At 46.9% G+C, this 139320-nt stretch overlaps 1 protein-coding gene and 1 long non-coding RNA gene across 3 annotated transcripts in view; both read right to left on the minus strand.

The window, feature by feature from the left end:
- LOC118518576 (uncharacterized) overlaps positions 1–165 on the minus strand; it is a 1588-nt gene extending 1423 nt beyond the window's left edge. For both annotated transcript variants that reach the window (XR_013446810.1, XR_013446811.1), the window contains exon 1: positions 1–165. This exon is cut by the window's left edge and continues 109 nt beyond it. This is a non-coding gene — a long non-coding RNA (uncharacterized LOC118518576).
- Positions 166–39519: 39354 nt separating this feature from the next.
- On the minus strand, positions 39520–121489 carry COL6A3 (collagen type VI alpha 3 chain). Its single transcript, XM_036065465.2, has 44 exons — positions 121273–121489; positions 107267–107387; positions 105124–105741; positions 99306–99908; positions 94912–95496; positions 92533–93132; positions 90663–91235; positions 88614–89222; positions 85971–86576; positions 83983–84597; positions 82490–83089; positions 81498–81835; positions 80302–80380; positions 79308–79453; positions 77797–77889; positions 77283–77336; positions 76432–76503; positions 75693–75719; positions 75539–75583; positions 75370–75423; positions 74840–74902; positions 74177–74242; positions 73735–73788; positions 71568–71603; positions 70918–70980; positions 69861–69923; positions 68530–68592; positions 67573–67635; positions 66083–66133; positions 65852–65887; positions 65351–65413; positions 64610–64672; positions 63094–63126; positions 62972–63008; positions 62858–62869; positions 62267–62760; positions 60625–60721; positions 59133–59831; positions 57537–57642; positions 55022–55443; positions 53830–54093; positions 52704–52799; positions 44382–44546; positions 39520–43746 (listed from the first exon to the last, which is right to left on the minus strand). The coding sequence occupies exons 2-44, from the start codon at positions 107355–107357 to the stop codon at positions 43706–43708; spliced, it is 9558 nt and encodes a 3185-aa protein (XP_035921358.2). The 5' UTR covers positions 107358–107387; positions 121273–121489; the 3' UTR covers positions 39520–43705.
- Positions 121490–139320: the final 17831 nt, after the last annotated feature.

Genomic DNA, 139320 nt, shown 5'->3' on the forward strand with positions numbered 1-139320 from the left:
GGAATCTTGGGGAAGTCCTGCCACTTCTCTGGATAAGGGGACACTGAGCACAGAATCTGCACCCATTGGAAGGAACAAAGATGCTGTCATTCACTGGACACCTACTCACAGACATTTCACAGACTCCTTCTTAGTTCTCACAAAAATCCTCTGAAATGTGCACTATCGGCATATTACTCACGTGACGAGGCTCAGAGAAGTTGGGCAACATGTCCACGCTTCCGATGACGACAACCAGTGGTGTCCCATGTAGCCGGCTCCAAAACCGCCCTCTTCCCTGCTTCTCCCTGCCCCTCAGCTCAAACCATAAAGCCAGCTGCCTGGACTGAACAGCTGCCCCAAGCAGCGGGATATAAATACATAAAAAAACACCAATTGGTTGGGCACAATCGCTGCGTGATGAGGTGCTTTGAACTGTAGCGTTTATCCACGTGGCTAATAAATATCACATCTATGTAGGAAGAATCCTAGTTAATGCATCTGCAAATGCAGCCACTGAGGAAACATGGCGTGGGGTTATGTTTGAAAGGATTCAGTAAATATTAGTATTTCTTTCTTATGAGCAGAGGCGAAGGGGGCTACTGAGTTCCCAGTGGCTTGTGCATCACCCTTTTGTTTGTAAAAGGCTGGTTGCAAAACTCTAAATCACAGTTTCAATTCTTTTTCCATACTGGGCACTTGGCTTCCAAGTGGGGGAAGGACTTAGCCTCCTGATGTCAACTGGAAGACTCCCCGGAGGCCACAGTGTGCTGTCTGGGGAGAGCAGAGAGCACGCTCGGCCCTCCACTCGGGCTCTGACAGGCCTGGGCTTGTGACCCCCGCTTCGCCCGTGTCTGGGAGGAGATGGAGAGGATATGGAAGGTTCCGTGGGAGCAACAGGCTCAGAAAAGAGTGTTCCTTTTTCCTTCAGATCTTACTGCCTGCCAGAGCCAGGGAGACTCCTTTTATCCCTCGCAATGTGCTGGGGGAGCGCTGAGCTCACCTCAGAGGCCTGGTGACAGACTTGCCGTGATTTGGTGAGCTCCAACACAGATTGTGTGGATTTGGGCAAAATGGGACATTTGTTGGACAGGGACCTCTCTCTCACCCTGCCATCTTCCTTGGCCCCGTGTTCTAGCCCACCTGCCGCCCGCACCTCCCAACTCCATCCCCCTTTTTAAAAACACAGGTCATAAAGATAAACAGCAGACTAAATTAAAACAAAAACTATAGGGAAAAGAAAAACAATAAAATGAGGGGATCCAGGACTGAAGTCAGCACCCGAGACGCAGCCTATGAGGGTCCTTACACCTGCCGGAGGAGAGATTCGATGTGGTTTTGGGCTTTCCGGCAGCAGGAGGGGAGACTTGATCAGGTGCATGAGTCCGAAGGTCCCTGAGGAGGCAGGCGAGGGACAAGTCATTTTCACAGAAGTGTGATGACACCTGGCTCTCCTCCTGCAATTGACCCCGGGCTGTCTGTCAATCCTCTGCCTGTCTATCATCTATCCATCTGCCTATTATCTTCTATCATCTACCTAGATCTCTTGTTACCTATTCACCACGCTTCCCACTTTCACAGAGAATGTTCAGTTCTGCTCAGTATACAGAAACTCCTCTATTTACATCCTTTCACCTTGGGAACTCTAACATCCCCAGCAGAGCTGTGACCTGCGCAGAAACACCAGCTCCACCCGCACCCGCAATGGTAATGACAGTGACCTGTGTCGTGAGGCTCGGGACCGGAATACGGCAGGACCTGGGGAACTGCTCCGCTTTCGAAGACGGGACTCTGCACATTTGCTTTCCTAAGTCACAGTGCAGAATGGGATGACTTAAAAATTGTTCAGGACTTACCTGGCTGTTTCTGGGAGCTGGAATTTGACCTCCACAGGGTGATTGGGGCATGGTTATAAACCCTTATACTTAAATTAAGCTGGATGCATGGAATAAATGCCTATTTTTTTTTCAGGAACTTATAGTGGAACATGAAAATTCTATAGGTTAAATAGATATCTGAAAATGTACGCCCTTGACTCACCCTTCATTTCCTGCAACTATTAAATACAATAAAAAATAGGAAAACTGTCACGTTGTTGCTCTGTATTTAGGGAAACAGTAGCTTGCTACCCGTATTATTTTAATAACTGACTGGTGCTATGTGTCTCATCCTCATCAGCCCTAACACTGAATGGAATCTAGAATCTCTTCTCCATGCATTTTTAGTAAGAAGTAGAAGATAATTGTTGTTAAAGGTGATGTTGGGATACTAATACAAATTTGACAAATTCATCATCTCTGTTGAAATGGATTCACTGCCCCCCCCCCACCCCGCGAGCTTATTTACTGAACTAAATTACAAAGCTTAGCCTTTGATTTTTGATTCCTTCATTTTGTTCTCAGCTCCTGCTTGACCACCAGGAGCGACGAGCTGATGGATAGGAGATGGATCTTTTGGCCCTGCATCGCACCTGCTGGCGGGCCCCCCGGTTGTAGCCACGTTGACTCTGGTCTCCACAGGAAGCTGCTGCTCCCTGCTGCCCAGCAGTGCGGCGCCTGGTGACCGCCCAAACGCTGACCAGGACTGATTTTGTCCCCCGCCCTCAAGAGCACAAGTTAAAGGAACAGGAATTGCTGTTGCACCATCTCTTTGACTATAACCTAGTGACATTGCTTTCCGATTGCTTTGCAGTGTATTTAAATACTGAAGGGACCTTTCCTCGTAGCATATACTGCGTTTGTAATCTGTCTCTGCATACAGAGTCCTGCCCCTCTGCTAGGGCATTTTTTACTTTGGAGCGGGAGACCCCTCTCATTTTACCTCTTACTGCCTCTCAGCTCTGAAGGCTGGTTCCAGCTCCTCCGTCACTCCTCCCAAGACCCCCTAACCACAGCAACACTGTGCATGCTGCACCCACATGTGGGGGTGAGAGGCACGATGGGGACAGTGAGACCGGGCCAGGGACACAGACTCGGGCCGGGTCAGGCAGAAGAAAAACCAGGAAGAGTCACGGCAGTGGAAGGAAGAAACGTTTTCAACGAGGTCAAGGGTATTTAAAACCTGGGACGCCTGCATGGCTCAGTCAGTTAAGCGTCTGCCTTCGGCTCAGGTCATGATCTCAGGGTCCTGGGATTCAGCCCCGCATCGGGCTCCCTGCTCGGCGGGGAGTCTGCTTCTCCCTCTGCCCCTCCCCCTGGTCCTGCTCTGGCTCTCAGTGTCTCTCTCTCAAATAAATAAATAAAATCTATTTAAAAAAAGGGTATCAAAACCCACCGCAGTTTAGGTAGGATGACAACAGTCATATCCATGGAATTTGGCAACATGGCAGGCGTTGATTATCTGCGGAAACGCCACTTCAGTGCATAGAGAAGGCTGGTTAGAGCGGTTCTGAATAGAAGGCGAAACTTCACCATAACCTAGAGCTGAGAAGTGACGGGTAGCCGGAGAAGTTCACGGAATTAAGGGAATTTGTCGCTGTGCCTTTTGTTTTGTTGGTTTGTTTTAGGACAGGAGATATTAGAGTTAACATTGCCAAATGGAATGATAGAGAAGAATCTAGTGAGACCAGAGAGAGAGACCTGTCAGCTGGAGAGTTTTGAAGGAAGAGAGGAGAGGATTCAGAACCCAGGTGGAGGGTCTGCACCTTTTGGGAGCAGGGGGCTCCTGCTGGGGGAAAGGGAAGAGATGACAAGAGGTCACAGGTCTGTGGGTGGTGGGGTAGCTCACAGCACGGAGGCCAGGGCGTCATGGGCCAGCCCCTCTAGGATGGCCTCTTCCTTCAGACACCAGCTTTAGATGCATGGAGCTGGCTGTGCCCACACTCATTGTTTTGAGCCAAAAGCTTCATCACATGCTGAAGAAAAAACAAGTGGTTCTTGTCTCTGACATTTCTTTGGTCATCACTCACTGGTGGTTCCCAAGGAAGGTCTTTTCCGCATGCTGGTCTGCACTTACATTGCAGCTCATGACGGGGTAGGACCCCACCACCACAGGACTGGAGACAGTTGGAGTGTGAACGGCTTTTCGCCTCCACTCTGACCCTCTCATTTCAGAGGAGGAAACAGGAATATCGAGTCCAGACTAATTGGATGGAATTTCAAAGGGATGATATAAATTTCTGCACCTGGGTTAAAAAAAAAATTCTGTGCATGTTTGGAATTAGAGCAAACTTGACAACTATTGTATATGTGGGGGCTAATCTAGTTGGGAAGATCCAGTAAATGAAAATTCCAGAAACCACCCCCACACCCTGTGTCATATTACATCCTCCCAAAGAACTACCCAGAAGGGAAATATCTTCAGTAGCACCCAGTCCAAACCATGAGAATCATCCACGTCTGTATCTTTCAGGAATTCCTGTGGTCACCCACACCAGTGGTTTGAGATGAAAAATTGGCCACAATAAGCCAGTTTACCTGTGGTCTCTGGATGAGGTCACTCGTGCCCTAGTTGGGAGAAACTCCCTCTGGACAATCCACATCCTGTGCACTTGAATTTACTGAGATTTCCTTATTTTAGCAACATAATCTAGGTCACTCTTTCAATAACTAGTCCTCTTAATTTGATTTTTAAGCCAGTAGAACAGGGCTCTACCACACAGGACATATTCAAACCTATGCTCCTACTCAACTGTAAAGTAAGTCCAATACTTTGTATTGTCAACCTCACCAGATAATCAGGAGGCACAGAGGAAATACTGCTGAGAACATTTGCAAACATGCAAGTTCTCCAAAAGGTATAGTTAGCCCTTTCTGACTGTCTGTATCACACCTCAATTAACTAGAATAACTTGGGGCTAGGTTTCTGGTTAACTGAATTGGAGGGTTAATCAAATAATCTTTTTGTTTCAACCTATGTTAGTTAAAAAGTTCCTAAGTGGTTTGTCCACTTCCAATCTTTAGACAGTCTCTAGGGGGCAACTCACAACCCCCTTTGACTGAGGGGAGGGACACAGGAGTGCAAGGTCAGGCATGAATGGTCTGGGCTGAACAAGAGGGATAATGGCCCCATCAATAAACCTGTTAGTTTCTGATCCATTTCCCTGCTGAGACAGGCCCCACGGAGACAGCTGGCATGTCCATCTGTCCACAGCGGGACCCTGAGGGCAAACACAATGTCTTACCTTCAGCAGGTGTTCAATTAATACTTGTTACATGAAGAAGTTTCTGATATTAATCTTGTTTTTACTTCTTTTTCTTCCAAAATAGAGAACAAGTCATAATATTGATATTCTAATTGGCTGAAATAATTGAGGGTCTTACCATCTTCAGAAAATCATAATTATTTTAAAATGGAAAATCAGAATATTCCAAGAATGACCGTTGATTGCTCTGTCTACATGAAATCGGCACATAAAGTAAATTAAGAACTTTTTTAAAGCAACAGTTCCTAACGTCTGACATCACAGTGGCAAAGCCCAGAGGCTGTTGCTGGCTTGGGACAGGACTCTGGGTGTTGTGGGAAAAAGTAGGCAGAGAGATGGACGTCAAAGTTCAGCCAGATGAGACCTGGGTCGGGTTAATGATGAAGAGCAGAAAAGTCCGGGACAAAGAGGTTTCTAGGCAAGCAAATGCTAGAGGCCTGAAGAAAATTGTCCACCTCTTCTATTATCGTACAGTCAAAATCAGAATGAAATTACTATACATTTGAAACAACTCAAAGCAAACAACACAAGTTTTGCCCTACGTTGCCATGTAATAGGGGTCCTGCCTTGGCTTCGGAGTTAAATGTCCTTTTACTAATGAAGGTTCAATGTAAAATGTAACGTTGTTTCACTTCCAAAATGATCTGACTTGTTGAGAGTATGAGCAATGTTGGAAATCATGAGGCTTTTGGCTGAATCTTTGGCACATTCCCCAAGGGAGTGGAAGGAATAGAACTGGAGGTCCCTGTGACCACAGCTCAAGCAGAAACTCCATGTCTTGATGGAAGGCTTTCTCAAAGACAGGCTGGTTTGGGGGTGATCCCAAGAAATTCATCTGCAAGTTCTTTGACCTCAATTTGGAAATCACTCCTGTCTCATCTCAAAGACAAAGGAGCCCACACACAGGGTACTGGATTATAGGATTTAACAATCCAACCGCCATGTAAATGCCATGAAGCTTACTAGATCTGCAGTTTTCAGTTATGTGTCCATGGATAATAATGTATTAACTTGTGGAGCAGTGCATATTTTGCGAGAAAACACTTAATCCTCCCAGGCATTTTGTAAATTGAAGCTCAGAGACGCTAAGTGTCTTAAATCATATAGAAGGTGAACAGAGTAAAGATTCAAACACAGGTCCTCGGGGTTCCACTACAAGGCAAAAGACACCTAGATTTAATCCACTTAGCGATCATATTGAATTACCTCCCATACTGGATAAAAATTCCATGAGGACACAAATTTGTGTCTGTTTTTTTATACAGATGTATCCCTAGTACTGGGGACATAGCCTAGATATTTTGGGGAGGGTGAAAGGAAGGGAGGGAGGGAGGGAAAGGGAAAGGATGGGAAGGAAGAGAAGGAAGGAGGGAAGGAAGGAAGGAGGGAGGGAGGGAGAGAAGGAAGGAAGGAAGGAAGGAAGGAAGGAAGGAAGGAAGGAAGGAAGGAAGGAAGGAAGGAAGGAAGGAAGGAAAGAAGGAAGGAAGGAAGGAACCCACTTAATCATGAACATCTAAATGGAGGAGCAGAAATACCAGGAGTTGGGGACAGAGAGGGACCACTGGCTGATGAAAGCCGGTGTTATTCAATCAGGAAGCACAGCCTTAAGTCTGAAGCTGTCATGAGTTGTGTAGGTGGAGGGGACAGGGTCCATCTACCCTCAATCAGATTCGGGACAAGCAGTGGAGCCTCTGATGATGACCAGATATTTCCAAGTTTCTCATTTTAGCTCAAAGCCCACCCTGTGTGTCTGGATTCAAGATGGAGGGTGCACAAGGGAGGTCCTTCCCTTCACCTCCCCCTTTATAACCATCCTGGTGGAAATGAGAATGATGATCATCGACCCATCCCCCACCCCTTCATGTCACCTCCGTCTTACTCAGTCTTATTGAAACTGGTGTTTACTGTTTGAAGTAATCCAGCAATATTTGTTGTTATGTAAGGAAATTTCACAGAGCTCTCAGCAGCAAGTTCAGACAGGTGATCACGCATGTGCCACGCTATCTTGGTAAATTCCATCATGAGCCATAATAACTTCATTATGGCCATATTTTGTGCTTCCAGTGTAATCAGACTGCACTTTCATAATTTTTAAATTGAATTGGGTTGTATAGGATGACTTGTCTAGCGGGACCTGGATGGCTCAGTTGGTAGAGCGTGCAACTCTTGATCTTGGAGTTGTGAGTTCAAGCCCCATGTTGGATATAGAGATTACTTAAAAATAAAATCTTAAAAAAAAAAAAAAAAAGAAGATTGTTTAGAAGCATTAATGGCTAGTGCTTTAGCAATTCTGACTGGGGCTTTTACTTGGGAAGACAGAATTTTATAGTAAATTTGCATATCACCAAGGAACTTGCATTCAGTGACAACCCACTTATGGTATTAAGATAGCTAATGTTGGGCCCCAGTGGCTGAGGAAAAACATTTAATAATTTTGGATAGCTCTTTATGTGAAATGCATGTAATAGGGATAGATGCAAGGTAGTTTCCAAAAAAGACTTACGGTAACACCAACTTGTCACACCTGTTACTCAACATCCTTAAAGGAATGACATTTCTACTTTGATGAATTATATCTGGACTGTCACCAGTGAGTTGTAATTAATAACCTGTTTCTCTAAGAATAATGCTTACAAGATGGAAATTGAAAATTTTGAACTTCTTGAGGTGTTAGACATCTAACTGCAAGTCATCTCCGTGCTGTTTTGCACATGGCCCTGGACGTCACTGCCCACCCTCCCCACGGCCGCTGCATCAGCCCCATCCCCTCGCTGCCCACCTGGATCCACAGCCTCCTTTTGCCGGCTGGTCTCTACATCTCCCATAGCTCACCACAGGGCTGCTCCCATGAGCTATCTAACACGTAAATCGGATCATGCTGCATCCCAGCTTAAAATATTCAAATGAGCAGTCAGGTTTCAGAACAGAGTCCACACAGCTGTCAGATGGAACAGAGCACCCTTTAGGGTCTGCCCCATATCTTGACCTCAGCTTCTGCCCTCATCATCCAGCACATTACCCTATCATCCCTACAGTTTGCATTTTCCCACGTAGATTTGCGCTCACTCCCGTCTCTGCTTCCTACCTGCGGCTGTCCCTGCCTAAATCAGGCTTCTTCACTGGGGTAATGTTCTCACTTCCTTAAAAACTCAGGCAATTTTCCCCACACAGCCCCCAGGGGGGGATTAGGGGTCCCCATCACGCTGTCTTCTCAGCTCCCTGGCAATCTCCTTCTCCAGCTCATCTTCTTCTACCCTTAAATGCCAAAGTCCCTCAGGATGGCCCATTCTTTTCAGGTTAAACTCTGCCTGCAATCACATCTGTGCTGGGACTTCAAGCACCATCTATGGACTGAATACTCTGCAATCTCCAGCAGCAGTCCACTCTGAGCTCCAGACCCACAAACTCTCACCATGTCCTTGACAGCTCCATGTAGGTGTCTAGCTGGATCCCCAAACTCAACATGCTTGAAACTCCTCCATGCCCACTCCCCAAAAGAACCCTGCCTCTATCCTGTGGTGGCATGTCAGTGGGTGACGCCATCATTCAGCTTCTTGCTCAAGACTAAAATCTGAAGATGTCTTTGACTTCTCTTCACATCGAGTATGGTCAGTTTTATGTACTTCCCCAATGTCGCACATTCTGTCTCTCCCATTACCCATTGTTGTCTCTGCCAAGAAACTTCCATTATTTCTTCCCCTACTGGTCTCCATGCAACCCCCCACTTTGTCCCCTTATCAATCTGTTCTAACCATCATGTCTATAAAGTTCACTTAAATATGAAAATCGATCCATGGACTCCTTTGTGGATTACCACCATATCTGATAGAAGCCAAAATCCTTAGGAGAAGGCATCAGCTCCTGCCCTAGGCTCATCTCTCTCCACAGCTCCCCCTCCTGGCTGCAAACACTCTAGATGGTTCTCAGTATTTTTTTTGATAGATTTATTTTTTAGAGGAGTTTTAGGTTCACAGCAAAATTGAGAGGAAGGAAGAGAGATTTCCCATGTACCCCTTGCCCTCACACCTGTGCAACCTCCTCCCGTTGTCAACATCCCCGCCCAGAGTGGTACACTTGTTACAACTGATGCACCTACACTGACACGTCTTCACCACCCGAAGTCCATAGTGTACGTTAGGGTTCACTTGGCGCCGTGCATTCCATGGCTTTGGACAAATGTATAATGACATATATCTACCATTACGGTGTCATACAGAATGGTCTCACCACCTTAAAAATCCTCCGTGCTCTGCTTACTCATCCCTCCCTCCCCCCTAATCCCTGGCAACTACGGATATTTTTACTGTCTCTATAGTTTTGCCTTTTCCAGAATGTCATAGACTTAGAATCACGTGGTACGTAGCCTTTTCAGATTGGCTTCTTTCACTTAGGAATCTGATTTAAATTTTTCCATGTCTTTTCACGGCATTTCATAGCTCATTTTTTTTTTAGTGTTGAATAATACTCCATTATTGGATGTTACATGGGTTATTTAATCATTTACCCACTGAGGAACAAGTCAGTTACTCCCAAGTCTTGACAATTATGAATAAAGCTGCTATAAGGATCCACATGCTGGTTTTTGTGTAGATGTAAGTTTTCAACTCCATTGGGTCAATGCCAAGAGTGCAATTGTTGGGTTGTATGGTAAAAGTGTGTTTAGTTCTATAAGAAATGGTAAACTGTCTTTCAATGTGGCTGTACCACTTGTTATTCCCACCAGAAACAAATGAGAGCTCCTATTGCTCCACGTTCTCATCAGCAGAGGTGTTGCCTGTGTTCTGGATTTTGGCCATTCTAATGGATGTCTAGTAGCATTTAGTCCTTTGAAAGGCCAGTGAGCATTGTCCCACATGACTTTTGAACCGGCTATTCCACTGCCTATCTTCCCCATTCCCCAACCCCCTCCTATTCACCCGGCTCACCTTTGCCCCCACTTCCAGGTGTTGGCCTTTGTGTTGGTCCATGTCCTCTAAGAAGCAGATGCCAAGCTGGGATTGGATGTACACGAGATTCATTAGGGAAATGCCTGTGAGGGGGAAATGGGGAGGGGGCCAGAGGAGGCTGGAGAGCCATCAGACCCTAAAGCAGGTCTGACTCTTTGTCAAAGAAACAGGGAAGGATGGGAGGCTGGTGAAAGAGTTGTAGACTACGGTGCAGCTCAAGAAAATTTGGTAAATCCAAAGTCAGTTATCAGAAGAGTCAGACATCTCCCAGAAGAACAGTGTGCCTTAGTGTCCCTGCTGTGGCAGTTATGGGGAAGCATGGTTTCAGGGTCCACATACTGTAGATTTCAGAACACAACAGCTAGGACATCAGTCCATTAGTGTCCCTGTAGTCAGAGATCTAAGAGGTACATTTTCAGTCTCCACAGCCTCCGGATCCTGGGAGAGACTTCCATGCTAGCTCAGCACCCTACATTAAGACTCACATAGCACCCAACAGTCTTCCTTGATGATGCTTATTAGATGTTTAATTTTTTACTTGTTTTAATATCCATTTGCTCAGTTAGACTAAAAGCTCCATGAGGGTAAGAATTATGTCTGCTTGTTCCCTGGTGAATTCTCAGTACCCAGTAGAGAATCTGGATCAAGATGCTCTTAATAAGGATGTCCCAAATGAATGAACAAATGAATGGGTGAACAAAAGTACAAATATGGTCATAAGCATGCAAGCCAGAACCCTGATGTCCAGGCAGGACTCATAGGTGCCAAGACAGAATTCAGGACCTGGTTGGATTCAGAGCAATTCTAGGGACCAGATCAAGCTGTTCTCTGGCCTCTCATGTTTTTTCTTCTCTTTTGTGTGTCTTTTCTTCTCACTGCTAACTTGCCAGTTATAAAAATTTCCCAATTTAAATTCTGACAGAGCTGAGGTGCTGCTTCTTTCTAGGATATAGAAAAGGGTAAAGAATATCAATCTGCCCTAACAGTAAGGAAAAGCCAGATACATGATAGAATCACAACTTTTCTTCAACCAAGCAGGGTGCTGAGGTTGCAGGGCCACTAGGTAGCCTGAAATCCAAGGACAAACTGGTCCCTGCAAAAGAGAAACAGAACACAAACACATGAGGAAGACATGCCAAACACCATACAAACAGATAAGAGGAATTCAGCAGATAAGAGGGATTTTGTAATAACTTTGTAAAGCCAAGTGTGGGGTGTGAGAGTATGGAGGCTCCTGGGATTCCCAGATACAGAGGGAGGTTGCAACTATCAAGGGCTTCTCCCTGGGCCCCTGCCTGGTGCTCTCTAGTGAGGCTGGGGGTTGGGTAGGAGTTGAGAGTGTGTCTCCCCAGCTGGTGCATAACTGAGGGAAGGAACTGGCATATGGAACAAAACTCAAACCACTGTGGAAAAGGCAAAAACCTCTGTCACCTCTGGGACTTAAGTGAAGACTCAATGTATCTCTGGAAAGAGTGAAAGAAAAATCCCTCTGTCCACGGGATCAAAGATCAAGAAGGAGTCCTGGGTCTAGGATTCTATGCCAATGCCATTAGATAGCTCCTGCCATCGGGGAAGGACTGGGTACAAGATGATTTGGTTGCCATGAAGAAGAGGGGAAGGACCACTGAGGAAGACTCATTCCTGAGACCCAGACATACAGTCTGCCTAAGACAGAAGTTGGACCAGGGCAACAAAGAACCCCCATCATCTTCCCCACGAGAAACCACAGTCTACAGCTTAGAGAAGGGCAAGACCATGGACAGAGAGCCTGCCTGAGGACTAGTCTCACAGAGAAGGCTGAAAACAGAGTGGGAATATTGAGAAACCCCTCTCGTGCCCACTCTAAGCACGAGGGATCACTGAAGCTGGTGGTAACTCAGCAACCCCAAAATCAAGCTGTAATTCAACTCCTCATTCAATTGACTTAACTTCCACAGAGCAATCTATCAAAAGGAAAAGTGTGCCCATTTACCAAGAATGAATATTGTTGACCCCAGGCTTTTCTGTTCCATGCACGATGTCTGGCATTTGATAAAAAATTATGAGATATAGGGGAAAAAAAAAAAAAAACAAGACAAAACAATCTACCACCGACAGACAAAATAATCAATGGGTCCAGACTCAGAGATAACTCAAAATTGAAACTATCTGAGAATTTAAAATAACTATGATTAATATATTAAAGACTCTAGTGGAAAAAGTGAACAACATGCATGAGCAGATGAACAATCTCAGGGGAGAGAAGCTATTAAAAAAGATTCAAATGGAAATGCTGGAAATCAAATTAAGTATGGAGAAAGTTTCCACAGGCTCATTACTAGACTCAACACAGCCAGTGAATTACTGAACATAAAGGTAGCCCAATGGAAATGACCGAACTAAAGCATAAAGAGAAAAAGGAGTGGAAAAAATAGAACAGAGAACCCAAAGGCTATGAGACAATATTGAAAGGTCTAGCATAGTTAATTGGCATCCCAGAAGGAGGGGTGGGATGAGGAGAGTGGGGACCAGAATAACTATCTGAAGTGATATCAGACAAGGATTTATCAAAACAGTAAAAAACATCAGACCACAGACACAAGAAGGTCAGAGAATCTCCAAAACAGGATAAACACTAAAGAAGAATAAACACACCAAGACACATTATATCCTAACTACATAAAAACAAAGATAAAGGAAAAGTCTTGCAAGCATCACATTACCAACGTAAGAGCAAAGGGAAGAATTTGTAGGAGACTTCTTGTTAAAAACTTTGCTAGCTAAATTCCAGAGAGAGAGAGATTGATCCTGACCGGCCCAGCTAACCACTGTTTTCCCTATATGAGCAAAGCTATGTGTGTCTCTCTGACTTATGGCTGAGGCCGAGTGACCACATTCACCTTTCCTTGAGCACAGTCTGAATTTCCCATGCCATGCCTCTGCACACTTTTTAGATAAGACACCATTTGGAACCAGTTATGGAAGAAAATACGTATGTTGACAAACGGATTTTATTTTCAAGTATTGGCAAATTAAGATATATCGTAGAGTCAGTGAACCTGGGCACCAAGGAACAGACTTTTCAGCAAGAAAAATGGAGCATCAGAGTCTCCTGGAAGGAGAGTCTTCGGGTACAGAGTGCTGAGGATGGCCCGACACAGCACAGTTCAGACTACATGGAAAATAAAATCTAGAATGAAACTTTGGGACGCCTCAATGCTTATCCGAGGTGTTTTATTACCATGGTTTTTAAAAGAAAAGGGGAGAGAAAATATGGATAATAAAGATTTATTTTCAATTCCATTTGCACCCTGTATATTTTTATTTGAACACTTTATATTGAGCCTTTCTATATTTGAGAAGCAATAAAGGTGGTGGTTAAGAATCTGTTCTCAGACTACGACTTGCCTCTTAACACTATTTGACTTTGGAAATGTTAAGTTACCTCTGAGGCTGTTCCTTCGTCCTCAGAAGGTCATTATGAGAGTTAAATAGAATTCAGGGCAAGTGCTTAGCACAATGCCTGACACGCTATAAACACCCAATAAATTTTAGTTACTGTGAACTTAATTACTACTGTTCTTCTTCATTCCATTATTTGGTCAGTGTCACTTTTATCTACCCAAGGACACAATCTGCTAACTGTCTCTCTTTGTGTGCCTTATTCTTTGGGTCCCTCCAAAGCCCAAGATACATTCTTCTGTGACTGTTCACACTCGTTGCTCATATTTCTTTATGAGGTTTAAAAGGTGAGTGCCAGCTCTGAGCTTGGACGCAGACACAACTCTGCACAGACCCAGAACATCATGTGCTTTCCCTATGATGCCGCCAGAGAACCTTTCCATCCCTGCCTGGCCCCAATGTGCTCTGTTTGATGGCTCTGCTCATTTTGGAGGATGAGGCACAGTGGATTAGCATGACTTGATCAAATGAACTTTAACCCAACCAGCATTCTGTGGGTCTGTAAAACTATTTCTTTTTTTTTTTTTAAGATTTTATTTATTTATTTGACAGAGAGAGATATAGTGAGAGAGGGAACACAAGCAGGGGGAGTGGGAGAGGGAGAAGCAGGCTTCCCGCCGAGTAGGGAGCCCGATGTGGGGCTCGATCCCAGGACCCTGGGATCATGACCTGAGCCGAAGGCAGACACTTAACTACTGAGCCACCCAAGCACCCCTGTAAAAATATTTCTAAGAATTGTTCCATTTGCAGCGATTGTCATCAAATGGACCTGTGTGGTACACACAGGCATCACTTGCAATAGGCTAGATCAGAAGCTAGCAAACTTTTCTGTAAAGAACCAGATAGTAAATATTTGGGGCTTTGTGGGCTGCACACAATCCCATTTCATCCTCGTATTCTTTTTCTTTTTTTTTTTCCCCCACAACCCTATAAAAATGTAAAAAGTTCTTAGCCTGTAAACTGTATGGAAACAGACTATGGGCAAAAATTGGTCCACAGGCTCTAGTTTGCTGATCCCTCTTAGAGATCTCTGATTTCCTCTCTATTAGACAGTTTGGCAATCAGGAAGAATACACACTTAAATTTTCTTCTCTTTGCTAGAATCACACTAAAATCTTGTTTTCAGCTTTTAGGGAATTGGACTCTTTCAGAGATTTACTTGGAAAAGAAGAGGTATTTCGTTGAAATACACTTTGAAATGCATCGTGTGTATTCACATACACTCACATATGGTCTCTGTATCCCAAGTAGTTGAAGTTAATAAACATGTCTGAACTTTTTCATCTGGTTGCCATGGGAACATAGGTTAAGACCAAACGTATATCCTACACAAGCACCAGGTTTTCTGGCTGATGAAATATTTCATGTGCTGACTTCGGAAGGGCGTTCTATTTCCACTAGAGCCTGCCCAGCTGACTGTGCTCTCTGTCCCATCCTCCTGCTCTTCTCTGTGTCCCTGTGACACACGTCCTCCTCCTTTGTCTCCTTGTCTGCTGGCCTCTCCCCTCCCCCCGCCCCGCCTCTTCACACCGCTTGCTCTGTCGGCCTCCAAGATGAAGGTCAAACATATGGTTTCCATCTCCCCACACTGTTTAACTGAAGGCCAGCCGACCAGATTTCCTGTTCATAAATCATTACTCATCTGGAACACACTCAGGACCACTTTGGGGACTGTTTACTCAGAGTATCTCCTTTTTTAGAAGAACTGCCTCCTTTCCACGTTGTTTCAAGTTGGTCTGCATCTTCTAGGTTGATAATTTTCTCAATTTTTATATTTGAAAAGGAGACATCAGGGAAGTTTTCTTTGATGAGGCGTTTTAACAAATTATATCAAAATTAGAGTTTGGTAAAGCATAAGAGTTTACAATAATAAAAGTAGTGAAAACACTGGAAGTACATACCTGTGATATTAAGGAGGTATGGCGATTGATATTTTAAATAAACTTTCCAGCAGCAGAGGCTGTTAATATACTCACAGCCATGTGCCAGGCAGCACTGGAAATCCTAACTCACCTAATTCACAACAACCCTGCAAAATAAGGACTCTTAGCTTTATGTTACAGACGAGGAAACCAAGGCACAGAAAAGATAAGTAATGGGCCCATGCAGGTAGGAAATGGCCGCCCTGTCCTGTGATGGGAACCGAAAAGTCTGGCACCAAGTCTATGCCTTTTAGCACCTGATTTGACTGCTTCCAAGCTGCTTCAAATGTACAATCGTCCTAGCTTCGCAGATGGAAAAACTGAGGACCAGATAATAAAGTAAATGAAACCATCATAGCTGTTTTTAAATTTCTCCAAATGCTGTCTCTTTTCTTAGGACTTCTGGTAGGTTTCAGTGCCGCATTTTATGAGTTTATTGTAAGCTTCCAAGAAGTGTTTTAATTCCCCTGTGTGGAATCAAAGTTAAAAACCCAATTTCGTTTTTACATTTTTCATAGAAGCACATGATGTGTGATATTTCTCTTAACTCAGTTATGTCATAGGAGAAATAAAATGAATATGTCAAAATATCTTAACCTAAAAATTGACCAAGTCAATCAGATGTTTTTCCTATGGTCATAATGTCAATGACTTCAGAGGAATTAAGTAAGAAAAGGAAAATGTGAATTAAGGTAAATGCCACCGAGTCCTGTTCTAGTTCTTGGGTCCTATTGGGCAATAACCAACATAAAGAACAGGTGATGACCATTTGTGGTTTAGTAGGTGCTAAACACGGTGCTAGGTGCTGGGGGAAAAGAGATGGAGTTGATCATTTCTCTCCCTGAAAAGAATGACACTGTCACGGCAGACATAGTATCTGTAGTGAGATTCTTATCAACTACAGCAATTTGTAGAAATGTAGGTTCTTTAAATGTGAGAGATCAGCCAGTCCTTCTCCATCATTTCTCAAATGGTGTGTTAGTAGGATGGTGCTGGTTGTGGAGGGCTAGATCATGTGTAGGAACCAACAACACCAAAATCTCAAGAGCTTCATACAGCAGAAAGTTAGTTTGGATCCACATTACCTGTCCTATATGGTGCAGCAGTGGCCTCCGGTCCACACGGTCACTCAACTTCCCAAGCTAATGACGCCTCCCCAATTTTGTAGCTACATCACCAAGAACATGAGGCCAAGTTCATCATGGAGAGATTGAAGAGTGTGGCTTTTTTACTATCTCAACAGGATAGAACACATATCCCTTCTCCTTGGCCAGAACTCATTGCCTGGACCCACTACCTGCAAGACAGATGGGATATAAGTGGGAGCTGGTAAGTCCCACTGTGTACTCAGGCCCAGAACAAAGAAAATGACAAATCTGTTCCCTGGTCTCATTATGTCTTCACACCTTAGGCTCCCAAGAAATAACTTTAGGAATATGGACAGATACCCTATGTTAAGAGACAGATACAGATACCCTGTGAGGGATAATTGAATAGAGATATTGATTCTAAGATATATTGCAGCTAAATATATTAATTACTGGACCTTACAAATTCCAAGCACTTGGGCACATATTTTATAATCATTATATTTTTGAATCCTGAAACAACTCTATAAAACTAAACAATTTACCCGAGGATGCACAGGTCATAAGTGGTAAATCTGGTATTGGAACACTAGTCAATTGGACTCGAAAGCCTGTGCCATTATCCCACATGCAATGCTGTTAATAATCATCTTGTGAATTGCAAAGAAAGTGGTATGCAAGGTTTTGTGCATTTTTTAATTTAATCGGCATACATATTTCCCCTTTCTTCTCTTCTATGTATGCCTCGTAACTTGGTTGTTGCCTCTACCTTGTTCTTTCTTTCTTTAGTCTCTCTTATTTTGCAAATATCTTTTTCACTGATTTGGCTTCTTTAATACAATGTGTGCCATTTTTACTGTGTCCCAGGTGGATGCATACATCATGGCCAAATAAGTACATACAGAATAAAGCAGAAAAATATTTATTTTTAAAATTTATTTTTATAAAAAGATGGTATCCAGATAGTGCTTAATATATGATTCAAGTCTTCAAATTCCACAAGCCAATTCAATAATCATTAAAATTTCCCGGGGCGCCTGGGTGGCTCAGTTGGTTAAGCGACTGCCTTCGGCTCAGGTCATGATCCTGGAGTCCCAGGATCGAGTCCCGCATCGGGCTCCCTGCTCGGCAGGGAGTCTGCTTCTCCCTCTGACCCTCCTCCCTCTCATGCTCTCTGTCTCTCATTCTCTCTCTCAAATAAATAAATAAAATCTTTAAAAAAAATAAATAAATAAATAAATAAAATAAAATTTCCCCTATAGTTTAGTGGTTTTTGCTATTTATAAGCAAAATATTTATACTAAGAAAAAACAGAAATTGATTTGGGTAACTGATCCTGACATATGGAATTGGCTAAACAGAGATGAGGTGATAGTCTTCAAAATCCCTCCATCCTGAGAAGGAAAGCTGACAATTCCTGTTAATCTCCTTGGGTTCAGATCACCTACTGAGACTAGTGCTTTAGAATACTTGGTAACAAATATCATGGTACCAAGAAGTCTTGACTCCCCCTTACTGCCTTAGTAAGGAGCTGAATGAGAATGCAAACTCCAGTCCAAGGTGATTGCCCAAAAGCAGAAAAATAGCAGCAGAAGTTTATCATTTGTTTTTTTTTTTTTTAAAGATTTTTTTATTTATTTATTTGAGAGAGAGAGAATGAGAGACAGAGAGCATGAGAGGGAGGAGGGTCAGAGGGAGAAGCAGACTCCCTGCCGAGCAGGGAGCCCGATGCGGGACTCGATCCCGGGACTCCAGGATCATGACCTGAGCCGAAGGCAGTTGCTTAACCAACTGAGCCACCCAGGCGCCCGAAGTTTATCATTTGTTAAGGGAAGTTCTTTCTCCCTGTTTCTGGCAATATAATGATGCTAAGTTTTAAATAAACATGTCATTTGTGAAACTGCATCATTTCTAAAGCTAATGTATCAGGAAGAAAAATGAGAAATCCTCACAATTGGAATGAGGCTATCTGGGAAGAGGCAGAGGAGTTCAAGATGCCAGCTCTTTTGGGCCCCAACACAGGCCTAGCTCAGAGACTTTGTATTTATGGTTGCTCCTGCCAGGAATACTCCCTCGTTACCACACCCCTGCCTTTCATCATATATTTTCATGGCTGGCTCAAATCTTCACTTCCTTCAGATGTCTGCTCAAATGTGTTCTTTCCAGAAAGGTCTTCCCTCAGCATCATTTATAAAGCATACACACACATCACTCTCAATTCTCCTACTCTGCTATATTTTTTTGCTCAGCACTTATCATCCCAAACATGCTATGTATTTATTTGCCTATCTTTGTATATTATTTAGCATAGGCTAAACTGATCAACTGATCTAATAACAAATAGACTCAAATATGCAGTGTCTCAACATAATACAAGCTTTATTTCTTGCTCAAGTTGGCAGTTCATCCCTATTCCACGGAGTCACTCAGGGATACATACTCCTTCCATTTTGTGGCTCTGTCAATCATTCCCCAAATCCAGAAAAAAGAAGATAATAAAATATGGGGAGATGTGCATTAGGAGATTTTCATTGTCCTCCAATCAGAACTTATCACTTTTACTCATTTGATTGGAAAGGATCCTGTTATATGGCTATACACAGCTTTAAAGGACATTGAGAAATAGAGTTTTGGTGTGCGTGCAAAGAAGAGACTGGATTTTGCTGAACAGCTTACAATTTTGATCTAGTGTTTTTCCACTAAAATGTAAGCTACTTGAAAACAGCAACTTTGTTTTGTTCACGGTTATATTCACAGTGCCGAGAACAATGCCTAGAATATAAAGACTTTCAATAAATTCATATTAAATGAAGGGAAAAATGAACATAAGCAAATTTGGTTTGCAGATTTGAATGTAACCTGGGAAGTCTGGGGCTCCTGTCTGTATAGAGATGTGCACCTCAAAAATAAGAGAAAGGAATCTAAGCAATATTTTAGGTAGTTAGGTCACTAGAAAACTCCCAAGTGGGGCTAAGAGAGTCTTGAGATTTTCCCTTCAATCTCCAAGATGCACCTCAGGAACGGGTTAGACTGATGAGTAGTCCACACACTCATCCACACAAGAGAATATGTCCTTTTACTCTCTTAAGCTGGTCCAGAAGGCACTAGAACAAGGAAACATTCAACAGTAGAAGAAGGTGTGGCCTCCAGACAGACTTACCAAGGGCTTCCATCCACATCCAGGGCAACATGTCAACAAAGAGACATACGTTACTTTTTCTAGCCAGAAGAAAACAATAGGTGCTCTGAACCTTTGACCAGTAGATGGTATTTTGCATTTTTCATCTTGTTTTGTCTCCACAGTTCACATCAGATGTGACAGACATTTAGTCATTTAGTGCCATGTTGCAGGTTGTGAAGACTTATATCTGCACCATTTCAAGACCATGTATGGGAAGAAATGGTTTTGACCAGAGATCCTATACTTAGCAAGCAGCAACAGCTCTGTGTTATTACCTCTGGATGCAATAACTCTGTGTGTGTGTGTGTGTGTACTTGTGTTCTAGGTGGCCAACCACTGTTCTGCAGACTACACTAGACAATTTGCTTCGTACTACTTTTCCGGAGATTACCTTTTCCTGTTATCCATATAGTCAACCGTATTAGGAGTGGGTAAGCAGGTACTTGACCCAAACTGGTCAGTTGGGCCAATTAACCTTTCTCCAAAAGTTGGAATGAGGAGGACAGGTGGGTCTGGATCTAACTTTAGTGATGATGTTTTCTGATGCAGGGGAAGCAGGGGATGTATTAGGAGGTCCTGCAAAGTGGAGAAGTATATTGATTATTGTTATGGGTTTTTGTGACAGCTAGATGATGTTGGGGGAAAACTCACACATAAAAATGTCTTTCATAATAATGATGATGATGATCTTTTTACTGAACATACACAATATGTCAAGTAGGGTACTAGATACTTTACTTGCAAGAACTCTAAGATTAATTATACTATTAGTTATTAATATCTCTATTTTACACATTAAATAAAACTATCTCAGAGAGCTCAAACTAACCCAAATGTGCTAGTTTTCTATTTCTGCTATAACAAACACCACAAACATAGTAACTTAAAACAACCCAAATTTATTATTTCCATTTTGGAAATTCTGACTTCCAAAATGGACCTCACTGGGTAAAAATCATGGTGGGCAGGGCTGAATTCCTTCCTGAGGGCTCTGGGAGAGAATCTGTTTCCCTGCCCTTCCCTCTTTTAAAAACGGCCAACATTCCCTGGCCATGGCTCCTTCCCCCACCTGGAAAGCCAGCCACAAAGCATCTCTCTGGCCTTGAATCCATGATTGCTCCTCTCTGACATAGAGTGTATTATTAACTTCAGGAGTAGAGTTCAGTGATTCATCAGTTGCATATTAACACCCAGTGCCCATTCCATCACGTGCCCTCCTTAATGCCCATCACCCAGTTACCCCATCCCCCCACCCACCCCCAGCAACCCTCAGTTTGTTCCCTAGAGTTCTGAGCCTCTTTTGGTCTGCCTCCCTCTCTGATTTTTCTCATTTTATTTTTCCTTCCCTTCCCCTATGTTCATCTGTTTTGTTTCTTAAATTCCACCTATGAGTGAAATCATGTGGTATATTTCTTTCTCTGCCTGACTTATTTTGCTTAGCATCATACCCTCTAGTTCCATCCACATCGTTGCAAATGGCAAGATCTCATTCTTTTTGATGGCTGAGTAATATTCCATTATATATATACACACACACATTCCATTATATATATGTGTGTGTGTGTGTATACACACACATATACACACACCACCTCTTCTTTATCCATTCATCTGTTGATGGACATCTGGGCTCTTTCCATAGTTTAGCTATTGTGGACATTGCTGCTATGAACATTGGGATGCAGGTGCCCCTTCAAATCACTCTGTATCCTTTGGATAAACTGTTGGTGGGAATGCAAACTTTTGTAGCCACTCTGGAAAACAGTATGGAAGTTCCTCAAAAAGTTAAAAGTAGAGCTACCCTATGACCCAGCAATTGCACTACTAGGTATTTACCCATTTGGTTTTAAACCTTAGAGCTAAAAAGAACAAGAATAATTTTTCTCTTATAGAATGCTTTTCACATATATGCAGGAAATGACCGATGACCTCTTACCTCTACATCTTCTCTTTGCCACATGGAAGAGCTCAACCACCCTCCCAGGCCAGGGACTGACACCACCTCCACACTCTGACCACACTGTCCTGCACATACTACAGTTTACCAGTGGGCCTTTTCCAGAGTGGCAATTCCTTGAATGTGGCCTAATCAGACCTCCACCTAGATACCATATTTCTATAAATCTTGAGATCAAACTAGGTCTTCAGTGGTTATATCAGTGTCTATTCAGATTTAACTGGTACTAACACTGACTAGAAGTGTTAAGACCTTTGCAATGTGCTACTACTAAATACTACTGCTTTATCTTATGTTGGAAGGTAATTTATCTGTGGGATTTAAGTAAGCAGACCCAAACAAAAGTATTTCTATTTATGCCGATCAAAGTGGATTTTACAAATCCAGTCCCTTCCATCAAGGGCTCACCTCCCTGGTTTGCGCCACCTATAAATGTGAAAATAGCGTCTTCTGTGTGTCTGTCCATGACATGGATAAAAATGCTCAACAGTGTGGAACTGGGGATGGAGTTCTGCAACACAAAGGCCAAAAATCTTTGGGTTATTGAGTCAACAGTTCCTTGGGACACCATTAGCCACTTAGTAATTCACCGCATTATACCAGCCTCCACCCCACAGTTGTCCAGCATGTCCACAAGCAGATCATAAAAGGCTCATCAAATGACTTGATGAGGAACAGATAATGCACGAAGTCAACCACATTTCCCAGCTAAGCTCCTACAAAAGAAGGAAATGATGTCTGTGGGTAGTGGTAGCTATGAGAGTAGTTCTTAGATCTTAGGTCCTAGATCTTCCACTGAGTGCAATGCAGTGATAGGGAAGATTTCATACTAGCCACCTTGCAAAACATTATAATTATCTTCTTTACTATTGTGAAAACATATACCATCAAAAAGCAGAGTCATATAACCAGGTAGGACTTCCATAACTTTGGACATATCCCTGAGTGTCCTCAGTGTCTTATCAACGAAATGAATGCAATATCTATTCTGCCTGTCTCTCCAGGTTGTGATGAGTATCAATTTAGCTGAGATCATGAGCATGTGCTGTGAAAACTACAGACATGCCCTCTATCCCTGCATACTTGGGGCAATCTTAACATCATCTGAGCACACCTTTCATGGCCCACCTCAATATCCTCAACCAGCTAAGGAATGCCATACGTCTGGGTGTAAACCTCAGGGAAGTTCTAGTTGTAATAACTTCCTTAAGAATGCATCTACTACATACAGACAGTTTGGAAGTTAAGAACAATTCATACAGCTGAAAACATTAATAGTACTAATCCCCAAAACAAAGTTAATCATCTTTTGTTTTAATAGAACAAGTTTCATACTTGACAACCCAATTCGTATATGAAATGACTCTGGCACCCTTGTGACAGCTCATCCAAAGAAAGGAGTGAGCCAATCTCATTGAAAGAATACCTCTCGTGTATGGACAGTCACACCTGCTAGTTGGTACCATTAAAACACCAAAGAAATGATTGAAACAGAGTAAGTGTTCATTTTCTGCACCTCTCATTCAACACATAGAGCAACTGGTCGGAGTGTGTGAAATGTGGTGAAACAAGGATCACAGGCAAAAAGCCAGTACTCCTGTCAAGTGTGTGATCTTGACTTAGCCACTCCAAGCCTCAGAGCTTAATTTCCTCATCTGTGTGAAATAGGTTCATTGTACCTTCTTCTTCTCAGTACTTTGTTCATCATGGTAGCTTCTCCACCATTGTACCTTCTGTTATGAGGGTTAATTGAAATAATGTATGTGAAATTGTCAACTCCAAAGCCAAGCTAGACCATAGGCTTTTCCATGACTAACGCAGTAACAAATGTTTTCCTTGATATGAATCATGGCTAATTCATACAAGACCAACCTCCACAGATGCCTGAGCATTACCTTTGATCTCAACCTTAACATTCGTCATGGCATCAGAGCTTCCCGTCATTATATCACAATCCCCAACTGATCTTGTAGTTACCAAAAAAACCTTATATAATGTGTAAGCACTTCAGAATAACCTTAACTTGACTGTACTCTCAATAATAAAATTATCAAACTTAAGATTAAAAGTAATTTAAAAGTAGAGAGCAGTGAGACCATGCTGAACTAAGATTAAATCGCAGAAATGCAAAGTAGCTTCCAGCTTTAACGGTAATATTTATAATACCTTTTGATAGTGAGGAAAAATCATGTTCTATCATAGCAAAAGGAAATATTCACTGAAGACTTAAAATAAAAACCTATATTGAACGGTGCAGTTTACGAAGAACATTCCACATACATTAGCTCAGGGAACCCCTTTTGCAGATGTAAAAACTGAAGCTTAGAGAAGCTAAAGAGCTTCCCCAGTGCCACACAGATATTCGGTGCCCAAGCTGAGGTCCTGTCCTACTCCACACCCCAGAGCCCATGCCTCTTCCCTCTAACCCCAGGCGCTTCATGGTATAGCTACTTGCTTCCAACCTCTACCTCACCACTCTTCGTGAAAATACCTGCCTGAGCCTGCACCACATTGTCTCCCTTCCTGGTTACTATCCAGAGGACTTGGGTGCAAGGCATGCTGGAGATTAGGATATTAGCCACACAGGTTGTAGAGTCAGGGAAGAATCAGACATGGCTGGAGGAAGTCAGGAAGACCCATGCCCTGTGTCCAGATGGGAGGGGCACATTCAGACATATCCAAGCAGATGAGGCTACCCAAGGAAAAACCATCAGGTGGATTCACAAGTGGATCAGCTTGCATCCCAAACAGAGGAAGCTGGTGCTCCTTGTCCACCTGGCTCAGGTAATCTGCAGACAGGGGCAGGAGCAGAGGAACCAATATCCTGTGCTCCTGGAGGCTGCAGAAGTCAAGCAGGAAGCCAGACCTGAGCCAGAAGACTCAGGGTGAATAGCAGCATCAGGCACAGCATGAGGAGGGGCTTAGTCACACCACTTGGGGCTCACTAGAGGTTAGGGAAGCAGGAATTGGATATCAGACAGAAGAATAATTCAGGACCCTGCCAGGTGATGAGCCAAGGATGCTGACATATCTCCTGCCCTGGTGAAACTTGTCAAGGAAGGATGGGAATGGACTTGCCCAAGGGAGGAAGTCTAGATGAACATAGCTAGAAAAGGTCGAAGAAGAAGGGGCTCAGTGCTCATTCTGCCCCCATTACCATCTTCATCTCCACCCTGTGAACACTGTGCTTTATTATTATTATTATTATTATTATTATTATTATTATTAAATTATATGTTCATTTATCAACAAAGAGTCATTGAGTTCCTACAATGACCAGGGGCTGTGCCAGGCGGTGTTTATCCGATGGTAAGTGAAGCAGTCTTGGACTCTGCCACCAAGGACAGACACAGGCTAAGAGAGCACACTGGCAATGGGCAGAGGGGGAGTGGGACCAGGGTGAGACAGGGTAGTCACTCCCTTTGGTCACAAAATTTAAGGGAGCACCGAAAGCCTCAGCAATCAAGTAAATAAGGCAATATTTTAATGCAATATTTTAAAAAGTCAAAATAAATGCAACACAACCCATGATGAATAAAATATGAAAATATCAAAATAAAAAGAGAATCTGGTGACAGAAACGTACAGAGAAGAAGCCGAAATCACTCACTCTGCCATAGCTGGGAGTACTACTGTGGTGAGTCCTTCCTGCCTGCCTTTAAATATATATATTTGCACACATCTGAATGTATGATGGGAGTGATGGCTCTCCCCTTAGTTGGATCCTTCAGGGTTATGTTTCAATCCTTTATCATTCAGAGGTGTTCTCAGGTTCCTATTGTCCTAGGAGGGGTTAAGTAGCAGCTGATGCTTCCAGCACAGCATGTTTACTGCCACCCCTAGTGTGTTTCTCACTTTTGCTGTGTGTCCCCCCAGGGAGCCTTGCTTGCCCTCGTCCTCAGGAGCTCAGTGATGGAGACCCACAGTGTTATTCACTTCCTGGATTGTAGAGGCAGGAAAGGGGAGTGTGGGCCATGATGTCATCTTCAAACTTCTCCCCCCAACACGTGGCGTGCCAATTCCACCCACATTACTGTTGGCCGAAGCAAGTCATGTGGCCGCACCTAACCTACAGGGGAGAGAGGGGGGCAGCTCTGCCATGGCTTGGGATCAGATCACGGCCATCCTCTGGCCAAACCAGGACAGTGAGGCGTTCTTGCCCCTTTGGCTACTGTGGAGGGAGACGGGCACCAGATCTGCCATCCCAACAGCAAAGAGAGAGGCATGCTGTGTGGAAGAGCAGAGAAAGCTGGGCAGCCAAAAAATGGCAACTGTCCAGGTCGCAAACACCTTCAGCTACCCAAGGTTCCCATGCCTTTTACACGGGCATTCTCTAAAGAGCACACCCCCTGTTAATCTTTTCCTATTTGTTTTTTTTAATTTGTTTTTTATTTTTTTTAATTAGTAGACTTTCTTTTTTAGAGCATTTTAGGTTTGTGGGAATGCCGAGCAGAAAGTACTGAATAGAGCTCCCTTATATCCCCTTTGGACACACACAGAGCTTCCCCACTATGAACATCTTGCATTCATGTGGTACATTTGTGAAAACTGAACTGAATTGGTTGAGGTTCTTAGCCAGGGAGGAGCCCAACCCTTTGTGGCAAGGAGTCTGAGTCCTTGGTGGTCCTGCCTCTATGGAATGGCAACCATTTTCAATTAACCCTAGCCAGTGTGCTTGGTGGTCCACGGAGGCACAGCAGGGAAACCTGGGGGCTGCATCCCTATTCCCCTCCACCCAATTCGTAGCAAATAGCTGTTTCACCCTGGAGGGTCAGGATCGATCATGCAGGCACTATAATCCACTTCTTTGCCAGTTAGCTCTATAGCATGAGGAACTCTGAATGGCCAAGTAGCAGCATTATTTCCCACGGGGTGGATAGAAGAAACAGTCCTTTCTAGGGCACTACAATCTCTAATGCAGAAGATCCCAGCATCATGGCAACATGAAGAAAAAAAAAATGCAATCAGTTTATCAGGGATACTTGTGGAAAATTATAAATTCCCTTCCCTCTCATTGTTCTTACACCCATATATATTAGTTATGAAAGAAACAGCACCATACATTGGCCTCTGGCTAAGAGTATATAGGAGAGCCTATAGGACAACACCATAACATCGCATGGTGTTATTCCCTGGCTGGCACAGATCTATGTTTTCAGTAAACCATTTTTATTAGTCATTAGGATGATCACATACATTCTGATTCTCCTCTCCTTCCAGCAAGTCAGTAGGAAAGTCCTTCCTCCTTCTCTGGAATTTAAGTTTGCCTTGTACCTCGATGTGACCAATGACACATGAGTGGAAGTGATAATGCCCATCAGGGTACGCATTACCTTATTTTTTTTTTTTTTCTACCTCAGGAATTGTGGAAACATTAGTGAGGATGAAGCCTTCATCAGCCTGAGTTCAGGCTGGGTTGGACCTGAAATGTGAATGAAAAATAACCCACTGTTGTGTTGGGGTTTTGTTTATTACTTCACCATAACCTAACCTATCCTAACTGATTCACCTTTCCTTCTACAAGGTCAGTTGCTTCTGGGCCATAGGGTACATGATAAAGCCAGTGAAATTCATTTGTTGTGAAGTGATTCCTTTTGGAGACAATGCTGTGGCAGTGAATAAGGCATTCTGTAAGTCCATGGATGGTAGTGCTGACAGAGCATGGTCCCCAGGAAAAGCAAATCCAAATTCAGAGTGTCTGTTCCAAATAGGACAGACCACTGCTCCCTCTTGGTAGAATGGGTCCAATGTTATCAACCCACCACATGGAGTTTTTGGTTGGTCCCTCAAGATACCATATCAGGAGATAAAGTTTGCATAATTTGCTGGTGAGTAAACCACACAACAGAGACAGTGGCCAGGCTCACCTTGATAAAACAGAGTCCATATCATGGATCTCATACATAGGCTTGATCATCAGCTCCGGGGCCCCTTGGGTGTCTTTAGACATTGATCATTGGAGGAAAGATGCTAACAAAGATCCCCAGGGTGAGTCATCCCATCTGCCTGATGACTGAGAGCATCCCCTGCAGTGGGGATCTTTGGGCAGACTTTCAAGTGAGATGAATATTTTGGGCTCATTTCAAAAGGACCACGCTTTTATCCCAAATCTCTTTGTCTCTAATCCTCCAGCCTGCTCATTTTGGGTCCTTGACTTTCATGCCATGGTCCATTCATCAGTATGGCTCCTCATCTCTCACTGTTTCTTCACCCCTGGTTGCTACAAAAGCAGTGTAAGGACATGTGCTATTGGTTGTTATTTTCCTCCCAATTAAGGTTACTTCACACCAAGTGGACAAGATGATTGTCAAAGATCTGCCTGTAGAAGGTTTTCCCTTCTCTGCTTTCCTTCAGGGTACCCTGAATAAGAGCTTAACACACCATCAGTCCATGTCACATGGCATCAAGACATTTTGCAATATATATATATATATACATGTTATATATATGACATTTGTGATAACTGAACTGAGTTGGTTGAGGTTATATATATACATATATATATATACATATATGATATATATATGATATAATATATATGTTAGATAATTATATATATTGTGCTCCATCTTTCTTCTCTGTTACTGTCACAAGTGTGGGTTGAAGAAGGAATAGCATTGTGAGGGAAGTAGGAGTGTCAGCTACTAGCTCATGCCAAGCTCCTGTGTCTACAGACCCTGCTTGTACCAGCCCAGATCTTCCACTAACTGATGGAGTGATGCTGGGTGCACCTGCCTCCATGGCAGTTTGGCGGGGTGTATCTGGCTCATGGCTAGCAACCTCGGTGGCAAGACCACCTCATGCTCACTGGCATGACAGAAGCTATCTCCAGAAGAAGAGGCCTTATGTGCTCAAGGGGATGTGGATAAGTTCCAAAATCCACAGGAACTCTGCTGTGATGGTGTCCAGTCAAGGCTCATCACTGGCCTCTCAAAGAGTTTCAGAATGGCTGTCCGTGCTGGAACAAAGGGACATGTAGGGGCCTCACAGCTGGTCCCCATGTGCTGTTCCAAATGTCTGTCTTATGATAAACTAAAAAGTCTTTAAAGAAAATAAGCTAATAGCAATAAAAATAAATTGAAAAGATACAAGTCCTGAAGTTTATAAAATTAATTTTCAAAGCAATGAAAAAAATAAACAAAAAACTGAAAACGTTTTTAAATTTAGAAAGGCAAAATGAAGTAGCATCCCCTGAGGTTATGAACAATGAAAATGCCATTAAAAAGGATTAAAAGATATAAAAATGAAGGTTTAAAATGATTCAAGAGGAATAAAATAAAAATAATTTAATGATTATGGAAGAAAGCTGGAAATAATGGAGAGACAGTCACGCAATAAGATAGCCATTCTAATTCCAATACTTTTCTAGACGAAGATGCAAAGAATCCTCCAAATGGTCTACACAACCCCTCCAACCTCCAGCTTGGAGGGGAGACCACGTCATGTTCTCAAGATGACATCAAATCAAATAATTGGCTTCCTGCCTTACTCCAGCAAGGATGTGGAACCTGGCAGCCTTCGTAGCTGAGATAAATTTGCCCTCAGCAGGACTTTGGCACATAACCCCAATGTCCCCAGAAATGTGCCCATACCCTGGTCTGGGCATCCTGCCAGGAGCAAGGCAAGGCTATATGCCATGATGTTACTGCTACCGGTCCCCCATCTTTGGAGGCCTTGTTTTTTCTCTGCTAACATGTCATGGAGAGCTCAGGTCGGCCCCTTGGCTCTTGGGCCCAAGGATGACCTAAGATGCTAAGAAACCTGAGGCCTCTGTTCACACCTGGGGTTTCTCTGAGCACTGAACCTTGGTGAGCTCCCTTTCCATTTTTGCCTGCCTGACGTGACAATTGAAACTCACCTTGTTTCTGTGATTAATAGCTGACCCCGGGGACTCTGCCCCTTGCAGCAGTTCCTTGAGTAAGACATGGCTTCTGTCACGAGGAGGTGGGGCCATGGGGCACTTGCCAGAGAAGGGCCCGGGGCCTGAGCAGATGCCCAGACAGCATCTGCTACACGGTGTTCTAACCTGCAGATAGAGATGACACTTACACACGGGGTAGCAGAGATGAGATTTGTAAGGGGGAAAAAAAAACAATAGATGTGAGTTCATAAAAATTTAAGGCCACAAAATGTAAGGAAATGGTGAATACTTTAAAAATATGCAATTAGTTAAAGTCATTCAATAAGTGAAGAAAGCTTTAAAACAGAACAATAAATAAGCCAAAAGACAAATAGCACAGCTAGCAAGATGGACTCTCAGACTGTGTTGAATCCAAAAGCCAATTTGTGTCCATTTAGCAGCTGTGTGACTCAGGGCAATTACAAAACCTCTCTGAGCCTCCGTCACCCTGTCTACAAAATGAAGAGCTTGCACCTTTGTGGGGAGAACCTGATGTGCTGGGTGCTGGTTACAGAGTACAGTCTTGGGCCTGAAAAAGCCTTCATGTCTGTTACTGTTAGACTTTTTACAACGGTTAAGGATGAATTCTGTTGGTTTAAAATGTTAACTTCTCTGATAATTTAAAAAGTAAAATGATGCCACATAAATTCTCATATATCAAAGGAGCAAAGATTTAATAAAATCAACATCTTTCCTATCAGACAGATGGGACATTCCAAAGCCCATTAGTAGGAGTAGAAATTGGTGTCACTTTTCTGGTGGGCAGTTTGGTGGTGCACACCAAACACAAGAAGGAGAACAGTCCTGACCATATATTTCCCTTTCTTACTATTTATTCTGCAGGAACAAAAAGGTAACCGTGTTAAGGTCTATGCATGAAGCTACTTATCACCACATTATTTATAATAGTAAAAAAGTGGAAATAATGTGGGTGTTTGAAAAATGAGCTGGTGTGATCGTGGGTCATGCACAAGCGTGAAAGATCACGAGTGCGTGAAAATGATACTGCAGAATCATGATCAGTAAAGAGAAACACTGTGGTGATCTGTTCAGCGCTCAACGATTAATATTCTTTCCCCTTGGCATTCTCTCCTCCTTCACCCTTCATTTGCAGAAGCAGCTCCCCTGTCTCCTGCTTCCCACCTCCCATTCCCTGTGAGCCCCAGCGAAGGTTCCACCTCCAGGTCTATCCTTACCTGCCAAACTCCCCAGCTCCTGCCTTGCTTCCCTTTGCTCTCTACACGTCTCTCTGGACAAGAGCATTGGCATCCAAGGCTTCAATGGTACAGAGATTCTCCTGAAGTAGGCAAATGGCACGATTACACATCATTGTAGCAGGACAGTCTACTTCCCATTTGTGGTCCCCACGAACTGTTTGGTTTCCGTCAAGGGGAGCAGGGAGGCAGGAAATGAGGCTATTAGCGGTCTAGCTAGAGAGGACAAAGACCCTCATCAGGGCTGTGCACCAGGGAGGGATGGAAGAGATGCAGGGCCAGAACGAGAGGACCAGGTGGCTGGCTCGATGGGGCTGGTGAGGACAGGGGTGAGCCCCTGGTGGCTTCCAGCTCTGGGTTATAGAACAGAGTTCGAGGTAGAGCCATTCCTTGAGATGGGGAACATGTGATGAGTTATGCACCGGTCAGGAAAATGACCAATCCTGGTTTTGAGGGTCTTCCGGTGTGTAAGCTAATAAGCAAGCAGTTAGCCGCACAAGTGAAGCAGAGGTGGAAGTCAATCGGATGACAGATTCAGGAGAATCTCTGCACCCATCATCGGGCTAACCCATCCCCCCACCCCTCTCCCCTCCGAAACCCTCAGTTTGTTTCTCAGAGTCCATAGTCTTTCATGGTTCGTCTCTCCCTCCGATTCCCCCCCCTTCATTTTTCCCTTCCTTCTCCTAATGTCCTCCATGCTATTCCTTATGTTCCACAAATAAGTGAAACCATATGATAATTGACTTTCTCTGCTTGACTTATTTCACTTAGTATAATCTCCTCCAGTCCCATTCATGTTGATGTAAAAGTTGGGTATTCATCCTTTCTGATGGCTGAGTAATATTCCATTGTATATATGGACCACGTCTTCTTTATCCATTCATCTGTTGAAGGGCATCTCGGCTCTTTCCACAGTTTGGCTACTGCGGACATTGCTGCTAGGAACATTGGGGTTTATTTTTTATGAAGGCAGAGTTGCTGAACATAATGAATCCTCAGACAACTTTGGCAACTGTCCTAGTTGGGCACAGGGCAAAGACCTCTCGGCCTTACCCTGTGTTCTGTCCTTCTGTTGGGGTCACATGCGTGGACCCTGCGGTCAAGGGGACTCCATTTCCAGGCCAAAGCTGCAAAGTTTTGCACAGTCCATATAAAACAGACCAGATGCAGCAATCCTGAACTTAAACTCTGTGTCTCTGAACCAGAGATTGCAAACTGGTGGCCCAAGGCCCAGACTTGCCTAGAGGACATTTCTTTGGCAGCAGAGTGTTAACTTCGTCAAACCTGAATGCCTGTAAGAGAGACATCTCCCCGCATCGGCCTCGAGCCCCGCAGTCCCTCCTCTGGCCTTACTCATCTATGAACCTACCCTGCCCCGGGCAGAGGGCTGTGGTGTCTGTAACCACGCCTAAAGCAAACAAGTGAGCTCCAGACCCAGGGTCGAGCCTGAGGGTGGCCTCTGAGATCAGTCACCGTGCTGCTGGCTGAGAATGCATTTCCTCAGCCCGTTCTTCTCTGCCCACCCGGAAACTCTGTAGTGAGAAAGGTGGGGACCTCGGGGCGGGGCCCGGTCACCGAGAAGGTGTCGCTATCCGCACTGTCAGGGCGGTTACAAGACAGAGTGGTCTGAGGAGCTCCACGCTGGTGCAGGTCCTCTCTTAAAACCAAAAATTAACTGGGGATGGGGACTGAGGAGCGATTTCTGCTGAACGAACTAGGGAATGGGGGTCAGGGACACCCGGGACACGGGTCCTGTATTTTCGCACAGATAAACGGGGGCTGGGGCGGGCAGCAAAGCCTACTGCACCCAGCTATTTTTAGCTCTCCTCTCGGCCACACTGGCAGATGCTTTCCTGCTAAATGGCAGGCAATGGGTTCCATGTGTGCAATCGGGAATGCAGCGCCTGAAACGCTTCCAGAGGCTGAATGTGTTTCCTTAAAAGGCCTGAGAAAGTCACATCAGATGGCTAAGGGGACAGGAGCACGGACCCCGCGCGGAGGACACATTTCCATCCTAGGGAGCTCTTCGGGGACAACCAGCAAACCAACGAGGACCTGCACCCGCGTGTCCTTTAAGTGAAAATAAGTTTTTATTTGAAAACCCAAACCCAGATGAAGATTCGAGCTGATAGACGTGTTGCCTTCCGATAGTCTGAGGAAAGACAATCCCTGTGTGATTCATCTGCGGCTGAGACTTCAGAGCCACTCATTTAAATCCCCTTCAGACATTTACTTTACACATCAAAGCTGTTTGGCCTGTTGGTTAGAGCTTGATGTTAAACAGACCCCGTCCTCAGCTCACGCCTTTCCCAGGGCAATGTCACAGAAGGAACGTTTTCTGAATATATTCTAAGAAGAATAGAATAATTAGAATAGAATAGAATAGAATAGAATAGAATAGAATAGGCTAGAATAGAATAGGATAGGATAGGATTAGGATATTTCTAACTTTGGGCCTTAATTCTGACTAGTGTACAATATGCCTAAATTTTTGTTTCTGGAAATGGTTAACATTTGGTTTTGATATCCTGAAGTTGTGTCTTATCATGAGTAGCTTTCCTTCCCTTGATGAGGTAGGACATTCAACAAACTCTTTATTATGTATAAATAAGGCCCAGCCCTCTATTGCTAACTACAGAAAAACAAAGGTGGAAAAGTGTTTGAAGTCTTTTGCACTAAACTAATACCCAACTGCTATACTGTTTTCCAAAACCTTGTCATAGGTCCCGAGCATTAAATCTGGCCCAGGAGTCAGTGAAGGCTGATGGGAAGTTGGGGCGGCGGCGGTGGGGGGGAGGGGGTTGGGATTAGGTGCAAGCTGGGGCACCAGGCATAGACCACCAACGTCCAAATCAAGACATGCTGCCAAAGGGCACCTCGCTGAGGTGGCTGGGTTGACAATCTTGGGTTTTCCTGGGCCACCATGAAGAACAGTCAACTGAATGTCAGTAAGTCCCATTAGCTCAAGCGCTTCCCTTCAACCAAAGGTAAAATGCTTTGTTTTTGCTGTTCTGTTTTCTCTTTGGAAACTATCCAGAGAATTAATTGAGAAAAGAGTAAATCTTATGCCACTGGATGAACTACACAGTCTCTTAAATGTGCTGTGGATGCACACACAAACCCACCCAGTAAGGGATATGGTCATGGATCCAGTAGGCCCACATCCTCCTGACCAGAGTCCCACTGACCTTCAGGATCCCAGGCCTGAAGGGAGGGTGGCTTCTTTGTCACCGGCGCTCTGTCCCCCCACCCCGCAGTCGTCCTGTCAGTGACTGGCTTGGGAAAGGGGAGTGCCCTGGGGACGTCTGCTGGGGGCTGTGGGGAGACACTCCCTCACTCCCGAGACAGCCACAGAAAGACTGGTCCTGCTTTTCCCTTAAATAGTGCCGTGACTCAATGAGAGCATCTTATACCAGCCTGGAGCAGAGAGCCCCACCTGAAGATCGTGGACAATGGTGACAGAACCTGGACCCTCGAAGGCATCCTCCGGCCCCTGAGTGACCGCTCCCACAGCCCAGGCTCCAGATTTCCTGTGCAGCTGAGGTAAAAATGTCTCTAGGGTCCAAGCCAATTCGAGACAGGGTTTCAATCCCTGGCGGGTAAGAACATCTAATGCACATGTCAGCATCCACACGGGTCTTCTCTAGACTTCCCTGGCCTGGTCTCAGCAGGATTCAACATAATTGAGTGCTCCGTGTCCTTGAAACATTTTGCTTTTGTGCTTCCCATGACCCTTTTCCCTCCTGGATGCCTTTCTCTTGCTCCAGATGCTCCTCGTCAGCCTCCCGGGCTGGGCCTGTTCCCTCTGCTGAGCCCCAGCTGTCCATGTACCAAGAGGCCTCTCCTGACCCCCTCTCCCTTCCTCACCTATACTCGCAGACCGGGCCGTCTATCTGGACTCACAGCTCAAAAGACGTTCTATTCCCAAGCTGGGCGCTGCCCGGACTTCAGCTGCCTTCCTGATACCACTTCTAGAAAGGTCAAGAGGCATTCCAAATTAAAATGCACATGGCAGAGTTCTTGACGACCCCACCCCACTTCTGAAAATAAGCAAATGGCGCATCATCTCAGTGAAAGGCATCATGAACTATTTAGCTTCTCTTCTTACCCATGTGTCTAAGTCATCAGCACGGCCTATGGACTCTATTCCCCCGAGTAAGTCCAAACCCGTCCTCTCTTCTCCATGTCCATGGCCAACACCTGGCTCAAGCCTCCGTTTTCTCTAACCAGGGCTGTGGTTCCCACAACCGCCTCCTCCCCTGGGTGCCACGGCCACACCAGCCACCGTCCTGCTTCTCCAAAGCGTCAGACTCCACATGCCAGACTCAGAAGAGCCTTCGACCCACCTCCTCTCTCAACCTGGAACCCTCTCCCAGGTCCTCCGAAGGCTGGTTCCCTCCCGCCCTTTTGGGATTAGCTCATAAACCAACTCCTAGAAAGGCTTGCCCTAACCAGCCCCCAGGACCCCCACAGACCCTCTCGGCATCCACTGATGCCTCCTTACGTACTGCATGGCCTGACATCTGCTGCCCAGCTCCCTCGCCACGTGGGCTCAGTGAGGGCAGGGAGTGTGTATTGCTCGTCTGTATCCGGATGCCTCTATAGCACCTGGCACATGACAGGTGCTCAGCAAATGTTTGTTGAGTGAGCGATGGGATGACTTCCTGTGAACCAGTCTAGGTTCTGGGCTTCAAGGGCCAGAAATTCACTCTGCTTAACACAGAGAAAATTAGTTTATTAAAAGGATACTGAGTAGCTAACAGCAACTATGGGAATACTAGACAATCATTTCCAAAAATGGACAGGAACCAGGCTGCTGAGCAGCCAGAACCACAGCCAGAATTCACACCACAAGCCCTATGGCTCTCTCTAGGGCCCCTGGACCACTGGACACTGGGTGGTCCTTTACCAAAACAGTTTGCCGCCCCCCACCTGGTGGAGTGCTGGCCGTACGTGGGCTTCTGGGAAGAGCCCAGAGGATCCGCTCCATCATTGCTCCCACAAGAGTAATCAGGAGCGGAGTGTCTCCTGCCGTTCTCTCTGACAACCCTCTCTCATCAACTCGATTTTGTGTCTCCACTTCAGCTCCTGTGGGTTCATGTCCAAACAGGCTGGTGGCCCGTGCCTTTCACACCATACTCCTCGGCCCACCCGTGAGTTCCCCTGGAGCCATGGTGGGCAGTTCCAGGTGCGCTGACAGCTCTCCACCTCAGCGGCCCACATCCCCCTGCTTCTGGGCCTAAGGACTTTCTAGCAACAGTGTGGTCAGGTGCCCCGGAAAGTGCCGGATACTTCACACCTCCAAGGCAGCCCCAACAAAAGACATGAGAGTCAAGAGAGAAGCCCCCATCCTCCCCTTCCTCATCACATCCTCCCCAAGTGGGATGAAGCCTCAGTTGTCCATGGCCACCCTAACTAGAGTGGGAACCTACTCAAAAATAATGCACCTTCTGTTGACTTTTCTGGGTCTTTCTTCTCAATTCCCTCACCTGTGCTTCCTACGTACTTTCCCAAACCAGCTACCTGCAACCCAGCAGTCAGGGTCCACTCTCAGACGCACCCAAACTAGGCCTGGTTCACAAATGACCAGGAGCTCCTTGAACCCAAATGCTCCTATCAAATGCAACTGCTCTAAATCTGAGTCTTTAAAAATTGAAGTATCCTTTCTCGAGTAGACCGACTCTACTATTTTTTTGTAGTGTGCTAACCATTTCTGTTTCTGACATCTCCTGGAAGAGTAGTGCCAATCCTGGAACCTCAGCATTCCTCTCAGATTCAAACATGCTTGGCAAGGTCCCTCTGCAAATGCCCCAGTCCATCCACGAGATGACATTTTGCAACAGTGGCTTGAGGGTTTTCACAGACACCTCTGACTTAAGGCAGGAAAATAATATCTACTTTCCAGGTTGAGTATTACTTGGAAGGTGTCCCCATTATGCACAGAGGCCGTTTCTCCCTTGGCTGTTTCCCATTACCCACCACCAAATGTCTCTGGGCTCCAACAACTGGACTCTAAAATACTCCTTCTTTGGTTTTTTGCTCTTTGACAATTTTATGCTCATCATGCGGGTTCCAGAATCAGGAACAATGGAGAAAGGCATCCCTGAACTGGCTCCACACTGGGCCTCCAAACTTCTGAAAGACTGTCCAACTCTGGAGTCATGATTCCAAAGAAACAGGAAGACCGCCTGGGAATCCAGTGGTGCTAAGAACAGGCCACCACTCACACTTCAGCCCGGAGGGAGGCGGTCAACATCAAAGCTCAGCCCAGTAAACTGAGGTCAGAGAAGGAGCAGGCCCTTGGGTAGCAGCCCCTAGCTTCTCTGGAAGCCACACCCCGATGGGTGGGCCCAGAGAACCTGGCTCCGGAGGACCAACCAGGTCCAGCTGGAAATCTGACAACAAGTAGAATTTGGCTGGGAAATCAGATCCATTCCCTAAAAATGAATCACCACGGGGGAAGAAACTTAAAATTGACATTCTGGTTTCATGATATTGGCTTCCTACAAAAAAGACTGGCTGCCATTCATGCTTGTTGTGATTGATTGATTGACTGATTGATTGATTCTTAGTTCTATAGAAAGTTGTTGGTGAGGGGGGAGTGGAAGGCACTTATAGTTACAAATCCAGCAAAGATGAAGATGATTGGACTGAAATGTGCTAATAGTTGAGTCCAAACAGATGTCCCTGTGACCTGACCACAGAGGCTCAAGCAGGCCACCTCTACTCAGGCCCTAAACTTGAGCCAAACATCCAGCTTCTCCAAGTCCTTCCCTGAGGAGAGCAGCTCTGGATAATGAGAAAGAGATGAGAACGGTTGTAATAAAAGGAAAGGGGAAGGATGGAGAGAGATTCTCTATCCATGGAGAGAAACATTAGGTCTTGGGTAGGGTCCTGGGTAGAGCATGCTTTTTGCCGGGAGAATACGGAGCCACGGCTGAAGTCCAGCTCCCAGGGAAACAGTCCGAAGTCCCTGGAGAATGAAAGTGGGGGTCCTGCAAGAACCCATACGTGTTTGGAAGGTCTGGGGCACTTCTGGGTCACAATGACTTACTCAGATACAGTCTCCATTAGATTGTTAGCTGGGTGAACTGGACCACTCTGACCCACTGTTTCATCATCTGGGAAACTAAGGTAGTGAGCACTCCCGGACTGCGCTGCCTGAGGCTGTGTGTGTGAAGCACCTGATACATCGGCTGACACTCAACCGCTACTGGATAGAAGTGAATTCGGTTATTTAAGTTCACACTAGCTGTGAGGACAGGCCAAACCCTCAGGGCATCATCCCGAGAGAAGTTTAGGTCTTGCTCACAAAATCCAAAACAGGCATCGCAAGCCACACCCACAGGACCAGGCTGGAGGTTCTTTGAGGCTACCCCAGAAAGGACGGCATGGACATTCGGGTCAGGGGCACACCAGGGTTCGGGGAAAGACACAGGGTCTGCGGTATGGTCTGGCAGTGGCTGGGTCTTGAAAAAAGTCCACAGCTGTCAGGGGTCAGAGTTCCTTCTCAGACCACACTTTGCTGAACGCAAAGTCAGGACAGATGACCTAAAACAGGGATTTTAGTTCTTCTGTGGGAATCCATGAAAAACTGAACACAAAAGTTATATCAATTCTTGCATATTTTAGATCAAAATGTCCCCAGAACCCGCACTTCATCTCCTCTGCTATTTCTTGGTCTTGGTCACTGTCATCTCTCACCGTCACCTGAATTTATGCCACAGTATCATCACTGGTGTCCCATCTCACTGCTCTGACGTCTTGTCCTCGCTCAGCAGCCAGGGGACCCTTTCAAATTCATGGCAGAGCACCCAGGTCCCTTGAGCACGCTAAGCAATGGCCCCTGTGTCACTGAGTGAAAGCCAGCAGGTTTGCGGGGCCCCCAGTGCACCCTCCAGTCCTCTGCTCCCTCTCTGCAGCCCAGCCATGCCCTTCCCCGGCTCTCCTCCTACCCTTGAGGTGCACTCTGTGCTCTAGGGTCCCCTCTGCCCAGAACCCTCCTCAGTCAGCCACCTGGCCACCTCCATCACCATCCCCAAGTGTTTTTTTTCACAGTGGACTCCCCAGCCAGTCCCCTGTGGCCACCCTGTTGGGATTTGGTGGCCGCCCCTGCCTCCAGCCTGGCCACCTCCCAAAGCAGCCTGGCTTCTTGTCATGTTTCCCACTCTTGTCTGTCTCCCACCGTGAGATTGGGAGCCCCTCGGGGACACATACAATGTGCTCAGTATCCGTCAAATGAATGAACATAAAACCAACTGTCTCTGTTGAACAAAACAGAATTAGATGGAAATGGGATCTTTGTGCTACAATTGGAAATCTGGGGTAACTGAGCCCATTGATGACTGCTCAACTCTATTTTGTAACTAATACGGGGGCAAAAGCAACTTGAAGACTAGGGTCTAGGTGTAGGGGAAGGGATAGCACTGTAGCTGGCCAGGAAATTTTTGTTGTATTTGCTTTTAATATATTTTCTCTTTGTGAGAAAGAAACATATATTTGTGTGTGTGCGTGTACATATATGCAATTATCATATTAAATATACAGATTTGTATCCTTTTTAACATTCTGTGATAAACCACAACTGATTAATAGCATGGGCCATTTATCAACATTATGACATATTTTCTGACTATTTATCTTTTTCTTGTTGTTGGCAAAGCAACCTGAATTTAAGCATCCCCCTCTTGTTGGCCATTTTGATGATCTCGAATTAATTTTTGTCATCGCAAATAAAGCCACAGAGAATACCTTTGAACAAGAATCTTTATGCATCCTTGATTTTTTCCTGGTAGTCGTGGAAACTTGCACACATGGCCAGATGAGATTATGGAAATGCTGCACATCGTGAGTGGGGGGTGGGTAACATGGGTACATTCGTTTGTCAAAGCTCATCAAACAATACACATAAATAGATGCATTTTGTCGCATGTAAGACTGAGGGGTTTTTTTTAGTGTGATGGGGTGAATAGATGTCCCGTGAACAGTGCCAAAAGCTTAACACCCACCATTCCCCATCTCTTGGGCTTGTGTTTTCCCACCCAAAGTGCCCACACCAACGGGAGGGCCGGAACTGCCGTAGGCATGGAGCGTTACAAGCAGCTGGGTGAGGAAAGAGGAGGGGGAGACTTGAGGCAGCTGCTGGGGGTGAGGACCTCTGGGGCAGAGGCAGCAGGGCATTTGTATGAAGTAAACCATGGAATCTGTGAGAAACTTCTCTCCAGACCCCTCAAAGTGTCTTCAGTGAAATGTCCATTTGTCCGTTTGTCACTAATGAGCTATTGGGGTGCCTTGGGTGTGAGTGTTCCTTCTAGATGCCCCCTGAGGGCAAGGAGGGGAAGTGCAATGATCAGCCCATCACAAAGGGGGCCAGGGCCCAGAACTCTGTGCTTATAACATTCCTACAAGAGGCTGGTGTTGCCTGCCTGGTAGATCCTATTTTCTCAGAGTGGATCACCAAGGGCCCAGCTCAGAGCACACTGCCCTGAGTACTCCAGGTCACTGCTGAGGCAGAAGAGAACCACAGCACAGGTCCTGGTAGCCTTTACAGGGCAAAGCAGTGCTTGCTTCTTTCACTTCCCATGGGGAAAGGATGGGACTCACTTCCTAGGGTGGGAGGAAGGGGCAGGAAGCATGGCAAGAAGGGGCAAGAAGTGTGGCAGGAAGGAGCAGGAAGTGTGGCAAGAAGGGGCAGGAAGTGTGGCAGGAAGGGGCAGGAAGTGGAGCAGGAAGAGGCAGGAAGAGGCAGGAAGGGGCAGGAAGGGGCAGGAAGGGACAGGCTACTAGGCCCCCCAGTTTCCCCCAGAGAACTGATATGTCTCCAGAGAGCCAGCCTGGGGACCCTGCTGCATAGGGAGCCCAGGGCAGGGCAGGGCGAGGTGGCAGGGCAGCAGCAGAGAGCCAGGGTCAGCCTGGCCCCGGGGGCCGTAGGGGGAAGCACAGGACTCCACAGGCCCGGAGGGTGAAGAAGAATGGGGGAGAAAACAAGCCATGGATGTCTCTACTCCAACTCCACCAGGCACCGTGAGCCATGAGTCTAGCCCGAACTGGGGTTCATGGCAAAAGGCTGTGAAGACTATCTGGGATTTAAGTTTTAAAATCAATGAGACCCAGCCTTAAGATCCATTAGGGATGGTTTTCATAACCAAAAGGGACTAGAAAGTGACAGGATTCAGCTGAAAGCCCTCGCCCACGCTAGCTGCATCATGGCCGAGTGGGGAGCAGGTTATCGGAAATGCTAACACTGTCTTTCTTATGGGCTCAGTGGTGCACTCCCTCCTCCCCCCCAGAAAGATAGGTCAGAAGTCCTAATCCCCCAGTATGTCAGGATACTTGGAAATAGGGTCATCACAGCTGTAAGTAGTAAAGGTGAGGTCCCACTGCACTAGGGTGGGCCCCTAATCCCATATGGCCAGTGTGCTTATGAGAAGACAGCGTGTGCAGACGGGGGCAGAAGCAGGCGGATGCAGCGGCAAGCCAACGGGTCACCAGAAGTTGAAGAAACAAGAGAGGATTTCCTACAGATTTCAGGGGTAGCATGGCCCTGCCAACTCCTCGATTTTGGACGGCCAGCCTCCAGAGCTGTGAGAGAATAAAGCTCTGTGGTTTTAGCTGTCCAGTTTGTGGTAGCTAGCCAAGGACTGTTTCGTGGCTTATGTTCCACCTGCTACACAGTGATGCTCCCTTTCCCTAGCCCCACTGCAAGCATTTCTTCGCTCCAATGGTATGAACTTGGCTTGAACGCACACAGCTTGAGGGGAGGCACACAGGCATATTTATATGGAAAGGGGGGGGTGTTCCTCTGGGGCTGGGGAACTTTGGGGCAGCCGTCCCTGAGAAAGTCACAGAATGCACTTTTCCCACCCAGGTTGAATATCCATTTGAAGGGAATTCATGACCATCATTGAGCTCTTTGTAAACCCCCTGTGTTGGCTTTATCCAAAAAAGGGGTCCTTAAAGATGAGGAGGGGTCAGCATGAACTTGAGGGCAGAGGGCCCCTGGGAAGGAAGTGTTGGCTTGGTGTGTCGCTCACCCCGAACAGGGATGGGGAGAGGAACCCCACGGGGCTTCTGCCAGGATGTGAGCAAAGGTGCCCTCGCTGTGAGAACGTCTGAGGAGTTCCCGAAGCTTTTTAGTTCCCCTGAAGCTGCCCTGATGTCCAAACAGGCTCTCTCAGTCCCAAAGAAGGCAAGGAAACTCACATCCCCAATGTCCCATGAAGTCCTGAGTCCTCCCTCAAATTTCTGCAAATTCCCAACAGGGGTCTCCTCTGTCCACCCCGTCCTTCTACTTCTCTGTCTCTCCTCCACCTTGATACGGGCACAGAGCTCAGTGTTTCTACCAGTTTCTAGGCAGATGGGGCCACGCTGAGTGCATTTTGAGAATTTAGAAAGTTCACTCAAAGATCAGGGTGGAAGTCAGAGGGAGTGGATCACAGGGAGCTCTGCACACCCTCTGACCTCCTCTTTTTCCTCTCTGTAGATTAACTGACAGATTCCTCCCTGATCTGAACATAAAGCAGTTCCACACACACCCAACGTCCCTGCAGCTGTCGGGAACATTTGTCAGAGTAGATGTGTAACTAATTCAGTAGATGTGCTTTTTGTCAAACTAATTCAGTTTCAGGTGGGCTTCAGGTGCCACCTAAATATGTATTTATTTGTTGCTTGTGTTACCTCTGAAGACGGGAGAAAAAGGTCTTTAAGGAAAAAAAAAAAAAAGAAAGACTTTAGGCTTTGTCTTTGAGACTCCAGAAGAGGGCAAGGGTGTCCTGGCCAACTGTGTCCCATCTCTCAGCCCCTGTGGGGCGGGAGCCAAACCCACCCTGGGAAACAGTCACCTTAAAGAAGAGGCAGGTAAGGAGGCCAAGGCTATGGGTCCAACCAGAAGGTAGAGCTCAAGATAAAAGCCAGCCTGGCTTTGAAGATCACAAAGACTCCAGAAAGGGTCCTAAGCAGGGAAGGCACCATGGAGAGCTGCCATGCCAGTGGGCTGAGCCCGGGTCTCCCCACACTCTGTGATAGAGCAGTCTTCCCTTCCCCTGGAAACAAAAGAGTGGTGGGCTGGGCTGGGCCCCATTGGTGGGCTGGGCCCCATTCCCCTGGCCTGGGGTCCTCGTGACAGCAGGTGTTATGGAAACAAGATAGCCAGCAACACCAAACCCATGACACTTTCAATATACTTTATTAAAAAGTTTCTTTGTATAAATTTCCTAAAATTTTTAAAATTAAAATTAAACACCCTCCCCAACCCGGCACAAAAAAAAAAACAAAAAAAAAAACCACAACATTAGAGGAATGCCAAAAATATTCTCTATTATGACTTTTTTTCATCCTTTAATGAAGGCATTGGTCCCACAACAGTGCACAAAGATTAAGGGATTTTGCTTCCTTCTAACTAGATCATTTGTTAGAGGCTTTAGAAAAGGAAAATTAGCTTGAAATCTAATCTAGGAAATTGGAGGGGGGAGTTAAAAAAAAGTTGGACTCTTGTTTCTTCACCTTACAAGGCTTTCCATCTAAAGTCATGCTTACTGAAGAGGGAAGAAATGAACCAAGCACAAGTATATAGATAGCGGTGAAATGTGGAGTTCTATCCTGGACCTTACACTTGCCCAAAAGAGGCAGAGTGTGAGAGTCCAGGGGGAGTATGAGTTTATAGAAATGTTCACATAAACACCAGCAGTGGATAACTATTACACAACGTTCGAAGTATACGATATAACTGCCCGGAGACAGAGAGCGTTGGGTCCACAGACACATTTAGCACCATATTGATAGATCATGCGGCAGAACGTTCCTCCCAAGTTCGAGTGTAAATCAAAGCAGGAAATGGAACAGTGTGAGGATGTCTATACCCAGAGCTTCTACAGAGACGACTTGCAACGGCTGACTCCTTCTTCTTCAAGAGGTATGTGCTGCTGGTCGGCCACGCTTAGGTCCCCAGGGCAGCAATGACTCCGGGGTTGACGAGCGCTGAGCATTGATGGAGGGGCGGGCGGGGGAGGGCGGGAAAGAAGTACACGTTACTGACCAAGAAGGACACTGGGTTTGTCACGAAAACCGTCCCACGGACTCTGTTTTTCCTCCCTAATCTCGCTTTTCTGTTGACTGCCTTTCATGGCTTCCCTAGCGGTCCCTGGCCCGGGTTTGGGGCCGTGTGTGCAATCTGAGCCCGTTCGCTGCCTCGCCCGGCCCCAGGGCCTTTGTGCACACCACGCTCGCCCCGTTCTGGCTCTGGCTGGGCTCTCCTATTTGCAGTGGAATTGGCCAACATCATGCATATAGTGGGTAGCCCCAGTGTCAACACCGGTATTGAGAGGAAGCATAATTATTTAAAGATGAAGAGGGAGGAGTAGTTGGGTGTGTGTTTCCTCGTCGGCAAGAATCCAGGTATACAAGTATGTTTTTAGGAAATAACAATAATTCAGAAAATGAATTCCCTGTGTTTTATTTGAATTATCTTCCTTACCTAAGATACCACCCACCTTCTCTGTCATAAGCTCTCATAATCATTGTCCTTCAAATATCTTCACAAGGTGAATAACTGGCCTGGATCTCTTCTCTGATTTGCAAAAGCCACAAACCCGAAAGAACCCTCGGTCACTTACCAGGAGCGCAAACCATTTCACATTCTTTCTGCGAATTAAATCTGTTCTCGTTGCCGCTGCAGCCGCCGTACCAGAACCTCATGCAGCTTTTGGTCTCCACGTCGTAGTACCATTTTAAGATGAATTTCCTGCAAGTTCCTTCTTCTTTGGGCAACTTGCATATATCTTTAATAACAGGATGAGAAAAGAGCATTCATTAGGACAGCCGAGGGACTCTGCCCCCAGCGCTTGGGGCTGAAGGTCTCAACACAAGAGCAAAGAGAAGAGTTTGGAGGAGGGAAACCCTCTTAGCCTCCCCAGGCCCCTGCCTCCGCCCCCTGGCTATGGGATGCACGTGATTCTCACCCACGGCAAGAATACAATGACCTTGATGGAAAGACCTCGCCAACTTCCCTGGGATACTAAATGCAAGCCATCGTTATTGAATAATTTCAGATGAAATGAACTGTGTTTTCCCTTTCCAGTCATGGGGCCATTTGCCTTCCAGTTCCTTCGATAGTAAAGCCCCATTGAAGAAACTACGTCTTAATAAAACTATGTCGTTTTCTACTCCTCTGCAAAATAGCAACTACGTTCTGTCAGAATATAGTTCAAAAATGAGGCCGTACATTTCACGACAAGCCAAACAGATGTGAAATAAAAGTTAAAGTGGACAAGAAAATTCCTTTTTGAGTGTGTGCATTTGTGTGCACACGTGTGTGTGTGTGTGTGTGTGTGTGTGTGTGTGTGTAGCTGAGGGCCTTCGAGAGCGGCCAAATTAAACAAGTAAGTAAAAGAAGTGTTACCACTAATCTAAAACCCACAATGGCAAAAACGTCACAGAGCAAAGCTGTTTTGAAGACACAGAAGCATTCTTTTTCCAGTTAAGGAAGTTTATGTTTTAAATGCATACTTCTGATGCAGCCCAGCTGCAAAGTAAAAGCTACACTCTCTCCATGATGCCTGGAAATAAAAGTTTACAGCCCTTCCACAGTAAAACATCTGTTTACAGAGTTTTCTGGCAAACTCCAGATCATGCTGGGAAAGAGAGGCATTACTGTCAACCATCATCCGAAAGTTTGAAAACTGTAAACCTTCCTTTGACCAAAGTCCCTGGAGTGGACGATGCTACATGTTTATGGGAGTAGCCAACATGCCCGAGTCACCAGGCCCTCCCCCTGCAGGGCTGACATCTCCATGGGCCTCTGCCCCCACCCCCGTGAGTTGCTCACAGCTGCAGAGGTTGTGAGCATCTGCAGTTCTGATTGCACCAAGAAATAAAAGGAAAACCAAAGTCTTGGGTTAGAGAACCAAAGCTTGGGTGAACCGTCATGGACCAGACTCAGAGGTACACAGGATTGAGGCTCAGAATTGGCCTAAAACCCTCCTTGATCACATGGGGAGGCCATTACCCAGGCACAAAGACTGGGGGCTCCACAGGATCCCCTAATTGCAAACCCTCTCAGAGGCCCAGAAAGCCAGAAAGCCCTAGGAAGAACCAATGAAGCCAGAATAAAATGATGACAATTTATGAAAACAACTTTTTTTTCCTCTCAAATGTGCCAACAACTGAAAGAGAATGCCTGGCTTTCAAGAAATGTCATGCAGGGGACAGAACAAGGCAAAATGATTCAACCACCAAAACTCTCTCCTCGTTTGCTGGTGGACTCCCCATTTAGTGGGAAGCTCAGACCAAATAGTAGCCTAGTCCCTTCTCCTTTCTTCCCCCCAACATCCCCCACATGGCTCATGTTTGTTCCATCTTTGTTCCAAATGCTCCCAGTGCCCACTCCCCCATGCTCTCTTAAAACGGACACGGGAAGTCCTCCCAGACCCGAGGACACACAGCCTGAGGCGGCCCTGTGGAAGGACACTCTGCTCCCTGACTGGCTGACTTTTCCGGCTTCCTAGGATTTGGGCCCTAACTGTCCAGCCCCAGACTATTGCTCTTGCATCCCACACCCCATATGCCAGTGAGGGTCGCTGCTAAGACCCCATAGGACTTCTCAAGGTGACACAGGGTGCTGGGACTGTGGGCACCCAGATATTTGGTAGACCAAGAGAAACATATTCACGAGGGCCCCACACTGTTAAAAGACCAAAACGTGGGAGTCTTCATTTTTAAGCATGAAAATGGGAGGTCTGGTCCTTAAGAAGCCTTGTACTTTTAAATTCCCATCATCTTGGTTTCTGAGACGCGCCATGCAGACTGGACTCACCCATGCTGTGTCTATGCTGAAATAACCATATAAAAGACACAAAAATAAAAATGCCTTGTGTCCAGAGAGGTGTGGTTGGAAGGACCTCATTGAGCTTCTCCCCAGAACAAGTCTTTGGACACAAGAGTTGCTCATGTGCTCACTCCAAAATGAGTTCGCCCCTTCGGGCACAGCCTGGAGGGAGCCTGGGGTCCTCTTCGACCTGAGAGGAGGTTCTGGTTGCATGTGTACCCATTTTCTCCTCCTTACATTGAGAACCCAAGAGGAGCCGAAAGGACAATAGGAGTAAAAGTTATCAATAACATTTCCTGATTCACTTTTGCCCAGAATAACAACGTCAATACGTTTCATCTTAAAAGACAGACTTGAGGGGCTGCCTGATTCCAATCACCATCTGGTGAAACTTTCTGGTGAAGCAGTGACTGGTCACTGGGCATCAGTGAGCATCCGACCACAACAGGAAACGGACACCAGCACAAAGTCTAGAAAACGCTGCCAGGGAATCCCAGCTGTTTACGGAAGCTACAGGAGCCAACCTAGGAATCCTAAAACAGAATCATGGGGTGCAAGGCACCCCAAGAAACACTGTCCATTTTTGTAACAATGACGTGTGCACGTTCACGCGTGTGCGTGCACGCCCATGCATCACATTCGTGGAAAAAATCAGGAGGGATATTCATTAGGTCGTTAATGGTGGCCATCAGTGCTGCCACCATGGAGTGACATTTTCTTATGCTTTCCTGTATGTTCTGGATTCTCCACAATGAATACCTATGATATGACTCTTTGAAACAAAACACATTCCATTGGAAAATCTTGCCTTTTCTTTATAGCTTGAGATTTCTATAGTGTCTAAGAGCAGCATTTTAAAAGTTATCAGCTTGGATATTTTCCAAGCCAACAAGTGACTGGTATTTAAGTGCTTCCTTGAGCAAAACTGGTGTGTGTGATGGAGGGGCGGGTGTTTATGCTACAATTGTAAATATGTGTAACTATGCTCCTCGGCGATTTAATGGTTTCAAACACAAGAAGAAGGTTTAATAGCCTTCAGATCCAGCATTGTTGATACGGAATCAGGTGCTTCCAGCCACGGAAGCAGGTATGATTTGCCTGAATGAGTGAATGCCCGAGTCAACATTTTGAGCCTTCATTGGCTCAAAAGGTACCAAGGAAATTTTTTGTATTTTATTTTGAATGTAGCTGTGGTTAAGGTTTTGGATCCTTTCTTTTTTTACATCTTGACCAATAGAGTTTTATTTTTTAGGACTTTTCTATTTCACAATAAAAAAAAAAGTGCCAAATGCCCTGTGAGGCTCATCATAACTCAAACATTGCCATGATACATCCTCACGCAACAACAAACGCACAGCCTTGAAAAGGGCTATTTCTCTTCTACCAAGCAGGGAAAATTTTTATAGCTATTTAATGGACCTCAATCTGTGAGATTAAGTTAGTTCTATAAATGACCATTAACATAAAGTCATCTATTTTCCCCATTATGCCCTTTGGTGCTAGCCAGTATGATAGACTGGGACACAGCCAACCAAATACTGTATTTTGTCAAATCTAAGATATCTTAATTTCACTGTGCACTATTATTTTATATCCCCCTAAGTAGGACAAAACACTGTCAAAAGCCATGATATGTCATCAATTGTAAGTCACACTTCAATTTCAGAAGTTTTACAAGGGGAAAATAGTGAATCTTAGAATCAATAAAATAAGTAAAACATTGAAGAACTTCCTTCAGAGCTATGTAATTGACTTACTAACACCTGCTCAAAGTGTTTATTTCTACAGATGGTTAATTTCTAGAATAAGTAAAAAAGAATGTTACACACTTGGTGAGTATCTGGGCGCTCTCTGCATTGAAACTTTTCTGCAATATGTATGGGACAAGCCAATAACTTAGGATTCTCTTTGTAATATTGGAAAAAGTAAATTTTCTGAGAAAGAAGAACTGTGTGTTGTTTAGAAACTTCATGCATAGAGAGTATCTATCCAAGTCCTCTTTAGCCAAACCTGAGGACGAGAGAGAGAGAGATGTGCCAAAAACCTAAAACCAAAATTAGCAACTCTGTATCAGTCCCAAAGCTAGCCGCAACAAAGTGGGCTACAAACATGCCTGGCCCAGTTTTAAAGGCTGTGAGAATTGCTGAAAGATTGGTTTAAGTGTTGCTAACTGCCCTGCTGGGCAGCAAATGCATCACAGAAAAGTGGATGTGATTTTTCTAGATCCTGAGAAAAGCGTAAAGTGGGATGGGATATTTTGGAATGTGGGGATTTGTTTTGTTTTGTTAAAGAAAATAAAAGTATTAACCAGTTAAAATGGAATCATGCAATATTGCAAAGTTGGGAATCCTGAGTGGTGAGTAATGATGCCTTCAGTCTGTTACTGTAATCAACCTTCCCCTCAAACTCCATGCTGAACAGGGCCAGACCTCATCTGGGGGACAAATAATCCCTCACTAGCCCCTCCCACTATTTGCCTGCGTCAAACAAAGGAATGCCTGATAAATAGCTGTTAAGCATAATTTCAAAATCGTCCAACATTAACCTATGCCAACAAAAAGTCAAGTTTTAAAACTGCTCGCTCTTTTTCCCCTCCGTCAGATGACATGGACGGGGGACTTTTCATTTCATAGGGTTTTGCCCACAAATCCCTGCACAGATTCAAACACTGGTCACCATGTGTTCTAAATCCAAAGTGCTGAACTATAACAAAATACAGTTCCTTAAGGTAGAATCAAACCCCAGAGAATCTTTTATTCGTGGAGGTATAAAAAGGGCAAGGAAAAGAATCTAACATTTAATCCTGGGACAGGGACACATCTCTGTAACTACAAACCATGTTTCTAATTAACTGGTAATGCAGAAAATAGAAATTAAACTGCACTCGTGTCTACAGATAAAAACTAGCTTTTAAATTTAATTTTGCCTGCATTGTCTAGAAAATACATCTTTGGAGAAATACTGCATAGTATGGTCATCGATATTTGGATGCAAAATACACAAGCAACTACGGAGCATGAATACAGTTAGTATATTTTTAAGTTACTTAATAAATTGATTCGTTGTCACTCTTTTTCTACCTGCAAAAATATGAATATCATAGAAAAGTTTTTCTCCCTGGGGAAAATTCCTAAGATGACTTAATTATAGCGGGGAGGTGGGGAAGGGGGAGGAGGTTGGGAGAGAGAGAGGAAGCTCTCATCTCCTGATTCTGACTCCTGATTCCATTGTGAGGTTTATTTTAAAGTAAATATCAAATTGATTTCCTTCAAAAAGAGTTCTCAAAAATGGCGTGCGGGTGTGTGTGCGTGCGCCTACGTATGTTCATTGAGCAAATGTAGATGACGGGCCTTCTCCAGCAAAGTGCTGTTTTGTCACTGTGGGACTAGGGGTAGTGATCAATTATGTAGGGTCTTGTTCTTGAGCACTGGGTGTTATACGCAACTGATGAATCACTGAACTCTCCATCTGAAACTAATGATGTACTTACTATATGTTGGCTAATTGAATTTAAATTTTTAAAAAGCAAGTTATATCTTCACACTGACTTGAATCACTAGCTGGGAAATACACAGCTATGCACCTGCACACACGGGGAAGGGTTAAAGAACCTCTAAGTTCTGGGCTTGAGGTTATGTAGTAACCACAGTGAAGGAGAAAGGTTAGAATCATCTGTATGTAACTACTTGTAGCCATGAAAGACTCACAAGCCCGACAAAAACCCTTTTCTCTGCCACATGGTGAGAGGAGACCTAAGTGGTAAAGGTCTGGATTAAAAGGACTTTCCTAACTCTGAACCTATGACTCAGTCTTAAACAACAAACCTAAGAGGCCAGCCAGATTCTTGTTTAAAGATTATGTTGTTTATATTAACTAAATACTGTTTATATATTTGTGTCCCTTCTGGACCACACATAAGAAAACCAGAAACATGCCCAAATCTCACCATGGAATTTACTCTTAGTCATTTTCTTTCAATGTAGCACTGGATTTGCAGGAATTTTGTATTTCCTACACTCTGTGAGGGGTAACGTTCCCAGCGAGCGGGAAACAAGAGACAGAGTTTCAGTGACTTTGAAGTTAGAGTTTCATCTGTCCTGACCATATCTTTGGGGAAATCCTAGTGAGTTCTTTGAGCTCTGTCTGAGCTCAAGCATCGTGCTGGGAACCCAGTCACCACGCAGGTGACTGAGGCAGGGAGCCGGAGTGGTTTAGAGCTACAGGTCCCCAGTGCAGGGCACAAAGGCTCATCCATGGGCTCCTGACGCAGGACTCAGAAGATTGCTTCTGTGCAGAAATCGAGGAGGCAGAAGAGACTTGGGTATCTTCTCTATCCCAAACCCTACTTCCCTTTGTGTTAGTTTAAGTTGAAAATTAGAACATTAAAAGTTTGTATAAAATCTTTTTAAGCAATTCCTAACAAGTTCAATTACCCAGTCTACCTTGAATTCCTGAATCGTTCCCATAAATTTAGATCAAGAGAAGAGAATGTCTTGCTTTTCTGTCAATCTTTCCAATGGGAAGGCTGCAAGAGTTTGAAAAACACATGGCTGTCTCTACCACAGGCCGATTCCTAAACTTGTGTCCAAAAGCAAATTATTTTAAACCTTTTTCAGTTCTCTAAGTAATTCATTGGCTTAGAGTAATTACACATCTATGTTTATAATTCCACAATTCCTGTATTGACTTAGTTTCTTTCTAGTGACTCCTGACGCTGCGTGTCAGGATGGTTGGGGCTGAACTAAGGGATGATAGACAGACAGATGGACACAGACATAGAGACATAGTATAGATACGCACACAGATACAGAAAATAAATACAGATGTACACACAGACATGGCTCCAGGGGAATTCCATTGATGGAATAGAATGTTCTAGCAACAGAGAAGATTCTCTTCAGAAACAACTAAAAGAATCAAGAGGTCTCTCCCCCCAGGTGGCCACAAAGAGATGGGTGTGTGGAGTCAGAAATCATTCAATTTTATGTAAACACAGATGGGACAGGATGCAGCCTCTACAGAAAGGGTAAGATGGAGAAACAGACATCATTTTCAAAACTTACAGAGGAAAGAGCAAAATGAGGACTCCTCCAGAAAGGCTCAGAAAGCAGTGTTGGAGCTTCTGACAACTCAGTGCATACTGAGAAAGCACAGGGCTTTTAAACCCAGCACCAAAGCAGCGAGCTTCAGCAAATGCCTTTTATCAGAGTCAATTTCAGAAATAAACATTGTAAAGAGAAATGCCTTCCTCCTCCGGACAACGGCCAGTACATCAAAGAATAAGGACATGTCCCCAGTGAGTGGAAACCTTTTGCTTTGGGGTCCATGATACCATATGTACATGCCCACGGAACTTTGACTTTGGATATTATTGCCAACGTCTTTTGCAGAACACCCATAAGCCGAGCGTATCAACTGTATTGATAATCCGTTTCTCATGGGTGGACAATCTAAGTTCACGTTCCACTGAATGAGGGCTGAGGTCACACAGAGTCGCAGGGTCCCATTGCCCAGGAACAAAAGCATGTAAACAGTTGTCAGTTCCAGAAACAGGTGTAACTCGTCACTGATTGAAATGTGCACACCCTCGCGCTCAGGCACACAGACGGGGGGGATGACAGACTAAGGCAGGGCGTGTGCTTAGGGAATTAGGACCAGAACGTCCATCCCAGGGTTCACTTCCAAACCCACGTATTTCATGCGTTCTAATCTGTGTTGCTTTGTGTTCTTTTAAGCAGTTGTTATTAGATTAAGTCACTGAGGGAACGAGTCCTACGCTTCCAGCATCGCAAGCCACACATCAACTCCAACCCCAACAGGAAATACAGGAGAACGCGATCAACAGACACCTGAATTCCCGGCTCTAGCCCCAAAGCAACTTCGAAGAGTCTGGTGACAGGAGAGGAAAGTGACCCATTTACAACTTGGACTATGCCGAAGAAGACCACACTGGGCCACAGAGAGCCCATTGGGAACTTTCCCATAGAAGTCAGGCTTGCCTGAGAATTAGAACCCCAGCGGACGACCCAGAATCCAGGCTTCAAAGGCTTGAGAATGTCTGGAAGGATGCTCTCTTAGTGCTGTTAACGGACCGAATACTCTCACAACTCACCTGTCTCACCACCAGCCGCTGGTTCCGTGCTCACCATGAGATTGATGGTTGAACTAGAAGCCAATCTTGCTTGTGGAGGTCCAGGCTGAGCTTTCTCTATAAAAGAAAAACACGCAACTAGTCAGAAACACGGAAGCTAAAGGGCTTAGGAATTCTCAGGGACCGACGGCTCACGTAAGGGTGAGACCCGCAAAGTCTCTCCAGACACTACGGACGTCTGTCGTCTACAGGTTCCGCTCATCTCAACAAGCAAATGGAGGAAATCTCTGAACATTTCCCACATAACTGCTTCTGCTTCCATCCATGAAAATGGAGCCCTGGGGTTGAATAGTCTTTGCACTCATGTCTTCATGGATTACATGGTGACTGCTGGGATTTCCCTTTCCTCAGGCAGAATTCCTTGATCTGAGTTACACTGGCCCACAGAGAAAGGAATGTGGGCCCCCTCCGCATCCCAGGAGCAACACGGGTCAAGAAGAAGGGGAGGTAGGGGAATCTGGGAAAACTTTAAAAGATCAGGGGTGTGAGTAATTAACAGGGACTGGAATGCATGCAAGAGTAGGTCTCGGGCCTCAGGGCCACGGAGGAGCCAGGGGGACAACGGGCCACGGAGGGCAGAGCCACGGAAGGCAGAGCTCCAGCATGGTAGACCAGGGAGGGGAGCGCTGAGGCCGTTCGCACGGTGGTTGTGGACATCCCCTGGCCTTGGGCCGGTAAGACTGCCCGGACTCGGTTACCCTCTGAGGAGCCAGTGAGTCTTGGTGGTATTTCTGCTCACTGAACGTGGAGACATACTCCAGAAACATGGTCGTGGTGGGCAGTCGAGACCCCGGCCAGGTTCTGTGTACCTATTTCTTTCTCTCAGAGCAGGGGCTGCCCTCGGGCCAGATGGATCTGGCTTCCTCCATGAAGTATCCCAAGACCCCAAGGGCAGGGCAAGAGTTCCCAAGGAATCCAGTCTTCCGCTGCGTCAATTCCTGAGACTGGGCGTCACCCAAACACACCCGGGATTTGTTCTAACTTTGTTGTTTCAGATTCAATGAATCGGGATCGTTCCCTTTATGGCCTGTTTGAGGTTGCGCGTGGAACTCGGGGACCGACTGTTCGGGGCTGACCGTGTACTCACTTGTGCTGAAACTTCCTTGGTAGGCGGCTCTGACCTGCGACTTCAAGTAGCAGACCACGGCCACGTGGTACGTGTGCCCGGCGAGCAGGCCCCCGACGGTGCGCTCCGTCACCGACAGGTTCTGCCGCAGCACCAGGGACTGGTCGTGGGCCGAGGTGACGGTGAGGTCATAAAAGTAAGGGCTGGGGGGCTCGGGCCTCTCCCAGCGGAGTCTGGCGCTGTTCTCGGTGACGTCGGACACCTGGACCTCTCGGAATGCCTTCACTGGAAGACAGGTGGAGCAGAGTGCAGAGACAAAGCTTAAAACCCTACGTGACTGTGACCCACGGGCAACAGACAGCAACAGAAAGAGATGAATCAGCACGCAGTGGAGCGGACATTTAGGTGAGCGGGGCACGAGCTTCTTGTTCGAGCTCCCGAGGAATATTAGTCTCAGAAGCTACCAACATCCATGAGATGTGGAATGCATCATCTCGTTATTTCTCAGCAAGGTACAAAACGATTTCTTTTCTACTGAGAATCACTCCTGTTCAGGAGAGACTTTGAAAATACACGGGAAAGCATTCAAGATGGAATGAGCTCCATCATTTAAAATGCATGAAGTCGGGAAACTTTAGGACGTGACAGGAAATTCTTTTAAAGGAATCCCTGCTCTGGGTCTCAGGAAGCCCACCTACCCTCATACCGAATTCCGTCTGGAAGGTGTTTTCCCCACGGACAGTATTAGCACATATTCAGTCTGGGGGGACGGGGGGAAGGCTGACTGTCCAGGCTCTGACCTGCCAGTCGGCTCACGGAACACCCCACTATCACCACAGCGCAGCCTGGGGCCTCTTCCCGATGGGAACGTGCTTCCCCCCGCCCACCCCGAGGCAGGGTCCGGGGCTTGGCCTGAGCAGTGGAGGAAAGAGGCAGCAGAGGGTGGGAGGCTCACTCCACCTGTTCTTTCCATGAAGCTCACGAGCCTCAAAGAGGAAAGAGAAGAACTGCTTTCTAACAGAAAAAAAAAAAAAGCAATGTTTTGACTATCACATGCTCTGACCAGCACCTTCTCAAATGCATCATCTAGAGGTACCATTCCTGGCACAATGACTGCATTTCATTCGCTTTATAAACAGGCTTCAGGGGGCATGCTCTGAACACAGGAATGAGGCTGTCCCGAGCTGGCAGCCCTGAGCGTGCTTTCTCTTACCCGCCGGCTTAGCAGTGGCCGGCTTGGTGGTGGCCGGTTTGGCTGCCTGGAGCTTGGGGGCCTCAGCCTTGGCGGCCACTGGTCTGCCTGCAGTGGGGGGTCTTACAGCAGCTGGCTTCGTGGCCACCGGCTTCGTGGCCACCGGCTTCACAGCCACTGCAGGTCTGACCGTGGCCGTCTTGGTGGCCTCAGGCTTGGCGGCCAAGGGCCTCGCGGCCACGGGTCTCGAAGCGGCCGGTTTGGGCGGGGCTGGCTTTGCTGCGGCCGGCTTTGAGGCTGACAGATTTACCACAGTCACCGGTTTGGTCGTGGTGGTCACCGGTTTGGTCGTGGTGGTCACCGGTTTGGTCGTGGTGGTCACTGGTTCTGTGGTGGTCACTAGTTTGGATGTAGGACTTGAAGTAACATTATTTGGGATATTTCTGTTAAAACAAATTAAATATTGTTTCAATCCATACATATTTTCGCCTGCCCTCTAGAATTTACAAAAACATATTTCCCATGAGCTATGTGAACTTTGCTACTTTATCAAAATGCATGCAGTAGTTTTTATATTTTACATATAGTATTGCATGCATTAAATTCCTTCCTTTTAGAATCTGTGCCACAGAAAAGATATTGAAACGCTATATATAAAGTAATAGAATCATTAAAAATAACGTCTGTATTGTACTATGAATACATCTGACATCTTATTTTTAATTTATAAAATTGTTATTATCATTAAATAATAAAATAATACTAGAACAATGTCCTAATTTTTAAAAATTAACCAACTGAAACATATACACCAAAAATTAAATAAAACCAGTTAATAGCTACTCCCATTCTAAGAAAGTATCCACTCAACAAAATGCTATGTTGAGCTCAAAATGATTAAGTCAGCATGTACTTTCCCTCCCAGAGCTTACTGTGTATATTTATTTGCCTTAATTTTGGGGTGTGGGGTGGGGTTTTTTTCACAATTTCTTGATCTATTACGGATCCCTAAAAAACACAACCACATAATCAGACGCAACAGCCCAGAGCCAGGCGTCCTCCGCTCGTTGCCCGGAGACGGACACTCACTGACTCATCGGTCTGCCCCTGCTCTAAGACACAAGCAGCGTAAGTTCAAGGTGATGTCCTACAACTTCAAACACTAGGTTATAGCGTTCATTCTGTTTTCCTGAAGATAAGGTGGAGGACGGTTCGGGGAGTGTTTGAGAGAAATCACAGAGATAACTAAGGCCAGGAAAAGAGCGCCCTGGACCCGGACGAAGCAGGACACAGCTCACAGCATCCTCAGGGGCGACGGCCAGTCTGCTCTGCAGAGCGTGGAGCCCGCCCTCCAAGGACAAGGACAAGAGCTGGAGGACTTCAGGGCTGAGAGAGGGAGGCGGGCTCTCTGTCCCCACCGTGGAGGTCAGCCGGGACTAAGGCACATACTTGTTTGTCAAGGATAACTCACGTCCAAGTCTCCTCTGGGTGTTACGGTCGGAACCCTCTCCCACCCAGAAAGCATGACGGTCCGTGGCACTCCCTGGAGGGGCACATTGCTGGCACGTTGCCTGGGCTCAGTTCTAGCCACCATGTCCCCGTCAGCTCGCCCTCTGTCACACGGCCACACAGCCCGCCTCTCCACGCCTGGAGCTGGTACCACACATGGAGCCGGGCCAGCACCCCCGTGGGTACAAGCCCCCCGGCCCCCACCTCTCGTTAGCCTTCCTAGTGGAACGCGCACGTTGCCTCCCAGTGTCACCGCCAGAATCTGTGCTGTCGTAGCACTAATCATTTTAAGATTTGGAGCCCATGTTTTGCTTAATGCAGTCAATCCTTCTGTAGGAGATCACTTCATAGCAGGTACACTACTGTTTCAACACATGGCCCCAATTTCCCACCCTCTCCCTTCCTGTGCCCTTCGAAATGAGACGTGGCAGGGCCCCCCGTTGAGTCGAGCCCCCAACTCTTGAATCTAGCCTGGCTGAGCTGTTGGACATCCGTTGGCCATCCGTTGGCCAAAGGAATGTGGCAGAAGTACCAGTGTGCTGGTTCCAGCCCAGGCCTCAAGAGGCCTCAGGCCCTCTGACTTCTCTCATGGAACCCTGCCCATTGACCTGGGAGCAAACCCCCAACCTTGCCTCCTGGAGAAGGAGAGGCCACGTGGAGCAGAGGGGAGCCAACCGGCTGAGACCATCCTGACCCCCAAGCACAGTGGCTGGGAAACTGACCACAGACAAAGAATTGAGGCCAGCCAAGGCCAGAGGACTGCCCAGCTGAGCCCAACCAAAGCTTGCTAACCCACAGAACTGCGGATTAAATAAATAGCTGCTTTCAGCCACTAAGTTTCGAGAGTTTGCTCTGCAACAAAAGCAAATGGATACAACAGATTGAAAAGAATGCCCCACATGACATTTTGGAAGTCACATTTTCTGGATTTCAATGTCTTTACCCAAAAAGTTAGGCATTGTCTGGAGGACCTCTGCATTCTTTCTACACTTTCTGTACTTTTGAAGACAATTATTACAATACTTACAAATGTTTGTGACCAAACTTCACAGGATTCTTAATTGACAGTTGGTCCCCTTGGAACCAATCACACTGTTTCCTGATATCTGGGGACAAGTAAAAAGCATTTTCACCTGGAGAGAAACAGAAAAAAAAAATTTTTTTTTTTAAGATTGTATTTATTTATCTGGCAGAGAGAGAGAGAGATGCACAAGCAGGGGGAGGGGCAGAAGGAGAGGGAGAAGCAGACTCCCCACTGAGCAGGGAGCCCAATGCGGGGTTCGATCTCAGGACCCCGGGATCATGACCCATGCCGAAGGCAGATGCTTAACCGACTGAGCCACCCAGGTGCCCCAGAAAAAAAAAAAATTAAGTGAACGTTAATCCCAAGCAAATTAAAATTAATCTGCTAATGAGCTAAAAGGATTACACAGCGGGTAGTCAGTCCATAAATATTTGTTAAATTAATTCATTCCTCCAGACAAGCTATGTCTAGTAAATTTAAACATTAAGCACCATGGTACTTGACCCATAAAATATCTCAAGCCAAAATCTTCTGTTTGGCAATATTTGGGTGATTGGGTTGAAGAAAATATTTACTCCGTGCAAGGGGGGAGAAAGGAATAGAAGAGAAATCAAGCATAGAGTTGAACAAGTTCCAAGCTCTTGGACATCAAATTGTAACCAAATTACTTCTAATGTTTTCCAGTGTTGTGCTTAATAAAACTTTTGTTTTTAGTCTTCGCAAGTAGTGACGGTGGCCCCGGGGTGAACTTGCTGACTCACCTTTGCTTCACATTTTTTCTCTAACACTTGCGAGGGACAGGCCTTTGCAAATGTGAACACGGTTTTCACGGACCTCGCCTTTCCCTTGAATAACAAACTCTCTGTACATGCATGTTTGTTCCTACTTTCTACAGCTCCCTCAGTAGTTAGATACTCTCCTGTGCTGACCTGGGGCTGGCTGTGTACTGTGCCAGGCCCGGGAGCATAGGGTGAACCATGCACCTCCTCACGGACCATCCAGTCTACCGGGACCACAGACCACAAAGGAATAACCAGCAGGCCACAGAAAAGATACGGTAAATAGTGTCCAGATTAAGGATGACAAAGCCTTGGGAGTGGGGAGCATCCACAGTGAGCAGGGGCAGCTAGGGATATGCTTTGAAGATGAACGTGGGTTTGCCGCTAAAGCGGGGAGGAGATTCACATCAGCAAAGACCCAGAAGTTTCCAAGTGTGGGGTTGGTGGCTAAGCCCAGATCAACACAACTCCTTCGAGGAGCTTCCCCACTTACTGTGTCATGCATAATAAATGCGCACTTGATCCACTGTTCACTCTCAGGGACACAGGGTCAATGGCTGGGAGATGCCAGTCAAATTTGGTTGAATAAGTGAGTGAACAAGGACAGGATTTCCTTTGGTTGTGTTCACTGCCATCCCTGGCTCCTAAAGGGTGTCTGGGACACCCTTTAGGGTAGGTGTCAATACATATGTGTTGAATGATGAACAAGTCAACATCAGCACACTAGACGTCTTTTCTGCGGCCCATGTCCCAGAGAGCCCGAGGTTACGGGCTGTCAGAAAGCCCCGGCCCAGCCCACACTGTCCGATGTAGGACTTACTGCTCACGAAGGATGGTAACAACCTCCCAAAGCGCATCAGAGGCTCCTCGTTGAGCTCAGTCGACTTATCCAATAGTTTGAAGAAGACGTCGTTCGGCTCACTGGCAAAGCCGTACACCTCCCTGACGTTCACCTTCCTGCCAATGCCCAGAACCACGAAGAAGTAACCCTTGCATTTGGCCTGCAAAATGACTCTCTGGGCCTCTTCCAGCTGTTCCTTTTCCACCTCACCTGTCAGCATCAGAACCATGATTTTCAGGTCCCGTGGGCTGGGGGCACTTTCAAAGACATTCTCTATGGTGTATTCAATGGCGCTGCCCAGGTCCCTGGTCCCCTGCAGCTGTGTCATTCTGCTGTTGAGAAAGTCCACCAGCTTTTCCTTGGAGCCATAGTCAGTCAGGGAGAATTCCACCTTCACGGGCGGCACGCTGGCGTTCCCTACGGACTCGTAGGGCGCATGCTGCACAACGGCCACCCTGGTGAAGTGCTGGGAGGCCTTGGGGTCTGGGCTCAGGTCCAGCTGTCTGACCAGGTACCCTATGTACCTCCTCATCTCGTTGAACTGGAACAGAGTGGTGGACTCAGAGCTATCTAAGATGAAAGCCATGTCGATGTCCACATCACTGCCCGCCGCTCGCCTGTCCCTGAAGGAGGGCCTCCAAGTGCCAAATCCACAGGATGGGTCAATGTTGCAGATGTCTAGAAGGAAGCATGGGAGCCCATTTACTCTGTGACTCCCACAGCAAGATAATTGTACGTCAGTGTGCTGGGAGGCAGGAGTAATTAAAATCGTCACATAATATAGCAGCCTCTTTATAGTTTGCTGCCCTTTCGTGGCCAGATTTCAGTTCTCATCACCTGACACTAAATGAAACAAATCAGGAAGCTAAAGTCCTTGTTAGTATACTATGACATTGGCATTAGAAGAAGAGGAAGAGGAAGAGGAGGAAGAAGGAAAAGAAGGAGAAGGAGAAGAAGAAAGAGGAGGAGGAGACAGAGGAGAAGAAGGAGGAGAGGAATGGGAGGAGGGGGAGGACATAGAGGAAGAAGGGGGGGGAGAAGAAGAAGAAGAAAAAAGAAAGAGAAAAGAAGAGGAGAGAAGGAGGAGAGGAGAGAAGAGGAGAGAAGGAGGAGAGGAGAGGAAAGGAAAGGAAATTATTTCTTTGCCACTCTTTGAAGAAATGTGTTCCAGAAAGTCACAAAGATAAATAATTGAAATCTGGACTCCAAGGTCAAAATGTAAGCAGAGCCTCCTTTCTCCGTTATCTCCTATGAAATGAATCCTTCCCTATCAAAGAGAAGCTCTGTTTGAGGGGTTCCACTTTAAATATGGAAGCTACTTATATAGGAATTACACTGATAAATGTGAGGCTTTTTGAATCTTCCTTTAACTCAAGCCCTTTCTATGGATGGAGACCATTCATTCAAATGTCGCTCTACGCATAGTATAATATGTTTTGTAACAGATATTCCTGTTAGAGAAGCACCTTACCCAGGCAAACATGACACGTCATGATGTTCTTCAGGAAGTCCGTGAGGTCCCTCCTAGCGGGCAGGACGAGCGCATGCCCCACCGCTGTGTTATTGATCTGGTTGAAACAAAAGGAAATGCTCGGTAGGAGTATCCATGGTAAGTAACTACTTGAAAACGTAGCTGAGGAAGAGTCACATCAGAAAAATAAACACCCCAACAGATCAGTATCCTCTCAGGGGTTTTCTCGGTAGGGTTGGGGAGGATGCACTGAGCTTAATAGGACAACACAGGTTTTCTTCTGTGGAGGTGAGCTGCAGATCAAATCCCACTCCTGCACTTTCTGCTGGGCCTCGAGGAAAATTATTTAACCTGCCTGGGGTCCAATTTCCTCAGCTGCAAAACAGGGATAGCGGTAAACTCCCCATGCCTAATTTGATAAGGCATGTAAAGTGCCTGGGCTAGCCTCTAGGAAATAGTGGGCACTTCGGTAGATGGTCATTGTCAGCAACAATTGCAGCCCTTGACAAACGTTAGCTCCATCCTCCCCTGCTCTCCCAGGTACAGAAAGGGATTTAAAGGCAAGGCAAGTATTAAAATCACTTCTAGAAGATTCAGGGAGCCCTGCTCATCATCATGGCACTTAGCACACCATCACTAAGGAGTCATTTAGTGAATAATTGAATTTAATTAATGGATGATTAATTGACTTCTCCAACTTGCTGAAAGAGTGCTGTCAAGACCATGTGGTTCTGGGTCCCTGAGCCCCTGTGAGGGAAAATGTACATAAATGAGCGCCTTACAAGGGGTAGACAGCTAGCAGCCCCAGCTGGCTTCCCAAGCTCAGGGCTCTGGGCTCAAATTGGCCTGTGGTTTAGCAGAAGAAGCCCCGAGAGATGACACCAATGACCAGCCTGCCCTTTGCTGACATAGGCAGTGGTAAGACCATAGAATCCGCAGTCTGGAAGGGAAGATGCTAGAGACCATCCTGCCCCACCCCGCCTTTCACAGGGGAGAAACCTAAGATCCAGACAGGTTAAGTGACGTGACCATATTACTTGCAGTGACTTGAAGCCAGAAAGTGGGGGTCGGTGGGGCACTGGAACTAGGGCTCTTTCCCATCATGCCCACCGCCCACTCGTCTTGAGCAATGCCGCTGGAACTGGCCCAGAATAAATATTGATTAAGTAGCCAATTAGTATAGTGATTATTATATATGGCATTATAACAATTAAACAAGCTATGTAAGCAAATGATAAGGGAGTACTTCACAGCTTCACAGCGAAGGCTGAGCCTTGGCTGCCATCCTGGCTGAGGAAAGGTTTGAAGAGGGGCGTAGATGGGGTGCTGGGGTCATTGACGCTGGGGGAGGGGGGACTTCACTAGGAGACTGTAGGCCTCAGGGTCAGCCCTGGGAGATTCTCCTCCAGCAGGTGAGGATGGACTCAGTGGGAATAAATCACAAGCAACTGGCTGTCACCCTGGAGCCAGTCACCCGGCTATCCTGGAAATCTCACTCGAGTAAATCGCCAATCACAACAGCCTCACCCGGGGGCTTTAGGAAACTCTGGCATGAACTCATCAAGGAGGCACGATGGGCCTGGGAACCTGCCCAGAGCCCAAGAAGAGAGTGAGGTGCCAACGACGCCCACAGGGCACAGACCTGCAAGGCGTTGATGAGCTGCCGGTCCTCCTGGCTCGTGAGGAACAAGGGTGTGATCCCTGCATCCGAAAGCTTCAGCACAGCCTCCCTGAGCTGCGGGGACGCCCTCGTGGGCTTATTGCTGAAGAAAACAGCCACTTTCCTCATCAGGAATCCGTTCCTCACACGCTTAAACGTGTTTCTGGCCACGAAGGACATGGCCGTTTCCAGATTCTGTTGCTTGGATGTCAGAGCCACCTGGAGGTTCTTGATCTTGTCCAGGAGGAGCGACTTCTTCTTGGAGTCGGCAAACCGGATCTCTGTGGTCACTTCGTTGTTGTAGGTGACCACGGCCACGCGCGCCCCACGTGGGCAGTTGCTTTCAGCAATGGTCAGGTCGCCCACAATCTTCAGGAGCACGTCCCTCATCCGGCTAAATGTGTCTTGGGTGACCCCCTCCGAGGTGTCTAAAGCAAAGGCCAGCTCCGTCGGGAAGACAGGGCATTCCAGGGGTCCTGCAGGAAGTGGCGGGTTTTCAAAGACAAATTTTACTTACTGGAAAAGGGGCTCTTCTTTCCGCAGGAGGAAGTCAAAGGGCTGAAATCAACTTACCATAGCAGCAAGCTACGAAAGAAACAAAGAGAGGAGTGAAACATGTTTACTATGTGAGAATTTCAAACGTAAAAACAGAAGGGTGTCACGGACAGGAGAGAATCGTGTACTTACGACATTTATCTTTGATGCTCTGGACAAGTGCACATTGCTTTAAAAGAAAAGGAAAGAAGTGTGAGGGGCAGTGGACAAAAGGCTTACAGCGCAATGACTGCAGCTGTGCACATGCAACTTACATCCATGGAGTCCCCTCTGTTGCCTCTGGGACCCTGAGGAACAAGGAGAGAGAGAATGAGAAGCTGGACAGACAGGCAGAACCACCAATGCGAAGGAACCACCCTCAGCCCCCAGAAACACGACAGAGGAAGCAAAGGTGGTCCTCAGATGACCTTGATCATTTTCAGCCTCTCCCTATAAATTTGATTTTACTGCTCAAGGAACAAAAGAGAGACAATTTTGAGGGCAAAAATGTTTCCCTTGTGGGTGCCTGGGTGACTCCGTTGGTTGAGCGACTACCTTCAGCTCAGGTCGTGATCCCAGGGTCCTGGGATCGAGTCCCACATTGTGCTCCCCCTGCTCTGTGGGGAGCCTGCTTCTCCCTCTGCCCCGTCCTGCCATTCCCCCTGCTTGTGCTCTCTTTCTCTCTCTTTTTCTCTCTCTGTGTCAAATAAATAAAATCTTTAAAAAAAAAATGTTCCCCTTGCAAGATAAGTAGCTCCACACTTTGGAAACCTGGGAGTTCATGACTAATCAAAGGGATCACACATTTGGGCTTGAGTCTCAACACTGCTTCTCCCAAGAGAAGAGCTTCCTTTCCACCTGCTAGCCTAGTACCTCCTGTTCACATTAGGGACAGTGAGGAGCCACTTAGCTAACCCTCGGCTCCAGGTGTGAAGCACGCCAGCTGGATTCCACCCCAGAGGAGCTCCGAGGACAGACCCATGGCCACCATGGCCTCTCATCCCAATGCGTGGCCGCTCCGATGGTCAAGCAGTCATCTTGTGGGCCAGTCAGGTGTCTTTCCACAAGACTAGTGACTGGCTTACTTTCTCCCATTAAATGTTTCACTTTTTAAAAGCAGCAATCACCTGACTCAGCCTTCACCGAAGCCCAACCCATCTAATCCCCCAACTTTTCCTTGTAGGAGTGACTGTCCATCATTCTTTGAACCTCATCAAATTTCATGTCGGGAGATAATAGAGGGAGAGCTTCAAATAAGGAAACGAAGACATTCACAGTGAAGAGACATACTGGAAGGGCTGCAGAAGGTCGCCCTCCTGGCCCCAGGTGGCCGGGCACTCATGGGTTTTAAACCACAAATCAGAAGCTCTCTTGGGGATTTTATAAACCAAAGGAAGTAGTTCGCAAACCAACATCTGACATAAATTATACTAATCCTATAAGATGCAACCAAGAGGTACTAAAACTTGTACTTTTTTTTTTTTGGTCCTGTACACAAACCTCAAACAAACCTACACCAGGAAATTATAAAGGCAAATTACGATATACCCCAGACCACAAGGTTCCACAAGAAACTTCTTTTTAAAGTTTCTCGTTACTCTAAAACTCAAAAGCTCTTTTCTCCATTGTGGTATCAAAAAAAAAAAAAAAGATTAAAAAAAAAAAAGGCAGTAACAACAAAAGCGCAGCAGCCTGCTCTGTGAGGAGAGGAGACAGCGGAAAGTTTATAAAGAGTCGTGTGTAAAAAGCATCCCGCCCCCGTGGCTTGATCAGAATTGGGTGGGTACTCACAGATGGTCCTGGGTACCCAGGGTCTCCCTTCTGCCCAACTGCCCCTGGAGGTCCTGAATTTCCCTAGAAAGGGCAGAACAAACACTGCTCAGCATGGCAGAAGATTGCAGGGTCGGTGAAGGTGATTTAATCCAACGTTCCCCGTCCCCACCAGAAATCTCTCACTGTAAGATGCTTGCCCCAGAACCATTAATGAGACTATTCATGGATGCACAAGAAACCAAGAAATGACAATTAATCAGATCACTGTTCAGTGGAGACAACCAATCCAATGTTTTAAAACTTGAATAGTAAAGGATGTAGTTTGACTGTCTTCACCGAGCAAATGAACAGGATAATACGATGGTTTTCACTATATTTTAAGCTATAAATAACAGTTTCCCACATCTAGACCACAATTTGCTAAGTCAGGACTCATTGCAATCTTAAGAGGATGAGTAAACATCCACTGACGAGAGTCACTCAGAGCTAACAGTAGCGTAAGGAAGAGTGAGGAGGGGAACGTGCGGTCTAGTGATCTTTGAGATGCATTAGAGGAAGGGGCTCTCTGGGCCTCCCCTTAAGGACAGCGTGGCTGAAGGAGGACAGAACAGACAACCACAGAGGGTTGGTCTGGTCTGGGGCTTAGGATTCCTCTTCTTCTACCTTCTACTACCACTAGCCAGGTTGCAAGTGAAGAAGGATAATTTTCACCCCACACGTTCTCATTCCCCACCTGCATCCAGGTGCAAGCAGACTCACCCTTCGGCCTCTGATGCCTTTGGGTCCCAGTGCTCCGCCTGTCCCCGGCTCACCAGGGGCACCCTAGGAAGAGAGCCAGAAAGAGACGCATTAAGCTCTGAAACAGAGGGTCTAGCTGAGGGTCCCTGGGTCATCCGGACCACACTTCCCAGGGTAGCCAAGTGGCTCACTCTGATTTATGTTTTACTGGGTTCCTAGTATATTTGTGTTCTTTGCAGAGTCAGCCTTAGCTTATTGAACCCATAATGACAATATCATACAGATCACAATATTTTTAAGTTTGCAAGTATGTTACTGCGGCGTCATCTCATTTAACCCTCACTCACCTCCACTTAACAGGTGAGGGAGTACCGCAGAGAGGTGGGGCCTTCCACGGGTCACGGGTTAGTAAGCAGCTGACCCAACGCTAGCACCACGATATTCTGATTTTCAACTCATGAATATACCAGACTCAGCCCCAAACAATGGTGATGTTTCACCACTAGGGGAGTATTTATTTACCTTTGAACCTGGGTATCCAGGGAATCCTCTTTCTCCCTATAAGAGATAAATAAATAACTCAATATTTGGTCCCAATTTAAAGGCATCTAAAATAAATTATTCTTGAGCAGAAAAAAATACATCCCTGGAGTCACCAAGAGAAAAAAATTCACAATATTACATAAAATTTTGGGAAATAATTCTTTAAAAATACAAGCTGTCTGAAGCTCAAGAAATCTAGCAGATACGCACTTTTTTGCCTCTGCGTCCTTCACTGCCAACCCCGTCTCTGCCATCATCACCCTGGGGGTGGAAAGAGAGCGTTACTGCGGGCCGCCGTGTTGGGCACGCACAACCACCTCTGTCCAGAGCCCTGAGCACAGGGTGCTTGGGTCCCTGAAGTGTTCCCAGATCGAGGAAGTGTTCCTGCTCCCATCCCACCCTCCAGGTGCAAACAAGACCGCATCTGTAAGTGGGCGGGCCTAATGGACTCCTTTGGCAAAATGGTGCTGGTATGCCACCATATAAAGAACAACGGACAGCCACTGGGAAAGACAGGGCTTGGGCGCAGAATCAAAGACCCACTGAACCTGAGACTCTTAGAGCTGCAGGGACTCCCGAAGGCCATCCAGGAGTCTTTGATCGTCCTTCAAAGCAAGAACGCGGGACTCAGTCTCTCACGCCTGCCCGGGTCTCCTGTGCTCAGACCTTGCCACTAGACTGTCTTCTTTCCAAACACCCCCCTCCTGTGCTCTCAGATCTGCCCCATCACACCCCCATGGGAGACTTTCAGAACTGGACTCCATCAGCTCTTTCAAAAGAATCAGAAGAATGCATGTAAACTATACATTAATATCCCTAAAATATACATGGAACATGCTACCTAGTTCATTTACAGCTTTAAGCAAACATAACAGCTTAAGAGGTATTGCCCAAAAATGTACGGACACAGAATCAAGAAGAGATTTCCTTCAGTGGTCTGAATAGATTTTAAAGTCTGATTTTTACCCTTCTGCTCCTGAAACTAACAATAACAGAAATGGATCTTTTAAACTTCAGTTTCCTCTAGAGAAGTTGCATACATGCAAAAAATAGTTTAAAGTTCAGGATTATAAATCAGATGAATCTGGTCCAATTACAGTATTCAGGTAGACTACCTCACTTTCTAAAAATTCTCAATGTTCCATAGACTTCTTTTCCCTGTACAGGAAATGTATATTACAAAGTTATCGTTAGTGAGCAGGTTATTATTATAGATTATTTTTAAATAACATTTTTTCAAATGAGTTATCGAGGTAATAACTTCTATCCCCAGGATGTCTCATTCAAAGGAAACGGTTTCAATCTGGATCGAGACCTGGTCAGATCCAATTCCATTTTAGCCAAAGGACATATATTTTTTTGCAGGAAAGCCCCACCCAGTCATGGTCACAAACCATTTGCAGGACCGAAAATGAAGGTGGTTCAAGCTTCATTGAGTCCCCACATTCTTGGGAAAGAAAGTGTCTTTACCCACTCTTCCTGATGAATTGAAACTTATTTTGAAATTGATTTGCTGTTTATAAGCAGAAAGTTTCACTGTGTTCCATCGGATCCCCAAGGATACAAGAAGCCACTATTGAGTTACCTTTATTTGGAACCAACCCAATTTGCAAGGATGAAGCCTAGCCCAGAGCAAGGCCCCGGTCTCCCCGCCTCCCGCCTCTCAGCGAAGGGTGAGCCACAGCACGTCGTGATCTTACCGTCTCCCCTCGGGGGCCCCGGCTCCCGATGCCTCCCTTTGGTCCTGGCTCTCCGGGCTCACCCTACACACAAGAAACAAGGCTGAGAGAGCTGTGGGTCCAAGGCCAACTTGAAATGTGATTCCAAACCATTTGTGCTTGACGCGGTGCCAGTGGTAAGGCTGCTGCCGCAAGCTGCTAACTTCACCTTTTAGATTCGGATAAAAATGATTTTTTAAATTGCAGTGTTCGTGTGTGGACTCCTGGAAAAGAATCCAGGAAGGTCTGTGTTTGTTCCTTGCATTAGCCTGGCACGGGGACATGCTGACGGGGCAACGAGAAGGAGAAACGGGGGAAAAGAAGCCAGGAAAATCGGTGGGCGTTGAATTCAGCAGGGACACCCAACAATGCCAGCAAGAGGCACAGAGACAACCGTGGATTCCCATGAACACATTTCCTTGACTGAGAAAATGCTGCCCTTTCAGACTGGTTCTGATAAACTGTGGTTTCTCTTCAGGCTTATGGAAAGTCTGTTCTCAGACAGCCTTCATAGAACAAGCTGCCGTTATCCAAAATAGTCGGGGATCTGGGGCTCTTGGATGAGCTAAATACGGCCAGCAGCGCTCCGCGCGCACCACCACTGTTTAAAGAATGTGTGTTCAGCACGGCCCCGACGCTGTGCTTAGCGCCTCCAATCTGCTCTCTGGCTCCGAGGAGCCCCGTGCCACGGCGCGGACAGAGGAGGGAACCCCCAGCTGCTGGCAGGTTCTGGCCCCACAAGAGCCAGCCCACTGAGTACAGCCCGTGTGTTCCCTTGAGGCGGGACGGGACAGGGATCCCAGTGGCCAAGCTGGCTGGCGACGGGAGAAGCTGGGTGCGCGCGAGGCAGGGGGGCACACGGACGGATGAGACAGAGGCTCAGGGGTTCTGGCTGGGGCTCGACCTCAGGACATGAGCTTTACATTTGTCAAGACAAACCTTTCTTCCCAGGGGACCGGTCCTGCCACGTTCTCCAGGAACACCTGCGGTCCCTCCGCTTCCCTGGAGCACAAGGAGAGGAGCACGTCAGTGAAATATTCACCCCCCCCCAAGCCAAAGGGCCTGAGCCCTGCCCCCCACCGCGCTGCACTCAGCGCCACTCACGGTGCCGGAGACCCAAATGCAAGCCCGCACGGACAGGGCTTGTGCAAATCTAAAACATCAGGGTGACCACGTGGCACCAGTGTCCGCAAAGGGACACATACCCCGGGTCCCTGACTAGAGGACCAGCACCCAGTTTTCATATGCCTCTGTTTCCCTTTGCACACCTCCACACGGACACCTGCGTGTGCAGGTGTGGAATCCTGTGTACGTGTATCCATTGAGTGAGCAAATAAATAATGATGAAACATAGCTCTTAAAATGGAGTGCAGCCTCCAGAGCCCAGAAATGACCAGAACGGACGTGCCAACAACAGGAGGTAGCAGCTACTTGTCATCGGTGACCATGTGAAGAGCTTCACCTCACCCCCACTCCACCTTAAACTCTTGACTAATCACAGCTTAAATAATGTGACCAAAACCACAGAAGCTCGGAAAATAGGTATTTCTCAGATTGCAAACTGGGGAAGGACCGTCCACACAAACAGTGGCTCGCACAAAGTTCCTGCTTCGCTATCCGACCTTTTGTGCATTTATGTCGCGACAGGTCAGGCCTTTGCCAGTTTTTGGTCACTCTGACTTTCCATAACAAATGACAGGGTAGCGCCCTCGGTATCCCATCAGGCAGGAGGGACGCCAGTGCTGGGCGCCCGGTCCCCACTCGGCTCTGACCCGTTCCGCGCATGGTCACCAACCGCCGAGATGGATGCTCACGCCTGTGGTCATGCAAGTTAAAGCAGCAGCTTGTGTGTGGAACCTGAGGATGGGGGACGCCTCACACAAAATACCGAACCACAAGGCAATCTCTAGGGGCCACCTCTGAAACAATTTGGCATTCGCGGAGAATCGGGGCAGATTTAGTTAGACCTTACGCAGTTCTGCCCGCAGACTTTGGAGATGCGGGACGGCCTCCCTATGCTTACCACCCAGCTGGCCCATGTTGGGAAGGAGCAGCACTGGGATTTAGAAGCCCCTGGAGCACCAGGAAAAAGAGTCTCTTACTTCCTCAGGGAAACTAGCCAGTCACCCAGTCGCCGCGAGGACTGAGGTTGACCCAGGGAGGAGTCGAAGGGAAGTCTGTCTACAGCAACACCATCCCCGGGACCTCAGCCCGTGCGGTCCTGTGCTCTCCACTTAGCTAAAGACGGGGGTGGGATCAAGCCGACTTACCCGAGGCCCAGAAATGCCTTGTTCACCGATCAGGCCTGGAGGACCGGTGGGACCAGGTGGGCCCTGAAAAGTAAAAGGCCAACGTAAGTGCTGTGTGAAGGTGGCACTCCATGAGGAACCTCAGGACCCAGAGGCCAGAGCCTCGCTTCTGCCAGCCAAAAAGCCTGCTAGAGACCACGCTTCTGTCTCCGCTCTAACAGTAGCCCCAACCCAGGACACAAATGGGGAAGTCAGTTTAAAAAAAATACAAGGAACAAGGGGCGCTTGGGTGACTCAGTCGGTTAAGCGACTCACTCTTGATTTCAGCTCAGGTCATGATCTCAGGGTCGTGAGATCGAGCCCCATGTCAGGCTCCGTGCTCAGTGGGGAGTCTGCTTGAGCTTCCCTCCTTCTCCCTCTTCCTCTGACCCTCCCCCCCCGCCATCTCTCTCTCTCTCTCTCTTTAAAATAAATTGAATTTTTAAAAAAAAATTACAGAACAGGAGTTCAAACAAAAGCTTGTCCGCAGATGTCCACAGTAGCACTATTCACCGTTTCCAAAAGGTGGAAAGAGCCCAAGTGTCCACCAGCTGATGCCTGGGTAAACAAGTGGCTGTCTGTCCACACCGTGGAATATGACTCAGCCACGAAGAAGAAGGAAGCATAGACACGCTACTACATGGAGGAACCTCAAAAACGTGATGCCCAGTGAAAGAAGCCAGACAGAAAAGGCCATATAGCATACAATTCCATTTCCATGAAATTTCCAGAAGACACAAACCCACAGAGACAGAAGGGAAATGAGTGGTTTCCAGGAGCTAGGGGAGGGGAGATGGGAGTGACGGCTTAACGGGGAGCGGGCTGCTCTGGGGACGGTGAAAATGTTTTCTAACTACATAGAGCCGATGCTTGTACAACACTGCGAATGTACTATCCGCCACTGAATTGTTCACTTCACAATGATTAGTCTCGCGTTCAATTTTGTAAAACTGACGGTCACCTCAATGAAATTTAAAAAAAAACACCAGAGCATCTGGGAAAGCATCACAAGGCACGCAGCCTTGCCGGGGATACTGACCTGTGCGCCTCGGGTCCCCTGCTCTCCCACGGAGCCCGGCTGGCCGGGGCCGCCCTTGTTGCCCTTGGAAACAGAAGAAGACGGAGGGGGAGGGTCAGGGTAGTTCATGCCAATGTCAGCTGTGTGTTCCACAGTCACATCTGGACAGAGGGACAGGGGAACAGCCCTACGTGGGGGCGGGGGCCACGGGCACCGTGCCTCCAGACTGAGACATGACCCCGTGCAGCGGGGGTCACTCTAGCACTCTTATGATGGTTTCTCACTCTTTTCACCTTCTGCTCAGGATGGCTTTGTGAGACGGGGAGTTTTTAATCCAAACCTGCCTTGTGCAGGTGAGTAGACGCTGAGACGGGCCAAGGCCCAGATAAGCGAGCACGTCGGGGCTGAGGTAGGCCCGGACACCGCCTCCTCCACCTCTCGCCTTTGCTTCTGCCCCTCGTCCCCACGGCCCCTCGGTTTCACGAGCCCTTCAGAAGAGGCTCGGGTTAAGGAGTTGGCGGAGAAGGTGGGGCCAGCTGTTTGAGCTTCACGCCTTGCTGGCCGAGGGACAGTGCTTTTGGCTCCTGGGCGGGATGGCATCCCTGCCCTCTGACAGCACACGGTGAGTCCCGACGTGATGGCAGAAAAGAGGCGCCAAGGGGGAGACCTACCTTAGCTCCCACGGGTCCCCTTCGGCCGAAGCCACCCTGTGGGGAAGTCACAGAAACTCAGAGGGAGCCTGGGGACGGAGCCCGGGGCTCTCTGCGACGGGAGCCACCGAGCACTAGACGCCGCGCCTAGCGGGCCCCGAGCAGACGCACGCGAGACCCCCTTCCTCCTGCTCTCATTCCTTCGAGCTCTTGCTTCCGTGCTGCCCTGTTAACCACCCAAATCCAAGCTTTCAGAGTTAACTTCAGACCTGCCAAGCAAAATAATGACTCGCTCTCGCTGCACGATCCCAGCCAGTTTCAAACAAGGATGTGAAATGGTAATGTCGACCCATCCGCTTTATGACCATTTTCCTAACTGCGGGGAGAGGTAATGAAATATGTTCATTCTAATGGAAGAGAGTCCCAAACTCTCCAGATGCTCCTGGCCAAATATAACACATACTCCGTTAAGTAAAGCATCGGGAGTGCACGTATATGTGAACCTAAAAGCCCAACTGTACTTAGTCTGGGCTCATGACTTGGCAACATCTTCGTCGATGTTCCAGAAGTGACCCTTAGTTCAAATACATGTGGGCCCGCAGCGCTAAGTAATCCTTTAATCTCAATTTTGTGATGCTTCTTCTCTAATGCAAACGGTTAGGATGGGAATGCATGAAGGTCCTGTCCTGGGTGTATCTTTGCGAGATTAAGGGTTGGTATTCTGGATTCTGTAACACACCAGCTCTGTTACAGGGCTTCGTCCATCGGCTGCAGCAACCAAAGAAAGGCACTCTCCGCTCCCAGTGGACCAGCCCAGAGATTTTCTGTGGTGATTGTTTTGCCATTATTCACTGTGGTGGCAGCATCTTTAATGCAAGATTTTGGTCTCCTTCCACGGACGACACATGGACCAGTGGAGGAGGAGGAGACAGGCCGGACTCCTTGAGAGTGACAATCTGGCTGGCCTCCCCCAAAGGGGACACCCTGGAGCACGGCCAGAGGCCACCAGTGCCCAAAGACGCACGGCTCATGCCAGAGGCAGCCTGCAGAAGCCTGCAGTGGTGGCGTGAGGCGTGAGGTAACCCAGGGGGAAGGACACGAGTCACCCTGGCATGAGCCTGGTGCAGCGAGGTCGTAAGGGAAGGAGGAGGCCAACAGCCAAGCTTCACCCAGCTTCAAGGGTGAGGTAAGAGCCCTTGACCATATCAAATTCAAACCCAAGTTTCTACCTTGCCCACAGAAATCAAACAAATGGTATGCATGGCTCTGTTTTAAGTCCTTTCACGAAAACAAGTTTTGGCTCTGCTCGCCCACAGAGCCGACAGCCCATTATGACAACCGAGTATTTCCTCAGTCGCTGTTCATTATACAGCCCCTCAGCATTATCCAACTCTAATCCTCAGAACTTTGAAGGTAGCATTTTCAAATTTTGTTTTCTTCTGAATTTTAAAAGCATAATTGAAAAAATGATGCCCAAGGCCGATCGTCTGATCATGGGTGAGAGTCATTCCTTCCAAAAGCCCTCAGCGCAGGGCACGTCTCGGACGGTCCAGCCGCCGATCGATCCCCCAGGGCCCCGAGCTCTGGGTTCCCAGGAAACCTCCTAAAGATTGTATACATAACTGTGGCTTTAGCAACACTTTAACAAGACTCAAAGAGCCGGCAGGCAATGAGCTATCCTGCAACAGGCATTTGTGAAATGTCTTGAAAAGACAGCTGCAAGATACCATTCACGAGAAGCAGAATCTGCTTGCATCCTTGAATTACAGCAGTACAATCATTTAACCAACCAGTATACGACCCGTCAGCCTTCCCGCCCCTCACGCCCTCGCTCCCCCTGTATTCCTGCTTCTGTCTGGATTTTTTAAATATTTAGCGGGATAAAACCAAGCCAAATATTTGAAAGCAGCAAAGATATTACTTTTAAAAGCATCTGCTGGATGTGGTTTTTTTGGACGGGCAGGAGGCAGAACCGGGGGGGTGGGGGAAGAGATGGAGCACAGAGCAAATTATAAGAATGAAAAATTTCTATAAGCAGCAAGGTCTGGGTGACGACAGTTTCAGGAATCCCCTTAAAGTCCCTAAGTATAAAGTTGCTGAGCAGCTCTGCCCCAGGTCGTGTCGGCAACTCCGGCGGCACTTGCTAAATCTTCCCAAGGAGCCCCCCCAAGCCCCAAGAGGCACTCACGTCTTTCCCGATTTCTCCAGGGCTTCCAGATACCCCGTCTCTCCCAGGGAGACCCTGATGTGGAGAAAACATCGGCGTAAGATTCTCATCTGCAAAGAAGACTGTCTAACTCTGGCACACTGTGCCAGACGCTACGGGAAAAGGGGCACACACCCAGGGTGGTGGGCTGCTTGGTGGGGCCCCTTAGACGTGGGTCGGGCCCGTCTCCACAAGCCTCTGGCTTGACAAGCACTTTCCATTAATATCTAAGGGGCACAAATCTGCAGAAAAGAAGCCCCTCTTGGTGGCAGCTGCTATTGCTCCCTGTTGGGGAGACCCCTTCACCTGCACACACAGTCCGCTCCTAGCCTCGTGTGGCCCACGGCCCCGAAGACCACTTCCGTGGCCTCTGTGGCTGGGCAAGCCGTTGGCAAACGGGGCCTGGGAATGCAGAGCGCCGTACCATGGGGCCGATGTCTCCAGTTTCTCCTTTGGGTCCTCTCTGCTGACTGTCCTGTCCTGAGTTACCCTGTGAACAACACGGGTCAGGGACATGAGCCGCATATGCAAGAAAGGGACGCTTGAAATTCACGTGAGGAAAAGAAATGGGGAAAAAAAAGGGTTTGCAGCTTTTCTGGTTCTATGGTTCTACAAAAGCCCTGCCAGGCCAGCCTCCTCTCCTCCTGGCCAGAACAAGGCGAGAGGGACCCCGGGCCACTGCCCTCCCCAGAGCCAAGAGTGGTCCGTGACCCCACAGTCAGGCTGTCCGAGTGGGGTAGGTGGGCTCTGCGGGATGTGGCTGAGGGGTGGTGGCTCAGGGTCTTAACGTTTTTGCCACCCCTAATAGCTTTCTAACCACCCGATCCTGCTGGATTAAAGTGCCTGAGACCAGCTTTTAGGGAAATTTCTGAGGTCTTCATATGCTAGGCCTTGCAAACGCTTGTCTTTGCAGGTAAGAGAGCAAATGCATCTCCAAAATTGTAGGAAAAGGAAAACCACGTATGTTATTGACACATTTAAAGGCAATTTCAAAATTCTGGTTTAAAATTCTTCCTTTCAACCCACTTTCCTGCAACCCTCTTCCCCAGATGTGGGTCTCAAACTGCGGATGAGGAAGCTCCCTTACCGGGTCACCTCGAATTCCAATGTCCCCTCTCTCTCCTTTGTCCCCTTTAGGTCCTTTGTCACCCTAAATAAAAAGCACAAGCAGAGACAAAAATTAGATAGGGTTTCAAATTTGTATCTCACCCTTAAAATCACGTTCTTTAGTTCATAAATCTTAAACAGAACAGCATTTCCCATTTGCTCATTTACATGAAGGTAAAATGACTTCCAGATGTTTCTGATTTGTTCAGGTAATCCCAAATATTTACTGGGACCTATTCTGTACCAGGCACCAGGGAGTTGTTTAAACAGAACACACTCAGTCCCTGCCCTATGAGACATAACTCTTCACACAAACAAACAAACAAAAAATCTGATGTAATTGTCCCAGCTGACAGAGGACCGAGGCGATGCCAAGGATGCACCCCTAGAGGACATCAGGGAAGGCTGCCTGGAGGAAGCAGTCTTCACATACATGAATAAAAAAATATATTCCTTAAGGAAAATGTTTTTTGTTTTCCCACAATGGCAACACTATGGAAACATACTGACCCTTCTACCGGGATTCCCTTTTTCTCCAGAAGAACCAGGCAATCCTTTGTCTCCCTGTCAAAGACAATAAGAAAACGTCACTCCTGGCACAATTTCCAGATCTGAGGGATGAGTGGCCGGGATGTTCAGGACTGGACGCGGTGTGGACTCAGAGTGTGAAATCGCTTACATCTTCACCGTCGAGACCATCTAGCCCGATTTCTCCTAATTCACCCTGCGAGGGAACAAGACACAGAGTGAGGATAGAAAGCCATTCTGGCAGAGGAGAAATGACAGATACTGGGAATGCTTTAAATTTAAAAAATGGAAACAAGCGTAGGTACCTTCTCTCCTGGGAATCCGCGAGAGCCCTGGAAGGTAGGGGAAAAGGGAGACATTAGCTCCTCCCTGGAGGCCAAAGAGAAGAGGCTAGAACAGGCTGGGGGAGCCCCACCCCACCTGAGCACCTCGAATCCGAAATTCACGGTTGGGGACTCATCTGTCTGTGCTGCCCTCTCTCCATCACATGGAGGATCCTAAGGCTAATTTGCCAGGACCTTGGCTCCCTGAGCAGAAGGGGACCAGGCTCCAAGATCCCTTTGTGACTTTGCCCCTCGTTGGCCCCTTCCCTTCAGCAGCTGTTTTCAAACTTCAGCACACGGAGGAGAAAACAAATCCAAGTATTTCACACAAGGAATCTTCTAGTGCTTGCCATCCACTCTGCCCCAACACTTTCCTGGCTTCTCTCGGGGTCCGGGGCTGGAGCCGCTGGCCCCCAGCCCTCCCTCCGCCCTGGCCCGTGCGTTCTCTGTCCTTGTGACTGCCTCCTGACTTGCCCTTAGGAAACTATTCCACTATTCTCAGGCTCCCTTCCCACCGCTGCCAGGGCTTCTGAGCCCGCCAGACTTCGGAGCCGCCCTCCAATGAGAGGCTGCTGGCCGCTGGAGCCCCCGGGGGCCTTCCTCCCCAAGGAGGCATTTGGGGAAACTGTCTCACTTCTGCAGGTGCCACTGAATGCCCTCCACCTACCAGGGCCCTGGGGCTGTGGGTCTCCCCACACTCTCAGGGGCCAACACACTGTACCTTTACTCCTCTCTGCCCAGGGCAGCCCTGGAAACCTTGAGTGCCGTTCACGCCAGGAGGACCGCGCTCACCCTGCCCGGAGAGACAAAGTCATTTACAGGTTGGAGCTCCTCCTTGTCACATGCCTCCACTGAGTTTGCTTTGCAGGGAAAGGCGTGTCCTAGAAAGTGGATTTTGCTGGCAGGGATGCTGTTCAATCCCCGTGAAGCCTCCAGCACCCTGCACCCCCAGCCCTGGGCAGTTCCCGCCTCTGGAGGGAGTGGGGCCTGGAAGGGTCTGCAGCTCAGAGGGTACCTCCCTGGAGGACCAAGGGTGGGCAGACTTCTGGGTACTGGGTGCTGGGAGAATCCTCGGCCTGACGTCTCCTCTGCGCCATCCCTGGTTCCCAGCTCTCCAAAGGGTCCTGGGGTCAGCCCTGACACCCAGCACTTCCAGCTGGGAGCCCGTGACTTCACCTACCCCCCACCGGGCCCTTTATCCCCATCCCAGGGCTGGGCTTCCTGCTAGTGTCTCAAAGCCTCTCAGACCTCATTGGTCCCAGGAACTGCTTCCTGAGCCCCCAGCTGGACCCTCCGGTGGCCCCAAGTCTCAGAGGCCATCAAGTGTCTCCCTCGGAAACAGGACCAGGAAAACCCCCGCACCGCATGCCCACATGGGTCATGTCCGGGGGCATCACACTGTGCTCCACAGTTAGAGGTCTGAGAGCAGTCGTGGAGGAGGTCAGAAATTAATGTTTTCCCAGTAGGAAAGTCACTGGAAATGTGACAGATTATGAAGCCCACAATTCAACCCCAACGTGTGAGGAATAAGGAGGGAATAAAAGCTTCAAGAACAAATTATCTTGTACTTACGGGTCCACCCTCGTCACCGGGATAACCTCGATAGCCATCTTCCCCGGGAATACCCTAGAACAGAGCAAATCAGTTCCTCAGTTAAGGCCCATAGTTTCCTTTGTTCCCCATTCAAGTGTCTCCCCGACCCCCTTCCTTTCATAGAGCAGTGCCACCGATCAGCATGGCTTTAGCTGTCCCCTTGAACTTGGGCTTCTGCTCATTATTCCAGCGTAATTAATCTATCAGGATCTTAAAGACTCTGATCTACTGAGAAATCCTGTCCGTTTCCTGTAACTTAGACACATTTGCTAAGAATCCCTGTTGACCATCCACAGCAAGGTTGCTAGTGATGCCCACCGATTTTAACAGTATTTTATAAAATGAAGAACCAGTGCATTAGAGAACAGATGCCCTCACCCCGAGGAAAGAGAGAAGGTGGCGGGCATCCAGCGCCCCCCGGGCCTCCTGTTGAGCCCCTGGGACTCTGCTGAGATCTAGCTCCAGGTGTAAGGGAAGGGCAAAGCCACCCTACCTTTGGCCCGATGCTGCCAAGGGGCCCGCGGTCTCCCCTCTGTCCGGAGCATTTGCAGGGAACTCCGCAGCAAGCTTTCTCGGCAATGTTGTCCTACCAAAAGGAAAAGAAAGTTCAGGTCTCAACAATGTCTGGGGGAAAAAAAAAAAAAAAAAGCATAAATATGCCGTGAAGGTCAAAATCTGATGTGCGTGGATTTCGCAGTGAGAGATGAAGTTCTGCTCGCGTGGCATTCTCTCTGAGACTGGCTGAGCAGTCAGGACAGCGGTGGCAAGTCACAAATGGGAGCGTGAAGAGCGACCGAAGTCGGATTTTATTCACAGTGTCACCTCAGGCTGGGCCTTACTTCTACAAGTTTCCAACATACATCTTCAAATTTCAAAGGTTAAGCATAACTTACATAGTCTTAAACTCCAAAGAGCAAGACCTAAGAAACAAACTGCATACGGCCCGGACAGAAGGATCTCCAAAATGGAGATCCATACACCCTTCCTCACAGCCATGGTCAGGGCACAGATTATGGGGCCCGCCCGCAGGAGGCCTCGGGGACAGCCGCCGCGTGGGGGGCAGACACAAGTGGCCTGCGTCTTAGCCACCAGCACCACACTCTGGGTCACCAGTGGGGCCCACACTCAGCAGACGCCCTCGACGTTCCCTTCCCATCCTAGCCCCTGGCTTGATGGGGAAGCGCACGCCCAAGAAACATTTCCAACTGCTAAACTCATGGTGGTCTGATGCTTTTCTTGCGCTGGGCTTCTTAGAGTTTTCACTTTTTTCCATGTCCCGGATGCGTCAACTAACACAACCTCCTTCCACCCAGTAACAAAATAAAGTCCTAATTCCAGCCCCGGGAAGGAGGAACAGTCAATTTGTCCCACCGCCCACTCTTGCCTCCAGCAAACAATCCCTAAATTGACCACTCAGCCCCACATCCCCCGAAGGCCCGCCTCACTCCCACCCGGGAGCCGGCACCTCCAGCCGAGAGAGGCTGAACCCAAGCACTGGGAAGCCTCGGGGGGCACCTTTATCTGCTCCAGAGGAAACTAGGAGAGAAGGCAGTGGAGATGCCTCTCGGCCCAGAAATGGTCTTTCTATTCCTGCATAGCCTTGTTTTCGCATGCAAGCTTTCTGATGCTTACAACACAGTTTCCTGTTTGGGGACAGTCTGATGTTTCGCCTTTGCGGCAATCTTACGAAGGGCAAGACGCTCACGAAAGGGAGCAGAGGAAAGCCCCAGCTGACACCAGCAGCAGCCTGCCTAGGGACCCACCGTCCCCCTGGCTGTTTTCCCAGCTCTTGGATACCTCCGTTTCCAGGACTCACGCTGGGGGTGGCAACAAGGCAGGTCCCTCCCAAGTGAATTAAATTAATTGAATTTTGAATTACCCACCCAAAGAGCCCCTCTGCCACTCATCTGGCAAAAAAAAAAAAAAAAAAATGCCTTGATTATCTTAAGATGACAAAGAATTTGGTATCCGGACCGGTTTGTGGGTAGAGACATAAAAACTCACGAGCTGCTCTGCTAGCTCATAATCGAGGTCCAGCAAGTTGAGCCTCAGCGGCCTGTTGTACAGGAAGCCTCGCCCGAACTCCAGCTGCATCAGTTGCTCCAAGTTGGCTACGCGCTCCAGGCCCACGAGGATCAGAGCCTGGACCCCTGCAAGGAGACACATCCCCCGTGGCTCGCCCGGCACTCCAAACCACAACCTCGTGGCCCTCCTGACTTTTTATTTTAAAAGAAAACTTCAGTGTAAAATGTGGCTTTTACCTGAAACGTATGGAATCAAACTAGTTAGCTACCCTGAAGAGTTAACATACTGGAACCTTGGACGCCTCTGGGCAACCGTTCCAGTCGGAGAACTAAGCTGAGCAGGAGAAACACAGGAAGTGACATCACGAAACATATTTGTACATAAATTCGTAAACTCTGGCCTGACCTGACAGAACACAGGGATGCTGTGGAAAGAGCTGCAAGGCCCCACCCCCAAAACTAGATTAACAAGTCTTGTCTTCTTGCTCAGGAAAAGCCAGCTAAGAAATAGAACATCCTTATGGTAAATTTTGCTTCTCTAAGCTTCTGGTGTCGGCATTCGCTTTCTGATAGTCAGTGCTACAAACTCCAAAGCAGACAGTCAGATATTATATCATGGACATCCCTGTTTATCTAATCACCTTAAATTTGGAAAACGTGTGTTCATTATTTGTTTGTCTAATGAGCATCTTTTTGCTTAAAATGGTGGTATTTTTGAGCTGTGATCAAAGTGTCATGTTCTTTTGCAAAAGCATCATGCTTTCTAGATGTTCTGCCGCCTGAATGAGTCTGAGAACCTGAGGGGCCTGTGTCAGGACTTGGTGATAAAGCCATCTGTGGTATGAGGGGAACTCTGACAGCCCCGGGCAGGTGACAGAGGGCCAGACTGTGGGGAGGAACCCCCGAGGGTCCCCCAGAGGACTCCTGGCTCTCACCCAAGCCAACTTCTCACGTTTAGAAAACCCACAACCCACCTTCTTGTCGGAGTTCCTCAGACGCCTTTTGTAAATCAGCCAGACTTCCATCCACTCCATCCGTAAAATGAATGACCACCTGAAAATAAAGGATCGGTCAAACCCCAGCCACAATTAGAAAGAAACATTACAGACTTCCAGAGGGGAGACTGGACCATTCAAACCCTCCATCTTACAGTTGAGGACACTGGGGCCAATGCTGAGAAACGATCATCCCCCGGACATAGCTCTTTGATATGTGCAATAAATGAGGGATAAAATAAATGAGTCTATTGTGGTGCTTGATTAACTTAAAAAATCACAATAAAAATAAAGACAGTTTATCTCATTTTCCTATTTATGTGATATAGTTTCTAGAAATTGTGTGTGTGTGTATGTCTGTTATGGGCTGAACTATGTTCCTCCAAATATCATACGTTGACGCCTTAGCCTTCAGCACTCAGACTATTACTGTATTTGGTGATAGGGCTTTTAAAGGGTCCTTAAATTTAGTGAGATCATTGGGGTGGGCTCTCGTCCAGTGTGACTCATCTCCTTCTAAGAAGAGGAGATTGGGACACAGACGCAGAGAGGGAAGGCCGTACGGAGACCGAAGGAGAAGGTGGCCTTCTGGAGGCCAAGGACAGAGGCCTCCGAAGACCAACCCAGCAGACACTCTGATCTCAGACTTGCAGCGTCTCCTGGATTGTGAGAATAAATTTCTGTTGTTTCAGCCGTCCAGTCTGCGTAATCTGTTACTGCATCTGAGCAGACTAGTAGTGTGTGTGTGTGTGTGTGAGTGTGTGTGTGTGTTCACATTACATCTATATATGTATACATGTATGTATCTATACATCACACTGAGAGAAAGAGACAGAAACAGAGCATGATGTCCTTAACGGATAGGACTACAATTAAACAGGAATTAATCATCACTTCAACTCAGTCAAGCTTAATTACTGATTTCCAGGAATTTTTTTTTAGAGTATAAGTAAAACTACTGAAATGAGGAAGATAATACATTTCAGACTATTGTGACCAGTTGACGATGAAGCACCTCCATGTTCAGGCACTGCCGACCCCACCAAACATGAAGGGTGTTTATAGATGAAGAACACTTTGGGGAAAGGGGCATCTGGACATAGACGTGTCCCTCCTGACCAACAGAAGTCCAGAAACTGCCCAGGAAGCGGGAAGGAGGGGGCGCCCACGCTCACCTTTACACTGTCTGGTGAGGACTGTCTGAACTTGTTCTGGTAGACCTTCAGCGCGTCCGCAGTGAGGACATAGGGCTGCTGGCTCCGCATGTTCCGGAACTTCTCAAACAGCTCCGGCTGGTACTCGGCAAAGTCAAAGGCCTCCACAGGACCTGAGGGCGTGCTGGCCACCACCGACACTCGCACGGTGGGCATCTGGCCCCCGCTGCAGCTGATTCTTTGCATCTGGCTGATTCTATTCAAAACGGCGTCCACCTTGGACTCAAGGCCCTTCTGGGTCACAAATACATTCTGGTCTCTTGATCCGTCAAACCCCAGAATCACATCCAGATTACAGGCTGCAAAAGCACAGTAGGCAATGAGCTCTAAGTCAAGGTGGCCGAAATGAGTCCAATACATAGGCACAGCCCCAGGACGGGGACCGGGCATCAAGCTCAAGGGCAAAACGAGATCCTCTATGTGTGAGCTTTGAGAAGCAATCCGTCTGCCTCTCAGGGAACACCAGTGCTGACTCTCAGGAACTGAGAGTGTAGGCCATTTTAATGGGTTTGCTTTTCTGGGGTGTTAATCAATTTTGGCCTGCTATCCAGTCGGTGTTCACGTACATCCCCAGATTGTGCTTTAAATTAAATGTACTTGAGAACTCAGATACTCTGATCTCAAATAGTTGATCTAATAAAACCTATAAACACAAACAGGTATCAATAAGTCTGAATTATTTGGGAGATCCAGGAATAGAGGGAAGAAGTAAATCTTAGAAGAACAACAAAATACAGACTTCCACCCTTACCCTGAAAGATGATAACGTATCCTTGTCGATAACAGGGGCCAGGTGGTTGCCAGGAGCCAACCCACCTGGATATAGGGAAAATGGCTCAAGAAGCCAAAGGCTCAAGGAAGCCATGGGCCAGCACCAGGCACCTAAATAACTCAACAAGTCCTAAACATCGGCATGACAGAATGAAAGTGTACACATAAAGGGGATCGGTTACCTTTGGAAATATCAGTCACACCCGGACATAAGGTCTCATGCATTGCATCATGCAGAGTTTCCAGAACTTGCTCGCTCAATTCAGACAGCTCCTGAACATTCCCCACTCGGAACGCTGTAGCACTGTTGGACGCTATTTTCCCAACCTCCTCTGAGTCGATGTTCTTCACGCCGACGGCAAACACTTTGACACCCTTCTGGGTGAGTGCCAGGCTGGCCTCCTGGGCATCCTCCACTGACTTTCCACCCGTGATCACAAATGCTATCTGAGGGACCCTCTGATCCAGGCGGCTGCCCGCCTCCGGCACGAAGTGATTCTGCCGCAGGTGCTCGATGCCCACCTTGGTGTTTGCATGTCTCCCCCCTTTGTAGACCACTTTGTTGATGGCGTCAATAATCTGCTCCTTGGTGGAAAAGTCCTTCAGGAAGAACTCATCAGTGGGGTCAGAGTTGTACTGGACCAGCCCCACCTGGATGGAGTCACCCCCCTCATACAGCGTGTCCACAATTTCAGACACGAAACGGAGCACTTCCTGGAAACTGTCCCTCCTGAAATTGATGGAGCCATCCAACAGGAACACAATATCTGCTTTCTTTTTCTCTAAAAATGATTAAAATGGAAATGAGGAGAAATTTGGTTTCCATATCCATACCAAATACACAAAGTGTAAAGTAATTGGAATAAGACATTCCTGGAGCTTATTCACAGTAAACACCTTTGCTTTATTCCATGCCTCTATAGTTCCCAAATTCATAGCCTCCATTATGCTAAAAACAAGAAGATAAATGATAAATCATCTGAATAAAAAGATAGGAGGCAGAAGGACTCAGGGAAACTGAGAACTGAGTCTGATTATCCCATGCAAAATGGCATCCTGTCACAGATTCAACGGTCCATAAACTCAGATGTTTTAGGAAATGCCACCAACCACTTTCCTTCTGGCCAAAAATAAGCAATGATGTCTGACAGGAGTCGAGGGAGATGTACTAGAGGCAGATCACAAAAGGGCTGGGAGAAACAGATTGGAAAATGGGAAGCTGACCCCATACACCTGTGGAGGATTGCCTGCCAACATGCTAAGAGCTTCAGGGAAGCCTGCCAAAAATCAATGGCATTTGGAGGTAATTTCCTAATTATAATCAAGCCATCAAGACTGGAGTAAAAGAGGGGCATCGACTAGCCAACCTCAAAGATTCTGTCCTATTCTGAGAGCCAATGAATCTGTGGCTAACCCTCAATGCACCTTCACAGAACCTTTCAGTGGGTCTCTGACTAGCCTTAGAGAAGCCTCATGGAAGAATCATTGGCCATGTTTTCTGGGATATGTTTCCTTCTACAGTTCAACTGAACCATTTTTCCAGCATTTGGTTTTTACTTTCATGTGCAGCAACAACCCTAACAGATGAAAATTATTAAAATAAATGCTAATTATATCTTTCAATTAAAAGGTAATTGATGACATGCTCTGCAGTTACAGGTCCTACGGGTCGTACCTGGCCGTGAGGGAGAAGGTCTGTCCACTCCTGGAGGTGCAGGTGTGACCCCGGAGGGTCCAAAGGCATGCATGACCCTGTCTTCTATGCTGGGGAGCTCTCTGAACTCTCGCACCGTGAATACCAGCCTGGGGTCGTTGGTGATGGTCTGTAGCTCTGTTCTGTCTATATTTCGGTCTCCCACTCCTAAACTCACAATCCCTGAGGAGCTAATCACCTGCGAAAACCTGGAAATATCATCCTGTGATTTTCCACCCAGAAAGAGAACCAGGTGTTGGGGCACCCCGTCTTCTATCCGGCTCCCAGCAGACTTGACAAAGAGGTTTCTTGCCACAAATTCCAGAGCTTTGCCAGCGTTCAGTGGGGACCCCCCTCTGAACCTCAGGCGACGTAAGGCATCGAGCACAGCAGCCTGGGATTTATGGGTCTTCAGGAAGAATTCTGGGAAGACCTCATTGCTGAACTGTACAACCCCGATCCTCACTTTATTGGGGCCAATGTTGAGTCTGCGAACGATCTTGATAACAAAGTCCCGAATATGTGCAACGTCATCAGGCTTGATGCTGTCGGAGGTATCAATTAGGAAGACGATGTCTGCAGCATCACTCTCAATAGCTGTGGACAGAAAGAAAAGAAAGGGAAAACTCAGTACGTGACTGCTTGTTTATCTGGCTTTGTTTCTGCTTTCGTTTCTGAACTTTGCCTTATGTTGCACCACAATATTAATTAACATTAAAATTATAAGCTGATGTACATGCGTTTATCTCTTGAGCTTTTTAAAATTAATCTCTAAAAATTGGGCCTTTTTCACCAAAACAATTTCTGCTTTTTGAATTATTGAAAGTTCTCCAAAACTTTCTCTAAGTTTACTCTATTTTAATTTCGGCTTTGCGGTCTGGGTTACAACTAGTGTTTAAAAATGTAAACAGTATTTAGAAACTGGATTATCAGAATCTACAGAATCACGAGCTGTTACTACCTGAAGCGATCAAGATCACCCGGAACAACATCTTTGGTATACAAGAAGAGAGAGACAAATGAGGTCAAATGTCCTCTCTGTTCGAGGCCACCGCTTAAGTAGTGATGGGTGAAGAATGCCAACTCTCTCCCAGTGTGCCACAACAGGTCCCCAGGTGTTTGACTCATGGGATTTCCTCCTGCCCACATACCCCTAGCATTTATAAAAAATTTTTTTTGTTTTCATTGTTATTTTCCCTATTTTCTTTATATGAATCCATTTTTAAATACAAAATTAATCAAAAAGCCCTGGGAAAGATGAGCCATGTTTTCCTTTTAGTTAGAATTCTAGGTCCTTCTTGGATGCCATTTTATTGAGCTACTCATACATTGCCACTCAACAAATGCAGCCTCTTTTGCCTCATAAATCAGTAGGCTACTTATAATGGAAACACAGCACAGCAAAAGCTGAACAAGTCATGGAATTGAGCCATTAATATTGAGAAAGAGAAAAGCTGGCCCAGTACACACAGCCAGGCTTTGGGTTCTCCTGTAGAACACAAAAGATTTCACAGAACACAAACATCAGAGTCCTGCGTACACACTGACAAAAAGAAGACAAAAATAACCAAACACCTGCCATCCTGGCTAATAGGAATGCCTGCTGCCTCTTTACCAATTACAGCTTTAGCCCTAAGATGTAGAAAGATACCTAATCACAGAATTACTTTCATTTCTTGACAATATCCGATCCAGGCCAAACTGCCATTTGGCAGCCTTCCACAAAATTGCCTACCATGAGCTCAAATCCTATCCTAAGTCCTTTCTAACACCCTCTTACTGAGATGCTCCATGGTTCCCCATCATGTGCATCCTCCCTCCTTGCAATGAGCAATAGACCTAACTAGTTCAATATCAGGTGTCCCTTTATTTTATTTTAACTTATCATGAATACCATGGATCTATGAACTTGTTATTTTTTTATATTAAAAAAAAATACTCAGAGAACAACAACAAATACCCCATCTTACCTGGAGAAGGATAGCGAGTGCTGGCCAGGATCTTCTGTATCTGCTCTGAAGTTAGGGTTGTGATGGGGGTCAGTAGTTTCTGCTCCAGGCTGGGCAGCTCCCGGAATGTGCTCACTGAGAACACATATTCAGGGCTCAGAGAGATCTTAACCAACTCTTCCTGGTCTGCATTCCTTGCGATGGTAAATGGTGCCACACCAGACTGCTTGAGCTCGGCTGCAGAATCGTCTACCTCATCATCAGACTTCCCAGATGAAATGAGGACCAGGAACTGAGGGACCCCCTCTTCAATCCGGCTCCCCAGTGGCCTCTTGAAGATATTCCTTGACACGTACTCCAGGGCACCACCAATGTTGATCTGCCTCCCACCTTTGGGCCTCAGCCGCCTCACTGCATTCTGCACTTCATCCTTACTGGAATGGGCATTCAGCAGGAATTCCACCCTGGGATCCTCGCTGAACTGGATGACTGCCACCCGAGTCGTGTCGAAGCCCACGTCCAGGGAGTCAACCAGCCTCTCAATGAGGGTGCGGATGTACTGAAATTCAGGACCAGCACTTTGGGACCCATCAATGAGAAAGACCACATCCTTCTTGCTTCCAACACCTGCGAATCACATGTTATCATGGGCTTCACCTTTGCTGGCACCAAATTCTTAGTGTTAATGAACCACCTCCCAGTTTGTCTTGGAATCACCACCTGACAGACAAAATATCCTCATTCTGACTCTTCTAGTTAAAATACAAGTCCCAGGAGTGAATTCTGGCGTTACAGTGGATTACAAGTCTGGGGGAAGAGAAGGAACCAGCAAAAGACAAAGAAGAGTAACTCTGAGGGAGGCAGAGAGTAGACACACAAGAGCCATGTCCAGACCACATAGGGATGGTGTTTCAGGAAGGAGATGATCTCAACTGTGACATGCATCAGCTTCTTATGGACCAAGCAAGATGGCATCTGAGAATTGATTGTGGAGGGACCTTGACAAGAGCTATTTCTGTGGAGTGGTGAGAGTGAAAGACAGATCAGGGTGGATTCAGAAGGGAATTGTAAAGATTTAGAGAACTCTTTAAAAGGGAGATGGGAGCATGACTGGAGGGGGAAGCAGGCATCGAGAGTCTTTAAGAAAGAAGAAAACGTGATGTGTTTGTATTGTGAAGGGAATCATCCTTCCTTTCCTTGGTGGAGAAGCAATGAGGCAGGAGAGAGAATGGTGAATGGCACCCTTGCGTAGGTGAGAGGGGCAGGTGCCCAGGAGGCAGAGACAGCTCACCTGGAAACAGGTGGGGGCTGAGATATGGACAGCGGTGCTGGGAAGAAGGAGAGTGTAAAAGAAACAAGATAGGAACAAGGCAAAGGTAGAAAATAGTTATTTTGAAGAGTCGGACAGCAAATATGTTGTAGAAACATATGCTTGTATTTAAAATAAAGAAGAAGCATATGCAGTATGACAAGATTTCCAAAGTGCATTCTTGAGAACCCTGGTACCTCAGGACGCACCATATAAAAGGACCCTGCAGTCAAATAAATTTTGGAAATGTGGCATTCTCTTATTGAATTATAGATGTGCAATACACATCAATTGGGGTGGGGGACTTCTTTTGCTTTGTTTATCCCACTGTTTCCCAGATTTATTTGATCACAAACCCTTTAGAGCATTCCATAGAAGCCTGTGGGGCATGCTGTACTCTGTCCCGGACACCAGCAAGGAAAAGCCAGTCCTTCTCAACTGTACCATGTCAGTCACCCTCACCTCCTTCGTTCACCCAAAGGGTACCATATCCAGCATCTGACTTTTTTATCATTTGCTTCTACTTTTCCCTTCCTTTTGTTCCCCTCTGCCTTTCCTTTTTTTCCCTCTCCACGCCGTGAGGCTTCAGAGGGCACTCTGTAGAATGTAAGCCACAAGGGAGCAAGGATGCTGTTGCCTATTCACTACTGTGACCCTCCCCACCGGAGTGCCCAGGGCGGACAGGCCCTCGGTGCTACTGTGAAGGGGATGGATGTATCTCAGCCCCCTTCATTCTCAGCAGCCAGGCTCCCACTGTTTCTAGCTTATTGTAACCAGGCCCACAAAAGGGAAACAGGAAAGATGAAATAGAATGAACTACAGTTGTAAGAGCAAGGTGGACTCCTGCCAATTAAGACATTTACTTCTCAGCACCAGCCACATTCAAAAGCAATCATCACACTTTGGCTCTGGAAATACCAATATTTCAGAGACTGTGCCCCAGCTTGGGGGACCCTGTGGTCAATTTCCCTCCCTTAACACAGAAGGCTGCCAGCTGGACCTGCCAGGGGCAGCTTAGAATTGATATTGAGCTGGTGCCACCAATGAGATGGTCCCATCCCTTCCGATATTATGCAGAAACCTCTACACAGACTCAGGGATCGGCACTAAAGCCGAGCACATGCACCTCTTTGAAAACTTAATTTGGCCCAGAACATTGAATCATAGCATGTCCCCAGGCCTCTGCCACTGCTGGCCACTGAGACCAAAGGCACATGGCCCCTAATTCTTCATGAAAGGCCAGTTTTCACCCCATATGGTAGAGAAAACCAACAGAGAACACTTCTGAGCCCACAGTCTGAATAAGGAGCCCCAGAGGTTTCTAGGAACAATGACCCAAGGACTCCCTTCCTTACCTGGGCTCGTTGGGAGGAGCAAAACTGGCTGCAACCTGCTTAGCTCTTCCCGGCTGAGCTGGATGACTCTGTCGGAGATCACCTGCTGGATGGTCCCCAGCTGCCGGAAGGTGGGAATGGCCACGGCAAAGTCGGGGATGAAGGAGATGGTCTGCATCTCCGTGATGTCAGCATTCCCGATGCCGATGCCAATGGGCACTGCCCCTCCCCTCTTCAGGACCACTGAGGGGCCCCTCACGTCATCCCCAGACCTGTCCGCTGTCAGGACGATCAGCAGCTGGGGTACACCTTCTGTTATCCTGCTTCCGGCAGAGCTGATCAGAATATTCCTCAGGACAAAGTCCAGGGCAGCCCCAGTGTTGGGGGTTGGCCCTCCCAGTAGGGTCAGCCTGCGTACAGCGTTGACCACACTCTGCTGGTCCATGTAGGAATTCAGGTAGAACTCGGGTCTGTTCCGGTCGCTGTACTGCACCACAGCCACGCGAACCCGGTCCGGGCCCACATCCAGGCTCTCCACCACTCTCTGGACAAATTCTTTCAGCAGAGGGAAGCCGCTCCTGACGCCCTCAGAGCCATCAATCAGAAACACCACATCCTTTTCACCTGAAACTGGGAGGGAGACAGCCTCAATGACACACGTGACCCAAAGGGGACCATGTGCTATGGGTCGAGGTTGGACTGAATAGTGGCCCCACACAGGTATCCAATTCAGAATCCCCAGAACTTGTGGAGGGGACTTTGCAGGTATAATTACATGAAGTGTTTGGGGGATGAGGAAATTATCCTGGATTATCCGGGTAGCCCAGTACAATCAATCATGTGTCCTTCTAAGAGGGAGGTAAGACGATGAGAGTCCAAGGAAGAGCTCTAAGGGAGGAGGCAGAGGCCAGAGAAGAGAGAAGATGCTCTGTTGCTGCTTTGCAGATGCAGGAAGGGGCCCCAAGCTAAGGAGTGCAGGCCGAACAAGGCAAGGGAATGCATAACGCACAAGAACCTCCAAAAGGAATGCAATCTGGTTGATACCTTGCTTTTAGCCCAGTGAAACTGGTTTTGGATTGCTGACCTCTAAAACTGGAAGACAATGAATCCATTTTGTTTTAAGCCACTAAATTTATGGCCATTTGTTACAGAAATAGAAAATGAATGCAGCAATATAGATAAATAGATGATAGATAGATAGATAGATAGATAGATAGATAGATAGATGATAGATAGATAGATAGATAGATAGATAGATAGATAGATAGATAGACAGACCTTTATTTTAGAACTTCTCAATGCTTGAGCAGCATTATCAACTTTCAGAGGTGTACTCAGGAAACAGTGTTGGGTGGAGGAGAGACAGGAGGGCAGAACCTGTGTAACCATCAGCACGTTACATAGATGGGAGCTTTTGAACGATTTGCTGCAAGTCACAGTGGATCAACAGTGGAAAAGGGAGACCAGATGTCAGGGTTACAATCCAAAACCGACAGTATATGGTTGATGAGTCAATGCAGAAGTTCTAAATTCTTAGTTTTTAATCAAAAGGGTTATACTTGAAATTAATTACTCTTTTAACTGCATTTTTACCAACAAATGGAAAGCGGTTAAACACAAAGTCATGGTAATAAAGATCAGCAGTTGGAAATTCCAGTGCAGCATTTATGGTGGGAATGTACCCACCTCTCATTATGCCTTATATTCTTGATGAATGAATTGTGGATGAATTACAGCACAGTGAGACCCACTTAAAGTAAGACATTAGAGGACTATGAAGCTGAAGACTGTTTTAGCTATAATGTACCCATGGTGTGTGGCTTTTATTAGGCATATAGTAAAAATAGGGTTTTTGAAAGGATTTTTAACTATTGATGTGTCTAAATCTTTATCATCTAATTATGAAATATCTATCTAATTGTGAAATATTCTAATGATCACCCTGATTCTCCTGATTTGCCCTGAGAGCAGTTAGACAATTTAAGTGGGAAAAGAAAGAGCCAGCAGCCCTACCTTACTCATGCACTGCAGAACAGGGCTGCAGAAGCAACCAGAATCTCTATGCCATACCTGGTGTCGGTGCCCCATTTTGCACTGATTTTAAGAGATTGACGATCTGTGGTTGAAGTTCTCCAATCTTGGGAAGTGACTCGGTGGCCAGGATGAAGACGGGGGACGGCACCATCAACTCCAGCTCAGCAGGATCTGCGTTCTTGGCCTGCAATATGAAAGTCACCACCCCGCTCTGTTTCAGGTTGAGTGCAGGTGTGTCCAAACGATCCGATGACTTTCCTGCAACCAGCAGCACCAGGAACTGAAGCACTCCATCCTCGATCCGGCTTCCAGCAGACTTCACAAAAATGTACCTCTGTGCATAGTCCAGGGCATAGCCCAGATTGAGGGCTTTGCCGGTCTTGATCTTCATTCTCTTCACAAGACTCAGGATTTCGGGCTTATTCTGGTGCTCATCAAAACGGGACTCCACCCTGACATCATCGCTGTACTGAGCCACCGCAATCCGGGTTCCCTCCGCTTTCACATCAAGCTCATCAATAACCTTGTAGAGAAAGTCGCGGACGGCAGGGAACTGGCCCACAAGATTGGCTGAGCCATCAAAGAGGAATAGAATGTCTCGCTTGCTTTCTACAACAAAAGTAGGTTGGGACACAGTGAGGGAGGAGAATGTAACAGGCACCGATGTGACTTCAGCCCAGCACCACTAGCATTTGGTAATGGGAGGTCACACAATTCACCTGATGATCACTGTACCAGCAAGGAAGGAGAACACCCACTGTCAAAACTTGAAGCACCAGCTGTCATTAAAATGTCCCATTTCAAAGCAGTGCATATTTGCAAAGGACTAGATAGAACTGGATGGGTCTACCCAATCTAAGCATCATGCTTCTTCAACAAAACAAGACAGTGGAAGCCCCAGAGGGTCCTATCCTTGCATCAGGAGGTAATCACCCTAGGAGAACAGTGTTTTCCAATTGTTATAAATTAAACTATTTAAAATGTGGTCCATATAGTCCTTTTGCTTAAGAATCAACCCATCTCTAGCAACAAAGGCTGACATGGGTTAACCACCCAAGGATAAATGAGTTGACACCTATCTGCTCTAACTGGATTATCTTCTCCTAACTCTGAGGTTATGGGCTAGGACCCCAAAGAGGGCCCATCATTACTCTGTGGGTCATACTGTCTATCAGTGCATCCCAGCCTGCTGTACTTAGCCAACAGAAAACAGGGAGGACAGCCCACAGGGGGCTACGAAATATCACGTGAGCATTATTTTCAGCTCAAAGAGTTCTTAGAGGTATTTTGATTAGGTTTCAGTTGTCTCAGTCTTGCTCCCCATCTGTGTGATGTCAGCAAGCTGGCAGATCCAATGCGTCCGAATCTCACCACCGTACTAATTTGCAGTGATAGCAATAGTCCAGGCTTCCTTGGGAAATCATTTTGTCATCACATAAAGATGCAGCCCTTGTTGGGTTTATTAAAAAATAATAATAATTTTCTACCTTCAGCGGATTTTGAACATAAAAAAAGATCATATAAATAATTTCCATCTGTGAACAACCCCGATGCATTCTCCTGTATGAAAGGGACTCAATCCCTCTTGCTCTCACTTCCATTCTGGATCTGTGCTCCAGAACCTTCACAGGCACTGGGGCAAAAAAGAGGGGGGTTGTGGATAAGATGGGAGGAACAGAAGCTGCATCTTCTAGACTTTCTTTCATGAACGAACTCCCTTTAGACAGAGCATCTAAGCTTGCTGGTACAGTGTCTCAAAGTCCCCATCCAAAATACTTCGACCCCAGATGCCCAGTCTTGGTTCTACATCTCAGCGGGCTCTCCTGTTCAGACTGGGCCACCTGCCCCGCTCCCCCCCGGGGGAGGTGTTGGAAGAAGGGAGCCCCACGCAGTCGGGGAGCTTTACCTGGCTGGGCGAGGGGCACTTCCTCCACACCTCCGCTAACATAAGTGGTTAGGGGCTGAATCAGCTGCTGAGGCAAAGCTGGCAGGGAGCTGAACTCATCCATGAGATACACCAGGCTCGGGTTAAAAGCAATCTGCTCAAGCTCTGCCTTATTCGCCTGGCCAGCGCCCACGCAGAAGGTGAGGACGCCTGCGCGCGCTAGGGCGTTGGCGGCCGGCAGGTAGGCGTCGTCAGACCGCCCGGCCGTGAGCAGCAGCAAGAGCTGCGGCACGTGGTCGCGGATCCTGCTGCCGCCAGCTTCGGCGAAGTGCTTGGCATGGACATAGCCCAGGGCCGCGCCCGTGTTCAGGCCCGACCCCCCCGTGAGCTGCAGCTGCCTCAGGTGGGCCAGCAACTCTGACTTTGTCTGGTATGTGTTTAGGGAGAACTCTGTTACTGGAGTGTCACTAAATTGCACTAAACCGACACGGATATTGTCGCTTCCGACATCAAGGCTGTTAACTACGTTCATGACAAAGTCCCGCACGTAAGGGAAATTGGTCTTTCCAACGTTGAACGATCCATCCAAAAGAAAGATGATATCCCTTTTGTTTACGTGAACTGCAGTGGAGCACAGAAAACAAAGTGAGACGTACACAACCCCGAGGGGCACGCATGCCAACGTCTAGAGCACACAGACTGTCGGTGAGGCAAAGCATATCCGGCTCGTAAAATATGGCGGAAGGCTGCATATTTTCCTCTAGTGGTAGCTGGTGTTTGTGAGGCGAATCGGTAGCCAAGTTGGCGAAACCAAGTGGGCTCGTGGAGAGAGAGAGTGCCAAAGTAAGAGTGTTTGCAACCAACAGAAGTGATCAGAATCCTTGAAGCAGAACCTTCCTTCCCTGGAAGTGAAGCGACCAGCGTGCCCTGCCTTTCTGCCTCACTCAGGTTTATGACCGTGGTCGTGGCCAGCCTTACACGGGTGAGACCGGGTCCCCCGGGCCAGCCTTACACGGGTGAGACCGGGTCCCCCGGGCCAGCCTTACACGGGTGAGACCAGGTCCCCCGGGATCACCTCTACACATTTGCAGAGAGATTTCCACTTACAGATAGATTAGAAGTGTTAGCCCAAGTCACCTGAGAACACGAGGTCCTGAAGGCTAGACAAAAAATTAATAAAACTGTGCTGTTCTCATCCTGAAGTATTCCTAGGACGATCCCTTTGTCCTTCTCTCTTGGTTCTCTTCTGTTGGGAGTCACGGCATCGCCTGGCAATAATCCCATGGGGTGCCCGTGGGAATTCCTCCAGAGTGAGATAATAGGATCATGGAAACGTGTTAAAATGCAAAAAGGCTATTTGCCATGCTTGGCTGAGGATAGGCACGTGAAGATTCAAAAGAACAGTTCTCAAATTAGAGAATTTGTAGCAGCACACTTAACTACCTGCCTTTAAAAAAAAATTATCTCCCATCTCTTCCCTGGTGTCTCACTAAAATTTCAACTTGACGACTAATTTTATCCTGTGCCCTATCAAATGACTTTGGCTATGAGAGTGTGGAATGGAAGTCTGAAGGAAGGAAGAGAGAGAGAGGCTTTCAGAAGAGCAGAGAGCCTGAGGAGAAAGCATGCATCATGCAATATGGGTCATGCAGCCAACAGTCTTCCAGTGGTGAGGTTGTGAGGCGGAAAAGCTTGTTTCCGTGATATTCATCTTCGTTAAGGACGGCGAACTGTACTCATCCAGCAAGTGAGCTCACAGACTGTTATCGTGTCTTTGAAAATAACTTTTCACTGATAATCATATTAAGTGAAAGATTTTAGAAACCACTGGGTTTTTAATCTCCACGCCCATTCAAGGACTGAAGGGAAATCCCTCAAAGAGAGAGGGTTAACATTCTGCGCTACTGGGGCTGGGCCACTGAGTGGGGACTGTGGGCTCAGGAAAGCCAGAGCCAAGCCACACATTGGTGGTGGCAGAAGCAGGCTGAACGGGAGTCAGCAGTAGAGACAGACCTGGGATCTGACAAGAGGTAACAACTAGAAGTGACCCCCTAGGCCAGAAGCTAGAAGGACAGGTGGCCCCTGGCCCTATAGTTTCCGTCATATGATTTCTATTTGATGACATGTGAAGTCATACAATTCTTATCATATGACATTTTAAGACATACAGTTGTATCACATGGCATTCAAGTCACACAATCCCCAACTCAGGGTAAAAGGAAGCCTGAAATAAATCTTGTTTATGGCTCTTGTTTCCACCATTTAAGTTGTTTCCATCATTTAAGACCTGTCTCTCAGCTGAGCACAAATAAAACTTGGTTTTGTTTTGCTTTTTTTTTTCCTCAAAGGCTCTGCCTGCAGACCCGCCCTGCCGTGAGTCTGACTTCCTCCCCAGCATACCTGCAGAGGTTCCGGAGAGGGTCCTGAGAGGCGCCAGCAGGCCGGGCAGCACGCCCTGCAAAGGGGCGGCTCGGAACTCGGTGGGGATGAACACCAGGGAGGAATCAAAAGCAATCTCTTCCAGCTCAGCCTGGTCGGCAGCCTTGCTCCCAACAGCAAAGGACATGATGCTGCTTCTCTTCAGCTCCTGGGCAGGCTGGCTGATTTCATCTAGGGACTTACCGCCTGTAATCAGCACCAGAAGCTTAGGGACCCCCTCGGCGGCCCGGTAGCCAGCCGAACTAGTGAACAGGTTGTTCCGAACAAAGTCCAGAGCGGAGCCCGTATATAGGACTGAGCCTTCCATGGGTTTCATTCTCCGCACGGCGGTAATGACTTCCCTTTTACTGGGGTAGCTATTGAAATAAAACTCTGGCCTCACAGTGTCTGCATACTGAGCCACTGCCACTTGGATGAGATCCTGTCCGATTTCCAGCCTCTGGATGACTTTGGCAATGAAGTCGCGGATTGCATTGAAGTTGGCCAGTCCCAGTGCGGATGAGCCATCCACCAGGAAAACTATGTCTCTCTTGTTGACTTCAATGACTGTAGGTAGCAACATTATAAGGTGAGTAGAACGGCCTTACCCAGCACATTCAACTATGACTCTCCATACAGCTAACTCGACTCCGAGGGCACTCCCGTTTGCTCTGGCCAGTGTGAAGTCAGTGGGAGCCCCAGGAGAATCTGTCGGAACACACACATTACTACCAGCTGCATCCTCCCTATGGGTGGCAGGTTGGGCTCCTGACCCCCCCACCCCCACCCGCTCCTAGTACTTTTTACAAAAAGTCGCACAAAAACAAATTGAGTTTTAGTAACCACCTGTTTAGCACACTGTCAGTTAAAAAAGCCAGGAAGCTCTTTTCTGCCAAAAGTCTATAGGTTAGATTTGAGAGTCAAGAATGAAGCCATAGCTTAAATGAGTAAAGGAGCATCAGTGTCTACCCAGAGGGTCTTTTGTTTCACACCCATGACATCATGAACATCTAGCACCAGGATGACAGAGCGTGAACATCCCCATTCCCTTCCGTTCTACTTTCCATGCCTGGGTTTTTCAGGCAAAGGAAAAAAAAAAAACAACCAATTACTTGACATCATAAAACTTAGAGAAAGGAAATCAATGTCAAAGCCAGCAAGTGGCACAGAAGGATTTCCATGTAAGAGACCTGCGTTGGGAAGGGGCTAAGTTCCGTGTTAGGACTGTGATAAACTGCACAGCAAAAGCATCTGGATGAGGTCACTGCCTCGTGACTATAAACTTGGGTCCACCTGCTGCATGACACACAGGCAGCCCACCTGAGCTGCGGGCACAAAGAACTGGGTCAGACATGACACCCAATCCAAACCCCTGCTAGGGCTTCCAAGACTTAGAAGGATGTCAATGGTTAAAGCGGAGGCAGGAGTGCTTGCCCTTTATTAAATAATTATCTGGACATAAAGAGGCCTCCATGACTCCACACTCTCAGGTGGATTATAGAGAAAACATGTAAATGCATACATGAACACAAAGCATCCAGGGACAGGCATGCGGAGACCATTGCTTTGTCAGCAGTTTGTGGTGTAGACGATGAGTTCCAAGTCCTTAAACGTTCCATAGAGACATGCAGACACATGAAATTCTTACTATGTGTATGTGCGAAAGACACTGAGTGTGACATAGCCCTGCCTTCCCCTCCCCTCCACACATACATAGAAGACACACATACATACAAATATACAGTTAACCACACATGTACATTTCACGCACACACGGATCGTCAGCCTGCCCGGATGCATGCACTCACACACACACAGCCCTCCTCCACCCCTGACGCAGAAGTTGATCCTGAGACCATAAATGCAGAGATTCCTTCATTCCATGTATGTGCAGGCATATACGTATATAAGATATACCATAGATGAATAGAAAGACAGGTCAACTGTCATCCCCGATAACCCAGGCTGACTCCCTCAGCTGGTTGAGTGGCAGCCTCCCCTCCCCCTCCAGTAAGTGCATCCTCGTTTTTGGCACGTGATGCCCACCCAAACAGAGCTGTCTTCTGCTGGAACTGGGTTTGAAATACCTTTGTTGGGAGGTGAACCTAAGGTCCCGCTAATCAGTGGGCTTCTGCCTTCACCTCCCGTGGTGACAGTCACCAGCGCACTCCCAGGACACCACATCCCCCCAGACCTCACAAGCCCAGGACCGGGGGTGACTGCCCTGGCTCTGCCACATTGCTGTCTACAAACGTCCGGAACCCTCCTGTCGCTTCTCGGTGCTGTCTTGTCTCCACCCTACTCCCCCCATCCTCAGCGACTAGGGACCTCGGCCCCCAGTAAAGCCCGTCCTCCTGCGCCGCCCCTGACCCCGCACCTGCTTCTCAGGCCCCACCTGCCCTTACTGTCTCTGGAGATTGCCACCCCCCCACCTCGGCCTGGCCTCCGCCTGGTGCTCACTCATGCTCCCCCTGCCTCTGCCACGCCAGGCCCCAGATCTGCTCCCCTGCTCTGCAGCCCACCCTCGGGGTAATCTGCACCAGCCCACGACAGCCAGTGCTCTCCTGCAAGCTTTCCTCTCCCAGCCTCCAGAATGACCACTTCATCCTCTGCTCTCGGCTCAAACCTGGCCCACGCCCACGCCCAATCTCACCACACAGGTAGGTCCCTGAGAAACCAGAGCCACCGGAGGGCAGTCCCTCAGCTCCAGCCTTCCGTGCATCAAGTGAGCTCCAGCCCCGCTGCCTTCCAACAGTTCTTGAAAGAGTCCAGGCTCCTTGGTGTTGCAGGGACACCGCACCTGGAGCACCGTCCCTTTGCTGTCCCCTTTCTATCCTGCAGCTTCTCTAACCCGCTTTCCCTGGCCATCCCATCCAAAGTTCCCTCCCCCTGTTCTTCCCCTCACAGCCCCAGGCTGCCCTCATCTACCTTCTCACACTCGGAATACTGCGTCTGGTCATTGGCTTATGTTTCCATCATCTCCCCTTTATCCTGTAACGGGTCAGTGCCCACGTCTCTCTCATCCACCAGCACTGTGTCTCCGGTGCTTGGCAAACTGTCCAGCTCACACTAGAGAGCCAAGGATCTTTGTTGAATAGTCACAAATGGTCACAATGATCAAAGAGGCTGTCTGTGAGTGAGGAGCTAACACTCTAGCTTGGGAGAACTGAAATGAAAGCAATGTGCAACCCATGAAGAAGAAGAACATGAAGCTTCTCCTGGAACAAAAATGTCTTCATCCAGTGTAGCTCCTTTGTCATAAATCCAAGAAATTGGGAGCCTAGAAAGGTTGTGCAGCCTGACCAGGATCACCTGGTTACCATAAGACCCAGGACCAAGGCCGGGTCTCCTAGCTACAGCTTCGGTGTTTCCTCAATTTGGACAGAACCTATGGAAACCATCTGTTTGTTTCCAGAACTGTACAAGTCCAGAGAAACCTCCGTAGGTTGTATTCCAATCAGAGGGATGTCTAGAAACATCAAGGGGATTTTCAGGATGGAATTGGGCATCAACTCTGGTTTTCCCTACCCAGCAATAATGCAGAATACCACGGGTAATCGCTGGCAGGCAGGTGAGATCACCAGTTAAGGTAACTTGGTACCACTGGGTCTGCCTGAATCTTAACTGTCACAGCCTCAAGCGCAGCTGGACCCTTCTTTACATTTTGAAAACACATTCTCGCCTCCCACACTTGTTACATGTATATTTGTTAGGTAATGGGATTTGTTTTATGTTTATAAATGATTCCAGTTGGGCTCTTTTGCCAAAGGCCCTCTGTTTGAAGGTATGTCATGATTTCACCACTCAAAAGAACAAGTCAGAAATTCAACAAGCACAGGCAAACAGCGTCTCCTAAATATTCCAAGTGAGTGCTGTGTTGTTGCTTACCTTCAGAAGTGTGGCTCTCGAAACCCACCAGAGAGAGGACCCTGCGGGGCAGCCCGCACCTACTTACGAGCACACCTCTTAACACGCTGGCTTCGAGGCAGTGCCATTGTCCGGGACCAATTTTCGCAGAATTGCCATGAGCCCCTGAGCTCCGTTTTTCAGATGACTGGACCGTAAGTAAACAATACAATGATGCTCGACAACCTCAGAGTAACAGCTCTCCTGAATTCACCTTCAAAGCACACTTCCTTGACAATGCATGCATTAACATGAGCTTCCCACTCACTCCCAGATCTTGTGTCTTTTTCCAACGCCACGACAAACACAGACATCACAACCAAGAGCTAGCACACGTCAGAAGGACTCCACCGTGGGTACTTACAGGTTCTCCTGAGGTGAATCATTCTGTAGGAGCCTGCCTTACTTCTATGAAAACCAACACACAAAACCCCCCACTCCCCCACGGATGGCGAGAAGAACATACGTACCTTCTGTGACAATGGTTGGCGGTTGCAAGACAATGTGCCTTTGGGCCACGCCAACAATGTACGGCAGTAATTGCTCCTGGAGGTCCCCAAAGCTACGGAATTCCGGGACAGTAAACACCAAGTTGTCATTGGTAGCTATGTGCTGAAGCTCGGCCCTGGAGGCGGCCTGGGCTCCGAGGCCAAATGAGAATACGCTAGCCTGCTTCAGTGCTACCACCCCGTCGCGGATCTCGTCACTAGAAGGCCCAGCACTTATGAGGACCAGCACCTGGGGAACCCCTTCCTCCACTCGGCTGCCCCCTGCCCGGGTGAAGTGGTTCTCCACCACGAAATCAAGGGCAAGGCCGATATTGGCCAGCTCCCCACCAGTGAACGCAAGGGCTTTCACTGCATCCAGAACCTGGGCCTTGGTGGAGTAGGTGTCCAAGGAGAACACGGTTCTGGGCTCATCGCTATACTGGACCACCCCCACTCGGATCTGCTGAGCTCCGACTGAGAGTCTCTCAAGGAGATTTACAAGGAAGTCGCGAATGACTGCAAAATGGACACTTCCGGTGTTGTTTGATCCGTCAATAAGGAAAATAATGTCAGCAGAGTCTTGTGCTTTAAAAGAAAGAAATGCAAAAAATGTGAAAGCGTTAGAACAAGTGACCACATGCATCGTTCAGTGTTCTGACATGTTTCTTTGGAAACCAATAAGAAACACGAAATATGGACACACAAAACACATGTTGATTAAGGAATGTGAAATTCTCTTTTAGTTCTGCATTCTGAATGGATAAGAGGCAACTTCTTAGGAACCATGGTGTAAAATGGGGCATTTATATCAAATTTTCATTTGCACCATCTCTGTAGTTACACATTAAAACATCATATTCACTTGTCTGAGAAATCATTTGTACGTATTCTAGAAACTTCTAGGAAATTTGGAGGGAGATGTTGTTGCTTGGAATTGTGCGTTATCATACCCACAGGAAAAGATAAGGGAGTGTGTACTATTCACAGAGGTCCAAACAAGATTTGTAATTTTTGGACATTTCCCTTATAATCCCCAAGTGATTATAGGAATTTTCTTTGTCCAAATCCACAGCTGGGAAATAGAATCTCAGATTCAGGGTTTGATGACTTATCATCCCAGCATGTTAAACAATTCTCTGAGCAACAGTTTCTTCTCTTTTCTTTAAAAACCAAAATGGCGCAGGCACGCAACTCTGTGAACTAGAAAAGAAGAACTCAAGCTACACTTAAAGTTCTCATCTTAAAAATACCCTCATAGATGTTTGGTTTGATCTTTTCTTTTTTTAATAACCTATTTTATTTAAATTCAATTAGTTAACATATAGTGTATCATCAGTTTCAGATGTAGAGTCCAGTAAATCATCAGTTGTATATAACACCCAGTGCTCATTACATCAAGGTCTTTTCCTTTCTCATATGATGTTTGGTTGTGTGGAACTCACATGTGGGTCTGTGATTAGGCTAAATGTGTTGTTGTGTGTTTTTGCTATTGCCTCTGTATTCAATCACATAATGCAGAACAATGTTAAACAGAGTGATATGAAACCAGTCATGACATAATTATCCAACCTTATTTTTATGACACCCTAGACTGACTGCCTAGTGAGCCCATGAGCCTCTAATAAACCCTGAATCAGACTTAGCTCCGGGGTTTTACAGATGGACATAAAAACAGAGACCTAGGCCTCTATTCTCCCTGCAGTGGCAAGCTAGGCACTCCCACCCCATTAGGAAGAATGGGGGGTTTCACAGAAGCACTCTGTAAGGAATAGCAATCAATAATTTAGAAACCTGAGTAGAATATTTCAAAGGCTCAGCTAGAACATTTATATCAGACTGATTTAAAACTAGAGGAAAAGCCAAATTAGTCTGGTGAATGTTTTTTTGATAACTTAAGTGCATGTCAGGAACAGGGAAAGATTCTATGGGAGCATATGTGATATTTATATTCTGAGATTTTAGGAAGCTGTATTTAGGATATAATTACAACACTATATATATATATGAGAATACGCTAGCCTGCTTCAGTGCTACCACCCCTATATATATATATAGTTATATATATATATAACTATTCATTCTGACCTTTTTAACGACAGTGAATATTTTATGTTTAAAATGAATTTTTCCTTGTGCCAGCAAAATTGCTTTCATTTTCACTATGGACACAGGATACAAATCTGATCTCATAAAACTAAAGAATTTTGCTATAGTGCCATTACATTCTTCCCCAAGTTCCCTCACAGGGTAAGCCAAGCCAGGGATTGCTAGAATCAGAAAGGTTCTTTCTTTCACTTCCACAAAATCCCTGACACTTTTGCAGATGAATTCCTTGCATGGGGGAAGATATTAACTTGGAAATATGAGATCTAATGAGAGGGATAATTTGCTACAGTAATCTCATATTTTTAATAAACATCTCACCCAAGTACTAAATAAGAGTGGGCCTTTGCTAAGAACACCAAAGCATTTGCTAGTCTTTAGCCAAAACTTAAGATTCCTGAGGGATCTTTGGGAGGATGCGGTGCCACAGAAATGGCGCACAGCGTCACTGGGGCCAGACGCTATGTCAGTCACACCACCGTATTCCTCAACATTTCCCAGGCCTGAACAAATGCCCCAGAGAGACAGTGGAAGATTGGCCGCTGACTCTGCATACCAGGTCATTTAAAAGAAGGATTAGCTATGAGCCTAGGGTCAAGAAAAGGAAAACGATGCCTAAAACACAGGATGACACAGTCCTTATTCATTGATTACTTTTAAATTAATTTATCGCATTATTATTTTTTGGTTGCGGTTTACAGGAGTACATAAAGAAGAGAAGCCCTGTGGGAAAATCCTTGAACTTTTCTCTTCCTAAAGGCTGGACTGCAGCAGGTCATAGAAACATGTTGGATAATTTGTCATCACTGAAAAAACAACATTGTCCTCTGATGCACACAATGATGGGACGAACAAGGGCATGCTATGTTATCCAGGAGAACCAAAGCCTCAGACAAACACAAGAGCTATGGGTTCTTGTGTACAGCAAGCCAAACCAATGACCAATATCAACTCTAAGGACAACCAGCTGTAACTAAACTTAAAAACAGGAGGTTGTCTGGTTTTCTGCTTTAACAGCTCGTGTATCACACCCTCTGTGGCATTTTCTATAGAGAAGTTTCACAATGTCCATGGAAACATCAGGCTCCTTTAACACTGTTGGAAACACTCTTTCCCTGAGCGCATTTGTGTGGGCACAATGCCTTCCTGAGCTCGTGGGATGCTTCCTCTTTTTAAGAAAAATAAAAAAGATCACATACGTATTTCCTGTGCAAGTCTACAAAATTGTAGATGGATTTTGTGAGTTCTTTAAACCTACATTTTGCAAAGAAAATAAGGCTGACACTGAAATCCTCACTGAATACAGACCACTTTTAGCTTTTGCTTCAGTGCAAAGGTTTTGTATCTTAGTGATATGCATTTATAAAAGATTTATAAAAGAATGACAAAGAGATTTTTATAAAAACACAACCTTTGGAGACTGATGACTTGAGTAGAGTTCATTTAGAACAGTGGGGACCATTAACATTTCATACACCTACAGGTAATGGGAAGACAGTTGCTAACTTGCTAGCAATCTCTCTACTGTCCTCTGACTACCTTTCCCAAAAACTGTAAGCAGAGAATGATTATTATTTTACTTTTGGCTGTGGAACATGCAATGGGCTGTGATACTGGAGGAGTTGCAGAGTGAAGTTAATCAGAAAAGACAACATAAACAGATTAATATTCCACCCTGGAGCTGCTAGTGGCTTGGACACTAGAAGACAGAGATGCTTCCTTGGCATAAAAACAAAGGTTTTATCATCTGTGTGGAAACAGACTATATCGACAGGCTCCTTGTTCATTGATAGAATGGTTAAACATAAAGGCAAACTCATCCCCTCTTTTTCCTGAGTTGGCCAAACCGGCACTCAAGAAAAGATGTCCTGTTTCTCTACTGATCCCTTCACTGTATGGACAGTGGATTAGTTCTTACCCCTCCATTCAGAAATGTGATTGACAGTGAATTACTGACACTGAGAATATTGTAGAGATTGGGATAGGTCATCATAAATACCCTCATATCATTTCCTTGTGGCCCAGAGTTTTTGGGTCAGGATGCTCTGGGGGGTCCCAGCTCCTTCTATAATCTGGCAGGATTGACACGTCCATCATAAAACATAAATGAGGCATGTCACGTGTAGCAGAGGACACCTCCCGGGGTTAAATATAAATGATCGAGGCCATTACTCACTCCTCTGTCAGAGATAAGACCTGCTGGCAGGGGTGTTAGCCTTCCCACCCCTGTCACAGCTGAGATCATGGGTGACCACTGGGGAGACCACTCTCTGAAACAACTTGGGGTTGGTTAGTTCTGGAACCCTTCTCTCCTCCAAGCTCTGCCCAAGATGACCGGTTCCTTCTCCTGACAACTAGTCAACTTCTTCCCCAGCCTTTGCTTTCTGAATCTGTTATGGGAACCTGACATCCATACTGTGTCCCTACAACTCCCCCACCATTATCCTGACCACAATCCAGAATGCTCTACCTTTCTCCAGAATCCTCATGCCCCTCCTGTCTTTCCACCAGACCCTCCCACGTGGCCCTTTAGATTGGTCAATTTATGCCTCAAAATCTCAACTCTTTCTTCTCCCTGCTCCACCCAATGTGTTGAATTAACAAGAAATGGACTCTCCGCCGGCCATCCAGCCTCCTGCCTCCTATCTCTGAGCCCCTGCGTGGCAACAACTTTGGAAAGCTTAGGAGAAGCCACGGCCATGGATCTTGCTCCTGTGGTCACTTCCTGGGTGCGGTGTGGAGCCTGCCTGCCCAGGCTGCTCCCCGCTCACTCCTCCTTCGAAGAATCATCCACCTCCTCCTCCTCCTCGGGGCAGCTATGTGCCCCGAAGGGATCGTCGACCTTCCTAAGGGATTCCTTTCCATCATGCTCAGCCTGGGTCCACACTGCACACCCTGTGTTCATCTCCAGAGACTTTAACATCTCTGTGGCTAACCCCCGAGTGCCAGCCTCCCAAGTCTCCAGCTGCCCCCTCCCCAGCGGCCCTCTGTCCACTGCACCCTATGCACATGAGGGCCACGTGGGCCTGTGAGCATCACTGGACACTAACTACTGCACGCCCATGGTCTGCCCTCGGTCTCCCTCCGTACACGGTGGTGGCGTTCCCCGGGTCGCACACCCAGCTGCCTCTAGGGCTCCTCCCCATCCTGCTCCACACCGCTGTCCCCGTCTTCCCCCCTCTCCCCCAAGGCAGGACCCCTGCGTGGGCTGTTGCAGGAACTGACTCCCTACCATTCTGGATTTCCTTCCCAAGAAGATCCTCTTGCCTCTCTATCACTCTCTCTTTGTGAGCTCCACATGCCCTTCCGGCCGGGAGTCTTCTTTCTAGGAAACGGGCTCTCTGTTCAGGTAACAGGTGCGAGGGCTCTTTGCTAGACACCTGGCTCGCTACACAGAGGCTTCCTTTGCTAGGGATCGTAGGAGTACCTCGTGGGGGATCATAATAGCAGATGGGGGTATTTTTAGAGTTCAAATTTAAGCTTTCGAAAAAACACCCTCTTGGAGGTAGCTGAGAGCTCTATTTCCGAAAGAGCTCCAGGGCACGGTCAAACCTTTGTTTTTAGACCCGTGAACAGCCATCTCTTCCCGCTTGCACCCGCCCACGACTAGCTAGAGGGTTGCTCGAACACCAGCAGTGGCCAAGCTTATCTCCAAAGAACAGCGAGGCGGGCAGCAGCTTGGCCATGTTGCCATTACCTGTGATGTCTTTAAGGGTGTCTGTGCCTCCAGCCCCTTCTGGAGCCATGGATGACCGCACACAGGACACTAAGTTTCCTACTATGTCATGAAGTGAGGTAAAATTCTCTAGGTTGAAAACATGCATATTGAGCGGTTCGCTTGCTATTTCTTTTAATGCTCCTTCATCTGCATCCTCAACTCCAATTGCAAACACGTTAACATCAGCAGACTTAAGTTCCGCTGAGGGCAGAGCAAGGCCGTCGTCCGAGTGTCCATCGGTTAACACTACGATAACCTGAGGGACTCCGTCACTGGCCCGGCTTCCAGCAGCCTCAGTGAGGTGGTTCTGCATTACGTATTCTAATCCTTTTCCGGTCTCATTGCTTCCCCCAATATAGGACATGTTGGAAATGTGGGAGAGGACTTCTTGCTTAGTACGGTACGTATTTAACAGGAACTCGGTATGTGGGTTGCCGTTGAACTGGACCAGAGCAAAACGGAAATCACTGTCTCCCACAGCTAAAGATTCTATAACATCATACAGAAACTCTCGAACAAGTTGGAAATGTTCCTTTCCAATGCTCCAAGAGGAATCCACTAGAAATATTATATCGGCAGCAGCACCATTTTTGACATCTTTAAAAAAAGACATTGGTTTAGATTTTTCTCCTGTTCAGGCAATGACTTCCTATCGGCGCAAAACCTTCCTTCCTACGCTGTCTGGGCTTGAACTGGGCTGTCACTTGAGGGAGCCGCGCCTCGCTCACACTACGGGCAGGGAGGCTGACTTACCTGAGATGCGGGGACCTGGGCGCGGGGACTCGACGGCTGCATATGGCCCAAGTTCCATATGCCATGAGCCCCACACGTGAGCCAGTGGCAGGCTCCAGAATGGAGGGGGAGCATTCCCTGGAGTGTCTTTTAACTCAGGCATGATTCTTTGTGACAGTTTGAGCCCCAAGACCCACCTGATGAGACCAGAAGGCTATCCCATCAGAGATCGCCAACCAGCATTTTATGAGTTCATCCTTCAGTCGGGGCTCTGAGACTGGGCCTTGAGAAGAAGGAACCGTGAAAACTTCTACCGCTTTACATCAACTAGCCTCTGCCGCTTTGGGTAATTTGCGAGAAAAATAAATGTAATGAAGAGGTCTTCCTTAAGGGGAGATTGATGTAACTGTAGTGAAAGGCAGTGTCTCATTTTTCTGTCTTTTTAGCATGAAGAAAGGTACTCTAACTAGTTACTGTATCTTTCTCAGGGGCAGAAAAGCCTTTGCAGATGTGGGATGTTATTTATCTTTTTCAAAGATGAATCCAGTCCTCTCTCGAAAGTGGAAGCAGGGGGCTCAGGGTGCCAGGCTATGGGGGGCCGAGTGCCCTTCTGCGCTGTGGGCCAGGCTGGCCACACACAGCCAGCTCCTGGACTCTACTTACCTCAGGCTGCCCAGATGCCCCAAGTAATGCCCCCCTTTCCGTGAGGTGGACCTCAGCTCCCTGCCATCTAAGGACCAGGGAGCCCAGTGGGAGGATCCCTGCCCAAGGCCCAACTCTCCAGGCAAAGGAGAAGAAGACCCAAGGCCATCCCTCTGAGCTCACAATGCATGAAGCACTTCTCAGTTTTCTAAAACTCTGCAAGCAAATTCTTGAGAGGGTTAATTCACATCTATTTTTTAAAACGGTTTGAGAAACTAATTTTTTTTAAAGATGGGGTGATTCTAGATGAAAAATGTCTTTTTGTGCCCAGAGTTATAGAGGGAGGGTGATCTATGTGTTCTGTTTTCAAGAAAAATGTTTATTCTCAATAATTGTCTTGTCCTGGTTTTATATGCTGTGAGACCAAACCAGTGCCAGAAATGTGGAAAAGCTCTTCATTGGGTAAAATATTTGTGAAACAAACTTTCTGCTCATACCCAGTGTAAAAACAAACCACCTGCAAACCAACTCCAAGATATCAAACCCAAGTTTTAGTAAAAATAAGCCGTCTCTCCCTGGATACAGAGCATCTGGAAAAGTCTGTATGCTGAATGAACATCCTGTAACAAAGGGCTTCACCATCCTTTCAAAGTATGTCTAAGTTCTATCTCAAGCTCGAGAGGTCTAAGATCTACAATCAGAGAACATACTCCTTTGAATAAAAGTAAGAAATGTTTCTGGATCTTACCTGCTTGCTGCTGTTGGGCATGGGTAAGAGAAAAGCCTGAGAGAAAGAGACAAAACACAGCCACCAAGGGCAAATGCCGATGTTTCCTCATTTTGAATGTGTCTAAGCACCAAGTGGGAACCTGAACAAGAAAATAGGGCAAAGTAAAATGATTAGTTTTGACAGATTACAAACTAGTACATCAAGGATTTATCCCTTTTATGAAATGTAGTTTTGACTAAACAATACATGAGAATCTTTTTTTTTTTTTTAAAGATTTTATTTATTTATTTGAGAGAGAGAGAATGAGAGAGAGAGCATGAGAGGGGGGAGGGTCAGAGGGAGAAGCAGACTCCCTGCCGAGCAGGGAACCCGATGCGGGACTCGATCCAGGGACTGCAGGATCATGACCTGAGCCGAAGGCAGTCGCTTAACCAACTGAGCCACCCAGGCGCCCTACATGAGAATCTTTGAATCTAGTGATTATATACCTTTGGCCGTAGCTTAAAAAGGTGGGGGGGGGGGGCAATTAAACCTTGCTTCCTCTCAGATTGAGGCGGGCAGCAAGTCACCAAACAAATGGCAGAAGGAGTCAAGAGTAAAGGTACTTGTGGACCCAAAGAGTAGCAGGCCTGTGACACCCAGCTTAATTGTGTAGACGAGGTTTGAAAGAATCCCACAGGAAATCTTCAGTTTATGGAGAAAATGGGCTTTGCCCAAATTAGAGTGTGTGCAAACACAACCATGGCCTCTGGACCCACTTCAAATCTTGCCCTTATTCTCTATTTAGCACTCTTTTCCCAACAAAAACCTGCTGATGCCAACCACCAATCTCAGAATGGAACACGTCCAAGGACGTTGAATGAGCAAGTCTGTGAAGCCTGACCTGAGGGTTGACCACGTTGCTACATGATCTCCCACAGCCACGCTGGGGGCTGCACACGTGACTTCCCACCAGCCAAGCTCATGCTCAGGTGGGCTTGGTAGCCTGTGTCACCAGACCTTTGCCCTACAAACAACACCCTCCCCTTACCCCAAATCAGAAAGCACCCCTGCTCTATCAAAATTCCAATGGCATTTGTTTCATAGAAATAGGGGGGAAAAAGTCCTAAAATCATATGGAAGTTTAAAAGACCCAGAAGAGCCACAGCGATCTTGAGAAAGAAAAATATAGCTGGAGGTGTCACAGTTCCTGATTTCAAAACATATTACAAAGCTGCAGTCATCAAAACAGGATGGTACTAGAATAAAGACAGACATACGGACCAATGGAAGGACACAGAGATCCCAGAAATAACTCTCACCTCATGTATATGGTCAAATGATCTTTCATAAGAGGGCCAAGGCTGCACAATAAGGAAAGGGCAGTCTTCAACAAATGGTGCGGGGAAAACTGTATATCCACATGCAAAAGAACAAAATTAGATGCTTACCTTACAACATTTATAAAAACTAACTCAAAATAGATTAAAGATCTAAATGTAAGACCCGAAACTCTAAAATTCCTAGAAGAAAATATAAAAGTCTTCATAACATTGGATTTGGCAAGGATTTCTTGGATACGACACCAAAAGCAAATGGGACTTGATCAAACAAAAATTTCTTGCAGCGAAGGAAACCATCAACAGAGTGAAAGGCAACTTACAGAAAGGGAGAAACATTCACAAACCATGTATCTGACGAATGGTTCAAATCCGGAATATATAAAGAACTCCCACAACTCAGCAACAGCAACAACAGCAAATAATCCAACTTAAAAATGGGAAAAGAGCTTGAATAGACATTTCTCCAAAGAAGATACACCAATGGCCATTAAGCACATGAAAAGATGCACAACATCACTCATCATCAGAGAAATGCAAATCAAAACCACAATGAGATATCACCTCACACCCATTAGAATGACTACTATCAAAAAAATATTAAACAACTATTATCGATGAGGATGCAGGAAAATTAGAACCTTGGTACCCTGTTGGTGGGAATATAAAACAGTGCAGCCACTATAGAAAACTCTAAGGAGGGTCCTCAAAAAATTAAAAATAGAATTACCATATAACCCAGCAATACCACTTCTGGGCATACATCCAAAATAACTAAAACAGGATTGCAAAGAAATATCTGCACACCCAAATTTATTGCAGCATTAGTCACAGCAGTCAAGAAGTAGAAACAACATAAATGCCCATCGATGGACGAACAGGTAAAGATAAATGTGGGATACACATACAGTGGAGTACTACTCAGCCTTAAAAAGAAGGGAATCCTATCATATGTGACATCGTGGACGAACCTTGCAGACACCGTGAGAAGTGAACCCAAAGAGTAGCAGGCCTGTGACACCCAGCTTTTACAAAAAGACACATACTGCAAGATTCCACTTAGAGGAGGTATCTGAAGTAGTCCAACGGCTAGAAACAGAAAATAGAATGGTGGTCGCCAAAGGGTGAGGAACGGGGAGCGGGGAGATGCTCAACAAACGAAGAGTTCCAGTTCTGCAAGATGAGAAAATTCTAGAGATTCATTGCACAACAAGGTGCATACAGTTAACATTACTGCACTGTTCACTTAAAAATGGTTAGGATGGAGGGCGCCTGGGTGGCTCCGTGGGTTAAGCATCTGACTCTTGCTTTCAGCTTGGATCATGAGCTCACGGTCATGAGATTGGGCCCCGTGTTGGGATCCACAGGGCAGTCTGGGATTCTCTCTCCCTCACCTCCCCCACAACTCTCTCTCTCTCTCAAAAATAAATAGATAAATGTTTTTTAAAATATGGCTAAGATGGTAAATTTTATGTCATGTTTGTTTTACCACAATTTTTAAAAAAGGACAGGAAAAATCACCTGTTTTCAAAAGTAAGGGTAACAGTGTACCCCTTAAATGTAACCATCGATTTAACAGGTATAATATAAACTCTCTGAGCTGTGATCACGGCTAAGAGCTAAAATGGGAACAAAATACAAGTAAACATTTTCTTAAAGCATGTGTCCATGCCCCTGGAAAAAAACAGCACAATGTTTGTCCTTGCCCGTAAATAATACTTGGAAAGGAAGAAGAAAAGATGTATCGGGCAGCAAAATATTAAGGTTTGGGGAACAAGACTTGAATCTTACGAAAGTAAAAAAGAATCTGATGTAACATTGAGACCTGGTGCAAAAATTAATTCTGCCCTCAGTGCCACTGAGCTCTGAAATCGGCTCCACGTAAGGCCTAAGCTTTTGCACCTGTTGACCTTACCAGGTAGACCTTCCTCTTGCCCTAGGCACTCCATGGGCCCAGTGATTCTGTTCACAGTTGTCCGCCGTACAATGCAGGAACTCCATCTTCCCCACGTTGCTAATGAAGTCAGTGTTAAGGATGGTCTGATATCGTCAGTGTTGTCATATAGAGCAACACAAGTCATGATAGCAGAGGAAAGTCTGTCTGACTATTTAGTGAGATGTCTACTCAGCAAGACAGCATTGAGGGCCAAGGAGAACCAAGAGGCAGCCCCTCTGAGGCTGCTACCTAAGGACACAGCGACAGCGAACACAAGGAAAACCTAAGCTCAGGCGCACGGTTTTGCCCACCAGAGGACAGGCCCAGAGGGAGAAGCTGGAGTTCAGATCTCATGGCTCAGCTCTGAGGAACAGCGAGACGCAGAGTGTGGGCCCTCGGCCAGTAGGCCAAAAGTTGGTGGACTAGACAGAGAAAGGTAAAACCATAAACAAGAGAGTGGATTCCAAGATCCACTGAACTTTTGGATTTCCAAGGAAAGTCAACAAAGTCTCATCCAGGCTGAGACAAATCTACCTTGTGATTCCAATTCTGAGAGCTTGGAAAGAGAACCACCTGTCAATACAACTTTCTCCTGGAAATGTATCAACACTGTGAAGAAAAGGTTGTTCTCGTGATGATCAGGAGGCCAGTCATCAAGAGGACATCCTTCTTTCTTACAGTAAGGCGACAGCTAGTGGTCATAACGGCAGTATTTCAAAGGCTCAGCACAATCATCTTGGCTTGAAATGGTGAACACGCGTTAGACACGGATCGATACGATAGAAAGGGGCAGCCCCCAGTGCTCGGTGCTTTGCCGCCACAGTGTCCCCAAGTCCTAGTTGAGTCCTGGCTGGTGCTCGGGGCATTCCCGACAGGCACCACTTAGCTGGTTGGTTTGCTCTCTCTACCGAGGATGACCTTCCAACCAGCCCCACGATTGCCCCCTTCACTCCCTAGAAAACCCTCAAGCCGATGCTCCACCCTGGGAATCTTCCAGATCTTTCCATCCAGCCATACCTCCCTTCCCCCACAATCTGTTAAACCTATTCCCGAATTTTTCTTCTGGGGAAAAAAAAAAAGTAAATGCAAGGTCTATAATTTATGTGTGTGTGTGTGTTCTCAATGAGGATATACACTTCTTTTAGAGGGGGGAAGAAGGGGCAGCGGGAAAAGGAGAGAGAATCTCAAGCAGACTCTACACCCAGCATGGAGCCCAACACAGGGCTCAACCTCATGACCCAGAGATCATGACCCGAGCCAATATCAAGAGCCTCTTAACCAACTATGCCACTCAGACACCTTTAGGATATACACTTTAGAACAATGTAAAAGTACATTGTATGTGTGCTATTCTTGATTCTTTCTATTAAAATTAAACATTGGATTTTTCTATCACCAATAAGCATCCTACTAGAAAACTGTTTTATGGGAAAATTGTCCATGTTATTTGAATTCTACTGGATTCTTTCCAAAACTATAGCCAGCCCTTTCTGAAACAACCTGTAATATTGTAATTGGTCAAAACCTTTTTTAAATATGGGATCCACAAGTTTCAAAGGATTTGTCAAACTCCCACATGTGTGCACAGCTGTAGCCGCGTACACAGGGCTTTCTGGGGGTACGACCCATGCTCACACGTGCTTCTAAAAGCATCTCTCCTACCTCCCCCCTAAAGTTTAAGCACCATTTACCACCGCTTCAATGAAAAATTTTAATGTGAATCTTTCAGGAAGTCCAGCTACTTGTTTGAAATATTTGATCCACGCACAAGATGCAAGATTCTAAGTAGTGCCTTTGTTTAAGAATAAGAGCAAGAGAATATCATAAGTCCTCTTCAGAAATCACTGGACTGGGGCGCCTGGGTGGCTCAGTCGGTTAAGCGTCTGCCTTCGGCTCAGGTCATGATCCCGGGGTCCTGGGATCGAGCCCCGCATTGGGCTCCCTGCTCAATGGGGATCCTGCTCCTCCCTCTCCATCTGCCACTCCCCCTCTGTCCCTCTCCCTGCTTGTGCTCTCTCTCTCTCAAATAAATAAATAAAATCTTTAAAAAAAAAAAAAAAGAAATCACTGGACTGTGCAATCCATGTGGAGAAAAGCAGGTCGGGAGATAAGATCTGCTTACCCTCTGCTGGGTGTGGGACGGGAGGGCCCCAGGCCCCTGCAGGCAGCTTTCACAAACAGGGTGCACTGTGTTCAGCAGCTTGCTAATGGCTTTGTAACCGTCCCTGCAACCCACACGGCATCACATCTGACTTCTTAGAATCCACGAATCCTCTCAAATATTAAACACTGAGTAGGCTCTCTATTGAGAAATTCCAAAATAATTTTCTCCTCTTTGATGAAGCTCAAAAAAATCTAAACTGTAATGAGATGAAATCTCTCACATCTTCCTGAGGCATTACTTACTTCAACTCTTCTCTAAGGAAAATGAATCTTAAATCGGTTGAAAATGACATGTAAAAACTTTTATTTCCAAGATACTCATCTTTAAAAGGGTAACCCCACAAATGAAGTGCTGCCCATTGAGACACAAAATAATGAAATGAGTGTACAGTGCACAGGAATTACCTTTTCTAAAATCTACCCAGATATTAAGGAAAAAGGAAGGGAGGGGAGGGGAATCCTGGAGGGGAGGGCAGGGCAGGGCAGGGCAGGGCAGGGGAGGAGAGGGAAGGGGAGGGGAGCGAGGACAGAGGGGGAAAAGCTCTTCCCGTTCTGGAGACGATGCTTGTGTTATCCAAGCCCCACTCCTGACTGATGAGCTCACGTGGTTTGGCTGAGCTGAATTCCCAGGTGGGAAAACTGCCTTCAGTCCCACACACTTTTCTTGCCATCATGCTTGGGAGCCAGTCATGTGGCTCAAGTGTTCCTAGCCCAGCTGCTGGATATTTGTTAGTGTTTCTGTTTGCAATTAAGTCTGTTCTATTTATCATGTCATGGAGTCCCAATTTTTAAAACTGAAGTTTTTAAAAGATGTCAAACATCATCTTCCCAAATGATCACCGAGCTTGTTCATTTTTAACGAGGGAGGACGAAGACACTCCCTCATTACCCTCCCCCCACCCCTCCCCACCACCCCAGGAAATAGAGACAAGAGAGCGCAGGTAGCATTTACCGGCACTTCTATCTCACCCATGGGATTTCATGCCCTCTGCCCAACAAACCAATGGCTGCTTCCCCCCCGCCCCCATTTTATAGCTGAGAAACTGAAACCAGGGGAGGTAAGGCCACATGGATAAAACAAGATAGAACCGGAATCCTAACCAAAGTCTGTGTTTGCAAAGCCCATGGGAAGAGCCCCAGGAAACCCTGAGAGATGGCGCCAGGTTTGGCCCGGATCCCGAGGAAACTCCCCATCTCCTCTGGGGAAAAAATAGACTTCTCTGGGGACAGATTCTGTGTCAATAGGATCCATTTGTCCGCTGCTCTTCTTTTAAATATGAAAGAAAAGTCAGAATTGGCTGCTAGAGACCCTAGGGTTGGGTGCGGTGAGGTGCTTCTTTGTGTGATAGATTCTGGGTCCAGAAGCCAACAGATCCGATCATAGAACTTCATTAAATTTTCATTCTTATCTTTCTATGTGGCATTAGTAATTCCTTTCTTCACTCTGCCTCGTTCTGAAAAGGATTTGAGGTGCCTTTTTCCTTTTTGTAGCTGTCCATTTGAAACTTACAAAGACATCTCTCATTCCAAAGATGGCTCTCCATGGACCTCCGACTCGCCATCCTACTGGGTCGAATTCCAAAGACTTCCCCAAGCTATTTTGCAATTCCATGAAATTAGTTTTCATAAAGTCTACTCAAAAGCTTTTTCATTTTCCATGTCTGGAAATCTTTTTTAAGAAAGAGACACACACAGGCACACAAGGAAATCATTTTGAAACAAAGGCTTAAATATATCCAGAGGCCCCATTTTGAGAGCATTTATTTGCTCTTCTGCAAGCACTGCTTTTTAAAATCAGGCTGGTCCTTCTATCAAGTTCTAGGACTTCTGTTAACTCCTGATGTCCCATTTAAAGCAGGAGCGACAGAAATCCTTGAAGACCAGGCGGGTGTGTGGCCTATCTGCTGCGAGACCAGCAGTCACACCTCAGGAAACCCCAGGGGCCCCGAGCTGGCAGCCCACCCTACTTCTCCCTCCTTCTCTCACTCCCCTTCCCTTCTGGCCAGAATCCTGGGAAAGAAGTCCCCATTCTCACCCCCTAGGGAGGAAGCAAAAAGAGGATTTATTAGGTCCTCGGTTAGGGAAGGAAGAGGGTGGAATTTAATATATTCCTGCCACTTGAAAGAGCGTTGGGGGAATCCTCAAAAGCAAATGCTTTGGAACATTCCAGAGAAAACCCCCTCTAAATCGGAAGGTGGTCTTTTAACTGTTTATTTTACAACTTGAACCTCATCTTTCCATTTTATGAAAATGCACAAGGGAAGAGAATATCAGCCACGCACACATATCTGTAAACCATTATCTGTTTGACCCAGGCTCTGAACGTGTTTCCTGTGATAGCGAAATTTTAACTCTTCTGATGACCTATGTTCACTTAGCCTTTCTACCACCCACAGTGTCCTTGTAGACACTCAGTAACCAACTCAAGATCTTTCATCTTTGGCTCCTCCTGGTAAAATCAAGTAAAATGATACCCATTCAGCAGCTCATGTATTTAAACAGAGCAATGTAGAAAGGGGGAGGTGGTTTGGATGTCCCCCCTCTCCTCCCCGCAAGTAGCCTCCCCCCTGAATGAGGTCAAGCGAGAGCGTGTGCTGAGCACTGTCTGGGTCAGCTTCCTTCCCCCCATAAAGGCAACTTGAAGAACCTCCAGATTAGCTGCCAGATACATGGAAATTTATTTAAAAGACATACTCCTAGGGTCCAAGATAATAACCACGAAGCAGAAAGTTCTACATCTACGGTAGTTGGAAAAGCTACACACCGCCACGCGTGTGTAGAAAACTTTCTGCCCTCTTAAAACAAGGCAGCCAGACACGGCTTTTTCTCCATTTATCCTGCTAACGATAAACATTCCGCAGAGACTAGATGGGATTTAACATTAAGGCAGAGAGTGCCTTCGAAAACACTTCAGAAGAAATCACACACACGTCCGCCCCACGGCGACGCCGTGACCCGCGGGGCCACTTCTCCAGGCGGGCGCTGGCCTTGGGCCACCTCTCTGCCTTTCCTGGCCACGGACTTTGGGGGTTACTGGCCTCTCCAAAACCATGCTGTTCCACCGTAGACTGACCCAGAGTGGCTAAAACGTTCTCACACTGTAAGGAAAAACTAAACATCTTTGTTTTCTGCTCTGATTCACCATCAAATCCGGAAGAGAAGATTATTTAAAATAGACTTTTTTTTTTAATTAAGTTGAAACATCTAATATAATATTATCAACACCAGATTTAGTGTAAAGTCTGGAAAAATTCTACTTCCTTACCTCTGCATCATCAATGGTCAGTTAATCTCCCCAGGCTCACTTATTTTATGTGTAAAATAAGGCTAATGGCTGATGCTCTCACTGGTGGGGTTCTGCTAAGATTTCCTTCCATCTGTTTCCCTGGGCCTGACCAGGGATGGGTCTCCTGCTGCCCCCACGAGAGACAGAGAGACCCCGGGGGCACATTGGGCAATCTGTGAGCCTCAGCTGAGCTGGCTCTAACTCTGGGTGCTGGCCCGGATCTCCTGAATCAACTGATGAAGATTCCAGAAGAGAAAAACCAGTTTCCTGGAATGGCTTCCCTGGAGACCTGAGTCATCTCCAGCTGCTGTTCAATTTTTAATTTTCAAATTAAACTGGCCCATGAGCTCTTCCTTCCAGTGGCCAGTGCTCGGTGCTCTGGGTCCATGAAAACTAAATGTATGGCGTACACCAGGGAAACCTTACAGAGCTAGTTCGCACCGTGCGTTCCCCTGGCCGGTCCTAGCTCGTGAATGTTTCTCGGTATTCTGTGAGTCTTAGAATTCAGGAAGGAGAACAGCAGGATCATGCTCTGCTAGATGCAGCCAGACCCCTACAAAAGACTAACAATTTGCCTTTGGGAAAGGGTTTGGCAGAACTTTTCCTGTTTGTCTTATTTTTCTACTCTTTCCAGATTTTTTTTTTTTTTAAACAATTACCTCTCAGCTAAGGAAATTTATACACAACTCCACAGAAGACTGGTCAATGGAAAGAAGTGCCTTTCTTCACAGGATACCCTAAAATATTCTCTAACAACTTTTACTCCCTTGATATTCCTGGTCCCGGGTTATCTGCTTAGGACGGGCTCACATTAATATGGGCTGGAGCGCCCAGAAATGCTGACTTGGCTTTTCTACTGGCACTGTGACCTCAGACAGGTCATTCACCTCTCTGTGCTCCATTCTCCCGTCTGAAATGTCAAGGGTGTGGAGAAAGCATCCACCCAGGTAGTAATTTTTTGATATTTAAAATAGCCAAATGGAAATGGCATATTTGCCAGGCAGAGGGCGGGGTCTATGTCTCAGTCATTCCCGAACCCTCCCTCAATCCCAAAGCTCCCGGGCCCATGGAGCAGAGCAGGGCTCATTGAGCTTGAACGAGTATGAGAACACACGGACCGCGTAGAGGGCTAGGTACCTTCTCTCTGAGCTAGAATTCTGTCCTTTAGGACCCTGACAGTGGGGAGCTCAGGCTAACAATCTCAGCTAACGATAGGTCTGAACAAAGATTTAAAATGGGACGTTCGTAATGATAGTCTGTGTGAATTTTTTAAAACATGTTCAAGTAAGTTGCCTCTTAGGAGAAAGTAGCAAAGGGCTGGTAATGCAAAGTTTGGGAGTTACTGGATCAGTTCACCTTCACATTATTCCTGCCAGTTTTAAAGTTCAAAAATCCTACGTGGAGACAGCATGACCTGAATATGCAAACTCGCTTTGGTTCTGAAACAACTTACTGTTAACTTAAACTTTTCTTAGGGGATGTGGGCAAAATGTTTCTTTTATAAGTTCTTATTTGGCTAGTGCCCTTGTAATGAAATTATTTGAGAGTGCAGAATGCCTCGCTTCAAGGCATAATTTCACCTCAGTACCTGAGCACAGAAAAAATAAAATTCTAAATTTATATCCACTTCAGATATTACAGTCACATTTAAAAATATGTGTTTAAACAGTCTAACGTTACCCATGAGCCCTGCTGAGATGTCTATCAACCTACTCCCTGCAAACCCAGAAACCACACCCTGAAGGACTCCCACCACTCGGGGATTTTTCCGGAGCTCGGAGGGATGCACACACCGCCCTCTAGAGGACAGAAAACCAGCCTGCGTTTTCAGGACAGGCTACACCGGGATGATATGTGCTAACTCGAACTTTCATCTCCCTCCCAGAATAGACCTATGAGACCAGAAGGCGTTCAGAATTATGCTTTCAAAAATCAACATAATGTGGAGAGCCCCCTTTTGTAAATCAGGACCCGGTGTGTTATGAGTGGGGAGGGTGGGCGTCACCCATGCTTTAGAAGGAGCAAGCAGCATCTTTTCCTTCAAGTGGAGGATATAACCTTCCAGAATTTTTACACTGGAAAGACAGACACCATATCTGGAAATGCAGGGAGTGAAGAGAAGTGTCCTTGTCTAGTTCCAAGCCGTCTGAGTTAGCAGGAACTTTTTAAAGCTTCCCTGCTTTAAGATTTGAATTATGTCGGGCTTCCATTTCCTCAGCTAGAGCTACTAACAAGATTTTTTAAAGTGTCAGGTCCTGAAACGTCAGCTGTTGGTGCCACGGTGGGGTGGCTCTCACTGCGTGCTTTCCACGGCGAGGACACCACGAGAGCCCGGGGGGCGCCGCGGAAAGGCTGTCTGGTACACAATGTCCCACTGAGACGGGGAAGCCGCCTGTGATTCCTCTCCAAGACATAACAGATCCTCTCGGCTTCCTCCAAACAGAACAGTGACAAAAACGAATTGTCAAATAAAACTTCTGAGGTCATTAGCATGCCTGCAAGACAGTCCCTTAGGACAGACTCTGTGGCTTGTTGGTGGCTTTTAAACCCTAAATGTGGAATTTCACATAAAGCGGGTGGTGATGCAGGCTGGTGAGGACCACACTTCATCCGGTTGTCCAAACACACCGAGCAACCTCCCCGGGCAGCGAGCTCCCGAGGCAGGAACTCTCGAACCAACTTCCAGAAGGGCCGGAGGGCTGATTTCAAGCTGGCTTACAGGAGTGGCCCCTCCAGCCCCCTGACCCAAAACCACGGTCAGATGGGGAACCTCATTTGAGCCACGAATCCATCATTGATTATCAATTAGGGGGTTTCTTCCTACTTTATCATCAGTGCTGTGTTATGTTCTGACAAAAGGCACTCATGTGGACAGAATAAAGGGAGATGCAGAAACAAAGACATGTCTATTCAGAAAGATCTTATATCAAAAATGCCCTTAAGACCCCTTGTTTGGACACTGGCCGTATAATCCATCAGCTGAGAGCCACAAGCATGGTGGGGTGGGGCACACATCCTCCCAGGAGCTGGAGCCAAGGGCTAACCTTCTAGAGGCTTCCCCGGCCACCTCCCAGGAAGGTAGGGTGGCCACACCCTCCAATTCCCCCATAGGAAAAAGGCAGGATGGCCACACTTTTCCACCTTGCTTGTGGCGCTGTTCTCCACCCAATGTCTTATTCATGGTTTTCTCACTGCCGGACTAGGCAAAGAGAAAAATAAGCCTCAATGGCAATCCCTTGCCTCAACAAAGATGGTCAAGACCACATGACCATTCCTATATGTTGAGCTCCTACAAAAGCCCCTCACCTCCCCATCCCTGTGCCTTCACCCTCAGCAACAAGCCCACATTAAGAACAAAGTACAGGGGCGCCTGGGTGGCTCAGTTGTTGGGCATCTGCCTTCGGCTCGGGTCATGATCCCGGGGTCCTGGGATCGAGCCCCGCATCGGGCTCCTTGCTCTGCAGGAAGCCTGCTTCTCCCTCTCCCACTCCCCCTGCTTGTGTTCCTTCTCTCGCTGTGTCTCTCGCTGTCAAATAAATAAATAAAATCTTAAAAAAAAAAAAAAAGAACAAAGTACAGGTCCCACCCCTCTGGCGGCCTGAATGAGGCAAGAAGCCCACTCAGGTCAGGTGCTCAGATCCTACAGCTCAAATTATCCAGCCAACATCGAGCTCCTAGCACTTCTTCCTCCATCGGCTGGGAGAGCCTTAGAGAACATAAACCAAGTTTCCCATTACTTAGAATAAAATAGGACAGAAGGACACTGTCCTCTGGGCGGGAACAAAGTAAATGGCCCGTTCCAACCTAGATGTCAGGTAGCTTGCGATCCTCCATTGCTTGGCCATCTGCTTTCCTGAAATGGTGAAGATTTTACTACCATCTCAGCCACCCATGGGTTGTGCGGGCCCTGCAAGTCATTGAGCATCTCAGAGCCCCTGCCCCTGATTCTGTATCCTGAAAACCGGGGAACCACACCTCAGTGGCTTCCAACCAAAAATCTCTGCCATTGTCTTTAGTCCAGCAAAGAATCAGAAGCTCCGACGAGATCCAACAGCCAGCTGCTTTTCAATATCATTTTGGTTAGGAACAAAGAATATTTGATTTTAAAGCCATTTCTGTTCAGTGTTTTGAAGTATTGAGAATGGGTGCCCTGGGAGGTCAGGGGATCCCAGGTCGAGGAGGAGAATCTGCCCACATGGGCTCTGAGCACCTTTGCAGCCCTCCGACCCTACAGTTCTCATATGGAGATAGCTGTGTGCTGGGCGAGGGGCTGGCTGGCGCGGGTCAGCACCCCTGCACTCTGGGTGCAAGACACACCCCTGCGCTCAGAGCAGTTTGTTCTTGGAGTTCAGACCAGCCTCTCAGTGTGCTCCTGAGCCAGGCTGTGAAATGCTGATTTGTGTTTTATACTCCCCCCTTGGAATCCCCTGGGTCCTCCCAGCGACCCCACCCCTGCTTTAATCCTGGTCCACTTTCTAACACTTGAAACGGGTCCCCAAGGCAGGCTGGCAACTGTCAGAGAACACTTTCCATCCTGGGCGTCCCAGCTCGGGAACAGGCCTTGGGCCTCCCAACTTGGCACCCAGCTGGGCAAACCGGGCGGGCCCCACGGCCCTAGGAGCCCTGCCTTATCAACTGGGCATGCGGCCCAAACACCAAATGCCTTCCCCTCCTCCTCTGACCTCGGCAGCTCCTTTACGCAACACGCCCCCCCCCCACCCCACTCCCCTGCCCCAGGACAGAGATTCCAACAGTGACCTCAGGTTCCTGAAAAGAGGAAACCCTTGGTACTGGCCGAGGAACTCTTCACTTGGCCCGGAGCCGGTGCCCCAAAGTCGCCCCCAGCCCCCAAGGGCAACAGAGGTGCTCCACCAGGCCCTGCCCACGCGAACCCCCAGGCAGGATGCCCGCCTGACGCGCCTGTGGGGGAGAACTCGGACAGAATCTCCCCGAAGAGCTGCTCAACAGGTAGTTAAGAATCCTCGCACGACACTTCTGCTAACAAAGAGGACTCCCCCCGCGTTCCAGAAGGAGGAGAGAATGTCAAACAGACTTTGAACCCAGGAACACTGCAGGATGGGCGGAGGAGGCCCACGGCGCCACGCGACTGCAGCCCACCGGCAAGCCGTGGCCTTAACCAAGCTGCAGAAACCCAGGGGCCCCAAGGTGGGAAAGAAACCTCAGCTGAATCTTCCAGGGACCAGAACCACGTCCAGAGCACTGACTCGAACAGCGAGCACGAGAGCCCCCTGGAACGCTCGGACCGAAGCCGTTCCTCCTGGCCCACGAGCCCGGGAGAGCAGGGGGACCGCACACTTACCCTGAGCAAATCAGAAGACGTGTGTGTCCCTGGGCTTCTGTATTCACTTAGGTTCGCATGGCTTTCCCCACTGGCGGTGTCTGCTTCCCTGTCGGCAGGAGTGGGGCTCCGGGCAGAGGAGGAGACCCCTTGCGGTCCTCGCAGGAGGCTGGAGCGTGGGGAACTGAGCGGCCTTCGGTGGAAGACTGAGCTCCGAACACTGGACCCGGTCCAAGGGTACAGTCAGGGCTTCCTCCAGCTCTCCTCCTCCTCCCCTCCCCTCCCCTCCTCCCGACCCCTCCTCCTCCCCTCCCCTCCGCTCCCCCTCCCCACTGTGGGCCTGACCCAACTGTAAATGAAAACCAGACTCTCTGTGCTCTGTTGCTTCTGGCCCCCGCTGCAGGCTGATGTCACCCTCCGAAGGCTCTCTTCACCCTACAAGCCTTTAGCTGGACTCTTGCAAACCCCAGCTCTTGAAAAGAAATCCACCTCTTTCAGTCGTCACCTTTTGGGCTGGGCCCCTGGTGGCAAAGAGAATGAAGTTTGGAATTTTTTTCGTGGGTATCCATGGTTTTCCTGCCGTATTTTCCAACACCATCTGCAGGGAAAACAGGAAATGCAATCTCCCCCCTCCACCCTCACCACGCCCTCCCACTTCTCCTTGAAGTTTCTGAATTGCGACTTCTTCTAATAACTTCCCTTTCAAATATAAAAACCAGCAATTAGCATCTCCTCAGCCTTGTGCTAAGCAGAGCTCTGTTCACCAGTGAAAGGACAAGAATATGAAGCTACCCCTTTTTAAAAAGTTCTCTACATAATGATTCTGCCTGTGAGACCCATGGTCCCATTCTAGGACACGGACAAGGGGAACGAGGATGGTTTTTCCTTGCTCAGAGTTTCAAGAAAATTCTTGAGAAACAAATTGCCAGGCTTTGCACATCTCACGACGCTTTGATACACATTATCTCTTTTCTCCCAAACATCACCACCCCCAGCCCCTTTAAATACATATTTGTCTTTTTTTTTTTTTTTTTTTTTTTGGTTAGGTGAGATTATGGCCTCATTTTACATGTGAGAAAAACCAGGGTACGTGGCAGGGCTCGTTCGAAAGCCTGGCCTTGGACACCTCCAAACCTCCCCTGCTCTCCATCCTGCGACTCTTGGTGAGATTCATGGGAACTATCAAGAGACCTCTAATAGATACTTTTGACTTTGAGATCTTTCCGCAGCCAAGTGTGGAGAGTGAAGGTAACATGAGCTCCTTTCCACAGATTATCCCCTTGGAGTTTAGGGAAGTTGGGGAGACAGCACGCGGAGACCATGCCTGCTCCCAGACAGAGTGGGCAGCTGGTTAGGCAGGGGCCATGGGCAAGGGCAAGGATAAATAGGTAACACACAGGGCGCGCCTGGGGGGCTCAGGCGTTAAGCGTCTGCCTTCCGCTCAGGTCATGATCCCAGGGTCCTGGGATCGAGCCCCGCATCGGGCTCCCTGCTCCACGGGAGGCCTGCTTCTCCTTCTCCCACTCCCCCTGCTTGTGTTCCCTCTCCTGCTGTGTCTCTGTCAAATAAATAAATAAAATCTTTAAAAAACAATAGGTAACACATAGAAGCCTGAGGGCCTGACATCCTGGCCTTGGGGCTTCTAACACCCCAGGGCTGGCAGATCAAGGGCCACAGGTGTGAATACAAGCTCTCCTCTTCAGCTTCTGCCCAGGGTGGCCCCCTAGCTGCACTATAATGCATTTGCATGCAGTTGGCCACCCCCCATCCCCCACTCCACCCCATCCCCCCCCGCACCTCCCCCCCCCCCCCCCCCCCCGCCTAGGGTCAAAAACTCCCCCTCCTGACCCCTGGGAGGAGGCCTCCTGATGATGGGCAGGAGTCCCCCGTAGAGATCACACTGTCCTGTCCGTGACCCAAGACCCCCACTTACATAAAAAAAAAGACCTGCCCTCTCTCCCACCTTGAGAGTGTACTGTCCTTAGTAAACTGCTTTGTGCTTTCTACTTCCCTTCTGGCTGCCTTTATTCCAGCGCAGATCCACTGGGGGCATCGGAGAACCGACACCCCCATTCACACACACAGACTCGCCCACCTAACACTCCCCTCCCGCGGCGCCGGAGCCTCGCCCCTTCTCTGTGCCCTGGGGTTCAGCTCCAAGAACGTCTGGCTGGGGGACAGCGAGGGAGGCCTGGACTGTGCCATTTCCCTGCCCAGCGCCTGTACGTGAAGAAGCAATGAGCAGAGGCTCCGAGCCGGAACCACACTGTCCCTGCGGCGGGTGGGAAGACCACATCCCGCGCAGGGTGCCCAGTGCGCAGGGCAGGTGCGGACTTGGGCCCCGTGCGCCTGGGACACTCGCCGCGCTTGGCGGGTTGGGGTCCGCGGGTTGGGCACTGCGGAGAGCCGTGTGTCCGGGCATCACCTGCTGCCAGCAAGGCAGCTCTGATTACAACCTCCTCTTCCAAACAGCCCAGCTCACGAGGCCGAGTGCACAGTCATGTGCTAGGTGCTCCCTTTCGGTGGATCCTTTCTTTGATCAAGAATACAACGAGTTCCTTTCAAAATAGCTAAGAATACGCATTCCTTGGTCATGGGAATAAGTGGGTGTTTGTTTTTTTTTTTAATTGAAGTACCGTTGAGGCACAATGTTTCATTAATTTCAGGTGTGCAACATAGTGATTGGACAAGTGTACACATCACACTGTGCTCACCACGCGTGTGGCTGCCATCCCTCACATACGCCCTACTGCAGTACGGTTGACTATATTCCCTATGGGGTATCTTTTATTCCTGTGACTTGCTCATCCCATAATTACTGTTACTTAAAAGGCAAAAACGATACATCATTTAGAACAAGATTTAAAGACGTGAAGAACCCCTGTTCAATCAGGAACCCTACTCTGTAATATTTATCTGTATCTAGCATTGGATCTAGACCCTCTCCAACACTGCCAGTGACTGAAGAAACTTCTAGAAGCTGGTGGTGGAAACCTCCAGCATCCTCCCCTGTACACACTAGAGAGAGCATTTTGGCTCCTATGGTTTCCTCACTTAACCCCTGGGCTTGGAGATTCTCACTGAAATGTCTAAGTTCCTGTCTGCCATGTGGTCCCAGGAGGAAACCACCTCAAATATCAGCACCGACCTAAACACCCAAGGATCCTGAGTCTGGGCCCCCTGAGGGACCTCAGAAGCCACAGTCTCTCAGTTCAGCTTCCCCTTAAATGTTGTGTTGAACCGGCCCTGGCACCTCGTCCCATATCTTTCTGCACAAGTTAGGGAGGCATAAACCCCATTTCCCAGGCTGGCTAGTGTTTAGGGCTCCGGGTGGGAATTAGGCTTCCCCACTTCCATGAGCTGCTGTGACATAGGAGAAGAGGAGGTAGGCGCCGGAGGTTTCTCTGCTGGTCTTTCTTCCTCTGGCCAGCAGAGCTTGCAGGGGCTAGGGACCCTCTCCCAGACCCCTTCATAGGCCGGGGGCACCCACCCCAGCCAGTGTGGGTTATCTGCTGCTAATGGGTCACACCTGCACCCACGTTGGAGGCTTGTCCTTGGCCGCTAGGAGCTGTCTCTTCTGGAGAAGTTGCAGTGTGCGTGGCAGACAGAATTATAAGGGAAACTACCGCGTCCGGGGTGCCAAGGGGCCGTGGGGTCAGGGGCGGCTGGGCCGGGCAACGCAGAGCCCCATCGCAGGCCTGGGAGTTGAGGGGAAGTCGGGAAGGCAGCGGCGGCCTGTCTCCCCATCCCAGCATCCAGGCAGTAGCTAAGGAGCGTGTCCATGTCCGTCCCCATCCCCTCTCTGTTCCCTACCCTAGGGGGTGGCCATGCAGGCTCTCCGGTGCAGGCCCTGGCTCCCCACCTTCCAGAATGGGCCAGAGGAGAGGCTAGGAAGTCTGGGGAGTGGTTCCCGGCGGCCCAGCCCCAAGCGCATTGCATTGCCCCCGTCTCCCCCACCATGGATCACTTTCTGCTCACAAGAGCTAGAGCTGTTTCTTTTGCCGACCCCCGACCAGCACAGACCTATTACATCAGTTCTGAACTTTCTTTCAGGTCTAACAGCTGTGTTTATATATATCATTTGACAGGCAAAAAGAAATCACGCTAGGCCCAAATGGGATAGTAGATGCCCTATTGTACTTCATCAGTCTCCAGCTCAATCACACATAGGCCTCCTGTACCTGGTTGCCTCTCAGGCTTCGAGCCTCTTCTCGAAAGATTGTCTCTGTTGTTGTTCCTTTTGTACCTCTCCCTTGGCATTTCTTCTGGTAAATTCCATCTGCCATTTGCAGTCTCCACCAAACCAGCAAACACATAAAACCAACCCACACAGATACAGACTATTAAAACAAATTGCAACATCTCATCTGTACTGTAATATAATGTGGAAGAATACACTTACGTAGAATTTAAATTCATTTTTTAAATGTGAAATGATTTCTTCTCAAAAACGATTTTCACTCAACATGGAAAAGATAATGTAAATAACACCACTGACATCACCTTGAAATTGTAAACGGCATCTCAGTTGAGAGGAAGACCCATTTAGTTTGTGAGAATCTTAAGGAAGGTTATGGGCAGACACCTTGGACATCGAATGATTCACAACCAGCTGGAAAAGACCAGAGCTAACCTATTTCCATTTTACATAATCCTCCCCAGATAGGTTCCCTACAACCACCCCCATCCCCATCACCATAATAACCACCGGAGAGCACTAACATAGCTGAAGGAACCCAGAAGCCGGTCACTGTGACCTTCATCCCCAGTTGAGAGATGAGCCCATGATCCCCTGGCAAGCCAAAACGTGCCTCACTGCCTTCCACACTTAAAAAGGCCTTTTCTGGGTCACAGCCAACACCCCCCAGTCCTCAGCCCCAAGGTATAGTTTGAGACCAAGAAAGGATCTTCCCAACAAGCATCAATAGATTGGGCAAATAACAAGCAGGCATGAAGACTACAGCATTATAGGAAAAGAAGAATCCCACTTCTGCAAAATTGGCCCTAATCTTAAGATCACAATATTCCTAAAATAAAAGGACAACACCTTGTCATCAGCTGCATATTAATCTCCACAGAGACATAAACTAAAGAGGCAAATAGTGGCACCTTCCTTGGGTGAGGGTGGAGAGGGGTGGGTTCTAGGGTTAGAGCACACGGTCGAAGCGCATTTCCCGGCCAGTGCAGTGAGCATTCCGGAGTTTGCACAGTCCTGCACGTTGAATCCTGCGCTTGCCGATGCTTGGAAGGCACGGAGAAAGGAAAGACAAGGCAAGTTAATGGGCATTTCTGCCTGTAAGATAAAATTCAAATTCCCAGACGAGACCAAGTGTGGCTGGAAGGGAGAGTCTCAAGGCTCTCTGCCTGCTCGCAGAGTCCACCATTTTCAGAACGCACCTGCACCAGCAGTTACGTGCACAGACTTGCCCGAGAGGCTGGAGTGCACCTCCCTGGCCAGGGGCCTCCTGAGATTCCAGAGGGAGCCTAATGTAAAATCCTCCAGAGACGCAACTCCACTATTTCGAGAGAAGAAAGATTGTAAGCCCGACCAAAGAGGAGGATTTGAGGTTTCCGTTGACCCCACAGCCAGAGGGCAGCTGACATTCGTCACTCCACCTGGGTGCCCGTTTCAGCCTCCCTGAGCAGCATCGTGGAAAGCAGGAACGAGGCCCCAGGGCCTTCTATGCCCCTAATGAACCGCAGGTCTCAGGCACGTCAGCTCAGCTTTCTGTGGCTCAGTTTCCGCATCTGCAGAACAAGTGAGTGGCAGCTGTGCCCGGCGATGTCGGGACAGGTCCAGCACTGAGCCCCCCCGGGGCCAGGGCTCTATCAACCATATTTGCCTTTGCCTGATTCCCAGCCTCCACTTCTTTCCCTGCCCCAGGTTGTAAACACCTGACTCTCCAGATTCAGCTCCACCCAACCCCAAGCTCAGGGGCAAGGATGGGAAATATGCGGTGGGCTGGCTACCCCCTCCCACACTCCCTAGGCACGCATATTGACTCAACCCTTCCACTGCTCCGGTCCACCCCTGCAATAATGCCGTTGTAGCAAGTTTTGAGAGTCTAAAGCTAAATGACATTTCACCTCCAATCACTAACACATACCAGGCTAGGAGGTTATGAAGGAAAATACTGTGTTCATCATCATGTGCTTGATGCCCTCTCAACACGTGCTTCAAGAGAGCTGTGCTGTTCCTGCAGAACCTTCCAGCATGACCTCCACTGGTTGATCCAGGGAAGAGCATATGACACAGGGGGTCCAAACCAAGCTCTTCTCCAGGGTTTCTGGCTGCCTAGAGCCCGCCAGTCTCAGGCGGTCTCTGATATGATGCCAGGAGCCGCCATATTTGCAGCCATTTGGAGGAAACTAACCCAAGAGAACAAAGCAGAGAGGAGAGAAAGGGACAGAGAGGACCACAGCTTCCCAGGTCCAGATGTCTAAAACCGAGTCAACCCCAGACTTTGTCTCACCCTATCCATCTCAACTTTCCCTTTGATTATGTGAGCCTAAAAATTATTCATTTTTTACACTAATTTGAGTCAGGTTTCCAACACTTGTAACCAAAGGAGTCTTGCTGATGCATGAATAAAAGCTGTTCACGGGGCAACTTCCTAATGTGAGTCCTGGGCTAGCAGATCAGTCAGGTCACTGCATAATTACGGCAGGGATTCCATGATTAGTTCAGCTAGAGTCAAAATGGACCCCATCCTGATTTTCTGTGATTTTTCTTAAAATCATTTTTCTAATCAGGAAGTGAAGTCTTTGGCACTGAATGGCACATGGACTCGAAAACCGAAAGGAGAAATTAGATGCTCACAAAAGCATCCACCCAGCGAGACATGAGGGAGGGCTTTGAGTCCTAAAGTAAGTCTTTGGCCTTCAGTGTCTGGGAAATACCTTGTAACAGTGTATGTTCTTATGAGGAAATGTCTTACAGGAGGAGTTTTATATTTATCTTGAACAAGTAACTTTGGGGGAACATGTTAGCCCCCTCTGTCTGGGGGAATGAGAAGATTGCATTGAGCAGAAGTAATACGCCAGCACTGAGCTGGCTCTAGGAAAATTTGTGTAAAATTGCCTAGTTAAAAATATAGCATTCTTTCCAGAATTTTGTGAGCTATAAACCATGCTCAGCCGATTAATTTTAAGGGTGTCAAACCCAAATGTGAGACAAGCCAAGAAACTTTTGCAGTGGATTGGAATTCAAAAATCTTAGCAAGGAGATGTTTGGTTTTATAATTAACAGACTACACCAAAATTCCAATTTTGACTCATTATTTTAAACCTTGAAATATAAATTTCCATTTATAAAGGAGGGGTGGATTGGTTTCTTTTCTTTTCTTTCTTTTTCTTTTTTTTTTTTTAGCAATCTCAGCCTTAGGATTGATTTCCTCTTGGGCATAAAGTCAAATGTCTACTCATTTCAGCTTCCATGTCTTCTGAGTTCCTTCATTTATTCCACACATGTGTGCTGAGGGGCTCTTGTGTGAAAATGCTGTGCCAGGAAATGAGGGAGATGCCCAGATGCATCAGACATGGAGACTTCCCTCCAGGACCTTCTTATACCCCAGGTGAGACGGAGGCCAAAGGAGGAGGTCTGGGGGAACGCACAGAGCTGATGCTTGGGGGCCACCAGAGGGCGCCCTCACTCCCATGGGGAGAATGGAGGGACTTGATCACTGGACCTTTGATATGGGCAGCAGGTGGCTCAGGAACGGGAGGTTCCAGTTATTTTTCAAGAGTGAGCTGAGGCTGAAAACACAAGGATTAGTTGGGAGTCTGGGTGGGAAGGACGCGGGCGCGAGATCCCTGCCCCGTGCGGATAACCCCTTCCTCCCCGCAGAGCAACAAGGAGTCTCCTTTCAACAGCAAGGAAACCAAAGAAGGTCCAGGCCCTGGGGACACGGGACACAGAGTAGGGCAAGGTGAGATGCTACACTGACCACAGAAGGGGTGAGGGCCACTGATTACCACCCACAGTCCTGAGGAGGACTTGTCCCTTCCCAGCCCCTTGCCCCGGGGCCTCCCCAGCAAGCAGCGAGCAGTGGCCTGGACCCTCTGGAACTGTGTCCTGAAACTACTGTCACGAAGAGCTACACCAGAGGTTTAGTGTCTCTCAGCGTCAGAGGCTGGGAGTCCAAACCGGGTGTCGGCATGGCCACACTCCCTCTCAAGCCCCCAGGAGAGGATCCTTCCTTTCTTCTTCCAGCTCCAGAGAGAGCAGGTGCTCCTTGGTTTGTGACAACCTGACCGCAGGCTCTGTCTCTGTGGTCACATGGCCTCTCCCTGGACGTGTCTGTCTCCTAAGGACACCAGTCATGTTGGATCAGGGCCCCCGCACTCCAGGGTGCCCTCCCCCTAACCAATCACTTCTGCAACAACCCGACTTCCAAAGATCCCATTTTGAGGTCCTGGGGGCTAGGACTTGAACTTGTCCTTTTTGGGAGATACAGTTCAACTCATAACACTGTCCCAGCAGAAACCACAAAGTTACTCCATAAAGAAACTCAGCCAAAAGAAAACATATTCAGAGGCTCATCGAGAGAGTCCGACAGAAAAATAGGTGGGTCCTCACGCCGCTGTGAAGCTCCTATTCCGACAAGCTCCACCTGCGAACACAAAGCTTCCGACCAGATTTTCATGGCCCGTTCTTAAATACGGACCACCAGTCAAGCCCTCTAGGAAAACTCATAAATAAGAAACAGACACTTAACCAACAGAAATTAATTAATTAGTAGTTCACTGATTAAGGAACTTAAAGGCAACAGAGACAATGTAGGAAGCAGAGAAAACTTTCCAGAGGGTAATAATGAACATTCGTAGAAAGCAAAGAAAAAATATTGCATCCAGGAAACAAGACAAGGACGTTATTTTTTAAATGATATTATTTACTGAAAAAGAAATCTTTTAGGAGTTAAAAACACCATAAGAAGTCTCACTTATGCATTTGCAACGACGTGGATGGAACTGGAGGGTATTATGCTGAGTGAAATAAGTCAAACAGAGAAAGACATGTATCATATGACCTCACTGATATGAGGAATTCTTAATCTCAGGAAACAAACTGAGGGTTGCTGGAGTGGGGGGTGGGGTGGGAGGGATGGGGTGACTGGGTGATGGACACTGGGGAGGGTATGTGTTCTGGTAAGTGCTGTGAATTGTGCAAGACTGTTGAATCTCAGATCTGTACCTCTGAAACAAATAATGCAATATATGTTAAGAAAGAAAAAAAGAAGAAGAAGAATGTAGCAGGAGGGGAAGAATGAAGGGGGGGAAATCGGAGGGGGAGAAGAACCATGAGAGACGATGGACTCTGAAAAACAAACTGAGGGTTCTAGAGGGGAGGGGGGTGGGAGGATGGGTTAGCCTGGTGATGGGTATTGAGGAGGGCACGTTCTGCATGGAGCACTGGGTGTTATGCACAAACAATGAATCAGGGAACACTATATCTAAAACTAATGATGTAATGTATGGGGATTAACATAACAATAAAAAAATTTAAAAAAAAAGAAATCTCACTTATGTGTAGATTCTAAAAAAAGCTGAACTCGCAAAAGCAGAGAACAGTGGCAACCAGGGGCTGAGGGGATGGGGGACCTGGAAAGAAGTTAGTCAAAGGGCACAGACGCAGTTTTAAGATAAATTCTAGGATCTGATGTGCCCCATGGTGATGATAGTTAATAACACTGTTTAGTATACTTGGAATTTGCTAGAGAGTTGGTCTTAAGTATTGTCACCACACACACACACACTGATAATTATGTATGGTGATGGATATGTTAATTAACCTGATGGTGATCATCATTTCAAATGTATACGTATATCAAAACATCATGTTGTACACCATGAATATATACAATTTTTATTTGCAAAAAATAGGAAAAAATGTCATCAAAACTAAAAAAAAAATCAATATTTTGGCAGATTAACTAAAGGAAATCCCTCAGAGAGTATGACCAAAACTCCAAGAGAGAGAAAATAAGAAATAGAGAAAAGACAAGAAAATTACAGGCCCATCCAGGAGACCCAACATCTGAGAAACAGAATCACAGAATGAAAGAACAGAAAACCATAGGGAGGAAATTATCAGATAAATAATATTTTTAAAAATCCTGGAATTGGAGAGTATAAGTTTCCAGCCCAAACATTGAAATGGTGAATGAAGAAGGACCCTTGTCAAGACACGTCACTGTGACATTTCACAAACACAATAAAGAAAAAAGATTCTAAAACCTTACTAAGAGGTAAAATGCAAAATAAAAAATGGGAGTTTTATACAAAGCATTAGGGATCGAAAGACCTGTCAGACATCCTCAGGAGCAATGCTGGAAACAGGGCGACAATGAAGCAATGCCTTCAGAAGTCTGCAAGAAGTAAATATTTCCACCCTAGAATGCTACACCCGACCACTATTAACAGAACACAGGGGTAGAATAAAGACACCATTAGGCCAGATCTCAAATAATTATTTCCCAGTTCCTTTTCTCAGGAGTCTGCTAAAGGATGTGCTCCACCATGTGGGGAAAGAAAACCAAAAAAGAGGAAAACATGAGCTCTGGGAGGCAGGGATCTAAGAAAAGATTCAGGAAAGGGGCATTTCCAGGTAGATGATGAAGGACAACAGCCTGCCAGGACCAGAGTGCTTGGGTGGGGGGTTATAAAAGGGAGGCCCCAGGAACGTAGAAAGCACATAGATTAGTGTAGTGTTTGTTGATGACTGAAAGAAGCTTGGGGAGGAAACATGGGTCAGCCCCTAGACAAGCAAACCAGAGAAGAGGTTGTTAGTAACTCTCATAATAATGTCAGAAGAATTGTTGAGCCAAAACACGTGACACGATTATCAACAGGAAGAGGGGAGTGGTGCAGGTAAGAGAGCTAAGCCCTCGTGTCCACAGAAGGAGGTCAGATCTTTGTACTGAGAACACTGAGAACAGAACAGGCATTTCACATAGATACACGGATGAACATAGAACAAGAAAGAACAAAAAGAGTGAAAATGGTTTCAGGAAGGGAAGGGTGGGACAGAGGGTTGCTGAGCTTTAATTTATATAAAAAAAAATACATACTTCTTTTTAAAAAGAAAGAAAAACAGAATCAGAAAGAAAATCAAATAACTTAGCTCTGGATTTAATACTTTGTTTCCAAATTTTCTGACCATAATGAAAGGCTGGAAAAGTGGGAGGGGGTCCCTAACAACAGCATTGAGTTAACATGTCCTAAAGCATGATTTTTCAATTTGGAGAAATGTATCGTTTGCCTTAAAAACTTCCAGGCATAAATTTATGTAAACACAGTTGTTCCATTTTCATCAATAGAAGAAGAAGAACAACAACAAAAACAAGAACAAGAACAAGAACAAGAAGGAGAAGGAGAAGAAGGAGAAGAAGAAGCATTGACACCCTTTCTTGAAATCCACAATGTCCTGCAAAATGGCGGAAGCCCATAATAGTGAATGACAACCCAAACATAATTGAGAGATGCTTTAACTGTGTCCCAATGTCTCAGCTTCAAGGACACTGTAGTGGAGTGCAGTGTGTGCCAGACAGCAACGATGTTTGCAAGCCCTGCCCCACACAGGCATGGACTGAGACGTCTCAGCTGTGCCGTGCCATTATGCCTTCCAGAAGAAGCGTTTTAATCATTCTTCGAAGAAAAAGGGCTTATTTAAAGGAGTTCCACTTCTAAACATGGCTAAAAATATCTGGTCTTCATTAATGCCAAATGAACTGCCATTTCTGTGTTCCAAGAAATTTTTCCTGCTTGGAAAAGGTCAAAAGACCATTTTGAGAGCTACGCCCCAAATGTACCTTGTTTTGTCAGTGAAATTTACTGCTGATTTTGTGTTTCAAATTATTTGAGACAACACATGTAGAACAGCGACTACAGGATGTGACACATGATCATCTCAACTGCATCTATGTTTGTCATCATTTAACTCTTTCAACGAACTCTTAGTAAGCAGGGTGCACTGCATTTGATGTAAGGATTCCAGCTAATGACCCATCCATTCCACCATGCAAAGGCAATCTGAAATTTCCAGTATTCTTTGCTTTTGCCTTGTTTACAAGGAAGGGAGGAAAACACACTGGGTGTGGTAGAGTGTATTGTTGTCCCCACTACCCAATATTCATTCTGTTCCCCAGGAGAAGAGTATACATTCCCTCCAATTGCCTTTGATTTGTAGCACCTACTTCCATGCAGATTATAATTCCCACCCCACTGTCAGGCATGACAAGCTAGGAATGACTAGCTAAGGTAGACCCAGAAATGTATCACAGATTTCTGCAACACTAACATTCTCTTCTGCTGCAAAACCAGTGTGTCCAAAATAGGAGCTGCTTCACCAGGTTAGGCTTCTCTAGACTATAGGATGTGTGGCATAGAGCCCCTGAAGCCAACCCATAGCTGCCCTTATGCAACATGACAAAGAAATAATCATTCAACGTTGGAAGCCACTGAGATTTGGGGATGGTTTGTTATCCTAGCACAGCTGACTAATAGACTAGATTAGCAGTGATTGCACCTGCTACCTACTGCAAAGATAGTGGAAGATCATTCCCTAAGATAAAAGTGTTTTATCTGCCCATGCCCTTCTTCTCCTTAAACATGTCAAGATTTGTGTTCCTCCAGAGCAAATGATACACTTCACGTTTTACCTGCACCCCACATTCTGAATGAGCTCTTTGAAAACTTCCATTAAAAGAACTTATTTACTGAAAAATGATTCTCCTTGGTATGGATGATATTACCAGCCACTCTATGTCATAGTAACTTTCCACAAAATCCAAATAGCCCAGTACAGCTCAGCTCCTCTTGATTTAATTTGTCATTTAAAAAATAAATATGGTGACCAAGAAAAGTTATAATGAACAAATTTTGTGTAGTTGCTAAGAAATTTAAACAAGTTTAATGTAGAAGTAGAATAAAGTAAATAAAAAGCATAACCATCCTTGTGGAAGGGGAGGAGAGCGGAGCCCCAGAACCTTCAGAGGCAAGAGGCCAGGATCACATCTCACTGGTCCACACTCCCCCCAACATACCCCATGAACATTTGGGATGAGTTTTAAGAGCCCTGAAGGGTGGGCAGGTCAGGGGATTATTCTGTCACATCCTACCACTCCTCAAACATGGACACTGCACATCTCCAAGGGAGTTAGGACACAGAGGTTGCAAACCAACTCATAACTCATCAATCTTCAGTGCCAGTCCCCATACTTGAGCTTCCAGATCCTAGGGAAGTTGTGTCAACCAGACCCTCCCACATGTCCTACCACTTGGTTCTAGAGACATCTGTACTTTGGCTATTAAAGCTTCTGCAAATCAAAGGGACTGTGGTCCTTCTTGGCCATTCTAGGGGGTTTGGTGCATCCCTTTGACTTGAGCCCCTTAACCTGTTCCCAAAGCAACTGTCCCTCCCAGTGCCAGAAACTTCTCTTGGGCCCTTAGCATGGCTGAGAATCTCCTGTAAAGATACAGGCCTGCCTGTTCTGCTCTTCTCTGTTAATGGAGGAGATGAGGAAGGCTGAGTTTCAAGTCTTAGTTTTGGTTGGATGATTGATTTTGATTTTGGTGCTGTTCACCACCCAATGGTACCAACTCCTTGTCTGCCATCAGGGGCCTCCTTGAGCTTTCATCCTGTTCTCAGCTCCTTGAGTCTCTGTGGGGAGGCCTGGTCTCTGAAAGTTGGGGCCCAAGGTCAGGAGGCCTCATCTGCCATATGCTCTGACACTCTGCAGGGACGTCTGCCACCCCCATCAAGTGATAATGACCACCATCAAATGGAGGCCCAGTGCCCAGGGCATCACATGCTTGCCTCACCTAACCTCACGACAACTCCATGAGGTCCCCCTGGCACCACTGTCATCTACAGATGAGGAAACCAAGGTGTGGAGCAATTAAGACATTTGCCCAAGCTCACCCATCTAATAAATGGCAGGGTAGAGATGGGAACCCAGACAGTTGAGCCCTGAACATCCTCCCAAGACAGAGAGATGAAGAAACATAGCTGGGTCCAGAGTTCAGCCCTACAGCTGCCTGGGATGGGGATGGGGAGACGGGGCTACAACCACAGCCCCTCATTTGGCTTTCCTCCTCCATTCACAACTTTCTCAACATTCCTTACTTCTCCCTCCTCTTAAAATACCATGATGTCTGCCCAGATTGATTCTGTAAGAGACCTGAAAGAAAATCCAATTTCTCAACTCCTAGCACATGAACAAATGCGTTGCCAACCAAAACCACTTCTCCTCACAGTTTAATTGGATGTTGTCGGTTGGCAAAGGAGACAAGCGTTAACTCTCAGCTTGCTCTTCAGTCCAGTAAGTGCCTCTCATCCCCCACGAGTCTGTTCCAACGGCTGGTGCAATGGAAGAAGAGAAACTCACATCATGTCAGAATGTGTCAATCCATAGAACTGGAGAATTTGAGAATCAAAGGCCCCCTGAGAGAGCATCTAATACGAACTCTTCACAGTTACAGATGAGGAAACCAAGGCAGGAAAAGATCATGACTCACCAGGCACAAGGAGAACTAGCAGCAGAGCCAGCTCCAGAACTCAGTCTCCTGGTTCCCCAACCCTGCGACTCACAGGGTCTGTCTTCACAACCTTCTCATTTTTCTGTGGTTCTCTCTGGGGGCTGCTCCATTCTCCCACCCTTAACCACAATCTTCCTGAAAAGAACATCAAGTTTTTCTCTACTCTGTCTATTTTCAGTCTCAAAATGTAGGCAGCTTTTCACTATTTCGGTCTTTGTTGGAAGATACACAGTAATGAGATTTTTCTTCCACATAACAAATCAACCTTGGTTTTTCCTTCATGTCACCCACATCTCCTAAGTGGCTCTGAGTCACATGTCTGCAAGCTGCATGGGGAAAGAAAGAAGTTTCCTTTGCCCTTCCTTGTTAGCTTGCCAGCCCTGGGTTCATATCCAAAATTAGAACGTTTGAAGTTTCAATACAGACTTTAAGAAACTTGTTTGGTGTCACAAGTCTCCAAGATAATGAACATGTATTTTACCCAAGTTTGATATACAAAAATTAAAGGGGAGTAAGTGCAGGGTTGGGGGCAAAATTCTCTCTCTCATTGGCCCCAAAATAAGTGTGAATTTGTCCCAAACTTGGTAAGAACTTTTAGGAAAGACTGCTGAACTGCTCCATTGGACTCTGGGGGTTATGTGTCCTTAATCCACCCAACCAAAGCAAGCTTGACCCCATGGCCCCACTGAAATCCATCACCTCCTGCCCTTACTGACCATTCCTCTGTCTCCATAGAGACATGGGTTTCTTAACACTTTTCCAGCACCAGCCTGTGCTTATCCCTTGAGCCTAAGAAAGCCAGGATATTAGAAACCTGGATCTTCATAAAGAAAGGAAAAGCATCAGAGAAGGAATACACAAAGGGAAAACAAAATCTGCTATTGTTCTTACTCTTAATGGATATAATAGATAATTGCTCAAAATAATAATAGCAACAATGTATCAGCTGGTTATAGCATGTGGATATGAAATAAATGGCAGCAAAGTTGTAAGGTGCAGGAGGGGGGAATTGGGAATACTCTAAGATACCTGCACTGTCTGTGAAACAGTGTAGTGTTCTTTGAAATTGGGCCCAGATTATTTGTAAATTTGTATGGCAAACTCTAGAACAACCACCAAGGTTTTTTAAAGATGTATAATTTATATCTTGAGGAAAGAGAAAATTAAGTTATATAAAATGCTCAATTAAAACCAGAGAAGGCATAAAAGTGGGGAGAAGAGAACAAAGAACAAGTGCAATAAATAGAAAACAGTTATAAACATGGTAGATATTAATCCATCTATATCAATAATTACTCAAAATAGGAAAGGTCTACACGTGCCAAGTAAAAACAGCAATTGTCAGAGTGAATTAAAAAATAACCCAACTAGGGGCACCTGGGTGGCACAGTTGGTTAAGCTTCAAACTCTTGGTTTTGGCTCATGTCATATTTCAGGGCCATGGGATCCAGCCTCACCTCAGGCTCAGTGCTCAGTGCAGAGTCTGCTTATCCTTCTCTCTCCCCCTCTGCCCCTCCCCCCACTCATGTGCATGTATGCCTCTCTCTCTCTCAAATAAATAAATAAAATCTTTTAAAAAATAACCCAACTCTATGTTTTCTATAAGAACCCCAATTTAAATATAAAGCCTCAGATAAATTGACAGTAAAGAATAGAGAAATAATCTTTGACAAAGCAGGAAAAAACATGCAATGGAAAAAAGACAGTCTCTTCAATAAATGGTGCTGGGAAAATTGGACAGCCACATGCAGAAGAATGAAACTCGACCATTCTCTAACACCATTCACAAAGATAAACTCAAAGTGGATGAAAGACCTCAGTGTGAGACAGGAATCCATCAAAATCCTAGAGGAGAACATAGGCAGTAACCTCTCTGACATCGCCCACAGCAACTTCTTTCAAGATACATCTCCAAAAGCTAGTGAAACAAAAGCAAAAATGAACTTTTGGGACTTCATCAAGATAAAAAGCTTCTGCACAGCAAAGGAAACAGTCAGCAAAACAAAGAGGCAACCCACAGAATGGGAGAAGATATTTGCAAATGACACTACAGATAAAGGGCTGGTATCCAAAATCTATAAAGAACTTCTCAAACTCAACACCCAAAAAACAAATAATCAAGTCAAAAAGTGGGCAGAAGAGATGAACAGACACTTCTCCAAAGAAGACATACAAATGGCTAACAGACACATGAAAAAATGTTCATCATCATTAGCCATCAGGGAAATCCAAATCAAAACCACACTGAGATACCACCTTACACCAGTTAGAATGGCAAAAATGGACAGGGAAAGAAACAACAAATGTTGGAGAGGTTGTGGAGAAAGGGGAACCCTCTTACACTGTTGGTGGGAATGCAAGTTGGTACAGCCACTTTGGAAAACAGTGTGGAGGTTCCTCAAAAATTTAAAACTAGAGCTACCCTATGACCCAGCAATTGCACTCCTGGGTATTTACCCCAAAGACACAGATGTAGTGAAAAGAAGGGCCATATGCACCCCAATGTTCATAGCAGCAATGTCCACAATAGCCAAACTGTGGAAAGAGCCGAGATGCCCTTCAGCAGATGAATGGATAAAGAAGATGTGGTCCATATATACAATGGAATATTACTCAGCCATCAGAAAAGATGAATACCCCACTTTTACATCAACATGGATGGGACTGGAGGAGATTATGCTAAGTGAAATAAGTCAAGCAGAGAAAGTCAATTATCATATGGTTTCACTTATTTGTGGAACATAAGGAATAACATGGAGGACATTAGGAGAAGGAAGGGAAAAATGGGCAGGGGGAATTGGAGGGAGAGATGAACCATGAGAGACTATGGACCTGAGAAACAAACAGGGTTTTAGAGGGGAAGGGGGAGGGGGGATTGGTTAGCCCGGTGACGGGTATTAAGGAGGGCATGTACTGCATGGAGCACTGGATGTTATACGAAAACAATGGATCGTGGATCACTACATCAAAAACTAATGATGTATTGTATGGTGACTAACATAACATAATAAAATTAAAAAAAAAAAAAAAAGAATGGAGAAAGATACACCGTGCTAACATTTATCAAAAGAAAGTTGGAATAACTATCTTAATTTCAGACAAAGCAGACTTTGGGACAAAGAAAATTATCAGAGATAAAGAGAAGCATTACATAAGAAAGGAGGCAGTTCTCCAAGAAGAGATAACAATCCTTAACATGTATGTACCTGACAACAGTGCATCAAAACACATTAGGCAAAAACTGATAGAAATACAAGGAGAAAAACCAAATCCCCTATTATAATTAAAGACTAAAGCTCCTTTCTCAGTAATTGATAAATCAATTAAACAAATGATAAAGATTTAAGTAACAGATAATCAGTAAAGATATAGATGAACATCGCCACCAACTACCTTGATCTAATTGATATTTTAAAAATACTCCATCAAACAACATAATAAACATTTTTCTCAAACTCATATGGAATATTCACAAAGATAGACCACACTTCGGGCCATAAACATACTTTAGCAAATTTAAAAGAATAGAAA

The sequence above is a fragment of the Halichoerus grypus genome, chromosome 4 (genome assembly GCF_964656455.1).
Source record: "Halichoerus grypus chromosome 4, mHalGry1.hap1.1, whole genome shotgun sequence".
Lineage (NCBI taxonomy): Eukaryota > Metazoa > Chordata > Mammalia > Carnivora > Phocidae > Halichoerus > Halichoerus grypus.

Bases quoted from the DNA above. Each gene is read 5' to 3' on its own strand.
- COL6A3 (XM_036065465.2), bottom strand. From the start codon at position 107,357: ATGAGGAAACATCGGCATTTGCCCTTGGTGGCTGTGTTTTGTCTCTTT. The intron at 68,593-69,860 runs GTAAGTCGGCTT...CTTGTGCTCCAG, and splicing joins AAGGCATTTCTGGGCCTCGG to GGAAGCGGAGGGACCGCAGG. The intron at 44,547-52,703 runs GTGAGTTGTGAG...CTGTTATTAAAG, and splicing joins AGCGGCTGGTGGTGAGACAG to ATATATGCAAGTTGCCCAAA.